The sequence below is a fragment of the Hakea prostrata genome, chromosome 8, assembly GCF_041222555.1.
Source record: "Hakea prostrata isolate BN-2017 chromosome 8, UWA_Hpros_2, whole genome shotgun sequence".
Classification (NCBI taxonomy): Eukaryota; Viridiplantae; Streptophyta; class Magnoliopsida; order Proteales; family Proteaceae; genus Hakea; species Hakea prostrata.
Window position 1 is genome coordinate 24,390,698 of NC_142607.1, and position 108,212 is coordinate 24,498,909.

General features: G+C 39.4%; 1 protein-coding gene across 2 annotated transcripts; it reads left to right on the top strand.

The window, feature by feature from the left end:
* Positions 1–28,934: 28,934 nt before the first annotated feature.
* Positions 28,935–97,443, top strand: NUDX19 (nudix hydrolase homolog 19). Of its 2 annotated transcripts, XM_089164572.1 has the most exons (6): positions 28,941–29,645; positions 52,030–52,170; positions 52,273–52,377; positions 52,704–52,803; positions 77,857–77,949; positions 96,961–97,443. In XM_089164572.1, exons 1-6 carry the CDS (start codon positions 28,953–28,955, stop codon positions 97,236–97,238), a joined length of 1,410 nt encoding a protein of 469 aa, XP_089020698.1. In that variant the 5' UTR covers positions 28,941–28,952; the 3' UTR covers positions 97,239–97,443. The 2 variants fall into 2 exon arrangements, with proteins under 2 accessions (XP_089020699.1, XP_089020698.1); XM_089164573.1 differs by lacking the exon at positions 77,857–77,949 and having other exon boundaries at positions 28,935–29,645.
* The last annotated feature ends 10,769 nt before the right edge of the window (positions 97,444–108,212 follow it).

Sequence of the window (108,212 nt, forward strand, 5' to 3'; positions counted from 1 at the left end):
GGCTAGGTACCCCACATGCTACTACCCTTTCGGTAGGGGAATTGAAACCGAGTGACCCGTGATGACAGTGATGTGACATTGGTCCACTGTTAGTCATGTAAATGGTAGGGTTGCATATGTTAGGGTTGGGCTCATGGATGTCCAAGGATCGGACCGGGTGTCGTGAGGAATCATGAGAGCATCCGCCCCAATAATATGTGGATGACCATAGGGTTAAGGAGTGGAGTCCAACAGCGGTAGCCAGTCCGTGAGGATTCTCTCTCCTAGGTTGTGAAGGATACTGAACCGAGTTGGTTGGTGCCATAGGAGATGTATCTGGACTTCATGTAGACATGTAACCAGTATGACCTTGCATTGGATTAGAAACCCCGACATGCGCCAGTACTCATTACCAATGGTCGTGGTGAGAGAGTGTTGACTTAACCCCAGCCATGGAAACGAGAGCCAGGTGTGGACTTTCCCTTTTTCCCAAGATCCCTACAGAGGTAGCCAGTCCTTGCCGGATCAAAGTGATGAGACTTACCTAGAGGAGGGCAGGTGTATATCTTAAAGCATGTCAACTATTAGAGACCTGCACAGTTAGAAATCATAGTATCATTCATACTTTGCATTCATTTATATTATTTGTGCAATTTGGCATTGTTGGATAATTGATGGGATTTGTGATTGTTTCTTACTGAGTTCTTTAGAACTCACGCCTTTATTTTGTATATGTTTATTAGCCTGCACAAAAGAAGGAATTATACAGGAAGATGGACTGGTTTCCTATGAAGGAACCATCCCGTATGAAGAAGATGTGGCACCGTCAGTGGGAAATAGAGATAGCATGTGCAGGAGCTCTGCCGGGTGCATGGAGTGTGCTTATCGCACCTATTGATGGTCAAAGATGGAAGGTGGTCAGAAAGTTTGCTTAGCGAATGGAGAAGAACTGGAGGACACCCTACCTTGAGATTCATGAAAAACACTATTTAAACTTAGAAAAGGAAACTGGGAAGAAATTGATATAATTCTTTTGTTTACTTCCGCTGAACTCTTATTCATTTTTATTCATTATTTCTTTCCTTTATTATTGTTATTGGAGTATTTCGACTCCTGTAATTCCTTTAATTCATTTATTGAACATTTGTTGCTCTTGATTATCTTTATTTGTATTTAATATTGTTGATAGACTAAAACTGTGGATCCTATGGCTGATCACTCCCACGGGTTGTCGGGCGGGTAACCGAGACTGGCCGGTGGGGTGTGACAAGTCGACCAGTTAGTCGACCAGCAGATTAATAAATTCGAAAATCACAAAATTCTCTATTATTTTAACCCTACTTTATGGGAACTCGTTAATAGAAGCCTAACTTAATCATTGGCACTCCAGCGCTCGAGGAGTGAGCTTCCCAAAGCCCTCTCTTGAAGTTGGTGAAGATTCTTGGTCTCAATCATTGCATTCCCTCTTCATTCACTTCCTCAAGGTATGATTTCTCTCTCTTATTCTCTAATCTACTCTTTCCTCCACTCTTTCTCACTATTGAGACTATGGCTGAAGTGCCGCAACCTGGAAAACACTTAGGTATGTGTTTCCCCTTTCATCTCCATTAATTTCTCTTCATTCTTGCTATGCTATGCATTCAATACAATCAATAGCATTGCATTTCTATGATTCTTGTCATTCCAACTTGTCTTATCAATCTAAACTGATGTGTAGATGCATGCTAGGTCTGATTTACTATTGGTTTATGATTCTAGTATAGTTCTTATCACTTTCTTAGCTGATTCCCCATCATTTCTTGTCATTGCAACAAATTCCATTTCAATTCTTGATGTTTAGCATATAGAACATAGGGTTTCAATTTGGGTATTCCTAATTGGACCATTGGATCATAATAATTTTCATTGTATAGTGTCCTTATATTGCTTTGATCATTCCCTCCGAGTTTCAGATCGATCTGAGACCCGAAAGATCAGTTTCGGGCCCAATTTCCCCATGTTGCCCGTTATTGATCCTCTTGGTCGACTGCTTGGTCGACTGATCAGTTGACCAGTCAGTCGACCAAAGGAAAACATCAACTCAATTTTTGCTCGTTTGATCTCCGATTTGATTGTTTCCTTCTCTAATGTTGCATATATGTTGGCTAGGGTTCAAACACTAAATTGGGGACTATTCTAAGTGGTATTTGCTATTATTCCCGATTCGATTAAGGTAAGGACAGTTATACCCATATGACATGGACTATGTGTTTATTCAATGATGATTGGCAACTTGATATGCTTTGCTTATCAATTCTATTTAGACATCATATGACTACCATAGTTGTCTTTTAATGGTAGTAACATGTTTAATTACTCTTGTATATCATGTCTATGAAATTATTGTTATTTACATTATACTTGAATTATGCGATATTATGATATGACTTTCAATATGATGATGTATCATGTATATGTGATATGATGAATTGAGAATGTGATTGGATAAGTATAATTTGGGATTGAGGAATGTCCTACTGACATTTCTGTCCTTGGACATCGGAGGGAATAGTATGGGATGTTCTCCGAAGGTGTCCATCGATGCTTCCCTGGATTATTGGATGACATATATAGGACTTGTCTAGGTGTATGGCTAGGATGTTCTTGTCATATCAGACCCAAATTGGAAGGGTATTGAGACTAAACGACTCGTGGTAGTTGTATGGTTTGATGGGCACTCAAGACTGGTAACCAACCCGTGAGAGGACATAGATCATATTACGGATACCCGAAAGGGGCCATTGTTGGTAGGGTTGCAAATAGTCAGACTTGGGCTAACGGGCGCTCGAAGATCGGTGAGTCATATCCGTGAGGGGACGTGAGAGCTTCCCGTCTACTATTTGTGGATAACCAATGGGGTTGATGAGTCCGGTGAGTAATATCCGTGACTTTAGTGTGAAGGATACCGGAAAGGATCGCCCAGGGTGAGGAATGGACGTATTTGGATTTGACATGGTATGACTGAGTAGATGACTTGCATTAGGCTAGGCTTTACCATGACATGCACCAATACTTATACCAATGGTGATGTGAGAGAGAGGTGACCTAAACCCCAGCCATGGAATTGTCCGAGATGGATGCAGGACCCAATTCACATCGGAGAACCCAAGATACCTGATGGTTGAGGGAAGAGCGATTTGAGACCTACCCAAGGAAGTATGGTGCTATGACTTAAAGCATGTCTACCATAGAGACTAGCATATGTAGAGTTAGAATCATATTTGCATCATCTGTCTCATATCATTCGCATCACGTTATGACTTGTATCATATGGTTTATGTATTATGGATTAACTGCCTTGCTGAGTTCCTTTGAACTCATTCCTTTCTGTGCATTTGCTTTGTTAGACTATTCTACAAGTTTTGAAGAGTCCGATTGTGAAACCCGGCCCTAACCTTAACCTTGATACTCTATTGTCTGTAGGTCCGAAGACCCGAAGTAGAAGTGAAAGTCAACTATGGGCCATATTAGTAGAAGACATATGTTCGACTCTGAACCTATGGAGATTGACGATGATGCCCCATATGTGAAGACAGTGTTGGATTTAGAAAAAGAGACTACGCCTTGATGAAGAGAAGATTGGTTGATGACCATAGAGCTTGGTTGGATATGATTTGAAGCCATTTTCCATGTTAGGTAAGTTATAGTTTATGTGTTTAAAGTTTCATTTGATTCCGAGTAGTGAAAGGCCCTCAAATCCCTGATTCAGGCTTTGCTGTTAGCTTGGGTCGACTAGGCCAGTCTACCCAGCCAATCGACCCAAGGTTGCTGAACTCGAGCAGAATCTTCTGTTTAGATTATATTGCTATATATACCTCATAACTTCGTAATTTTAGTATCCCTAGCCTCCAAAACACTTAGAGAACAAAGGGAACTCATCTCCAAGCCTCCAAAAGTGTTGAAGAAGACCAAACCTTGCAAGTTCCCTCTCTTGTTCTTCAATCAGCGGTTAGTAATCTTACTTCTATGTTATTGATTTATTCTTTCCATGATCTTTCTCTTCTCTAATCTGAGATCATGAAGAAGATGTTGCATCTTTGCAATTGTATCTTCTACAATCTCCATTCATTCTCATACTATGATCATGATAATCAATTCTTACCATGATTCTTATGTTTTTTACATGCATCCATGATCATATTTTTATTTTGATTTCTTCTAGCATTATAGATGCTTCTCCATGATTATTCATACCTCTGATTTACTGATTTACAATCTCCATCCTTACCTTATATAACTCGCAAAGGATCTTAGGGAATCATGTAAGACTTTGACTAAACTTGGGAAGAAAGTCCTAAACAAGTGTATATAACATATTAGAAAAGATATCAAAACATCCAAAACAGACCAAATATGAGGTTGTTGTACTCATTGGTCGATTGGATTGGTCTACTGCCTCAATCAACCAATGAGTCGACCAACAGAGACAGTGGCCTTCAAAAATCAAAGTTTTAGAGTATAAAACCGAATTTGATGGTTCAAAAGGGTACTAAACAAGGGGGAAACTACAATGGCAGTATACTAGTATATAGAGGACTCCAAAACACTAATCAAATCAAGTCTTCAAGTTACAAATTAGGAAACAAAAAGTTACCATAATTAGATCAATCATGGTTCTTGAAGAATTCATAGTAAAAATCATGGACAAGAACAATAGGATGATGGATCACTAATTGTGACAAAGGAATCATGAATAGCATGCATGGATTCTCAAAAGAAATAGAGCTAAGGCTGAAGAACATTAATCTAAATAAGGAAAGAGAATGAATACAAGCTTTCTTTCAAAAGCGAGTGATGATCTTGATGAAGATCATCCACCAAGCTTTAGATCCTTAGGAAAAGAGAGGGAAAGAGTATAGTGATGGTTGCAACAGAGATACAACATCACTACTACTATCCTCAGTCAAAAAAGGAAACAAAAATAATGGAGAATCAAAGATGAAACATAACAGAGGATGATCACATACCTTTTTGTGTAAAAGCACGAGTTTTGACGAAGATCCGTAAAGAAAATCACCAAGGATGCAAGGGAGATGACTTGCAGAGGGCTCTAGTACGTTCCAAAGAGTTTGGAGGCAGAAAATACGAAGTAGACTCGAGATTGGACTTAAATAGAGCAAGCAAAGACCTAATTAGCAAAATCAGATCTCATTGGTTGATTGGATTGGTCAACTAGTCCAGTCGACCAATCAAGACAGCAAGTCCAAAACAGGGAAATGAAGGCTCAGATCAAATCCAAACATAAAGGGGTTTTGCACACACATTAAGTGACTTACCTAGTAGGTAGAAATGCCTTCGAACCATGACAGAGAGCACTGTCTATCAACTAATTCCATCTTCATCAGGGTGCAGTTTCCATAAATGGAACACTAACATCAACCCTCATGGATTCCAAGCCAGCCACCATGTCTTCCACTAGAATGGCCCATAGCTGACTTCTTGCTTTACTTCGGGTTGTCGGACCTACAAACAACAGGGTTTCCGGGTCAAGGTTTGGGCTGGGTTTCATAGCACATATCTCGTGTAACTCGTATGGAAGGATATGTCTGTCAATCCTAGCACTGGTTGGTATCCATACACAATCATGTGGGTAGAAAGGTACCCCAAAGATCTCCGCAAGTGTATGGGTAGTGAAGCAGATCCGTGTCCCTCGAATCTGACTAGCTAATACTAGTTGTAGTGAATCTGCTCCCAAGCCCTCCTCAAATGAAGTCAAGTTGCTGTAGAACAACTGAACCAACTCTGGATACACCAATAGATCCTCTGTAAACAGGTGTGTCCAACTCATCGTGTCAAATTGTCATTTGATCCTAAATGTACTCAACTCTCATAACTGTAGTACTCAACCATGCTCAATGCGGCAGTGTGCAAAGTATGTCTCGTAGATAAACTCTACCTGTGGCGTCATGAATCTATGTCTGTCTATGATCTCCTCTCATGGCTGAGGTGGAGCCTGTCCTCTACCTCTCCTGGCTCCTACTAGCCTACCTCGACCACGGCCTCCTCCTCGTCCCTGTCGCTGCACGATGTCTATACCTGTAGAAAAAGATTAAACAAATCAATGTCAGAGAATTACCAAAAGATTAGACAAGAAGGGCATTTTTGTAATTTTTGGAAATTTTTTATTTTGGGGAAAATTCAAATTGAACATACTAGCAAGTGCATAATACCTTGAATTGCATGCTTATGATGTTTAATTGAAGGAAACCCATCGAATTCACGGCCTAAAGCGAAAAAATCAGCAAGCTAGAAAAAGGGATTTTTGGCTTTTAGGTTAAAATTGGGAATTTTTGGAAATGTCAAAATTGGTTGAAACGAATTGCATGAGTACCTCTAGCATGCGACAACTAATTTGGTGTTAAAATTCCTAGCGGTTTGAGAGTAATCGAAATTTTTCTAAATTTGGGGATTTCGGTTGCGTTAGCGAAAGCAAGTTGGTGTTCTTGTGTTTACTTGATGTTTAAGGTTTGTTTTTGCATGGAAACTATGGGATTATGTTACTAAGCATGCATGAACATGTTTTTAACCTAGAAACAACAAGTTAAACATGGTTTTGCAGGGAATCTAAGCAAAGAAACCAACTTGAGAAGATGATGAATAGTGCTTACCTTGATTTGACCTTCTAAGTGCGTTGTATTGATGTTGTTGAAGCTCTAAATCACTTGGAATCTCTTTGGAAACCTTGGGAAGATGGTTCTCCAGAGCCCTTTCTTAAGAGATTTGAGTTAGAAGTGAAAAATGAAGTGGAAATGGGGTTTAAAACCCAAATTTGCGTGTTCTGGACTAGCTTGGTCGACTGAGTCAGTCGACCAAGCCAGTTGACCAAAGGAGTACATAATTGCTTATTTTGGATTTTTGGCTCGATTTTTGGATTTTTGACCAATGTTTGATTGTGTGCTTGCTATATTGATGATTCTAAATATGATTTAAGCATTCTAATCACTTGGTCTTGAAGTTGTTGACGAATCTTCAATTTCGTGTTGTCATCTTTGGTTTTTGCAGAATGGTTGTCCTTAGAAACCGTCTTGTTGGTTCCGGCAGCACCAAAAATGGGGAAGCGGCCGCTAGTGGATCTGACCAGCAGACGCAAGAGAACAATCATACCACAAATGACATTCCGGGTGCTCCTGATATCAGAAGCTTTTGAGATATTGCTAATGTTATGAGTAACATGATGTAGCAAGCGGGCAGCCGGTTTAATCAGATGATGACTGGCTTCATGGCACTTCATGGCAAGAATCGTGCTGGTGGGCAAGGGAACCCGAATGTAGCAGCCCCGTATGTGGAGAGGTTCACTAGGACCCCTCATAGGTTGATGGAAAGTTTTTTGAAATTGCAAGTACCGTCGTTCACTGGTGTAACCAAGGATACTCTCTTTCCCAACAAATGGCTGTGGGAATTAGAGAAAGCCTTTCGGAACTTACAATGTCCGGATGCCCGAAAAGTTCTCTTTGCCGAGCAAAAGCTTCAGCATAAAGTGGATGCATGGTGGACTTCTACTCGCACCATCCTTGAAGACCTTCATGCAGGTGTTGTTTCTTGGGAAGTGTTTAAATAGGCTTTATGTAAGAACTACTTTCCCGAAGCCATTAAGGATGCCAAGGAAGTGGAATTCATGGCATTGGTTCAAGGTTTGTTATCTGTGCTGGACTACCAGCAAAAATTTGAGGAACTTTTCTTTTTCGCCCATGATTCTATCAAGCCTGACAATACTAAAGTGAAGAAGTTTTTCAAAGGTCTGCGGCCTTCAATAAAGGCATATCTCACTCTTCTCCCTCTTCAAAGCTATACCCAAGTAGTTCAGAATTCTAAGAAGCTGAAAGAGACGGAAAGAGAAAATGTTCGTGTTCAGAGGCCTTGGTAGCCAAGGAACCCTGGTTATGTTGACTGCATTGAGCATCGTTTCATGAGACTTGCACCATATCCCACTCCTACCTTTCAACCAAGGAGTGTTGGTCAGAGTTTCGGTGTTACTCATGTGGGCCAGCATAGTCAGCCTAGTGGAGTTAGACCTGTAGGAGTTGTACATCCTTCTAGGCCTGGGATTGTTAATCCTAGACTAGCATTTCAGAGACCTCCTGCTGTAGTGACTCCGGTTGGACCAAGAGACCTTGCATGTTTTCACTGTAAGCAAACTGGCCATTTTGCTCGTACTAGCCCGAAGAGACCTGCTCAGCCTTATGCCCCGGTTGTGAAAAATGCTAATGCCCCTGCCCCTCCCTCTGGCAAAGTGTTCAGCATGTCTGGTGTTGAGCAAGATTCATGTCATGAAGTTGTCACAGGTACATTGTTAGTTGCTTCCATTCCAACATTTGTTTTGTTTGATGCGGGTGCATCTCATTCGTTCATTTCATCTACATTTTCCTGGAAGACTAACCTACACCCGTGTTTATCTAGTTGTTTGTTGATCAGTACCCCTATTGGGTCTATTGTAAAGCTAGATAGAGTGTTAGAAGAATGTCCTGTGTTGGTTTGTGGAAAGAATTTGAAGGCGAACTTAGTGTTGTTCGATATGAAGGACTTTGATGTGATTTTGGGAATTGACTGGCTGACATCCCACAATGTTGTAATCTTGTGTTCTTCAAAGAGAATTTAGTTTCAAGTGAGTGAGAATTCAGTTTTTGAGTTCCAAGGTGAGAAGGGAAGGATTAGTAAGAAGACTTTGACCGCATTCATGCAAGTCCGTGCATTGGTGGAAAGTGCTTCACCTGGAAGCAAGGTCAAGGAAGGGAAGAGGCTTGAAGAAGTCAAGGTTGTTTGTGATTTTGCTGATGTGTTTCCCAGATGATCTGTCAGGACTGCCTCCTGATAGAGAAGTTGAGTTTTTGATTGACTTAACTCCTGGAGTTACTTCGGTATCTAAAGCTCCGTATAGAATGGCACCTACTGAGTTAGAAGAGTTGCAAACACAACTGAATGAGCTCTTAGTGAGAGGTTTTGTACAGCCTAGTGTATCACCTTGGGGAGCTCCAGTCTTGTTTGTGAGGACGATAGCATGCATCTATGCATTGATTACCGGGAGTTGAATAAGTTGACCGTCAAGAATAGATACCCGCTGCCCCGGATTGATGATTTTTTTCGATTAGTTGAAAAGTGCAGCCGTGTTCTCGAAGATTGATTTGAGGTCTGGATATCATCAATTGAAAGTGAAGTCAAGTGATATCTTCAAGACAACATTTAGAACAAGATATGGACATTATGAGTTTGGAGTTATGCCTTTTGGTTTAACTAATGCTCCGGCTGTGTTCATGGATCTCATGAACCGAGTATTTCATGATGTGCTTGATAAGTTTGTGATCGTCTTCATTGATGACATCTTGATCTATTCGAAGAATGAAGAAGAGCATGTGAAACACCTAAATTTCACGTTGCAAAGGTTGAGAGAAAAGAAGCTCTATGCTAAGTTTAGCAAGTGTGACTTTTGGCTCTCAAGGGTAGTATTTCTCGGCCATGTAGTTTTAGCTGAAGGTATACATGTTGATCCTGAAAAGGTGCAAGCAGTTGCCGATTGGGAAAGACCGAAGACTGTGACTAAAATAAGAAGTTTTCTTAGATTGGCGGGATACTACAGAAGGTTTATTGAGAACTTTTCTAGGTTGGCTGCTGTCACATCCACCCAGCCGGTATCATATCTGGCATACCCGGGAATGTGATCCACAACCCGAGGATCAAGGATCGAGTGGCCATGCCTCCCACATACACGATAACATAATCACGAACAATATAATCAATGTTATAAGCAAGTAATAATCAGATCAAATGAATAAGAAAGATAATCAATCAGAGTGCGGAAAATGTTATGTATCAAATACATATCAAGAAAGTCTCAAAGAGAAAGAGAGTGATCAAAAGTCATTCTTTCTCAAAAGTAGTGGGAAAATGGTTAATTCATTTAGTTACAATCCCAACATCAAGAGTAAATCCAAAGAGTTAATACAACATATTCAGTGTTCCAAAACACATAAAGGCCTAGGCTAGAGTCTCCTCCGTCATAAATAGAGTATCCTCATAGGTGTACACAAAGGAGACAAGGCAAGGTGTGAAACCCAGCCCTAACCTGACCCTGACCTTGACCCAGTAACCCGGTTGTTTTTAGGTCCGAAGACCCGGAGTAAAGGAAGAAGCCAACTATGGGCCATCTCAGTAGACATGGTGTTTGACCCTGAAACCATGGATGTTGATGATGGAGTTCCATACTTGGATGTCTGTGCAGATTTGGAAAGGAAACTGCAGCTGTCTGAAGATGAGATTAGTTGAAGGACTTGGACTATTATCTGACTTGGTTTGAAGGTATTTCTATACACTAGATATGTCACTTGATGTGTGTGCAAAAGCCCATAAGGTTTAGAGCCCATTTGATCCTCCAATTCCCTATTTTGGCCTTATTGTCTGCCTTGGTCGACTCCTTGGTCGAGTGGACCACTTGACCAAGCACTCGACCAAAGAAGTGTGAAATCCAAGAATTTGTAATTTTAGGGTTTTTCACTTATATTAAACCTTACTTCGTGTTTCTTTGCTACGGCTGCCTCCTAAACACTTTTTGAATGTGAGAAGACCTCTCCGAAACTCTATCTGGTAATTTCGAAGACTCCTTTGCAGATCTGAAGCCTCTCATCACTGTTCTGACAATTCAAGGTTAGTAATCGCTTCAACATTGCGAATTTCTTTTCTTCGATCTTGTTCTTGATTGAGATCAGGAAGAAGATGCTGCATTCTTGCAACCATCTGTTGTGAAACCCAGCCCTAACCCTGACCCAGAAACCCTGTTGTTTGTAGGTCCAGCAACCCAAAGTAAGGCAAGAAGTCATCTTTGGGCCATTTCTGTTGAAGACTTGATGGCTGGATTGGACTCCTTGAGTGTGGATGTCAGTGTTCCATTTATGGAAACTGCACCCTGATGAAGATTGGATTAGTTGATGGACTTGGAGTGCTCTCTGTATTGGTTCGAAGGCATTTCTACCTACTAGGTATGCCACTTTAGGTGTGTGCAAAACCCCTTGATGTTTGGACTTGATCTGAGCCTTCAATTCCTTGTGTTGAAGTTGCTGTCTTGATTGGTAGACTCATTGGTCGACTGGACCAGTCGACCAATTGATTCTGTTTTTGAAAATTAGGTCGTGGCTACTCTATTTAAGTTTAGTCTTGGGAATACTCCACCTCATCTGCCTCCTAAGCCTCTGGAACGAGTTAGAACCCTATTCTAATCAATTCCCTTGCATCCTTGGTTGATATCTCGCAAGAACTCGTGTGATCTTCATCCTCCTGCATCAAAGGTATGTTTATGATCTCTTTCCTCTCTATCTCTGATTTTCTTTTCTTCATTCTGTTCGTGGTTGAGATCAGGAAGAAGATGCTGCACCCTTGCAACCATCTATTCCATGATCTCATCATGTTCTTTGAGATCTATGATCATCATCATGATCTTAACCCTAGCCAGTTGAATCCTTGAAACCCTAACCTTGTGGGATCATCCGGAGAACCTTTGGTAACCTCCCATGTGAGGGAAACCTCATGGGTAATGTTTAGGTTGATCTAAATTTAATATTCTTTAGTTTTCTTGTTGTTATTGGCAAATCATTAATTCCCTCCCTCCTGTGATCTCAACCTTTTTCATGGGAGCCAAAAAGGGTGAAATCCTAATTTCTTGGATATATGTTATTGATCCTGTTAACAGCCAATCAATGTGTTTTCTTTACTAGAATCATAACCTATCATCCTCTAGTTCATTATCCTTGATCCATACTATATTCCCTTCATGATCTATGATTTAACCTAATTAGGTTAACCTTCTGGTTCCTAAGTTGTAACCTGGAAACTTGAATTGATTAATGGTTGGATGTCCTCTATAGACTTGGATGCTTCCATTGAAGTTTCCCCCATATTTTGTACCCTTTTGAACCACCAAATTCGGATTCATATTCTAAAATTTCTGATTCTTGAAGGCTCTATTGTCTCTGTTGGTCGACTGGGGCAGTAGACCAATCAGTCAACCAATGGGTACAGCAACCCCATTCTTGGTCTGTTTTGATTGATTTGTGATCTTTCCTTCTATGTATCTTTCCTAACATATTGTATACACTTGTTTAAGACTTTCTTCTCAGGTTTAGTCAAGGTCTTACTTAATTCTCTAAGTTCCTTTACGAGTTAGAAGGTAAGGACTGTTATCTCCTTAACTACATAGATCACATACTCTCTGGTTTCTATCTTTATGAAACTATGAGTTTAATTACTGTTTGTATACTTTTACTTCTGATTTACTACTGTGAGAACAGTAGCACTTGTTTAGGTAATCTTTTTCATTATTCATACTTATATGAATTGGTTATTATCATGTTGTTAATGATTAGATCATGACTTTATATTCTCTTTTGTATATGATGAACTGTTGACTGTGTATGTCATGACTGATCTGGGATTGTATCTGATTAGGTATGATTTGGGATTGAGAGGTGTCCTTTTGACACTTCTGTCCTTGGACATTATCAGAAATAGTATGGGATGTTTCCGGGGTTGTCCATCGACGCTTTCCCGAATTATTGATTGTCATACCTAGGGCTGTCTAGCAGTGTTTGGCTAGGATGTCCCCATTATATCAAACCCAAATCGGAAGGGTATTGAAACCCAACGACCCATGGCAGCAATGGGGATTCACGGGCGCTCAAGACCGGTAACCAACCCGTGAGAGGACGGGAATCACATTGTGGGGGCCATTTATTGGAGGGTTGCATATGGCTAGACTTGGGCTCATGGGCGCTCAAGACCGGTGAAATGATCCGTGAGGGGACATGAGAGCTTCCCGTTTACCATATGTGGATAACCAGTAGGGTTGATGAGTCCGTAGTTCGGGACTATTAGGACTCTAGTGGAAAGGATACCGGAAAGGATCACCCGGGGTGAGGAATGGAAGTATCTGGACCTGAGTTGATGTGACTGAGTAGATGACTTGCATTGGGCTAGGCTTTACCCTAACATGCGCCGGTACTTATGCCAAATGGTTGTGAGAGAGAGTGTGTTGACTTAACCCCCTGCCATGGTTTGTCCTGAGGGATGCTGGACCCACTACCAACAGGAGTCGTACGCGTGACCTACCTAAAGAAGTAAGGTGCTATGACTTAAAGCATGTCTGCCAATAGAGACCAGCATACATAGAGTTTAGATGCATATCTACATTATTTGCTTCATATTGCATTGCATCTTTTTATGGTTTGCTTCCATGTTATTTATGTTGTTATGGATTAACTACCTTACTGAGTTTCTTCGAAACTCATTCCTTTTGTACATTGTTTTGTTAGACTATTCTACAGGTACTGATTACTATGGCGAACAGTATGATGAAGCGCAAGCCGATGAAGCGTACTACACGCAAGGTGTTGGCAACAATCAAGATTACTCTGATGATCCCTCAATTGATCAAGTTGCGTACTACAATTAAAGACAACGTGGAGGTGGAACGTCTCAAATGGATTGATGAAGTCCACTATTTTGAAGATGTCACCTATAGGATAGAAAACTCTTATGTTTAATTATCTTTCTTAGTTCCTTTGATTTAGTTGTTATTTCTTTTAGACTTACATACTGCGTTCCGTTGTATTTTGTGGAGTGAGTTTCCGCCTCTCTCTACTTCTTTTGATATCTTTGGATATCTGGTATCATTTTCCGCACTCTGATTATATTGTTTATTCACTTCTTGTTTTGAACCTTATTTATAATATTAAACTTTGATTATTTCCTGTTTATGATTATGTTATTGTATATGTGGGAGGATGATTTCCTCGATACTTGATCTTCGGGGCTGTGGATCACACTCTCGGGTATGCCAGTTAGGGTACCGGCTGGGAGGATGTGACAGATGTTCCATGATCTCATTCGTTTCTTTGAGATCTATGATCATCGTCATTATCTCAACCCTAGCCGAATAAAATTCTTGAAACCCTAACCCTCACCCGATTTCTGGAAAACTTTGGTGACCTCCCATGTGAGGGAAACCTCATGGGTAATGTTTTTATTAACCTAAACTAGATTTTCTATGATTTTCTTATTATGTTATTGATTGCAATCGTTCCCTTTCATCCTATGATCATAACCTTTCCTGGGGAGCCATAAAGGTTGAAACCCAATTTTTGACCATGACTTGATGATTTTATCTTCCCATATGATTCTAATACATCCTAGGAAGTTCCCCTTCGAATTTCGGATCAATCCGACTTCAAACAAGGAAGTTATGGCCAAAGCAGTCTGTACAATTCCGTATTGACTTGCTTGGTCGACTGCGCCAGTCTACCAAGCACTCGACCAAAGGAGTCAGTAGCTTCGTTTTTCGCCCGATTTAATTCGTTTGCTCTCTGATCTTTTAGGCATCTTTCCTAATGTTGTATCTATGATTGTTAGGAGTTTATTTGCCAACTTTGGAGTTACTCTCTTTGATCTTTGGATTATCTTCGGCGATAGTCAAGGTAAGGACGGTTATTTCATAATAACATAGATCGCATACTCTCTGGTTTCTACTTTATGAAACTATGAGTTTAACTACTGTCTTGTACTTTATACTTTTGATATACTACTGTAAGTACAGTAGCACTTGTTTATGTATTCTTTTTCATTATTCAAGCTTACATGTGATGTTTATTACTGCTTGATCGGATTATGCTTTTACATTCTCTTTTGTACGATGAATTGTTGGTTGTGTATGTCATGACTGATATGAGAATGTGTTTGACTAGGTATGGTTTGGGATTGGAAAGTGTCCTTTTGACGCTTCTGCCCTTGGACATCGGAGGGAATAGTATGGGATGTTCTCCGAAGATGCCCATTGAAGCTTTCCCGAATCATTGGTTGTCATACCTAGGGTTGTCTAGCAGTGCTTGGCTAGGATGTCCCCGTTATATCAGACCCAAATTGAAGGGTATTGAGACCCAACGACCCGTGGTAGCAGTGTGATTCACGGGCGCTCAAGACCAGTAAACAACCTGTGAGAGGACGGGAATCATATTGTGGGGGCCATTTATTGGAGGGTTGCATATGGCTAGACTTGGGCTCATGGGCGCTCAAGACCGGTGAAATGATCCGTGAGGGGACGTGAGAGCTTCCCGTTTACCATATGTGGATAATCAATAGGGTTGATGAGTCCGTAGTCCGGGACTATTAGGACTCTAGTGGAAAGGATGCCGGAAAGGATCGCCCGGGGCGAGGAATGGAGGTATCTGGACCTGAGTTGATGTAACTGAGTAGATGACTTGCATTGGGCTAGGCTTTACCCTGACATGCGCTAGTACTTAGACCAAATGGTGATGTGAGAGAGAAGTGACTTAACCCCCAGCCATGGATTGTCCCGAGGGATGCCGGACCCACTACCAACAGGAGCCGTACGCATGACCTACCCAAAGAAGTATGGTGCTATGACTTAAAGCATGTCTGCCAATAGAGACCAGCATACATAGAGTTTAGATGCATACATTCATTATTTGTTTTATACTGCATTGCATCTTGTTATGTTCTGATATATGTTATCTATGCTGGTTAACTTGCCTTACTGAGTTTCTTTCGAAACTCATTCTTTTTTGTACAATCTTTTGTTAGACTATTCTACAGGTACTGATTACTATGACGGACAGTACGATGAAGCGCAAGCCAATGAAGCGTACTACACGCAAGGTGTTGGCGACAATCAAAATTATGTTGATGATCCCTCAAGTGATCAAGTTGCATACTACAATTAGAGGCAACGTGGAGTTGGAGCATCTCTGTTGGACTGACGAAGTCCACTATTTTGAAGATGTTATTTATAGAATAGAAAACTCTTAAGTTTAGTTTATCTTTCTTATTTCTTTTGTTTCAGTTGTTATTCCTTTTAGACTTATGCTACGTTCCGCTGTATCTGTGGAGTGAGTTTCCGCCTCACTCTATTTCTTTTGATGTGATTACATCTGGTATCATTTTTCCGCACTCTGATTATATTGTTTATTCATTTCTTGACTTTAATCTTTTGTTATAATATTTAAACTTTGATTATTTCCTGTTTATGATTATATTATTGTATATGTAGGAGGATGATTTCCTCGATACTTGATCTTCGGGGCTGTGGATCACACTCCCGGGTATGCCAGTTAGATAACCGGCTGGGGGGATGTGACACAAGGCCTCTCCCAAATCAAGGTCGGACTAACTCTAGTACAGAGGGTAATCACCCTCGGCACCTTCACCATAATCTTCATAATAGCCAAGACCTTTGCCGTAGTATGAGGGATCCTACACCGCCTCATAGTAGGAGCCATCAATGTCTTCAGTACCTGCAGATATGTCTAAAAACATTTGCGGAAAGGAAATGAGTTCAAAGAACTCAGCAAGGCAAATCATTCCACAGTACACGAATCATACGATACAAGTCACAATATGATGCAAGATGATATGAGGCAATAATGAAATATGATTCTAACTCTAAGTATGCTAGTCCCTAAGGTAGACATGCTTTAAGCTATAGCACCATACTTCTTTAGGTCGTCTGTCACTCCCCCTCAATCATACATGATATCTTGGGTCTGCCGGGGTAATTGGGTAAAGTCCTCATCAGAAACCATGGTTGGGGATTAAGTCACCACTCTCTCACATCACCATTGGTATAAGTATTGGCGCATGTCACGGCGAAGCCTAGCCCAATGCAAGTCATCTACTCAGTCGTATCATGTCAGATCCGAATACTTTCCCTATGGCACGGACCAACTTGGTTCTGTATCCTTCACACTAGAGTCAGCGTATCCTATGGCTACAACCAACTCGGACTACGGACTCATCAACCCTATTGGTAGTCCACATATGGTAAACGGGAAGCTCTCACGTCCTCTCACAGGTTGGTTACCGGTCTTGAGCGCCCGTGAGCCCAAGTCTATCCATTTGCAACCCTACCAATAAATGGCCCCTTTCGGGTATCCGCAGTATGGTTTATGTCCTCTCACGGGGTGGTTACCGGTCTTGAGCGCCCATCAACCATACTCTACCATGGGTCGTTCGGTCTCAATACCCTTCCGATTCGGGTCTGATATGACTAGGATAATCCTAGCCATCCATCTAGACAATTCTATTTATGTCATCCAATAACCCGGGAAAGTGTCGATGGACACCTTCAGAGAATATCCCATACTATTCCCTCCGATGTCCACGAACAGAAGTGTCGGAAGGACACTTCCCAATCCCAAGTCGTACGTAGTCATTCACAAGCTCAATCTCATTATATCATACAAAATCAATAATTCATCATATAAATAAAGGCATATCATAACATGATTAATCATATACATAATCATAAAGAATCCATTAAACATGATATTCCGAATGGCATGTAACATACAATTATTGATAAAAATGCATACAATAATCATACATGGTTAAGGTGTACACATATAAGGTATATCTACTAAGTTTCCAAAGTAGAAGTATATTTGCATAATTAACATACTTGAGGTAATGACTGTCCTTACCTTAATAGAGTCAGGAAATAAATCAAGAGTCACCAAGAATAGCCCAAAAGTCAGTGTTTGTACCCTAGACAATATATAATCAACATTAGAAAAGAAAGCAATCGAATCGGAGGTCAAACGAAGCATTTTGGCCACAAACAAACTTGTTGTCATATCTTGGTCGACTGGCTGGTCGACTGTCAGTCGACCAAAGCTTAACAGTAACAGGTAGAATTGGGGATTTGGCCCAAAACTGATCTTTCAGAGCTCTGATCGACATGAAACTTGGAGGGTGTGATTATGGCAATATGGGGACACTACACACCAAAAATTATCACGATCCAACGGTCCAATTGTGAATACCCAAATCGAAGCCCTATGTTCTATATGCTAAACATCATGTATCGAATTGGAATTGATTGTAATTGCAAGGAATGATAATCAATCAGTCAAGGGAATGGTAAGAACTACATTGGAATCATGAATTCATAGTAATTTAGACCTAGCATACAACTACATATTAGTCTTGAATCAAGGATAGGTTGAAATGAAAGAAAACAAAGCAATGCAATGTGAGCAATCTTAATGGGAGTATATCATAGCAAGAGTGGGGTGATAATCATGGAATTGAAAGGGAGAAACTCATGGCTAAGTGTTTGCAAGGTTGCAGCACTTCAGCCATGGTCCCAAGGATAGAATTTAATAGATGGTTGAGTAGATTAGAAGAAAAAGAAGAGAATCCATACCTTGAATCAATGATTGAGATAGAATGCCAATGATTAGAGTCAAAATCCTTCACCAACACCAAGAGATAGCCTAGGGAATGCCAAACCTCATTCTCTGGAGTGCCAATGATTAGTTTAGGCCTTCATTCACGAGTTCCAAGAAGGTAGGGGCAAAATGGTAAGTAATTTTGTAAATTTTTGAATTTCATTACTGCTGGTCGACTGGTCAGTCGACCAAGGCTGACAGCAACCTTAGAACGTGGATTTGAAAGGCCAGACTGATCCAAATTGAGTTGGGTTTTCTCCTGCAAGTCAATCAACAACTCTAGTTTCAAGAAATACCTTTGGATTGAGCACGGGGGTTCAATAGGTGCTTTGACTAATTCCATCTTCTTCAATGCGCAGATTTTCACTAAACATTGACAGTGTGCTCAAGGGGCATCATTGTCAATGTCCATAGGCTCTGGATCAAGCATTGAATCTTCAACTAAGAGGGCCCACAAGTCTCTTCTACCTCCACTTCGGGTCTTCGGACCTACAACAATACAAAATCCAGGCCGGGTCAGGGTTAGGATAAGGGCGGATTTTACAGCTGCTCCTATGACTAAGCTAACTAGAAAGGGAGAGAAGTTTGTGAGGACCAAAGCTTATGAGAAGAATTTCGAAGAGCTGAAATTTAGATTGACAAGTGCTCTGGTTTTGACTATACCTGATAGTTCTGATGGTTTGACAGTCTACACTGATGCTTCCAAGATTGGTTTAGGTTGCGTGTTGATGCAACATGGTAAGGTAGTGGCATATGCCTCTCGGCAATTGAAGAATTATGAGCGGAACTACCCCACTCATGATTTAGAGCTTGCCGCCGTTGTCTTTGCGTTGAAGATTTGGAGACATTACCTGTATGGTGAGAAGATCACTATATCTTCACAGATCATAAAAGTTTGAAGTACTTCTTTACCTAGAAGGAGTTGAATATGAGACAAAGGAGATGGTTAGAATTGGTCTCTAATTATGATTGTGACATCCAGTATCACCCAGGTAAGGCTAATGTCGTTGCTGATGCTCTTAGCAGAAAAAGTCAGAAGAAAGTGTAGGACTTGAATGCTTTGAGTCAACCTTTGTTGTCTTCGATTGTGGGTTTTGGTTTGGAAGTTATTTCTGAAGGTTCGAATTTTGTTCTTTCTGCCATGACAACAAGATCCACCCTTAAAGACAAAATAATTGCTCTGCAAGGTTTCGATCAAGAATTGAAAGAGAAGATTGAGAAGATTGTTGGTGCAACCTAGAGGGGGGGTGATTAGGTTGTACCTTGTGGATTATACCAAATTATTGGTTTGATTGCAATTTCAAGGTAAATTGACAGTTTAAATGAAATTCAATAAGACAAACAATCACAACACAAGAATTTATAGTGGTTCGACTTTACAAGTCTATGTTCACTCCTCTCTTAGCCTCAAGAGAGTATTCCACTCATGAATCTCTTTCAATACGATGGGTAGAGAGTCAAACCCTTACAATCTTTGTTACGGGGCAAGAGTACCCTTTACAATCTTTGTTCACGGGCAAGAGCACCCAAGCAATCTTTGTTCATGGGCAAGAGTACCCAAGCAATCTTTGTCAGGCAAGAGCACCCAAGCAACAAATTCTAATCAACCTAGGCTAGAATTCAACAACCAATTCAAATACAAGAAGTGTTAGATATTACCTAACAAGGAGAGTGACACTTTACCTCTTGTGTGCGTGTGATGCAATCAATGAATGCTTCAAGAACAGCAATGGATCAAGGTAAGGCTCCAATGACCTTCAATGAGCTTGCTTAGCAACTTTGGAATGACCCTCAAAGTTGAGTGGAGTAAGAGTGCTTGTGATGGTGCTAAAACACTCAATATTGGCTCTTTCACTTGTGAGTGAGTATATGGCTTGATGGGGGGAGAAGATTAGTCTCAAATGGGGGTGGTTGGGCTTTTATAGACCTCAACTCATTGCCCTCCCCATTTCCCCAACGGATATAAAATTTCAGTGAAATTTTACTCCAGACGGTCAGCCGTCTCAAAAACTAGTCGTTGAAAAATAGCCGTTACACTTAAGTCAGGGGCAGACGGTCAGCCGTCTGCCAGACGGAAATTCCATCTCGCCTTCTGTTTCTGAAAAAATCAGAAACACAGACTAGACGGTCGACCATCTGAGCTCTGTTTTGCTAAACAAGTTTGGGGCTGGGACTTGGCTTGGGTTTTTGGATTTTTTGGTCAACCCTAAGCATTGTACACCTCACTAACATGTCCTAGGTCACTCTAGTAGCATGAATTACATATAATTGATGCATTTACATATATGTGTATGCGAGAATGTCCTAAGCCCTAATTCAGCCTAAGTCTTGGTCTTCGACTTGATCTTTGACTTGATCTTCAACTTGATCTTGTGAACGGTCATCTTGACTTAGATTTCTTGTCCATCTTCATGTCCATCTTGGCATGATCTTGGCTTGGGCTTGACTTGAGCATGATCGTATGGCTTTGACTTGGAGTTGGTCCACTTGTTCTCATGAACGAAAACATCACAACTCAATATAGCCATTAGTAATTCATGCTTATCATCATCAAAACCAATAGAGGCTAATGTGGCAAATGCTGACATGGCATTTCCCAACAAAGATTTCTTTGAATCTCTGATTTTAGTATATCTATGGATGGTGCTTTATTGTTTAGAGATAGACTTTGTGTGTCAGCTATTGAAGGAAGCACACTAATCAATATTTACAGTACACCCTGGAAGTACCAAGATGTACAAGAACTTAAGGGAACATTTTTGGTGGATTGGTTTGAAGGTTGATGTAGAAGATTTTGTTGCCAAGTGTGAGACTTGCGAACGTGTGAAAGCCGTTCGTCAATCCCCATCTGGATTACTTCAGCCCCTTCCTATTCCTAGTTGAACATCATATGACTGTAGTAATATGTTTACATACTCTTGCTTATCAATTTCATATATGATTGATCATGTGATGTTATGACTTATCTTTCAATATGATGAAGTATCATGTATGTATGATATGGTGAAAGTGAGAATGTGATCGAATAAGTATGATTTGGGATTGGGGAATGTCCTTGGACATCGGAGGGAATAGTATGGGATGTTCTCCGAAAATGCCCATCAACACTTTCCCGGATTATTGGATGTCATAAATAGGACTTGTCTAGATGTGTGTCTAGGACATCCTTGTTGTATTAGACCCGAATCGGCAAGGCATTGAGACCAAACGACCCGTGGTAGTAATGTGGGTTTATGGGCGCTCAAGACCGGTAACCAACCCGTGAGAGGACATAGATCACATTACGGAATACGGATACTCGTTGAGGCCATTTATTAGTAGGGTTGCAAATAGCTAGACTTGGGCTCACGGGCGCTCAAGACCGGTAACTGATGAGCACATTTATGTGTGAAATCTTAGGGCATAAAGCATGCATTTTATACACTTAGAGTGGAGTTACCTTGGGTTTTATGTTGTTTTTGCATATTTTAGGACTTTTCAAGATTTAAGCAAATATTTGGAGTTTTGGGCTTGAATTATGCTATTTTACACGTCAAGAAGTCCATTCAAATTCTCAAATGCGAAAATGGGCCTGATCTGGAGCATGATGGGCTAGAGATGTGTGATTATGGGCCAACTCCGAAATATTGAAGAGATAAAGAAGGCAAATTTGATCTACGGGTGAGATTTTAAATCAAATCTACAAAGATATTATTGAGAGAGTCCAAATGGAAAAGAGTCCTTGCATACCTCAATATCTTATTTCCTATCTTGGATTTAATTAAAGAAAGAAAAAGAGGAAAAAGAATTATATTCAGAAAGAAAAAGAGGAAAAATCCCGTTTTTGAATGCCTTTGTCCAGTTTCGATCAAACCCTTCATCGAACGGTCATCCGATGTTCGATCCTGATTTTTGGAGGAGAGCTTCACGACTACTTAAACCTCAAATCCAACGGTGGAATTATGCATCTGATCTCTCTAAGTCGGCACGATTAGTATGTCAAAACCCTAATTGGCTGAGTCAGATAGAAACCCTGAGTTTTATTCAAATTCAGTCGTGCTTCATATCTCATGCAGGGTACCTTGTGTCTGCGATAAATCGCCGACACAGGGCGATTTTTCGCTATGTCGCTGGGGGGCGACACGAAACCCCCCAGCGATACGATAAAATCAATTTATCGTCGATATATCGCGATAAAAGTTGATATATCACGATATATCGCCATAAATTCTGAAAATATCAAACTTTTAAAATTCAAAATTTAAAAACATCTAAAATATCGGGGAGAGAGAGAGGGCCTGAGGGGTAAAAAGAGTCTGTTATGCTTATGTCTCTCTCCAGTCACCGCACACTGCAGAGGCACAGATCGAAGAGGGATTCTGATTTCTGGGAGAAGGGAAGAAACGATGGGGGTGACCGGAAAAACGATGGTGGTGACCAGCGTCGGAAACCATGGCGGTGACGGTGATGGAGTCTGAGATCTGAAGAAAAACTTGTGCTCCCTCATCTCTGCGTTCTCCTCCAATCTCTCTCCATCTTTGCGATCTCTGCCGGCCTGCGATCTCTCTGCTTCTCTCTCCCAAACTCACCTACAAGCCAAAGCCGCCCATATGGGAAACATATGGGGTTTCCATGGTAAACCGTAAACTGTAAACATCGACAGAAATAGCAAGTTACAGTAAAACACGGTTAAATAAACGGAGAAAGTGCATTACCTTTGTGTAAGGGTCGAGGAGCAGATCCAAAACCTGTTGCAAGGGAGGAACAAAAAGGAGAAAATGGAACCGATGGAGAGAGAGAGAAGCAGCGAGCAGAAGGCGATGTTAGAATCAACGACATAGGGTTCGATTTCTTCGGCCGACAGATCGCGATATGTCGTCATGTCGGTGGTTTCGCCAGCCACCGACACGGCGACATGGACCGATAATTCGAACATTGATCTCATGTAAATTCTATAAAAGGAGAGCATACTCCATCAAAGGAGAATGTGTTCTAAAGCTTAGTAGAAGAATTCTTTCTTCTCTCTTCAATTTATTTAGGCTTTCTCTAGTTTTCTTTGCTTGCATTTGTGAGATTTAAATTTCTAGATTGAATGTTTAGGTTTAATTTTTTTATGTAATGCAATTCAAGTTCAAGTTTCAAGTTTTTAGATTCGTTTTTCTCTGGGTCTAGCAATTGCAAATTTAGATCATTCTAGATCTAGATCTGGTTGTTAGGGTTGGTTGAGATTCGAGTCGTTTGTTCAATTCGCAAGTAAGTAACATTCTTTAATCTTCTCTCCTCCCTCCATTCCCGCTTCTATCTACCCCTCCATATTCTTAATTTAGGATTTACTTTCAGCATTTACTTATTGTCTCCCATCCCTTGGATCCTTGATCAGAGATGCATACAGTCGTGCCTCTCTTTGGTTAAGGCTTTCTTTTTACTTTCTGCAATTTACTTTCAGCATTGTTTTATTGTTCTCCCATCCCCTGGATCCTTGATCAAAGATGCCTAAAGTCGTGCCTCTCTTTGGTTAAGGCTTCCTTTTCTTTTTATTGCTTTGTTATTTACTTTCTGCACTGTTTTTTTTTCTTTAATATCCATTCCCCCGATCGGTGGACTGTAAGCTACGGAAAAGGGTCCACGGTCAAAGTCATTATTATTATACTCCCTTCCCTCGATCCAGAGCTGACACTCGGATCACTTCCCTTTTCCTTTTATTTTTATTGTTCGCATTTTTTTTTTGTCTTTTATTTATGCATTGATTGTGTTTGCTTTATTTTTCATTTCAATTCGATTGCATTAGATGTATGGATTAGAATCGTTTAGTTTAGTTAATTAGTTTTTAAAAAATTGAATCATTCCACTCTCGCATTACTATTAAGAAGTTGAATTCTAAGTGGCATATCTCCCTGAGATCGACCCGTTAGCTACACGATACTGTGTGCTTGCGGTTACTTTTAATTTCACAAACAGTAACCAACCCGTGAGAGGACGTGAGTGCTTCTCGTTTACTATTTGTGGATGACCAATAGGGTTGATGAGTCCATAGTCCGAGTTGGTTGTAGCCATAGGATACGAGACTCTAGTGTGAAGGATACCGAACCGAGTTGGTTGTAGTCATAGGGGAAGTATCCGGATCTGACATGATAAAACTGAGTAGATGACTTGCATTGGGTTAGGCTTTACCGTGACATGCGCCAATACTTATACCAATGGTGATGTGAGAGAGCGGTGACTCAAACCCCAGCCATGGATTGTCCCGAGGGATGCAGGACCCAACTACCATCGGAGAACCCAAGATACCGAGTTGGTTGAGGGAAGAGTGATTTAAGACCCACCCAGAGAAGTATGATGCTATGACTTAAAGCATGTCTACCATAGAGACTAGCATATATAGAGTTAGAATCATATTTGCATCATCTGTTTCATATCATCTTGCATCATGTTATGTTTTGTATCATGTGACTTATGTATTATGGAACAACTGTCTTGCTGAGTTCTTTCGAACTCATTCCTTTCTGTGCAATTGTTTTGTTAGACTACTCTACAAGTACAGAAGTATACGATGGCGCCTACCCAGAGCTGAACCCGGATGAAGCACACTACCCTTAAGGTCCTTCCTACCATGAAGATTATAGTGAGGATATCGAGGGTGATTTCGCTCCGTACCAAGATTAGCTCGGATATGGTGTGGAAGTGGTCTGCTTGGTCTCGTACATTTATACTTATGAGGATATCTTGTATAAGACCGAGGAAACGTTTGTGTAGACTTTGATGTTGTTATAATCTTTTTAAGTTTTGGATCTGTAAACCTTAACTTTGATTTATCTATATTCCTTTGTTACTGAGGGAGTGATTTCCGCTCACTCCCTTCCTTTTTGATTATATACTTGGTATTGTTTAATTCCGTTTTCTGATTATATTATTTCCTATCCTTATCATGATTTCATTGTTATTATGCTTTGACCTTGATTATATTATTGTTCATGATTGTGTTATTTTGTATGTGGGAGGCATTGTTTCTCGATACTTGATCCTTGGGACTGTGGATCACATACCCAGGTATGCCAGGTAGGGTACTGGCTGGGTGGTTGTGACAATCCTGCAAGAAAGAAAGAACATGATGGCCCATACTATGAGACACCAGTTGATGAGACATACTACTCCCAGGGTACTAGCAGTTATGAGGATTACACTAAAGATCCCTCAATGGATTATGCTACGTGCCAGGATTAGTCCCACCCTGGAGCGGAGGCAGCCATGTCTTGTTTCTTTTGTTTATGTTATTGAGGAAACACTGTATAAGTTAGAAGAGACATTAGCTTAGTTGTTTACTTCTTTCTTTCCCTTCTTTTTAGAACTGGATTGTAACTTTTAATTGTATTTGGACTACTTTTCCATTGCGATTTGGGGAGTGATTTCCGCTCACTCTTCATATTGATTATACATAAATTGGTATCATTTCTTTCCGCACTCTGATTATATTGTCTCTTTTCTTCTTATCTTGATCTCATTATTATATGATATTACATTGATTACATTTGTTCATGATTATGTTATTGTATATGTGGGAGGTTGGTTTCCCCGATACTTGATCTTCGGGGCAGTGGATCACACACCCAGGTATGCCAGGTAGGGTACCGGTTGGGTGGATGTGACAGGAGTTCTCCAGTTCTTCGTACCCCCAATCATTCTCTTTCGGTCTCTTCCTGCCTTAGATTTTTGTCGGGAGGTTGCCAAAAATTTTGTCTTTCAGCCTAGTTTCTTTCTCTTCCTAGAGAATGTCCCCTCGGGGGTGAAATCCCTCTTTTTGCTTCTCAGGCTCACCTTCAAACTTCTTCTTCTTGGTAAACTGGTTGGGTTCCTCGGGGCTCCCAACTGTCTCGCCATTGTTCTTAGTAACACTTGCATTTGAGGAATTGGGTCTGGATTTGGTTAATTTGTTGTTGGCTTTGATTCATCTGCTTTTGAATGGATGAGATCATTTGAATCACTCCATTTTGGTTGTTCAAGCGTCCTCCTCCAATTACTTCTTCTTCTTCGTGCTGCTCGATCTCTCGCGATTGATCTCCATCCGGGGGAATGGGATTTCCACCTAAAGGTGGTGGGCGAATCTGATTTTGATTCCTATGAAGTGTGGATTTTGTATCTACTATGGCTTTTTGAATCGTTTCACACAGACTACGCCAAATGATGTGTCCAAAAATTGCTTAATCCTAGAATACATGCAAAACGATTGTCAAACGTGGGCCAACTTGGCCGTCGGGAAGCCACCTCCGATGGTTAAGTCAATAAAAGCATCACCAAAGGGCTCTGGCGAGTTACATAGCTTAATTAAAAAAATTCAATGGAGGGAAACAATTCAATTACCTTTCATTTGCGTTGTTATTTGAATTATATAACCTCTTATTTCTGACTGTTGGATCGCATCACAAGTTTCTTCTGTAGCTGTTAAATCGTAGGGTTTAATCTCCTTAATTGGCTTAGTTGTGGTTTCCATATGGGACATGATTGCCTATCTTGAGCTTGGTGGGGATTGAACCGACCATGGTTTGACCCGATTGATTATTATTTTTTGGGCAAATATCACTTACCTCCCCTCTTAACTGGACAAATAACAAATAACACTTACACCCCCTCTTACTTGGATAATATCAGTTACCTCCCCTCTTACCTAGTAAATATATCAAACACCCCCCCTCTGTTAACTTTCCGTTAAATTTAACGTTTAACGTTAAATATTTTTCTAAAACCCCAAACTATCCTTGGCTAAATTTTTTGTTTTAAGCTTAAACCCTAATTTATCGTAATCACCTTAGCAATTAAAATACTAAATTATCCTCAATTAAAATAATTGTTAAAAATCAAAACACCATAGTTAAAGTTCAAATTATCTTTAATTATTAAAAGCCCAACATACCCTTTTGATTTGCATTTTGATATAAAGCCGTTCCTTTTTTTTTAGTTGTTTGATAAAATTATTAAAAAAAATGGTATGTTGGGATTTTAATAATTAAATATAATTTGGGGTTTAAGTATGGTATTTTGATTTTTAACAATTATTTTAATTGAGTATAATTTAGTATTTTAACTGCTAGGGTGATTAAGATAATTTAAAGTTTAAATTAAAAAAATATTTTCAGCTAAGGGTATTTTGGGATTTTAAAAAATATTTAACGATAAAAGTTAAATTAAATTTAATCCAGAAAGTTAACAAGAGGGGAGATGTTTGATATATTTGCTAGGTAAGAGAGGAGATAAATGATATTATCATCTAAGAGGGGGTTGGTGAGTGCAACTTGTCCAGCTAAGAGGGAAGGTAAGTGATATTTACCTTATTTTTACTTATCACAACCAAACCTAATAAAGAATTTAAGAACAATCACTTAAAGAAGGAGAAACGTTTTTTTTTGGGTAATTTTCATCTGAACCCCCTGAGGTTTGGTTCAGGTCACTTTTAGTCCAGTTTAAGTTTCTTTTTGCATATGGCTCCCCTGTAGTTTTAATAAATGATTAAATAAGGACAAGTTTAACAGAAACTGTTAATTTAATAAATTTGGTGACAAAAATACCCTCGTTTGAAATTTTTTATTTTTTATTTTTGTTTCGTCCCACAAAGGCTTCGTCTTCAACATCGAATTTTCAAGCGAGAAGGGAAACCCTAACAGCAATAACTTGCTCTTATCGTTCTGAATTCAGTTCAAATCACAACCTCTCAAACCCTAAAAAACATCAAAATGGAAGTCATGAGGAACAAATTTCAAACTTCAATTCGATTTTGATCTAAGACGAAAGATTATTCGTCAAATACCATACCTGTTCTCATCACTAGTTCTCTGAGAAAAAAAATTCAAAAAGATGGATCCACAATCCAAAAAAAGCAAAACAAGAGCACAAAAACGAATAAGAAAATCAAAAGCCAAAGAGAAAAAATTGATTTTTTCTATCAGAATGTAGAGGAACGTCAACTACGAATCCATTCTAAAATAGAAAAAGAAAAAAAAAAAAAAAAGAAAAAGAAAGCCAGTAAAGAAAAAAAAAAGACCATCAAACAAAGTCAGAAACCTGAAAAAAATTGAAAATTAAAAATGGGTATATTCATGTATTCAATAATCCCACAGCAAAAGAACCGATTGTCAATGCTTACCTCTGCGATTCTACAGAATGAAGCAAAAGATCCACTTCCAAGAAAAATAGCAATTGATCTAAGCTTGAAACATGAGAAAGGTAACACTTTTGAAGAGCGGTTATCCCCGTTGCAGACGGAGACCACCAGTAGTAGCAGAAGAAGAGTAAGTCGTCCTAGTCGTCCTCATTTTCTTTTTTGTGTAGTTGAATGAGGATCACATGTATGATTTTGATCTCCAAATGTGGCTCACTCAATCTTCTTCGTCGACTACGAATGTATTCCGACTCCGACCGATAACTGTTCAAAGGGAATCGATGACTGTTTATTATTTATTTATTTTATAGTATTTATTTTAGTAGATTAAAATAAAAAATAAAAAATTCCAAACGAGGGTATTTTTCTCACCAATTTATTAAATTAACAGTTTCTGTTAAACTTGTCCTTATCACCAAACCTCATGGGATTCTGAAAATTACCTTTTATTTATTTATTATTATTATTATTATTTTTATTTTATTTTATTTTTTTATATTGATAGAATCACTGAATTGAGAAGCTTGCGGGATTCATGATTTGCCAATTTCGAGCGAATAACATCGAACCACGTTGCATGGTTTAAAATGCTGAGTCATCACCTAACAACCCGTCGTCTTCTTACAGGCCTGCAGCAAAAATGGCACAGGAGAGATATGCTCGTTTCTCTCGCGTTTTGTTTTCTCCCTTCATCGTATTTCCATTCATTCTCCCGCCAAAATCAAATCTTGAATCAGAAGCGTCCCCCCTTTGTAGGAGATAAAGGACTTTACCAAAGCTCTACCATGACCGTCAATTTGCAATCTCATGTGTTTGCGGGCAATCCTCTTATAAGCAAGACCCCTAAAGCAGGGGACTCTACTTCTCCAAACTCAGCCCTTGAAACCTTGAAAGATTATCTTCTTCTGGAGAAACCCCATGGTAGTCAAACCTCGCTGAATTTTAAGGTGTTGCCCTTCAGGAGAGGTAGGCCTTTGGCCTCTTCTTTGTCTTCTACCGATGATTCCGTCCCAGTTTGGCATCTGGGTTGGTTGAGTTTAGCTGATTGCAAGGACTTCTTGAGGGAATCTGACGCTCTTTTGACGGAAGATTCGTTTGTTTACCTGGGTGCGGAGTCTGATGCCGATCTCGTTTATTGGGCTATTGATGTTTCTTCTATGAGCGGCTTTGTTTCTGAATTAGATGACAGGAGATTTTGCTTTGTGGAGCTTCGGACCTTGATGGTCGCCACCGACTGGGCCAACTCCCACATGATGCAAGAATTGGCCATTGCTGGTCACGTAAGTGATGATTCCTGATGCCTTTCTTCGGTGTTCTTTACTGTTATGCTGATTTTCTTGGAGGCCCCTAGTAAAATTGTTGTAAGTTATATGGTTAACATGGAAGGCTGTTCTAGTATTCAGAATTAGACCTGGATTTATTAGAAATAGCGATTGAAGGCACCGATGAACATTCTTATACTGTGGTTTCCCTTATCCCACAATAGGGTGAACTAGTCAAGGTTTTAGGGAGATGAATGGTTGTGCTTGAATCCTTCAATCAAACGGCCTGGAATTAGGATTTAGGACATTGTTGTCTTGGTACTGAAAGGGACCAACAATAAAATGCGATGGGCTAACTTTGGCATTCTTAATATACATGGTTACAATGACACAATAGTTTGGTGCGTGTTTTCATATGTTACAACAGTTACTAGGATATCTTAGTTCCCTAACTCCTGTTCCCCTTCAACTTGTAACCTAAAGATCATGCAAAGATGTTTGAAGGTTTTAAAACTAAATAGGACAAGGGAAGGCCAAACTTGATTGGATTGAAGAAGTGAGTATTGAACTGAGTCCTTATTGATTATTGGAAGACATGGAACTAAATAGAGGAATGGGGAACACAGTTTGTGTGGCAGAACCCAAGTAGCTAAGAACTTGAGATGAGAATCGTTGATTGGGTTGTTGAAAACTTGAAATCAGTAACCAGACTTGAGTGCACAGACTTAGAAATTGAATTTTGGATCTTCAAGCCTAAGTCAGCCTACTGAATGAATGAATTGAGAGCTTAGTATCTTCCTATTTTGCTTCTCACTTTAGTCCTTAGTTTGAGTGTGTGCATATGGAGCAGACATTTTACTCTACTAGAAAGGCCTGGACTAATTAGTTAGAACCATCCAACTCCATGGCCAGTGGAACAATTCTGGAAATTTATTCTCTTAGTTGAACTTTTGAATTGTTCTTTAGACAATTTCAGATTTTCGGTTTGAATTGGTGATGTGAACAAGGGTCACCCCTTGTATTTTCGGTTTGAATTAGTTGGAAGTCCACGTAATTTCCAACATTTATCCTCTGTATGGTGTTCCTTCCCACAATACTCACACTTCACAAGAGGTCCAGAGTTACCAAAACTAGGCTTAGGATTACCAGAATCAGCAGCTAATGTAGACCTACTAGGATTCTGTGTATGTACCATAGCTATCTGTCGGCTGTCCTTTGTATCTACCATGGCATAAGTTTGGGCCCGAGATGGTAAAGGCTCTCTAGAAAGGATCTGTGCGCAAATTTGATCAAATTCTATATTCAATCCTATCAAAATTCATTAACTCTGTGGTTGTTTTCCTATTGTTGATAGGCAATAGCATATTCAGCATTCGTCAGTGTAAATTTCCCATAGAAATCTAAAGTCTGGTAATATCCTCGATGAGTGTTATAGTACTGAGAAAGAGTAAGGTCCTTTTGCTGCAACTGATTGATTTTTCATCTAATTTCAAAGCACTGTGCATCGTTGCCTACTTTGGAATATGTATCGTTAGCAACTTTCCAAATAGTTGCCGCATCTAGAAGGAGGAGATAACTGTTTACTATGCTTGATTCAATAGAGTTGATGAGAAAACCTATGATCAAGCATTCATCTGTGTACCACTTGGAAAGTTGTGGACCGAATGTGGAAGGTTTGGTAAAAGTCCCATCAAGATGGCCAGTAAGACCAAGAGCACCAACAACAAGGGAAACTGAACGAGACCATCTAAGGGCCTGTTTGGTTATATGAGTCTGGAGATTTCAAATATCTTAAGATTTCAAATTTGTAGATTTCAAATCTATGGATATTCATAAAATTAACTATTTGGTTAACCTGAATCTGTGGAATGAAATATGTGGATTCATTCTGAAAAATTATTTGGTCGATGTGATTTTTGTGAATGCGCAAATGTTTAGTGCTTTTATAGTAGGGGTATACCCATAAATCTACAGATTCAAGTTTTTAGTGTAAAAAAATGAATCTTTAAATTTCATGAATCCAGGGATTTTCACAACCAAATGGGTATAAATTTCACATTCATGAATCCAAAGATTTCAAATATCTTGATTCATGTAACCAAACAGGCCCTAAGATAATTTGTCCCATTAAGTTTTACAGTGGTCATCTGAAGTGGATAAAACTCACGATTCCTATGAATGGAAAACATGGGAGACTCTTCAGATGTACCAGACGAGGGAGATGTGGGATTAGTCATCGTAGAAAAAAATCACTCAAATTTACAAAGAGCTCCCTAAGACTATTCGAATTTACAAACAATTCCCTAAGACTATTCAAATTTACAAACAGTTCCCTAACAAGATTTAATTTTGCAAATAGCTCCCTAAAACCATTTGAATTTGCAACTAACCTCTGGTAAGATTCAAATTTGCATACAGATCCCTAGAACTATTTGAATATGCAAAAAAACCCTTTGGAACTATTCTAATTTACAAAACAGGCCCCTGCGATTTCACAGAACCACAATCCTTAGATAGATAAAAAAAATAGGGTTTTTCATCATGGAAGGAATTTTGGTTAGGTCAGATGATAGGTTCTAGATGAACTTTTGAATCATTGAAACCCTTCTGGCAACTATCGCAGGTAAGAGGAACTATGGGTTCAAAAGAAAAAAAAATTTAGCAGGTTGAAAGAGGGCTGGAAAGAGTCCGATGGCTTTAGATGGATCAAACCAAAGAGGCGATGCCTCTAGGAGCTGTGCAAATTGCAACGATGTCCCTTAGAGGCAATCATATGGTTTATGGGTTCCTGGCAATAAGCAACAATAAGCCTAAAGAGGTTGCTAGTATGAGTCGATCCTCTTAGGCCTATCGCTGATTATGGTTAAGGCTGGCAGAAGGTCTAGGAGTGGTTCAGATTGCAAACAATGGTGGTCACTGGAGTTTTGGAGTTGCAATGGAGGTGGCGGAGGTGGAGGCGACAGATTTGTGATGGTTAGAACCTTGCAAAAGGGTGATTGGTGAGTTGCAATGGTGGTGGGGCTTCGCGATGAGAATTTACTAGGGTTCTTGGATCAGAATTGGCTCTGATACCATGTTGAAGAATTTGTGGAATCCTGACTTATGTCTAGTGTGACATAGCAGGGCTTTATTTATAATAATAGTTATGAATGAGCAAGTACAATGATACCCGATGTGGGACTAAAAAACATAAACAATAAAGATTCTCTAATAGACCAAACCAAACTCATAACTGGACTCAAACTTATGACTTACAACATTCCCCAATATCATGCTAAGAATAGCTAGGATTTCCAGAAGAAGATGCCATTTGTTAGATAAGAAATACAAAGGAATATTGAAATTTAAGTGGCTGAAGCTGAAGTAGCTACTTTTGAAGTAACATAAAGAAAAGCAACGACTTAGCTTAGAGACTATAGGGGATAGGTTAGTGTGGAGGAAAAAGGGCAGGGGAAGGGCAAAGGGAGACTTGGGATGGGTTTGGGTGGGTTTCTAGGGTTTGACTAAGAGGGAAGAGGACAGTAGAGCTTGCGGCAGCAAGGAGAGGGGAGAAGAGAGGTGGCGGACAAGGGAGAAGGACTGGGGATAGGGTGGGGGCTCTTGACTTACATGGTTTACTTGTTGGAGTTGAAGATTGATTGATGAACTTGATGAAGATGCTCAAAACTTGCTGCAATGCTTGAATGAATGCTAGAATTGAATGCTTTGACTGCTTAAATGCTTTAGATAATGCAGAAAATTAAACTCTTGAAAGCTTTGACACCCGCCAAGGTCCACCCACACAGGAGACTCTGACTCAAAACACTCAATAACTTTTATTCATCCAAAACTGATTTTACTTACAAGGGAAGGCTATTTATAGCCCGAAACAAAGAACTTTAATAGACTTTGGGATCCCTTAATTGGTGGGAACCTTCTACTTATCAAATTGGACTCTTATCTAATCTAAGAGAGAATCAAACTACTATGCGATCTCAGCCCTTGGATCTGATATCTCACTAGCCTACTGTAAGTTATCTAATTAAGCACATGCTAATTAAATAACTTAAGACCTAAGCAAAGACTTGACTTGGACTCTTTCCACTTGACTTCAAATTACAATAAAAGACTTAAGACAACTCCAAATCAAACCTAAATTACCAAACTGGACTCAACTAAAATTTTGGAATATTTTAATAATAAATCTATAAATAAAATAATAAAAACTATGGGCCAAAATGCCCAAAATACCCTTCATAAAGGGTTTAGTTAGCACTATGGGGCTTCTTGGATCCATCAGGGGGCCCACCTAGGGTTTCAGACTGGGGTCCTTATGTTCACATTAGATTTTTCTGTCTTTAGTTATGTCCTCTATACGAAACTCTTTGAGACCACGTTGACATTGCTGCCACTGTCCACATGGCCTGGGATAACATGGTGGAAGATAGTTTTCCTCCTCCCATCCTCTCCATCAGTTTGGATTACCAAAATCTTGGACATCATGTTCAATTGAGCTTCTAGATCTATACGATCTTCACTGTACTCCCTGTCTAGCTCAAATTCTAGTGGTGAAACTCGTGTGTCTCCACTGGGTCTTGCTTGTTGGTGTCTAGGACTGCATGTCCTTTCCTCTTAGGACACTCTCTAGCAAAATGTCCTCTCTCATGACAACCTAGAAAAAAATTAGAGGGAAACTCAAGTTTCGACTAGGTGAAAATGAGAAACCTAGTTGGGAAAAAAGGGAAATTTTGAGGAAACTTAGGACTTTTTCGTGCACGTTTAGACAAGAAGTTTTGACAGGTTTTAGGGAATATTTTAGTGTGGGACTTTGCATTTAAGCTAATTAGAGTACAAGAACACATTGACTGTATTTTGCTAAAAAAGTCCATGTAGAAATGTCATTCAATGTTCATAACATCAATGGAGAGTTGTCCGAGAAGTACACTATGAACTTAACTACTTAAGTACATAACATTCAATATATAATTTCTAACTTTAAAACATCAAATACAAAGTAATTGCCAATAAAAGGAAAGTACAACTTAGTTCCAAGAGGAGTGCCAAGAGTGGATCCAACCTGTGAGTTGAGTAGTACTATGCCTGTAACATCCTCTCCTCCAACCAACAAACATAGACATCCCATGACATTTTATGCCTATGGTTGTCAAGGTAATCGACAACTGTAACTTTCTAAGTCTGGTCATCAACATGCCTAAGATAACTAGTCTGAGGGAATATGCAATTTGGATAGGGAAGTCTTGATGGAGGGGGTATTTGTCGTGGTATTTGGGGAAACATGAAAGAAATAGAAAATTTGAAAATTTGGGAAAGCTACAAAACTTACAGGAAAAAGTCTCAGGTTTCCACGAAATTTCCCAGGTTTCCATGAAATTTCCTAGTTTTCCATGAAATTTCCCAGGTTTCCACGAAATTTTCCATGTTTCCCACGAAATTTTGGAATTTTTATTTCTCATGAACTAGCTAGTCCAGCTGGGTTGAACCAGGTTTTGACAAGTTTCGAGGTTTCAACAAGTTTCAACGAAATTTTGACTGTTTCGATCGAAACTTGGGATTTTTTTCAGTCCCCTAGTTTTTCATTTCGAGGTTCCCAAAATGGAAAATTTTAGTGGAAATTTCGCAAGTTTCGATGGAATTTTGTTCTATGCATGACAATATAAAAACTCATCAAGGTTGTTGTTGAAAATTGGACCTTGTTTTCTGCTCTGATTGGGTTCGACACCTTTTGTGTGATTTCTACAGAGGGTGTGTGGGGTTTGTTGTTGGGTGGATCTCTTCTTTAGTCTTGACTGAATTGCTTCTTTTGAGATAGTAGGGCTTCTTCACAGAGAGCCTTATCAAATAAATCTCGAAGATATATGATGTCTGTCACTCCTAGGGCCATCTATATATCCTGCTTTAAACCAAGCTTGAACCATCTCATGGTAAGTTGCTTGCTTTCTCTAGTGCCTGTCTTGGATGTCTGGGTGTTGGACTGTTGCTCATAGTTAGCTACGAACATGGTGACCTGTTTGAGAGTATGGAACTGCTCCTGGAGTCTTGCCTTCTAGTGTTCTGGTAGGTACCTCTCTGTTGACTCCGTTGCATTCGATTCCAAGTGTTGGTTCTTTACCCTTACAGTTCTCTTTCCATCATGTTCCACCAATCTCTGGAAGCTTTACCAATGTAGCTTTGTCTAGTTTCGTGTTCCTATCCTTAAATAGGTTATACTAGTTGGAGTTGTCATTAAGGGCAGCCCTCCAGTTATAGAAATTTAAGGATCCAATGAACCATTGAACTCCTTAAGTTCGAGTTTCCTTGTGATGGTTTGCACCACTTCTTTGGTCCTCGACTCCAGTGAAGTAGGATCAAATGTGATCCTCTAGTGTGGGTTGTGCTGCTTCGGGGTTCTCTTGTTGTCTTTCTTCAACATTGTATCTGTTGTACATGGGGTTATCATATCTGGACTCTCTGGTGTGTCCACTCCTGTCTCTGGAATAGCTCAGCATCACCTTCCTCCTTATACCTTTGAATTGGCTTCTCTGTGGAGTACATAAACTTGCAAGCATGGTGGGAGATCTCGCGAGATATCGCCGAGATCTCACGAGATATCTCGCTATTTTGACATAGCGAGACGAGATGAGAGGCGAGATCTCACCATATCTCGCCAAGATCTCGCCATATCTCGCCGAGATCTCGCTAAGATCTCGCTGCAACCATAAAAAATTGCCAGAAACTTGATTTTTTGTCGGAATTTGTTGGGGATTCAACTTCTAAACATCTTTAAGACATCTACAACATCAAATTATCATCATTCAAGCCTATTTCAACTAGATCTACAACAAAGGTAAGATTTTTCCCCAAATTTGAATTTTTCTCAAATAGAATATTCTACAGTGGGTGTGTGAGTTTAGTGTAAATATATGTTGATCCACAAGCTTTGATCTAACTTTTATGGAAACCAATTTAATGTGACAGTTAAACCTATATGTGGCATACTATAGTGATGAGTTGACTTGGGAGTTATATGTGGCCACCGTTCAGAATCAGTTGATGCAGAATGCTGAGTGATATTCTTGCTTGTCTTGTAATCTTATTACTCACATACTCTTGTGATTGTGATTGTGAACTTATGGATTATGATTTATGACTTACTAAAAGTCTAAAACTTCTTATGGTTGTAAAATTTTGAAGCCATTAAGTTCTTTGATAGTTTGATGTGTAATGTATTTAATACTTTATAGTTGATAACATGAATTACTTGATATCTCTACATTTCGGTTTTACACATAGGGTTGACTTAGAAGACGTAGTTAGGGTTACTTTCTCACAATTCTAAGGCCACCAATGTGTTCAAAAGGCCTTAAATAGACTAAATACCAAATTTCAGCCCAACCTGGGCCCTAAAACCCATCGAGATGGGTCACCGAGATTAGGCCAAAATTTTGGTAGATCTCGACCGAGATCTCGCCATCTCGGTCGAGATCTCTCTATTTTGGAGTGGCGAGATCTTGCTCGAGAGCGAGATCTCCCACCATGCTTGCAAGTTCAGCCTTGGTGCTGGTGGAGGTGGTGGCGCTGGTGTTTGAATGGGTTCTCCATTCCTTGCCTGCTCCAGATGAGTCACCCTTGCATTTAAATCTTGCACTTGGTTGGCTATGCATTGCAACTATACCATAATCTCCTGTTGGGCCTTTTTGATTAATTCAAGTTGTCTAGCAATTTCTAGTTCATCCATATCTCTTATACCAAATTGATGTAACCAAGTTCTAGAGTAAGGGTTTTGTGATTGTTTTCCCTAGAGTTAAGGTTAGCCTAATCTCCTGTTGGTCCTCTTGAGACCAGCAAAATAATTAACAAATTTGATAATAGGATGGATAAAATTATTAAATTTGGGTTTTTGATTATGGGTTGGGTTTGGGAAGGCTAGGGTTGTAACAATTCTTGATGGGTTGGTTTGTGATGGATCAGAGAAGTAACAAATCCCTATGGGGAGGTTTTGAGATAGGATTCTAACGAATCCCTATGGGATGGTTTAGAGATAGTTAGAGATGGGCGAATTTGATACAGGTGGGTTTTGAGATGTTTAAGGTTTTAACAAATTCTCATGGGCTGGTTTTGGGATTCCCAAAAATCACTATGGGTTGATTCTTTGGGTATGGGAAGGATTCTTGGGCAATCTTTCTTGATCTTTCTCTTTCCTTCTTTCTTTTCCTTTTCTTTTTCTGGTTTCAGATCTGCTGCGAGAAAGAAGGGGGAAAGGAAGGGGGGAGTTGCCACAAGGTCAAGGGGTGGGTGGGGGGAGCTATCTAGGGTTGCTACAGGAGTGGGAGGGGGCTGGTGGAGATGTCGCAGGGTTGGGAAGGGGGAGGGGATATTTGCGCAAGGTCGGGAAGTGGTGTTGAGTGGGAGAGAAGGGAAGGTGAGGGGGTAGGGCTGCTTTATTTACTTGTGGAGGGTGCTGTCTGTTGAAATGATGCTGCAGATTGGAAGAAGAAGCTGGACTTGAGGGTGGTGACTCTCAAAACTAAACCCTGGCCCTTCCAAGAAGACTACAACTGTTTTTTTCTAATTCAGATACTTTTTTTTTCCTATTTTTTTTTTAATTTTTAGTTTTTATAATTCAACTTAATGAATGGGTGGGCTGTTTATAGCCTTACAAGTGGAGGGAAAGACTTAGACTCTAATTACAAAGTAAGGCTGACTCAACTGGGGAATCCTTTATTGCCTAGGATCGCCCTTACAACCCTTAAATAACAACCACAATAAGAGAACTTAACTTGTATAAAGATACATAATTATCCAAAAGGAATCTTAATTTAAATAGAGTCATTTCAACTCTAGCTAGGACTCACTTACTGACTCAAACTGGTAAATAAAAACAGATTTGGACTCATAAAAATGAAACAACATTACTGGAATAAAAGTTATCAACTAATTAGGAGGGGAGAATTACCAAATTGCCCCTAGGGGGTTTCAGCCAGTCCCTAGTTACGTCACTTGGGTTGGGCATTGGGGCCCAAATTAGGGTTTCGGCCAGGGGGAATTTCGTGCTTATATCAAAGGGTATACTGTTTCACTTTAACATGCTACCATCAATTAATTGAAGCCTATAAATACCAGGTAATCCCACTTTTCATTGGGTTCCAAGTTTGATAGCTTTGTTAAGTTCCTCTAGAGAGAAAGAAACTTGTTGACCAACTTTCTGACTTTGCCATCAGAGGTTTTCCCCCCAGTGATGTCCGGGGCCTCTAACGTGTTCTTTCCTACCACAAGCAGACTTCAGTGAGTGCTTGGCTCCAGGCTGGGACCTGTCATCCAGACCAAATGTAGCTAAGACGAGCCAGATCGGAGTCTTGTGACAACAATGCCCATAACTCATTTGTAACCCCACAGTACATATTGGTCAATTTCCCCTATCAAGAATACTTCAACTCTCCCCCTCAAGCTGGAGCATATAGATCTCCCATCCTGGCTTGAAACATTCATTTTTGAAGGTAGGGCCTAATTGTGGCTTTGCAGTGATATCTTCAAGTTGGTTAGCTGTAGGAATTAACAAAGGCGCTGATTAACTTCTTATGAGTGGTATCTCTAACAAAGTTGCAGTCAACTTGAATATGCTTCGTCTACTCATGGAAGAAAAGGTCACTTGCAATATAGGTCACAGCCTAGTTACCATGTAACATCTTCATAGGCAAAGAGATAGGAAAACCCATCTCAAGTTGAGTAGATTTCAGCCACACTAACTCAGCTGCAGTTTTGAGGCATAGCTCAATATTCAGCTTTAGCACTTGATCTAGCAACAATGGTTTGCTTCTTGCTTCACTAAGTAACAAGGTTACCGTCCACACAGGCACAATACCTAGTAGTAGAGTGTTTATCACCAAGAGCTCCAGCCCAAATCCATATCCCACAATATTAATATACTGGAGAATTCTTTAACTAAGTCAAGATGCGACAAACAATTTCCCAGTAGATTTTTCTTGGGACTTTGCGTATAACTGTATAACTATTCCAGCAGTTCAAGAAAGATCAGGCATTGGGACTGTTAAATAGATTAGTTTTCCAACCAGTTTTCTATACTGGTGTTGGTGTCCAAAGTCTTCACTACCATCTGTTTTATATGTTTGGGGTGGGTCCATGGGAGTATGAAATGTCTGCAGCTAGAAGTCCTGTTTTAGATGATATATCAAGGACAGGGTTCTTTGAGATGAGTTAATTTGTTTCTTGATATGTAGGACTTACCGTGAAAGTACCAGAAATATCCTAAACCTTTCATCTGAAAATGAAAATAAAAATTAAGTGTTGACATTAATAATCTCAGTCTCACCATTACTGGATACAATGATGTCATCCACATACACCACAGTGATTATTACAACTTTAGAGTAAACCAAACAAATACAAAGTGATCCGAATAGCTTTTGGAAGAATCAGAGTAATAGTGAAGTTGAACTTGTCAAACTAAGCACGTGGAGATTCATTCAACCCATAAATAGCTTTATGCCTGCATACCTTGCCAGAAGACTTCCTTGAGCAATAGCACTTGATGGTTGCTTTGATCTAACTTCCCTTCAAGATCAACCATATGAGAAGGCACTATAACACCGAGCTGATAGAGGGGCCAATTAAGATTTACAGTTAAAGAGATAAGAACCTGCATAGAATTCAACCGAGCCACAAGAGAGAAGCTCTTGAGATAGTCAGCCTGATAGGTTTGGGTATTTCCTTCCGCTACCAGTTGGGCCTTGAGATGCTCAACAAATCCATTAGGGCTATACTTAGTAGTGCACACCCATCAGCAACAAACATAATCTTTGCTAGGAGGTAAATCCACAAGGAACCAAGTTTTAGGGGGACAATGCTGCTTCCATCTCTTTAAGTCTGTCAGACCTTTCCAAAGCATGAACAAGAGCCTCAACATTAAAGCTTGGGGCAAAATTAGAAGATAAAGAAAATGTAAAGGTAGTGAGGAGGAGCATTAGTGATAGAAACAAATAAGCAACAAATATACGAGTAGATTTTGAGTGCATCAGTGAGTACCTTTTCGTAGAGTGACTTTTAGGTCTGTAGGAACCTCAGGGCAAGGAGATGGGTTAGTGTTGAACTTGACAGGGTGAGCAGAGAAGGAAGGTACCCTATCCAAAGGAAGCCGTTGTTGCTGGCAATAGTTAACTAGTAAGTGGGGTGCTGTTGGAGTGGAAGAAGGATCCAGAAGTGGCAAAAGTTTAAGGGTCTGTAGAAAAAGGTTAGAGGAGCCACTGGAAAAGAATGATATGTCGAATTCTCGGAAAAAGTAACCTTGAGGTGCTAACAAGCTACTGGTGAGAAATAGGATCATAACAATGATACCCCTTCTGGTACAAGAATATCCTAAAAAGTTGCAGCCGATAGTCCTTGGAGAAAGCTTGTCCTACCAAAAATATTTGGTAGAAGTGAAAACATGGGTATGTCAGGATGAAGAACAGAAAAGGGAACCTTATTAAGTTGTTATTCAATACTAAAGAAGGCATTTGATGAATCAAAAAGCAAGCAGTCAAAATGCATCAAACCAGGAAACTATAGGAACATTTATGTGAAGCATCATGGGCTCGGGCAACATCCAATATATACTTATTCTTAATTCTGCAACTCCATTTTGTTTAGGAATATATAAACAATTGGTTTGATGAACTATAAGGAAAAAAAATCAGAATTTTTTTTTGAACAAATTCCAATGCATTATCAGACCAACAGATTTTTACAGAAATATCAAAATGAGTATTGACTTCGTTATAAAAATTTGAGAAGTATGATCTATGCTTTAGTAAATTAAATCAAGTCAATTGGGAATCGACGAAACTAATAAAATATAAAAAGCCTGATGTATAACTGACATGATAAGGAACCCAGATATCAAAATGATCAAGAGAAATCTACTATGAGAAGCACTACAAGCTGGAACAGAAAAATGATGGTGCTTCTCAAGTTCACAAGCTTCACACTCAAGGCTGCAGAAGCCAGAATGAACGATAGGTAGGAACCATCAACTGGAGCTTCCGGAAAGAGGGGTGACCAGGGTGAAAATTCCTTCAAAATGATGTAGAGGTAGAGGCAGCAGCAGCATTTGAGGGTCCAGTACCATCCAAGTAATATATACTGGCTTGTTCAAGCCCTCCACCAATTGTCCTTGTTTGAAATGTAATAGATAAATTAAGAGACTTGTAAGTTGATTAACAAATAATAGACTTAAAGCCATTTTATGAATAAGTAGGATAGGAGAGGTTTGGGGATGTATTGGGAGAAACAACTCTATCACCAATCACCTTGATAAAATAGCCATTAACAAGGGCAACAGGAGACAAATAATTTGTAATGGAAATCCATGGTCTGGAAGTAGAGTAAGCAAAGATGGAAAGTAGTACTAGAAGTGGAGAATGGAGAAGCTTCAAGATGTTGAAGACGCTTAAGGAGTTGTTTGTAGTCATCACGCAATCTGACCTAGTGGACAGAGCTACTAGAGTTGTGTTTCTAGTTTGTTATGATCAACAGTTCTATTAATGACTGTATTGGCTATCTCATTAGCTCAATCTGGTTTACCTTTTGTTGCACCGCAAGTATCAATCATATGATTCAGCTTACTACAATATGTATACTGATGTGAGGATTTATCTACTTGTTGTCCTCCGGAACCACAATTGGTGGAGCCACGGCCGTGACCATGAAACTGTCTGCAACCTTCACCAGAACATAGGCCTCTCAATCATCAATAAAAGCAGTGTTCCTTGTGGAGGCAGAAGTTGAACCAGACTTAAGAGTGGTAGTTAGCCGATGCAAATGGGAGAAAACCTCGTTAAGATAGAGCACTCTTTTACCAATAAGAAGCTGCCTCTTAACAGCTTGATAGTCATGATCATGACCAGCTAGGAATTTGGCAACATGAAACTCTGTTCTTTGCTACTAGAGTATCTGGTTGACAAATTCGTAAATCTTCCGGGTGCCGTATCAGGTGCTCAAGTAGTCATTAAGAGATTTGTCACCTTGAGAGAAGTGGGACAGCTTTTTGTAAAGTTCATATGTCCATGATATGCTCCTTGCTTGAGAATAACTTTCATGGAGATCTTTCCAAAATCCTTAGCAAGAGAATGAAACATTACATGGGCTGCAAGTGATGCTTTTTGACACCAACGTTCGAAATCTCGGTTTCAAGGCCAGTTTTGGCCAGCTTTGAAACCGAGATGGTGTCCAAATTTCAATCATCTTGACTGAAAGCGGGTATTTTCTGCAGTAAATTTCGACAGATTTTCAACACTATTAGTCTAAGTTCTGGGTTGTCTTGTCAATGTACTTACCCAGTCTCTCTTATCTCTCCCCTTTCAAATCCCCTATGATAATTTTTATTGTTCAAGAAGACAAGAACCTGCAGATTCTCAATTTTCAATTTGTAAAAACCCACTGGTCTTTCTTTCTTATTTACTCACCTGGGAGAAGTGCTGTTGAGTGAAGATTTACTCAGCAAAATATGTCTAAAGTAGGTCGAAAGGTGATGTAGGGAAAGATCATTCTGTAATCTCCATGTCTACTGTTCTGTGCCAAAGCCATGGGCGAGGACCAGTGTCGAAACCATAGACTTTCAGCATATCTCGTTGAAATAAAGGAATAAACCCTAAAAAAGGTGCTGTTTCGACCAACTCGATGCAATCTATCTCAGTCAAAATTCCTGGACTGAGATATGGTATTAAAATTTCAGTTGGCATGTTTCGTCTTGTTTTTCCCAATGACCAAAACAACAACAACAACAACAACAACAACAATAATAAGCCTTGTCCCAACTAAGTGGGGTCGGCTACATGGATTCTTGCCCTCCAATCAGTTCTGTTCGAGGCCATTCTAGATACAAGCCTAAGCTATACATATCCTTTCTCACCACTTCTCCTAAGGTTATCTTAGGTCTACCCCTAGCTCTTATAGTTCCTTCAATATGGATTATATCACTTCTCTGTACAGGAGCATTTATAGGTTTCCGTTGAACGTGGCCGTGCCACCTCAAACGACTTTCTCTAAGCTTATCACTTATGGGAGCAACTCCCAGACCACTCTAATATGATCGTTTCTTATCTTATCCATCCTAGTTTTGCCACTCATCCATCTTAGCATCCTCATTTCTGCTACACTGAGTTTATCTATATGATTCTTTTTAACAGCCCAACACTCTGCACCGTACATCATAGCTGGTCGAACAACGGTCCTATAAAATTTTCCTTTAAGCTTTAATGGAATATGCTGATCACATAAGACCCTGGACACACCTCTCCACTTCATTCACCCTATTTAATTCTTTGGGAAACCTCATCTTCTAAACCACCTCTTTTACTTATGATTGAACCTAGGTACCTAAAACAATCACTCTGAGGAATCTCTTTATCGTCAAGTATCACCACTTCATCATCTGTCCGATCATGACTAAAGTTACAAACTAAATATTCTGTCTTCGATCTACTAAGTTTAATGCCTTTTGATTCAAAAGCTAATCTCCATGATTCTAATTTGGTATTAATCCCCACTTGGGTCTCATCAATCAACACAATATCATCCGCAAAAAGCATACACCAGGGGACCTCATCTTGAATGTCTTTGGTTAATTCATCCATTACCAGTGCAAATAGATATGGGCTTAAAGTTGACCCTTGATGTAGCCCAACTGTTATCGGGAATTCATTACTTTGTCCCCCCACTGTTCTAACACTAGTCACCGAACCATCATACATATCCTTAACTATATCGTCTTGTTTTTCCCAATGACTAAAACTTTGGCAAAATTTCACCTGGTTTTGACTGAAATTTGCACAGTGTTCAACACTACTTAGTACCCAATTTTTAGTGATAGAGTTCTTTTTCTGCCTCACATCCATTCACCATGGGCAGTAATAGAGATGTGTTGAGGTCAGGAGCAAGAGGATCTTTAGTTAAATTCGTGTTTTTTTGTTCAGTATGGATATAGACTTAAACAGCTGAAAGCCCAAAGTAAACAGATAGAATTTGGACTTGTAAAGAATCAGTGATAGACTTAGTGATGTAACCCAATTCTAGGGTTAGGGTTTATTGAAATAATTCCCCAGTATTAGGGTTAGCCCAGAATTTTTCTTGTTATACCAGCAGTTGGTTACCCAAACCTAGGGTTTAAATGTTATTAATAAACCAAAGTGGGACGGATAAAAATTTTATGTATGGGTTGGATTGTTAGGGGTTGTCGACATGGACGAGAAGATAAATCTTGGGATCTAAATGAGTAAGGATTTTGGGTAAGAATTGGTTTAACAAAACTGAATGGGTTGGTAGGGGAATGGTTAGGGTTTTAACATATCCTTGTGGGTTGATCTTGAGGTACCCAAAATCAATATAGGTTATAACAAAGAAGTATAGGATGTGTTAAGGATTCCTAGGAAGCCTGAGGTTGGGTATGGGAAGGTTTAGAGATGATCTTGGGAATTTTGTAAGGGGTTTTTTGGATCCTTACTTTTGTTTCTCTTGCTTTCCTCTTCTTTCTTTTCTCGTTTCTTTCCTTTTTCTTCTTCTCCCCCCCCCCCCCCCCAAAAGAGTTGCTGCAAGAAAGAAAGGGAGAAAGGGAAGGAGCTTAATGGGGAAAGAAGAGGGAGGTGGCACACAAGGTCAAGGTGCGTGTTGGGGAGTCTTTTAGGTATATCACAGGGGTGGGAGAGGTGCTTAGGGATGATCACAGGGGGTGAGGGAGGGGCTTACTGGCTTAGGAACGATGACGGGGGGTGGGAGGGGTTTCTTGGAGGCTGCAATGGGTGAGGGAGGAGTCCTAGGGGATGCACACGAAAGGGAGGGGAGGGGATGGGCTGCGAGTGTGAGAGGAGGAAGGAGAAGGGGATGATGGGGTGTGTGTACTTTTGAAGGTTCTGGAATTGTTGAACTGATGCTGGAGATTGGAAAAGAAGCTTGACTTGAAGAAAATCTATCAAAATACTCAACGTTGTTCCCCTCAATTCTCAGATTCTTTATTCAATTAAACTAAAGTTTACAATGAGTGGGTGGGCTACTTATAGCCTCACACAAGGTGGGAAAGACTTAAGACTCTAATTGGGAAATAAAGACCTGACTCAACTGCGGGTTCCTTTATAGACTCAGATCCCCCTTACAACTAATTAATAATGACCACACAATTAAAAGAAGTTAACTTGAATTAAAAGACCTAATTGTCCTTAAGGAATATTAATTTAAAATAGATTCCTAATAGCGCTAGAAATCACTTAATTGATTCAAATAAGGAATTAAAAACAGATTTGGATTCAGAAAAACAAAACAAAATTACTGGGAATAAAATAATCAACCAAATAGGAGGAGGAAAAAATGTCCAAATTGCCCCTAGAGGGGTTTGGCCAGCCCCTAGTTATGCCACTTGGGACCCAAATTAGAGTTTTTGCCAGGGGAAATCTCGTGGTTATATCACTTAGACTCTGCCATTTTAGACTACCAATACTAAAACATTAGGCAGCAGAAATAGATGGATTTCGTAGTCAAAATACAGCAGTCAAAACGCATTAAGCCAATGCAGCATACACTACCATTGAAGAGAACACTGATTCGAATATAATGCATAAAGTAAGGATGTATAGCATAACCTGAAGTGTAGATCATCAAGGAAAAAAAAAAAAATGCAGGAAAACAGTTTCACAGAAAATAGATACATAGGACTGGTGGGAGATCAAGCCACCAGAGCTGCTTCAGAAGTGGATGACGTTACCTCTTTGTCAGATGCAATAACTCCTCGAGGTTGGAGGTCCATTGGCTGGGTAATAAGCTGCAAGTAGAACTGTCGAAACTCTGAGAATCAGTAGCTGTTGGACTGATTTTCATAGATCTGGGTAGCAACCACATTAAGTCTTCATGATCCTTCTTTAATTGATGAGAAGGTCTAGTTTATGATTAAAACTTCAAAGAACCAGGAAGAAAGTAGCAGGTAGGCAGCACTAGAAAAACTGCATTTCCTGTAAGCAAGACTCTCAAAACTGCAGATGAGAAATTTTCTCTCTGGTTGGACTATGGATTTGATAACATGTAATACAGTAAAATAATAAACCACAGAAGATGTTGGAAAGAGCCAATGGAAATAGAAAGAAGAGGGGAAGAGACTGCGTTAGAATGCAATGAAGGCCCCAAAACCACCATGCGGTGATATCTTCAAAGAGATAGGAGTGAAATTTAGGAACACTCCTTTGTAAACTGGTTTCATTAAGAAGGAAACACAATACATTGGAAACCCTATCGAGAATACTTCAACACCCATCACAAGTAACAATCCAAAATTGATTCTTAAATTGTCTCATAGTTTCTTTAAAAAGCCAACTCCGCCAATGTTTTGCTGCAGGTCCCAAGCCTGGGTAAAGGAGGAGGGTTGGTGCGTCAGGTCGGCAGCCGGCACCGGAAAAAAATCTAGCCAAACCTTTTTTTCATGGATTTTACCTTATATGATAAAAGCTATGCTAGGGCGTTCCCCGACAAAAGAAGTGATGCGCTACACTATGGCCCGGGTGTAGTGATAAGTGGGCAAGGGTTAGTTAGGGCGTCCCCTATAAGCAACATGTCACATCGGCGCCCGGATGCGGTGATAAGTGGGCAAGGGTTCCAACGGTGTGGACGAGTGCGGGTCAAGAAGCTAGTCCATAAACGTAGGATTAGATTGGCATCTTGGAACATATGATCTTTAATTGGTAAGAGCTTAGAATTGATAGATGTTATGAGGAGAAGGATTAATGTAGCTTGCATTCAAGAGACTAGATGGAGGGGTAAAAGAGCCAAAGAGTTGGACGACTTTAAACTTTGGTATACTGGGGATAAAACAAATAAAAATGAAGTGGGTATCATAGTGGATAAAGATTTAAAAAATGATGTGGTGGATGTTAAAAGAGTGGGTGATAGGATTATTGCTATCAAGCTTGTAATGGAGAAAGAGCTCGTAAATATAATTTGTACATATGCACCTCAAGTAGGATTAGATGAAAGTCTAAAGCTAGAATTTTAGGAACATATGGATGGATTAATACAAGGATTTCGTCAAGGAGAAAAGATTATCATAGGAGGTGATTTAAATGGACATATTGGAAAAGATCAAAGAGGATATGAGAGTGTACATGGAGGATATGGTTTTGGAGAAAGGAATTAGGAGGGGATTTCAATTTTAGATTTTGCTATTGCTTTTGATCTATCTATTACAAATACTTACTTCAAAAGAGAGAGGAGCATTTAATTACCTTCAAAAATGGACAGCACAGAAGCCAAATAGATTTCTTCCTAATTAGAAGGACTGATAGATTGTTGTGCAAGGATTGCAAGGTGATACCGGGGGAAAGCTTAACTGCACAACATAGAGTTGGCACAACATAGACTTGTGGTCTTGGATATGTGCTTAATCCCAATAACACATAAAAGGTCTAAGGTAAACTATCCCAGAATAAGATGGCGGAATTTGAAAGGAGAGTGCTCGAAAAACTTCGTTAATGAAGTAGTCAAAAAAGGAAAATGGGATTTTAAAAGGGATACCAATGCAATGTGGAATGAGATGGCTATGTGTATTAAGAAGGTGGCTAAAGATGTCCTAGGTGAATCAAAAGGAAAGCTCCATTCTTATAGAGAGACGTGGTGGTGGGATAGTGAGGTTCAAGTTGCCATTAGGAATAAAAAAGCTAGTTTTAAGACATGGCAAAGAACTAAAGATGTTGAGGATCTTCAAAGGTATAGGTTGGATGGAAATGAAGATAAGAAAATTGTGGGAAAAGCAAGAGAAAAGAAGTATGATGAGTTATACAAAAAGTTGGGCACGAAGGAAGGGGAAAAATCTATTTATAAGATAGCTAAGATGAGGGATAGAAAGAGTAAAGATCTTGATCATGTTAGATGTATCAAAAACGGAGATGGTAAAGTATTAGTTTGTGAGGAGGACATTAAGAAAAGATGGGAAACCTATTTCTTTAGTTTACTAAATGAGCATTCTTCAAGCATTTATGATTCGGACGATTACACCTTTCACCAAGGCACCAATGTCCGAACTTATACACGTAGAATTTCGATGTCTGAAATAAAAGAAGTTTTAAGGAGGATGAAACTAGGCAAGACACAAGGTCTTGATGAAATCCCAATTGAAGTATGGAAGAGCTTAGGAACCCATGGACTAGTTTGGTTGACTAAGTTGTTTAATAAGATTATGAGCACAGGGAAAATGCCAGATGAATGGAGGAGAAGCGTCGTGGTTCCGATTTACAAAAATAAAGGAGATATTCAAAGTTGCAATAACTATAGGGGCATTAAATTGATGAGCCATACGATGAAATTATAGGAGAGAATAATTGAAACCCGTTTGAGACACTTAACTACAGTTACGGAGAACCAATTTGGGTTATGCCGGGAAGATCTACAACGGAGGCTATTTACCTAATTATGAGACTTATGGAAAGGTATAGAGATTGTAGGAAAGACCTTCATATGGTATTTATTGACCTAGAAAAAACTTATAATAGAGTCCTTAGAGCGTTAATTTGGCAAGTACTAGAGAAAAAAAGTGTTGCAAGTAAATATGTAGATATAGTTAATGATATGTATGATGGGTCAGTGACTAGTGTTAGAACATTGGGGGGACAAAGTAATGAATTCCCGATAACAGTTGGGCTACATCAAGGGTCAACTTTAAGCCCATATCTATTTGCACTGGTAATAGATGAATTAACCAAAGACATTCAAGATGAGGTCCCCTGATGTATGCTTTTTGCAGATGATATTGTTTTGATAAATGAGACCCAAGTGGGGATTAATACCAAATTAGAATCATGGAGAGTAGCTTTGGAATCAAAAGGCTTTAAACTTAGTAGATCAAAGACAGAATATCTAGTTTGTAACTTTAGTCATGATCGGGCAGATGATGAGGTGGTGATACTTGATGATAAAGAGATTCCTCAGAGTGATTGTATTAGGTACCTAGGTTCAATCATAAGTAAAAGAGGTGATTTAGAGGATGAGGTTTCCCAAAGAATTAAAATAAGATGGATGAAATGGAGAGGTGCGTCCGAGGTCTAATGTGATCGGCGTATTCCATGAAAGCTTAAAGAAAAATTTTATAGGACTGTTGTTCGACTAGCTATGATGTACGGTGCAGAGTGTTGGGGTGTTAAAAAGAATCATATAGATAAACTCAGTGTAGCAGAAATGAGGATGCTAAGATGGATGAGTGGTAAAACTAGGATGGATAAGATATGAAATGATCATATTAGAGTTGGTCTGGGAGTTGCTCCCATAAGTGATAAGCTTCGAGAAAGTCGTTTGAGGTGGCACGACCACGTTCAACGAAGACCTATAAATGCCCCTGTACGGAGAAGTGATATAATCCATATTGAAGGAACTAGAAGAGCTAGGGGTAGACCTAAGATAACCTTAGGAGAAGTGTTGAGAAAGGATATGTATAGCTTAGGCTTTGTATCTAGCATGGCCTCGAACAGAACTGATTGGAGGGCAACAATCCATGTAGCAGACCCCATTTAGTTGGGACAAGGCTTATTGTTGTTGTTGTAGTTTCTTCAAAAACCCACAAACAAATCACCTAAGCCCACCATTTTAGTTTTGTTAGGGTTTCAGAACATGTAATCAGCCTAGGGATTGAAGGAAGTTCAGAAAGAAGAAGAAAAGAAGAGAACGGGGGGGGGGGGGAGAGCTTGCATTATGTGTTGGCTCTCCCCTGGTGCTTTATTAATAGTTTAAAATCAAATCTCAGTTAGGAAGTTTTCCTAAACTGGGTTAGAGAAGAAAAGGAAAATTACACATTTCTTCAATCTAAACATTTACTTCTCCCAAGTTTTGGGATGTGCAAATCTAGGAAATTTCTTTCAGTGTCAATGGGCAAATTGGTCTACTATCAATTGTCTAATTATAGTTCAACTACCAACTTGGAATTGAATTTTTCAGATTCCAAACCATTGGCAAATAAAATGTAAACTACAGCCATCAGGGAAGCAATTCAAAAGCAAAAGCTCATGATCTAGAAGTATAAAATAAGGACTGAAATAATAGCTTCAATGCAATGTAGACCCTTAAATCAAAGAAAAAGGATAAGTAGAGAAGATAAAACTTATAAAGTGAAACGAGAAGGATAAGAGGCTGAGAACGGAGGTTGTATTGGTATGTATCGCATTGTATTGGCACGTACCGGTTGATACATTGAGATACGCGAGAGACGATTCCAAAAACAAAATTTTAGATACATATTGTCTTGTATCGTATCACAAGCTTCTGATACCGATACATATCGGACGATAAGGGCCGATACTTTAAACCTTGGTTTCAGTAATCCAATCTAGTTATACAGACGGAATATGAGTCACCTAGGATTTTAAATTTTAAATGAAATAAAAAAAAAGGGAATATTTCAGCTTTAAATCTTTTGTATAAATCAAAAACCAAAGCGAAAGGTTATCATACTCTGGTTCTGTTGATGAGCCACCAGATTCATTAAGAATAAAGTCTGGAGACTCGATTCTAACAGTTTCTGAGGTCAGTTCTTTGCTCACAGCAACGGTTGATCTGGTGACTGAACTGAAGTCATTGGCTTCATGTTTGACAAGCATATGCTTGGATTTCATGAATTTCTTGATTTTCAAACCTTTCTGCCTATGAATCTGATGTACTTCTTGTTGCATTCAGAATGTTTGTGCATGTTTTTTAATGAATACGTTAGTCTTCAAGGATCAAGTTAGATATTTGGGGGATTGCATGATGGAGAACCACTTCTGACGGATCATCTTCTACAGTAGAGTCTAACCTTCTGCAACTTCTTGTTTGTTTGTGTTAATTTTGTTTCTGTGCATTGAATAGTTGATATTTATGGTTTTCCCATCTCTCTTTCTTCCCATTCCTTAGATTAAAAGGAATATTAGGGAAGAAGGGGCTGAAGGATTCCACCAGAAGTAAATCTGCTGGAATTGATTGATTCCACTACAGATGGGTATCAATCTAGGGATGGAGTCATGATTTGGGGAAGAAAAAGAACAAGACAGGGGACTAGGGCAAACTGGTAGTCCGCATACAACTAGTTATGCCTCTTTACATACAATGGTAAAATTGGCTTTTCCTAGTAATGCATTACAGACAATCAACACCATCAAGTTTGGAAGGTATCAACATAACTTCTGTCCCCCCCGGCATGAAATATGGACGAAAAGCAATAGGTGCATATCAAAAACTCATTATTAACAGGGTCACAATACCTTAAGAAATATGGAAATTCTATGAGTAACTGCAGTAGCATTATGAAAATTCCAAGAGCTTTTGGATGAGGGTAATAGTACTTATTACACCTTGCCTGTTTGTAAATCTGAAATCCAAGTTATGAAGTGGTGTTTAACCATTCCTGCTATTCCTGATATATTTTAAATTAGATCAGGCTAGAGCGCTGCTAGAGTGGCATGGCATATCATGCTTCTGTGGGCATTGTGGGGAGAAAACAGTGCCAGTGGAGGCTGGGAGACGTAAGCAATGCTCAAACGAATCATGCAAGAAAAGAATTTATCCTCGTGTTGATCCGGTATGTTGATCCTGCTGTTATTTGTTTAGTAAAATAACTTATCTTTATTGAAACATTTATTTTCCGTATTGTTTATCTGGTTATGTGGGTAATGATTTGCAGGTTGTGATCATGTTGGTTATTGATAAAGAAAATGACCGTGCACTTTTGAGTCGACAATCACGATTTGTACCTCGTATGTGGAGTTGCCTTGCTGGATTTATAGAGGTATTCTACTATTATTTGGTTTTAATTCTGTATTCATGATTGAGACAATTTTCTTGCACCTCCTAGTTCTATTATAACAATATATACAGCTTCAATCAGAACTTAGTAGTTGATTAACTAAATGTCTCAGAACATCTGGAGTGGTGTATGTTATCATGGGTTATGCAGTTGCCGACTGAATTAATGCATATTACACCAAGAGCTAGTGTGTCTTTTATTAGGACTAACCTGTAATGGGCATTTAGTTATTTTGTGCTTCTAGTGTTTTATCCATCTTTATTGACCAAAATTCTTAAATTAACTTTTCTTTTAAATATTTTCTTCAGCCTGGAGAAAGCTTGGAAGAGGCTGTGAGGAGAGAAACATGGGAAGAGACTGGTGTAGAAGTGGGCGAAGTGGTTTATCATAGTTCTCAACCATGGCCTGGTATCTTCTTGTACTACATGCCTCATTATGTTCGATTATTCATTCGTCGTCTGACTCATCTCAATGCATATTTTTAAGGAATGCTAGAGGAGAAAAACTTAAGACAATATAGATTTGTATACGAGAAGAATCCTAGAATTAGTGTTTCTTCTGAGCTTATTCATGCTTAAGAATGAGCTCATGAGGATGAAAATAAGGATATCTGAATGAAATAATCCTCCTCAGAATTATTGTACCCAGAAAAATACCTTGGACTAAATTCATCAGTCAGTCTTGCTAGAAGATAGTGGAGCCAATGGACGCTTCATGTTAATGCCAGAACCTCCTGGAAGCTTTACTATATAGACCCAGTTTTATTATATAGACCTAGTGGGGTATTTATGTAGGACAGGATAGAAGAGGAGGATGATGAATTACTGTTCACGTGAACAGTATCATAGCCCATATTTTGACTTGGTGAGAATATTCCTGGGAGATCTCCATTGGGTCTTACATGGTTCTCAATGGCGGCTTTGGAGAACAAAGATTTTATTTAGTTTCCATATTTGGTACTTTCTGTTTTATGCCCAGAGAATTGTTCATATTTCTTGGCAAAGCAGTTTCTAATTTTAATTTTAGAAAGTTCCTTTATTTCTGTTATTGGTGGAGTTTATGCTATATTACTCAGCAGCGTCTAGATTTAATCTTAGTTATAGATGTTTCTAACTTTGTTTAGCAAACCTTTTCACTCTCTCTCTCTCTCTCTCTCTATGTAAATATATATATATATATATATATATAATCTGTTCACTGCCTACAATGATTTTTAATATTCATTAAAGCTTACCTTTGATTTCTCCTAATTTATTGTCCCATGTTTGAATGATAATAAACAACAGTAGCTTGTTGTGTGGGCTAAACACATAGGGATGAAGGAGCCTTGCTATCAACGGCTAAGTCCATCTACCTTTTCCACTTTCCTTTTATCTTGTTAATTCCTCTCCCAATGGTATCAGTATTGAGCCAAGATTATTGAATAGCTGATGCAACCATTGAGAGTGACTATTGAAGGCTGCTGCTACCTCCTTCCTGCATCAAATTTGCTGTTCTCCTGGCCACCAATTAATGTGTTAATGCCACTGCTGATTTCCACATTCAAGCAGGCCTTGCTGCTGTGCTAAAGAGCTAGAGAATTTCCATTCAGACAGATGTGTTGACTGAGCATTTGTTTTTTTGCTGCTTCCTAAATCTCTTCCGTATCATTTGGTATTTGCCAACTCGGCTAGCCCCACCTACTGAATGTCAAGCTCTGTTTCCTTCTCTAATTTTTTTGTCTTTGTTGCTGCTGTCTGAAGAGCATTCACCCATGTCTCATTCAATTTGTCTGTTGCAAGCATTGTTTGCAGTTGAAGAATGGCTCATATCACAGGGTCGGATCAGGAGTTTGGGATTACTGCAAACTTTGCTGTAGTTTGAGTTTTCTTCTACAGAACTTGATCTCCAGTTGGTGTTTGTCCTAAGACCTGTTCTTAGGGTTCTAGTGTCACACGCCACCCTAAACGCGCTGGGTTTCTTGTTCCCAACCCAATGTCACTTGAGACCCGACACCAAGGATTGAATCTTGGTTTCGGGGCCATTTTTGACCAGCCTCGAAACCAAGATGGTTTTGACCGAAATTTCGGTTGAAACCTGGAACTTCTCCCAGCAAACTTTGACAGGAAGTTTCACCCCTAGTTTGATGATTTTTTCATCTGATTTCTTGCTTACTTCCTATGTAATGCCTAACAAAAACAATGAAACTGGTATTATTCAGTATAGTAACACATGAGAGGTTCCGAGAAATATGAACTTTGTAAAGTTGAACAAACTGTATTGTGTATATGAATTGTTTGATACAAAAGTACATATACCACAGAATACAATAACCAAAAGGCAAGTCTCAGTCTTTAGGTCCAACTTGAGTGCCTAGGTGGAACCAGTCCATCCCCTGTTTATAGTAGCACTCTAAAATCTGAATATTGGATAAAAGCTGCCCATGACACAGTATGCCTAAAGTTGTCTAAGAACTCATTCATTGTCTTATTATAGGTGGGGTCATCAACATAATGTAGATATCCCATCCTAGGAAATGTGTTATTAGGGAAATGACTCCATACAACACTCGAAACTGGCCCAATTGTGTATGATGGTACTACTACTAGTACTAATGGTACTCTAAAGATGGAGTCCACAAATGATGCACCTCCATCACCATAATGCAGACATTCTACTGCTGTCATCAGTAGAATAAGTAGATGACCCCCCCAATGCAACCATATGCTCCCCCATATCCATAGCCATAAGGCCCATATGGTGCAGACCCGACACTCTCCATACTACTATCCTGGGTCTGGGAATCAATGAATGATGATGGTCTCCAGTATCTAGGTCCTTTGGGCTCATCCAAGCTCATGGATCCCATGGAGCCTGCTAAGCTTGCCATATCCATCTAAAAATTATGTTCTTGATGTCCAAGGTTATGTCTGCGATGGCTGTATGTACGTGATGAACCTTGTCTTTCATGCTGACACTGAGTCTACCCTGTGGACCTCGGAGTCAGTGGTGGTACCTCCTCACGCTGAGAACTAGCTTTGCGGCTAGCTAATCAACCAGGTGTGATCCATATGAACATGCATAGCATGCATGCAACCATCGTGCCTAGCATCTTCCTGATCGGTGTCTGCCTCTGCACCATCACCCTTGTATTCTTGAGCCACCTGCTGCACAGAGGCCCCTATACTTGTCCCATCATATAAAAAGAGAAAATATCCACAAGGTAATTTAAACTGAACTTGTGAGGGGGAACACACAACAAGTATGATGAATGAATAAATACAGTCCTATATGCCCAAACAGGATCTACAATGTAACTCTACATGTTAGTGTTATCACACCTACAATGTTTGGAACCAACCCCTCATGGATTTGGTCTTAGCTCTGGGAAACCCAAAAGTAACATCGCACTCATCGCATCCATCAGTCACTCATCACCTCACATCTTTGCCACTCATCACCTCACATCACTTAATTTACTTAGCACCTTGCATTATACATATCACTCATAGCAAGCATAAAATAAAACCCACACTAGGGTTGTCCAACTCCATAACCCTTGTTGGTAGGGCCATAGCATGTTAAGGTTTACCTAACGAAGCATTCTATATGGTATTATATATACATCTCTTTATCATATTCATATCTTATAACCAAAATTAAATACAACTTGCTAAACTTTACAATGTTGAAAGTATCAACATGCTCATTATAACGATCATTCCTAAGATTTTTATATTCACTCCCATAATCTTAATGCTTGCATGCACATAAAGTGATAAATTCATGGTATTCAATCATACAAATCTCAGGTAAGCATAAAAAATATATGATTGCAAAAGAAAGCACAACCTTGGAGCCTAGCACACAACACCTCTCCTTGGTTTTGAAGAGAATTTGCTTGATTTGGTGTAATATCTCCCATGTGACCTTCCCAAACTGGTGTCTCAGTCCCTAGACATGTGAGAGGTGTTAGCACACATGCGTTGACCTCCCCTAAGGTCCTGTACCTCATTTTGTCTTACTAGTAGGGGTTGCTCTATTAGAGTTTTTGTTCATGTAAATTTCTGTTTCTTGTTACCCAAGTAAGGTATTTGTGTAATAGTGTTTTTTCCACTTTATAATAAAGGGCTTGAGATCACACTGATCAAGCGAGCCATTCTACCAACATCATATTTCTCAACATGGCATCAAAGCCTAAGTTCGAGAAGAAAAAGAAAATCTCGTTGACGAAGACCTACCTCCATTGCTGAGACATCTTTTCACTTGCAACTGCTCCATAAGGCATCACCCAAACCTGCAATTGTTCTTGAAGCCATCGCAAAACATTCGCCCAACCCTGCTTCCGCCATCAACCTAAACATTCGCCCAACCTTGCTTCTGCCATTGACCAAAGGAAAAAAAAAAAAAAAAAACCCTGCTTCCACCTTTTCTCGCCTTCACCTCCAACCTTGCTTCCGCCATTGACCAAAGAAAAAAAAAGAAGAAATAGAAAGACCTGGGCCATCAACTCTGCTTCCGCCATCAACCCTGCTTCCAACTTCTTCTCTCTTTCACTTTTCTCGTAAGCTCCATCTGGACCTGCATCGCCACTTTAGCTAAACCCAGGGACGATGCATCATTTACCCCTCTTTTAACTTGTAATAACCTATAGCCCATCGCATGGACTAGTAGACCAGCCTAAACTGAACCATATTTTGGTTTTTCCCCTCCTAACCTGGTTATATTAGCCCAAAAACAGAAAAAAATACTGATGTTTCAGGGACTTCGTTTGTAAATTTGCACATTTTTAGGGATCTAATTGTAAATTTGCATATTTTTAGGGACCTATTTGCAAATTCACTTTTTTCAATGGTTTATTTATAATTCCCCATAGTTCCAAGGCCTTTAAAAAAAAACATGGTGTTCCTTATATGCACCTTTAGAATCCTATCATTCCCTAGATTTGTTTGGGTGGTTTGGCTATTGCGTTCGACGACATTTGTGTTATTTTATAAGGGTGAAGATTGAAAAACTGCAGACAATATTTTCAACATGATAGCTACCGATGGTATTCTTGCTCCCACTGGCTCCGAACACTACCCTACTCTTCATCCTCTTTCGATAAGATTTGATGGAACAAATTACTTGGTTTGGTCTCGATCTGCTTACCTGACTATTGTTGGAAGAGGACTTGTTGGACACATTACGGTTGCCACTATCAAACCTACTACCAAGTCTACCACAAGTGTTTCACAACATAAATGGATCTCGAATGACTCTCTTATTATGTTATTTCTTTTGAATTCCATGAATCCAAATATTGCCTGTGGATACCTATTACTTGATACTGCAACCCAGATCTGGATGGCTACTACTGAAACATATGGACAGTTGGAGAATGATACACATGTTTATGAGCTTCGAAAGAAGCTTCATGAGACTACCCAAAAGGAACTGATTGGGGCCCAATATTATGCTGAGTTACGATCTCTTTGGCAGGAGTTGGATCATTATGGGGATTATCACCCCACTAATCCAGATGATGTGGCTACTTATAGGAAGCACGTTGATAAGATTCGGGTATATGACTTCTTGGCGAGTTTAAATGTGGAGTACGATTAGATCCAAGTGCAAGTATTAAGTTGTTCTCCCTTTCCTACCCTTGAACAATCTTATGCCTTTGTTCAGTGTGAGGAAAGCCGTCGATTAGCCACACTTCATGCTCCTATTGTGGGTAAATTAGCCTTACAGTCTGTTAACACTAAATCTGATTTGGTTAAGGAGATTGTCAAGTGTGAGCACTGTCACAAACCATATCATACCAATGCCAATTGTTGGAAGCTCCATGGGAAACCTGCTGATTTTGAGCAAAAAAGAGCACAAACAAGGGGGAAAACCAAAGGCTGATCTTTTTGAGACAGTTTCCACAACACCCTCTACAAACATTGGTCTTTCACAGGAGGAATTAGCTACTCTGCGACGTATTTTGTAGTCTCCTACTGCTGGTACAACCTCTATTACTGCTTCCTCCACTACCCATACCAACTCTTTACCTTGGTACTTCAGGTAAAACTTTTATAGGCTTCCAAGTTTCTTCAATTTCTGCTCCCTGGATCATTGATACAAGAGCCATAAATCATATGACAGGTTCATTCTCTTTTTTCTTACATTATGCTCTAACTTCCGGAAAATATATAGAATTGTTGATGGCTCTTATTCTTCCATTACTGGAAAAAGGGACCATTCAACATTCTCCATCACTTTTTTTGTCTAAAGTTTTACACGATCCCTCTTTCTTTACTAACTTGCTCTTTATCAGTAGTTACACATGACTTGAATCGTGAAGTGATTTTTCCCCATCTTGCCGTGTCTTTTAGGATTTGGTCACGGGTAAGGAGATTGGATGTGGTAAACTATATAATGGACTTTATCTGTTGGAGCCAATTGGAGGATCTACATCTGCTTTGACTGCATCTTCTAATCACATATGCTTTGACTGCATCTTCTAATCAGGTCCATTCGGTACTATCAGACCTTCATTAGTGGCACAGTAGGCTAGGTCACTCCCCTCTAGGAACTCTTAAGAAAATATTTCCTGATTTAGTTTCTTCTCGTAAAAAGGATGAATTTTTTTGTGAAGCCTGCATTTTTACAAGGCAGACTCATTCTACTTATTTACCTTCTCTTCATAATAGAAAATCTAATTCCTTTTGAACTAATTCATACTGATGTGTGGGGCCCTTGTTGACGTGTGTCTATTACTGGCCATAGGTACTTTGTTACTTTTATTGAGTGTCATTCTCATTCTACATGGATTTATCTTTTAAAATAAAAAAATGAGGTTTTTCGATGTTTTCATGATTTTTCATAATATGATTAAAACTTAATTCAATGCCACTGTGAAGATCCTTCGTAGTGACAATGGCACAGGGTATATTGATGGTGAATTTCAGAGGTATCTCTCTAACTCTGGCATAATACATCAGACCAGTTGTGTTGATACCACTACCCAAAATGGGGTTGCCGAAAGGAAGAATTGTCATATTTTAGAGATAGCCGGTTCACTTATGATTGCTATGAATGTCCCTGACCAATACTGGAGTGATGCTATCATCACTGCCTCTTACCTTATGAATAGGATGCCCAGTAGGATATTTAGTTTTAAATGTCCTAATGAGCTTCTCCAGGGAGACTCTTCTTTTGTTATTCCCTCAAAGGTTTTTGGATGTGTGTTATGCCAGAATCACAGCCTACCAAAGTAAGCTGGCTTCGCACGGCCTATGCTGCATTTTTCTGGGGTATTCTGCTACTCAGAAAGGGTACAAATGTTATCATCCTCCTTCCAGGAAAACTATTGTCTCCATGGATGTAATTTTTAATGAGTTTTGCCCTTATTATACACCTCTCTAGGGGGAGAGTCCTAGAGGAAAGGTGCCTGTTGGAGCAACCTAGAGGGGGGGGGTGATTAGGTTGCAACTAGTGGATTGTCCCAATTTTTCGGTTTGTGCGGAAATACAAGGTAAATTGAAAATTCAAATGAAATTAAACAATACAATCAACCATAAGACAAGTATTTTATAGTGGTTCAACTTTGCAAGTCTACGTCCACTCCTCTCTTGGCCTTAAAAGAGTATTCCACTAGTGATTCTCTTTCAATACAATGGGTAGAGATCAAAACCTGTACAATCTTTGTTACAAGGCAAGAGCATCCTTTACAATCTTTGTTTATCTTAGGGCAAGAGCACCCTTTTCAATCTTTGTTCATGGGCAAGAGTACCCAACCAATCTTTGTTCACGGGCAAGAGTACCCAAAACCAATTCTAATCTACCTAGACTAGAATTGAAAACAGTTACAAGAGAAGGATGTTACCTTAACAAGAGGTGTGACACTTTACCTCTTGTGTGTGTGTGATGCAATAAGAGTTGTATGCTCAAGATATGAAATGCATGCACCACCAAAGCCTTCAATCACCTCAAGCTTGACTTCCACAAGCTTACTTTAACACCTTGGTATGTTCTTCAAGGTTGGAGAGAGGGTGAGAGGCAAAACCCAATGGCTTTCTTGTATTTTGAGAACTTGAGATTACTTGGGGAGTAGTTGATCAAGTGTGAGGTTCAACCCTCTCAAATGAGGTGAATTGGGCTTATATAGAGCACCTTTGAGTACCTTAGCCCAATCCCCAACGGATACAAAACGGACATAATTTTAGTCCAATTTTCAGTCCAGACGGTCATTTGTCTGGAAAAGATCCGTTAAAAACTAGCCGTTATGGCTTAGTTAAACCAGACGGAATTCCGTCTGGCCTTCTGTGGTTAAAAAAACACAGAAACTGCAAACAGACAATCGTTCGTTTGCCCAGATGGTTTACTGTCTAGTGCCCTGTTTGTTGTCTTACTTTAGGACATGGACTTGGCTTGGGTTTTTGGACTTTTTGTTCAACCCTAAGCCTCATACACCTTCCTACTATGTCCTAGGTCAGTCTAGTGACATGATATGCACATGATTGCATACAATTACATTAAAGTGCATATGGAGGTGTCCTAAGTCCTAATTTCATCTAAGTCTTGATCATTGAAGTTCTTGAGTCTTCTTGTACTCCATTATTCATGATCATCTTCATGTTCATCTTGGCATGGTCATCTTGACTTAGATTTCTTGTCCATCTTCATATCCATCTTGGCATGATCTTGGCTTGGGCTTGACTTGAGCATGAGCATATGGCTTTGACTTGGAGTTGGTCCACTTGTTATCATCTTGAACTAAAACAACACAACTCAATATAGCCATTAGTAATTCATGTTTGTTATCATCAAAACCAATGGAGGCTGATGTGGCAAATACTGACATGGCATTTTCCAACAATCTCCCCCTTTTTGATGATGACAAACACATGAATGATGGAAAAATATGAATGATCATTAACAACAATGAATACACATTCATATGCATATTATCACATGTTTTCCCAATGAATTATCTAATTCATTCATATCTCTCCCCCTTTTGTCATCAACACACAATATAGGAGATGCTTCCCCTCAAATAGCACTCCCCCTTTGTCATTAACAAAAAACAAGATAAGCATGAAATGCTCCCCCTAAAATAACTCTCCCTCTTTTTTTATGCTCCCCCTAGATTAATGCATAAGAAGAAATTCTCTCCCTCACATATGCACCCTCCCCCTACATGAATGCATAAAAGGAAAAGATAACACTATACTCTCCCTTAATGGACTTTTTCGGGGTCCTTAATTATTTTGGACAAGACTTCAATTAAGTTGTCCCTATTCATGTCAATTATTTCATTTAAGCCCCTATTATCATTGCTAATGGAATTAAGATTATAGGAAGAATTTACCTCAAGGTCTTCTTGTTCTTCCTTGGACTTTGCCATTAATGCCAAGTTGATTCTTTCTTCATCGGTCTCCTCCTTTTCTTCTTCATCATCACTTGTGATGTAGGATATTTCAGCCATATAGGCTTTCTTCTTTTCTTCATTCGGGCACTCGGATTTGATGTGACCCGGTTTCCTACGCGTACAACAAGTAACATTAGATACACAAGTTCTTTCCTTAGAAAGATTTTTACCTTTGTGTTCCGTTGAAGATTCTCCTTTGTGAGAATGCTTTGCTTCTTTCTTTTGAGAAGTCTCTTGAACTCTTTGGCAATTTGATAAAGCTCAATGTCCAAGTCTTCTCCTTCACCCTCACTTTCTTATTCTTCCTTGGTGCCACTCTTTAAAGCTATGGACTTCTTCTTTCGATCATGTCTCACACTTGCTAGAACTTGCTTGTCTTCTTCAAGCTTCGCTTCATGAGCAAGCAAAGATCCCATCAGCTCATCAATGGTGATTTTTTACAGATTTCCCACTTCTTGAATTGTGCTCTTTTTGGGTCTCCATGAGGGTGGAAGGGCTATTAGAATTCTCCTTGTTACATCCTCATTTGCCAACTCCTTTCCAAGGCTATGCAACTTGTTAACAATGTTAGTGAATCTACTAAATAAAGAAGTAATGTTCTCATCATCTAACATTTTAAATTCTTCATATTGAAGCATATAAACATCTAAGTTCATCTTTTTGATGTGGTCGGTCCCTTCATATGTGACGACCAACTTATCAAATATTTCCTTTGCACTTTTGCAAATGCCACATCTATTGTAGACTCTTTCACTTAAAGCACATTGCAAAAACATTTTTGTTTTGTGGTTTAATTGAATTTTAACCTTGTCGGTTGGAGTCCACTTGGCTTTGGGTTTGGGTACCTTATTGCCTTGTTCATCTATTTTAAGATCTTCGTTTGGTCCACATGTCATGATGTTCCAAACATCGAAATCATGTGCACAAACAAAATCTTCAAACCTATTTTTCCAATAGGCAAAACCTTCTCCATCAAAGTATGGAGGTCTAGAGGTGTTAAGACCTTCGGTTCTTGAAGGAGCTTCATAAAAAGGAAAGTCTATTATCTTTGACTCTTTTAAAGATTGATTTCAATCTTAATTTGAGCTCCCGCTCTGATACCAATTGTTGGAGCAACCTAGGGGGGGTGATTAGGTTGCAACTAGTGGATTGTCCAAATTTTTCGGTTTGTGCGGAAATACAAGGTAAATTGAAAATTCAAATGAAATTAAACAATACAATCAACCATAAGACAAATATTTTATAGTGGTTCGACTTTGCAAGTCTACGTTCACTCCTCTCTTGGCCTTAAGAGAGTATTCCACTAGTGATTCTCTTTCAATACAATGGGTAGAGATCAAACCCTTTACAATCTTTGTTACGGGGCAAAAGCACCCTTTACAATCTTTGTTTATCTTAGGGCAAGAGCACCCTTTTCAATCTTTGTTCATGGGCAAAAGCACCTAATCAATCTTTGTTCACGGGCAAGAGTACCCAAAACCAATTCTAATCTACCTAGACTAGAATTGAAAACAGTTATAAGAGAAGGATGTTACCTTAACAAGAGGTGTGACACTTTACTTCTTGTGTGTGTGTGATGCAATAAGAGTTGTATGCTCAAGATATGAAATGCATGCACCACCAAAGCCTATTGTTGGAAAATGCCATGTCAGCATTTGCCAGCCTCCATTGGTTTGAATGATAACAAACATGAATTACTAATGGCTATATTGAGTTGTGTTGTTTTAGTTCAAAATGATAACAAGTGGACCAACTCCAAGTCAAAGCCATATGCTCATGCTCAAGTCAAGCCCAAGCCAAGATCATGCCAAGATGGACAAGAAATCTAAGTCAAGATGACCATGCCAAGATGAACATGAAGATGATCATGAATAATGGAGTACAAGAAGACTCAAGAACTTCAATGATCAAGACTTAGATGAAATTAGGACTTAGGACACCTCCATATGCACTTTAATGTAATTGTATGTAATTATGTGCATATTATGTCACTAGACTGACCTAGGACATAGTAGGAAAGTGTATGAGGCTTAAGATTGAACAAAAAGTCCAAAAACCCAAGCCAAGTCTGTCCTAAAGTAGGACAACAAACAGGGCACTTGATCAACTACTCCCCAAGTAATCTCAAGTTCTCAAAATACAAGAAAGCCATTGGGTTTTGCCTCTCACCCTCTCTCCAACCTTGAAGAACATACCAAGGTGTTAAAGTAAGCTTGTGGAAGTCAAGCTTGAGGTGATTGAAGGCTTTGGTGGTGCATGCATTTCATATCTTGACATGGTCATCTTGACTTAGATTTCTTGTCCATCTTGGCATGATCTTAGCTTGGGCTTGACTTGAGCATGAGCATATGGCTTTGACTTGGAGTTGGTCCACTTGTTATCATCTTGAACTAAAACAACACAACTCAATATAGCCATTAGTAATTCATGTTTGTTATCATCAAAACCAATGGAGGCTGATGTGGCAAATGCTGACATGGCATTTTCCAACAATGCTCCTACACCTTTCTATCACACTACCACAACACAACTTAGGAGTTCAAGAAGTGTTTTTTGACCAGGGGAAGACTTTGCCAATATACCTAAGGACTTAAATTCTCCCCCTCCGTTTTTTGAACCATGTGAAGAACCTGGTCGGGGGGAGACCACTCCTGTGAGGCACACTATTGAGGTCTTTCAAAATAAGATTGACCATAATAAGGAGGTGCAAAGTTATTCGAGGAAGCATTACAACCGGCCAAAACTGTGGAAAAAGGTGACATGTTACCACTTCAGTCTCCTGCTCCAGAATCAGAATCTACTATTCCACTTGAAGTATCTTCTTTTGATCTTTCTATTGCTGTTAGAAAATGAGTCAGATCTTGTACTCAGCATCCCATAGCTAAATATGTTTCTTATGACTCTTTGTCTGACTCTTATCGTGCTTTTATATCCTCTTTATCATCTATATCTGTTCCTAAAAGTTGGCAGGAAGCCTATGCTGTTAAGAGATGGAAGGCAGCTATGGTAAAGGAAATGCAGGCAATTAAGAAAAATGATACTTGGGAGCTAGTTACACTTCCTCTAGGAAAAAAACATGTGGGTTGCAAATGGGTGTTTGTGGTTAAACAAAATATGGATAGATCAGTCAACAGGTTGAAGGCTAGACTAGTTGTAAAGGGGTTTACCCAAACCTATGGGATTGATTATCAGGAGACTTTTGCCCTTGTTGCAAAACTGAACACTGTTAGAGCTTTGTAGTCTGTAGCTGTGAACAAAGACTGGAACTTGCACCAACTAGACATAAAGAATGCCTTCTTACATGGGAAGTTAAAGGAAGAAGTCTGTATGGAAATCCCATATGGTTTTTCCGATGACAATACTGCAGGGAAAGTTTGTCGGTTAAAGATGTTAATTTATGAGTTAAAACAATCTCCTAGATTCTGGTTTGGATGCCTCCGAAAGGCAATGACTTCTATTGGGAACAAACAAAGCAATGCTGATTATACACTATTTTTTCTAAAGGTCAGGTACTAACATCACTCTTCTCATTGTTTATGTGGACAATATTGTCATAACAGGGAATGATGGTGAAGAAATTCAAAGTTAAAGGACTTTCTTGGAGAGAGTTTGAGATTAAAGATCTAGGAAGTTACAATATTTCTTAGGGGTTGAGGTTGCTCGATCAAAGAAGGGTATATTCATATCCCAAAGAAAGTATGTCCTAGATTTATTATCAGAAGTGGGAATGTTGGGGTGTAAAGCAGTTGATACCCTTATTGAAGCTGAAGCTAAACTTAAGGAAAAATAGGGAGAACCAGTGGACAAAGGAAGATACCAAAGGCTGGTAGGGAAACCTATTTACTTGTCTCACACCAGGCTAGACATTGCTTATGCCGTGGGGATAGTGAGCTAGTTCATGCATAATCCATATTTAGCTCATATGAAGGCTGTTACCAGGATATTGCAATATTTAAAGGGAACTCCTGGAAAAGGAATACTTTTGTCACCCACTGATAATCTAAGAATAGAAGCATACACTGATGCAGACTGGGCTGGATCTCTTGATAGGAAGTCAATTTCAGGTTACTGTACATTTGTTGGAGGTAATCTAGTTATCTGGAGGAGTAAGAAACAGAATGTGGTAGCATTATCCAGTACCGAAGCTGAATATAAAGCTATGGTTCGTGGAGTTTGTGAGCTACTATGGTTGAAAGGCTTGCTAGAAGATATTGGAGTCCAAGTTCCAAACCCTATGATATTATATTGTGACAACAAGCTGCTATTAGTATTGCTAATAATCGTGTGCAACATGATTGAACTACGCACATCGAAATTGACAGGTTTTTTGTCAAAGGAAAGATGGAACAAGGGCTCATCTGCATGCCTTTTGTGAGGTCTAGAGAGCAAGTGCCATATATTTTCACAAAGGGTTTGAAGGAAGGAGATTTCCTTCCTATTGTGGGCAAGTTGGGCATGACTAATATCTATGCCTCAACTTGAGGGGGAGTGTTGGTTGTCGTCTACTAGGAGTCCAACTCTACCAGAGTTTTTGTTCATGTAAATTTCTGTTTCTTGTTACCCAATTAAGGGTATTTGTGTAATAATGTTCTTTTCACTTTATTATAAATAGAGGGCTTGAGATCACACTGATTAATGGAGCCATTCTATCAACATTGTATTTCTCAACAGGGGCCAGTCGATTGGCCTGGGAAGATCAGCCGCCACCTTTCCCCCTTGCAATTTGGATTCCAATTCTTAGTGTTTTCTTATCCCAAACAGACTTCCAACAATGTTTCCTCTAGCCAACTACTTCAATTTGTAGCTTCTAGGTGTGAATACCATCCTAGTTGCATAGCGATCTACAGGTATACTTGACTAGAATATTTAACAATTTACATTTAACTTGGGAGTTTGGCTGAAACCACCATCGTTGCAGTAGTTAGGTCTTATAGGCTTCTTTTTGCATTGCTTTCTAGACTTAAAGTCCTTTATTTCATAAGTACTCAAGTTCCAATTCTAACCCTAACTTGTCCTAGTTTTCTTGTGAACCTGATTATAATGCAGTTAGCAAAATATTTAAACATGTCATATTACCTATTATTCGGTCTCTATGATGTGCATCCCTTGGAAATGCACAATCCATCTTCCCAATCCTGTCATGTGTGCTCGAGTTCATGTCCTACATCATAGCATTGGGTTAGGGTTCTAGTTGGGTATTACATCTTCTCCTTATAAAAATTTAGTCTCGAAGTTTGATACTTGGGAGTTCAGATAGGAGTACCTCTCTTCCATTCGATCCTCTCACTTCCATTAAGCCTCTTCAGAGGTGTGTTTCCTCCATTTAACCTTCATGTAGGAGACTATCCAGTTCTATGGATGATAGTCTTCTCGTCTAGGATCCCTCACCCATAGAAGAAAATTCGACCGAAATTGTCGAAATTCGGTCAAAATGTCTGCATTTTTAAAAAACGAAACGAAATTCCAATTATTTCGGAAGTATCAAATTTCGGTCGAAATTTCGGAGATTTCGACCATTTCGGAGGTCTCAATTGAAATTTCAACCATTTTCACCGAAATTTCGACCATTTCAACATTCTAACTTGTTTTTCCTTAGTTTTTGTTGATTTCTATCCCATTTTCACCTAATTTCCATGACTTCTTTACCTTCAAACACCTCTTTTGCTCATTTTTTTGCCTCCAAACACCTCCTAAGCCACAACAGCTACAAAGGAAACTCTGGCAACAATAGAATGTGAAGCATGAGCCATACCCAACAATTCCAAACTTCCCCTTTTTTTATTTTTGTTTTGTTCATGCCTTAAATGATCTTGTATTGTCTTGAAATTAATATATGTTTAACCTAGGACTATGATCTATGATTGTGTTTTGTTAAACTTATCTTTTTATTATTTGCTACCATTTTTTCATTTTCTAATTTTAATAATTATTTTCTTAATTATGTATTTTTATTTTATGTATATATGATATATAGGCTTCAACTTAATAATATATGTGTGACACCATCACTTGATTTAGTCAGTCATTTATTTTGTAGACGTGTTGTATATGTAGTCATTCTACCAAACAATTCATGTATGTTGATGATTCTATGCTTGTATGCAATACAGTTTGCACTTGTTGGAACCAGTCATTTGTTAGTATACCTGAATGATAATTTTTTAATGTTTTTTTTTTTTTTTGGCAAAATACTAGTTTTTATTATGTTTGAAATAGGTAGTATGCAAGAATCCAAATCATTTTGAGTCCATATCAGGCCCAAAATTGAAGTTCCAATTTCCAAAAAAAAGTGTTCAGTTTTGACCGAAATTTCGACCAAAACATCGAAATTTCGGCCTTTTGTGAGGTCGAAATTCCTGTTTTGGTCGAATTTTCTTCCTTGCCCTCACCTTCGGAACCCCAAAAACAGCCCCACAGTCTTGCGCAACCAAGAAAAGAATGAGAAAAGAGAAAGAAAAGAAAAGAAGGAAGAAAGGTTGACCAAGATACTTCCCCCACCCTTGCCTCAAGCTTTTCCTAGCCCCATTTCCTAAATTTTGAACCCTATCCCACCCTGTTCCAATTTGTTAAAACCCCAACTGTTTTTCCTTCTCAATCCATCTAGGCTTTTTTAACCCACTTCTTCCCTAAACCATTAGACAACTCAAAATCAACCTAACTAGAGAATACCATGACCCATAAAACCCTCCCTCCCATTCCCAAAACCCTAAAAGTGTTCCTGAGTGTGGTATTATACCATATGAATCCCATCCTCCTTGGTTAAAAGCTTTGAATCTCCACTGGAAGTAGACACTGATGATGAATATGATGAGTAAAACATGGACCCAGACCCACAGCTGAATGTGATGTCTAAAATCCTAGTGATAGAATGGTGTAGGACAGCCCTAGAGACTAGGGTATTCTACAAGGAACAGGATCCTAAATCATGAGGGGAGGGTTGGCACAGCACATATCTGAACTCACACTTAGAGATCAATAATGGAATTAAAATTCAGCAAGTAAGATTATAAGTAATATGCAAATACCAAAGACTTAGGAAAACAATTGAGAGTCCTTTCTAGATCAATCCACACTACTAGGCAAGGAGGGGTGGGGCATTAAATTCAATGAATTAAAAATTTCAGCAACAAGTGATATGCTTTATTAATCCAATGAGGTTCAAGATACATAAACAATATTAATCTCATCCAAACGAGGACTAATCCTATCCCAAAACACCAATAAGACTAAAACAATAAATCCAAAATATGTATCCAGCAATTAAGTATGAATGGCAGCACTAACAGTAGAAGAAACAGAACTGCAATAGGTAGAAATTAAAGAAAAACAGAAATCAAAGGGAAAGAGAGGGAAGGAGAACTAGCAGCAAAGCAAGAGTCTAAGATGAAACGACAGCAATAGGCAGCAAGGCAGTATAGCAGGTATTATGCTAGAACAGACAGTGATATGATGCAGCATAACATATGGAAGAACAGCAGAAAGACAAGTAAGAAACAAGGGAAGAAAAATTTCTGCAGAAACACAGAACAGCTGTGGGATATAGGGAAGAAGAAAAAAAAAAAATCAGGAAAGAAAATATGACTTCTTTAGAGAAAATGACAGTAGATATTTGTAGAGGAAAGAGGAGCATTTTTGTGGTGCGAAATAAGGGTAAAAGGAGGGAAGAAAGCTTAGCTGGAGAGGGGGGAAGAAGCTGGTTCTGCCAGGGGTGAAGAGAGTAGCAGCAGGAGTCGTCTCTTCCTTTTCTTTCTAATTCTTTTATAAATCTTGCCCCTTCTTTGGTGGTTACACATTTAAAGAAAAAAATAAAAAAGGAGCTTTCAAAAATACCCCCAATAACAAAAGGAAATAAGATAAAATTTGATAACTCCTAGTAGTGGAAAGAAAACCCTAAACTATCCTTACAAAATAACTAAAAAAATACTAATACTAATATACAAAAACGTGGTCAGGACAAAGGTCTTAAGGGTCCTAATGACTCTCTAGTAGCCGAATCAGATGGAAAGGTTCCGTCGCCTCTGCCTCTGGTAGTGATGACACATTGTACTTTGGTTACTTTATAAAAGTAGGCCATGTCATGGTACGCTTATACTTCGCCAGGAACTTTGTCATTGGCCTTCTATAGGTGGCCTCGTCAACATAAGCTAAATTCCAACCTAGGCAATGTGTCCTCAGGCCGTAGGCTCAAACCTGATGATGAGGACTGAACTGGCATAACTGGGTGTGATGGTCTTAATGGATAGCCCAAGATGAGGACTATAACCATGGAACAAGTGGCAAACAAGGTTGAGAAAGACAAAAGGGTGATGATTTTTGAGTCAATGAGGTGAAAAGAGGCAAGAATGGCAAAAAATTGGGGAAATCTTAGAGTTTCAATTAGAGGCACCTGTGAGTTTTGCAAAGTTTCACAGAACTCGACTGAGTTTTGTAACTTTTTTTAGTAGGGTTTTAACAGCTTTTGATTGAAACCTATCTCAGTCGAATTTTCAACCATCTCCTTTAAAACCAAGGAAACAATTTTCTCCCCTCGTTTTGTCTCAACTGGGCAAAAAACCGAAATTCTGGTCAAACTTTTAGTGGTTTTGACTGAAATTTGGACTATGTTTCTAGGTACCTTGTACTAATAAGCTTACATTCCCACTCCAAAGAAATTTGGTGTGATGCTGTCCCCAAGGAGCTAATAGACATCATCCATAGGAGAACTTCGTTGGATGACAACAATGTCACCGTCACTAGTAGGGAGAACAAGTATGTGTTTGAACACAAAAGGTAGATGATTTTCTTTTTACCACTCAACCTTCCAGAGGAAGCTACGAAGAAGCACACCCTCAACAAAACTAGAAGAATGTAAGCCAAGACCAGTAGCTCATAGTGGTTCCACCTCAAGAAATGAAAGGGAATGCCATTCATGACTTCAGAAGCATTAAGTCAGGACAAAGGAATTCCACTTTTTCATTGGGGATGAATGTTTTTAAGAAATGGAGAGCTGATGTAACTAGAAAGGCCAACCCCAGAGAACCACCCATTAGCAAAAACAAGGCCTAGGGTTGTTGCCCACACCATACAACCCAAGGAGGAAGAGGAAGCCAAACTTGGGTAGGGTATTTTGGTCATTTTAGGTCCCCTAGTCAAAGAAATCTAACCTAGTTTCACTTAGAGTCCTATCAAGAGTTTAGATCTACTTTTTTTTTTTTGAATTTGGTTGAGGATAGGACAAGTTATTGAAGAGTCTCAGTTAGGTTTAGAGTCCCAATTAGAAAGGGATTCATGCAGTTTCAGCCCACTTCTTACAAGGGGTCCATATCTACTCTATTCACAATTTGGATCATCCTAAGAGGCTAAGAAGAGTTATGAGAGAGTCCTTGTTTGCGTGTGAGTCTCAAGACTAGTTAGAGTCCAAGTTTTTTTTTTTGGTACAAAGGCGCTTTTTATATATAGGGATAGGGATATTACATATGCCGCCGGTAAGAGTTGAACCCATGACCTCTCCACTGAGAAGCAGGTTCCTAACCATCCTACTACTCCTCCATTGGCAGTTAGAGTCCAAGTTTGTGCAACATTCTTATGTTGAGTCCTAATGTGATTACACACATGTAAGGCTGTAAATAAAGGCTATCTAGCTTGTAAAAGATTGATTTGATGAATAATAAAATTTGAGTTTTGAAGGTGCAAGGATTAGGGGGACTTGTAGCTGCTGTTGTAGGAGATATTCTGCAGATTTTGAAGTTTTTCAAATCCCCATTATCATCATCAAGTAAGTACGAAAAACCCCACCCAGCTCCTACCTTCTTCTTCTTCTTCTTTTCCCACTCACAGCCTTCTAAATCCCTTCCCCCTTTTCCTGTGCCAAAAACCCCCATGCCCACCCTAATAATTCAAATACAGCATCCTGTAACCTTCCCCTCCCCTATTCCCTTCATTCCCCATCACCCATTCTTCATCACAGCCCCACTCTATTCTGTCTTCTTCTTTTCTTCTATTCTCTTGCGACAGCTTAGGATTTCCAGAATTTTAAAACAAGGATTTTCCCAAACCCTAAAATCCTGCATCTCCTACTTCCCTTACCCAATAGCAACCCCCTTTAGGAATCAAACTCCCCCCCCTCTCCCCTGATCTTCAACCCCAATTACAGCCCCTCCGTTCTCCCAAAACCCTAATAAAGCCTAACTTCATATTCTTCAGTCAAACCCCCGAAATCCTAACCCTACTTTCATTCATAAACTTCAAACCCTTCTTTCAAACCCTAATTCCTTTAAAGATTACATTCACCAACCTTCGGCGATAACCCTAGCCCTAGCCATCCCCCCTAGAAACCCTAATTCCTATCAAACCTCAACTTTCAATACCTTGAACTTAAAACGCTCAAATTTGAATTTACATTGCAGCAAGGTTCAGACTTGAATTCCATTAAATCCTATACCTCTAAGCCATACCTAAATCTTATTGGCCCTATTACCCTAAATTAAATCAGCCTCTACACCATAACTGCAAGGTATTCAAGCTCTAGTTTTAGTGCTGGTATAATTGAGTAAGATCCTAAGTGTGAACCTTAGATTGAGGGCTTACATCAATTACTAAACCCTATATTTTGGGTTTACATCACATAAGTAAAGAAAATGAGATGTAAGATATTCAAATACCACATATAAATATAGCATGCACTGCTTTGTCGCCTAATCGCCTAAACAGAGCCCCAACCGCTTTGGTCGCCTTACCACCTTGACAACCATGTATAGCATGCACACAATGCGTCTTGCCTAGCATCTTCCTACTTAGTCATTGCCTCTCCACCATTGCCCTTGTATCCTTGATCCTCCTGCCCCACAGAGGCCCCCATACCTATCTCCTTATGTTAAAAGAGAAAATATCCATTGGGTGAGTTCCACTTGTGAGGGGAAACACACAAAAGATATGATGAATGAATAATTACGATTTTGTATGCTAACATATACAATATTAACATATGCATGTGTGTTAACTACTAATCACACATACAATGTTGGAAACCAACCTCTCATAGATTTGGCCATTACTTTAGGACTAGCCCCCTCTTAGTAACTCCACTTGGTAGAATTTTTGGAGATGACACCCAGGTGGAATCGGAAAAGTACCAAGTTTTGACTGAAATGGTCAAAACATGTGGAAACCTGTGAGAATTCACAGGTTTTGATAGCTTCTGCTGGGTTTCAACCATTGAGTTTTAACCTCCAAACCCTTTTTTGGCTAGATTCTGTGATTTCAAACTTTGTTTCACACTTAAGCAATAACTCATTTGTCAAAACTTGTCGAAACTTGAGAGAAAATGCTGAAAATTTGTTGAAACTTGTTGAAACTCGGGAGAAAAGTTCCAAGTTTTGATTGAAATTTGGGTCGAAACCACCATATCTCAGTTTCTTTGGCTGGTCGAAAACCAGCCTCGAAACCAAAATTGCAATCCCTGCTTGCTGTTCAATGTGCAATGTTGTTGAGATGTGTCTCTCACGGATTTGAGCTTCCCTTTGGAATCCCAAAATCAATAGGGTAAGTGTTCTCTCCCTCACACTCTCCCTTCAACCACCATGGGTTATCCAACTCTTTTGCTTTGGTTGTGTAAGGCCTTGACATGGGGATATACCTAGCCATGCAATGGTCATCTTCTTATGATGCTTCTCTAACTATGACACTAGCCCAAACGCATTTGGCCTTCACTTTTGGCTAGCACACACAGCAACCCTATTGGATACCTTGGGGCCCCCCTCAGGTATTTGGCCTTTGCTGTGGAAAGCCCCTTGGTAAACTAATGAAAGTATGCTAGTGTCACCTTGTGGCCCCTCAAGGATTCAGCCATTGCTTTTGGAAACCCACAAGTAACACTGCACTCGTCACCTCTCATCCCTTTGTCACTCTTCACCTCACATCTCTCTATCATTCATCACCTCACATCACTCAATTCACTTATCACCTTGGTTCACTCATAGCAAGCATAAAATAGAACCCACACCATGGGTTGTACAAAACCATCCTTTTGGTAGGGCTGTAGCATATCTAGGTTTTACCTAACCATGCATTGTATACGCTGTCATGCATTTACATATTGGAACCCATACATGCTCGTGTATTCATGCTCTTCAGATCTTATTTTATATAATCTTATTCATGTGCCATTTCCGAAATTAAATACAACTTGCTGAATTACCACCTAGACAGTATCAACATTCTCATATAACGATCATTCCTAAGATTTCATATTCACGCCCATCATCTTAATGTGCGCATGCACATAATAGTGGTAAGTTCATGGTATTCAATCATATAGTTCTCAGATGAAAATAAAAAATATGGTTTCATAAGAAAGCACAACCATAGAGCCTAGCACAAAATCTCTCACCTTGGTTTCAAAGAGAATTCGCTTGATTTGGTGTAAGACCTCCTGTGTGACCTTCCCAAACTAGCGTCTCTGTCCATAGACCTGATTTACAGGTATCAGCATACATGTTGAAACCTCTCCTAAGGTCCTATGCCTCATTCTGTCTTGACAGCAGGGGCCTGTCAATCAGCCTAGGTAGAGCTGGTCCCTCAGTGATTGACCTGCGCCGGTCGATCTGCAATTGACCATCCCTAGTCAACTGCTACTTTCCTCCCTTCCAAGGTGGATTCCTATTCTTAAGGTTTTTATTTTTTATTTTTATCCTAGACTTCTGTTAAGGACCCACATCTCAAATACAGAAATAAACAAGATTCTATTACTGAAATAACAAGGAACAAACACAAATAATGATAACACTGGTTTTGATAGTGCCAGTCACCCCCTACACCTTGCAGTCCCCTCAGCCAAAGGCTGCCCAAGTCCTTACGCAAAATAACCATTCCCTGCCCTCAGTTATCTCCCCCCTTTTATACTCCACCAACCAGAAGTTGGTAGTGATAATCCTGTTCTCTCTCCTCTACATGGCATTCTCCAAGGGTCCTAACATTTTCACCCCCTTAAAATTCACCTTGTCCTTAAGGTGAAGGTAGATTAGAAGCTTGGTCTTCACATGCTTGCCACACAGCCATGCTAGTTCCGTGACCAATCCATACCCAATCATCTGGAAAAAAATGTAGCCTTAGCAGTGGCCAACTTGTGATTGAAACTAGGAACCGAGTGGTCTACTTTGTTGCATGCTTTCAGTTTAAGGTTTTCTGCCCATACTCCTTGGTGTTTTTTTGTGTTGTATGATTGTATCAGCTAAGTCCTTAACAGAAAATTCTATTGATAATGGGCGAGCATTGGGACTATTTTCTTCATGATAAAGTGAAGTAGACAATATCCCTTCTTGAGATGGCAATCTGACAATAGCATGAAGTTCCCTATTTCCAATCTGGCAGTAATTTCAATTTGTTGAACATCAGCTTGTTTACAGGCTTCGCTAGAGGGTCGGTACCAATTGTTGGCCATGGCCGATTGTGGAAATAATTGATGACTTGGATGATCAATGTGACCCCCCAAGCCTCTTATTTCTAATAATGTGAAATATACAATATTACCCAATTACCCTCATTGGGAAATAACCAACTAAATAATAATAAACTGAACCACAAATTATAGGTGGACCAACCCACAAACCAACCGAACCAACCAACTCTCCCCCTTAAGTTGAGGCATAGATGTTAGTCATGCCCAACTTGCTCAAAATAGGGAGAAAGTCTCCTTCCTTCAGTCCTTCGGTGAAGATGTCAGCCACTTGGTCTCCAGACCTCACAAAAGCATGCATATGAGACCTTGCTCCAACTTTGCCTTGACAAGAAATTTGTCTATCTTAGTAAGTTTGGTACAATCATGTTGTATTGATTATTGGCTATACTGATGGCAGCCTTGCTGTCACAATACATCATGGGGCTTGTAATAGGAAACCCAATACTTTCTAATAGACACTTCAACCATGGAGGCTCACATACTTCTCGAACTATGGATCTGTACTTTGCTTTTGTACTAGACAATGCCACATATTTTGCTTCTTACTTCTCCAGGTCACTAGATTGCCCCCAACAAATGTGCATATCCATTACACATTTCTGTCAGGGGAACTAGCTGAATCTGCATCTGTATATGCTTCCTTCCAAATTATATGTGGGTGATGAGTATTCCCTTTCTTGGTGTAGACTTCAAATATTGAAGTATTCTAGTAATTGCATTCATATGAGTTGAATATGGGTCATGCACAAACTAACTCACTAGGTTTACTAAAAAAGCAATGTCAAGCCTGGTGTGGGACAAATAAATCAATTTCCTAACCAGCCTTTGATTTCTCCCTTTATCCACTGGTATTCCCTCTTTCTCTTTGAGCTTAGTGCCTGCTTCAATCGGAGTATCATCTGCTTTATAAAATAATAAGATCAGAGTTAATCTAGCCCTAAAGCATACAAATCCTAGCTTGTAGAATTGTGCAATTACCTCTCTGTTAAAACAGAAAAATTTTCATTAAATTCCAGCCGTAGACCTAATCTGGCTTAATCCTGATCCCATCCTGATTAACATTTGACTACCCTAAACCTAACCCTGAGACTTGGGCTTCAAATTAGCCTGTCCGTGAGTTGTTTGGAGGATTATTTGCTGCTATCCTGTGAGATGTTGACCTAAACAGCAAGGTTTTAATCCTATTAGCGCTGGTTTTAATTGAGTGGATCTTAAAGATTGGCCTACACCCTAGGTTACATCAGTTTGACCAAGTTACTTTGATATTTTATCCCAAAGTGTAATGTTTCTATTTATACAACATCATGGATGACTAAGGAGGGAATTAGGTTATTGGATATTCATTTGTGTTTTGAGCTTTCGGAAGGGTGTTCCTTTATCCTCTGTAGGAAAGATTTATACCTTGGCATGGGACTCCGTTGTTATAAGTCTAAGACCTTAGAAACCTCTGTTTAGTGCCACTCCAGCTTACCAAGCAGCAACCTTGGAGATTCAGCCTAGGCAGGGAACTTCCATAAGGTCTGGGACCTTGGGTGGGATCGCACCTGCTATCAGGGATATCCTCCCCATGTATTTAAGGAAGAGGTCAATCAATTATTGAACATGATGTAAGAGAGGGTGGAATTATGACATACCTTGTATTTGACATTTCCACTTTTTTTTTTTCAACCATTAAGTGTTCTACTGATTGCTTTAGTTTGTAATCAACTTTAGAAGTTTACTCGACCACATAAGGGCCTGTTTGGTTACATGAATCCAGAGATTTGAAATCTCTGGATTCATGAATCTGAGAATTATACCCGTTTGGTTGTAAAAATCTCTAGATTCATGAAATCTAGAGATTCACCTTTTTACACTAAAAACGTGAATCTGTAGATTTATGGGTAAGGGGTGAAATCCAGAGATTTCAAAAAAATTATACATTTGCACATTCACAAAAATCACGTCGATCAATTAGTATTTTAGGATGAATCCATAGATTTCATTCCACAACCAAACATCTAATTTTATAAATTATAACTCCATAGATTTAAAATCTATAGATTTGAAATCTCTAGATATTTGAAATCTCCAGACTCATGTAACCAAACAGGCCCTAAGAAAATTATGCACTGAAATTTTATGGTTGTAAAAGAGACCAGGGATGTGGTTGTGGTGTCGTTGTTCAATCCCTTTCAACCATGTTCTGTTTGAGCTACTGTGGTTCTCTACCCGGATGTGCTTACTTCCTTTATTTCCTTTTTGCTTTCTGCGTTGTATAAGTAACTTAAGAGCTACTTTATTCTGGCTTACTGAATCTTTTTTGAGTATGCTTGAACAATCATTTATCTCATAAGTCAAAGGTAATAAGGTAGTCTTTGAAACCCTTTGGTTGTGAGGGGCTTGCACCCTGAAGCTACCAAACAAAGTTCTGCTTTTCTGTAACTATTTCAAGGTGTTGTGGAATAATGGGATCACATTGTAATATCTATATATCTTCATAAACTAGTTGGTGGATGTTTTTTCCCCTTTAATATTCTAATGTTAACTAATCACCCATGTACAGTACGCATTTCTTTCATTTTAATAGTTGTTTACACTTTTTGGTGTTTATAAAATGTCTTTATTTCTATTGATTTGTCTGATTTGCAATCTGCAACGCTCCAAGTTGGACCAAACAGCATGCCATGCCAGTTGATGGTTGGATTTTTTGCGTATGCCAAGTCGTTGAACATACAAGTGGACAAAGAGGAGTTAGAAGGTACACACCGATCAGTTGTTGCATAGTGTGAAGTTTTGTTTGGGTTTACATTCCTCTGCAACCACACCCCAAAAAAGAAGAAAGAAAAAAGAAGTTATGATCAACTTCATTTCTATTCATGCTATTTTACTATGCTATATATATTACACATAATAAACTATGCTTTGTTTGGAAGCAAAAATAACCTAGAGCTGATATTGGAGAGAAAAATGATGCAAAATTAACAATTATACAAAGCTTTAAATGATCCAGTTGTTTGTGACGTCCACAGCCAAGATGATCGTAGAGAGCTATGACTAATGAAAACTAGAGTCTAGTAAGTGTGTAAATACAAATTTCTCAAAGCCCTTATATACACAAAAATGATAGCAGGAGAGCATTATCAGATGCATAAAGTCATGTTTATTAATCCAAAATCAAGAAACCTCATATTTCTCTAACCAGCCATCCAAAACCTTAATAAGTTGGGGGGGGGTGCATTGCCTAACCCCCTGTAACCCTGCAGTCAATTTAAGCTTCACCCTGATCTGAGCCCAAAATAATAGAGAGATAACTTTAAAGATTATCCTGTCCCCCTCCCTCATTTCAAGAAACATCCCATCTGAGTAATATATATGTTACACCCCACCCAGCCGAATCTGGTCATACCGGATGCCCGTGAGGGTGATACACTGCAGGATCTAGGTTCAGTGACAATTCCATACAAATATATGATATAGCCATAATTGTCACGGCGACGAGGCGATGCGATGCGGTTTTAGCTAGTTGGGGTGATGAGTCGACGAGGCACTTTTGAGGCGGTCGAGGCGTTTTAAGTGAAATTTGTACTTTTTAGTGTACATCTTATACACTAATTCATTATAAACATATCTTATATATAATAAAAAAACCTAATATTAGCCATTTAGCCTACCTCAAGTCATCCAACATTCTACAAACCACACATAATAGGTCCTAAATAAATTTCAAGTATCATACTATCATTAACAAGAATCAAGATACAATAAAATGTAACTAAATAGTAAACACATAGATGTATGAGCAAAACAAATAAACATTAGACAACATACCTTCATTAAATGTCACCTCCACCAGCACCTCCTACAACTCCACGGCTCCACCTCCACCAGCACCTACAACTCCACCTCTTCTACATTGTTGAGCTGTAGCCAAATATCCTCACAAGTAAAAGAAGAAAATGAAACAAAACATATTATATCTAAATAGAAAGTTTTAAATATTTAAGCAAACAGTCCCACTTATATCTAAAATCTAAAGTCCAAATCCCAAATATACCAACACACCCATATCCAAAATTCCCAATAAAAATCCACAATCCATATCCAAAATTCCTAATAGAAAAGTATAAGTTAGCTAGTCATAATCATCATCAAGCAAATTGGTAGCAAGTGGGAGATCTTCTCGAACTTGTTGTTGCTCCAAAGAGGTAGACCTCAAACCAAAATCATCTGCAATGTTCTCATCATCATGCAAATCTTCCTCTTCTTCCATGTCTCCATCAAATTCAGAGTCATGTTCCTCAACCACCCTCTCCAAAGACTTGCGACGTGAGTAACATATATTAACTCCACCAGATGTTGATCCACTTGGTTGACATCTCCTCGGTCTATTCTGGCCCTCAAGTGATGAAGATGCCCCTATAGCTCTATCAACAGTGCTCTAAGTAAGATCACCCTCAGGATGGACTAAATCATTAGGCTGATTAACCATCCACTCAATGCTCCAGTCAAGCTCATCAAGGAGTAGTGGATCATAATTTCTACCCTTTAATCGCCTTTCATCGAACCTTTCTTGAAGACGGCAATTGTACTGAACAAAAGCTAGATCATGCAACCTTTCATGTTCCACCCTATTCCTCTTCTTGGTGTGAATCTGAATTCATAAGCAATTGAAAAGAATCCCAAGTCATTCTTCTAAATTTAAATTTAAAAGTGTTTTAAATACTTGAATCACTTAATACTTACAAACTCAAATGTGCTCCAATTCCGTTCACAACCAGAGGAAGAACAACAAAGGCCTAGTATCCTCCGTGCAATCTTTGTAAGCTCAAAAGCAATTCCTCCATGTGTATCCCACCATGTAACTATAGTATTAAAAAAAAAAAATTAACATAATAGGTAGAGTTACAAACCAAATAAGTATAACTAAAAATAAAATATACAAGTAAAAACTTACGAGGACTCATAGTTGTACGCTGTCTGATAGTCATAGCTGTGGAGAAAGGACCTCTACCTTCCTTGTAGTTACTTACCCAAGACAATATCTTATCTTGTTGATGTACATCAGGCACTAGTCTTCCAACAACTTCATTGAAAGAAGTTTGGAGAGAAGTGATCAACTCATAATCATCTACATCATCTAAGTTGTAGAACTTCCCAGGATTCAAAAAATTGGCTGCACCATATAGAGGTCTCTCCATCTGACACTCCCATCGCCTATCAATGATTTGTATGACTTTCTTCCAGAGTCGTTATTTGCCTCCAAAATTTTCCTTTATTCTTCTTTTAGCCTCTTGTATGGCTACAAACACTTCAGGCAATGCGGGTCTTTCATTAGCATCCACAATCCTCAATACAATCATAAGAGGTTGTGATGCTTTAATACAATCCTCCACACCATGCCAAAATGCTGTAGAAAAAGTTGTTTCAGCTACTTTTTTCCTTGCTTCTGTCTTGGACAAATTGGAATTTGTCCACTCCTCAGAAATGAATAAGTGCCTTAAATCATCCTTGTGTTTCAATAAGCTTTGCAATGTCAAGAATGAAGTGGCAAACCTAGTCACTGCAGCCCTCATAAGATCCCTGCCATTTGTCTTCTGTCTCAAGGCCTCCAGCAATCTTGTGTGCCTATAAATGAAAGTGGTAATTCTCTTCCCCTGAATTATCACTTTCTTATATTGTTTCAAATTTCCAATGTCCTCTAGCATCAAATCAAGACAATGGGCTGCACAATATAATCTAGTCCTCTTCTCCATTAATAATGCCCTTGTTGCTTTGTAATTTGAGGCATTATCAGTCACCACTTGAAGTACATGCTCTTCCCCAATTTCTTCAACTTTGCTATCCAATAACTGAAAGAGCATGTTTGCATCTTGCACCTGGCTAGATGCATCCACAGAACTAAGGAAGAATGTTCCCTCTGGACAATTGACAAGAAAATTGATGAGATGCCTACCCTTTTTGCCAGTCCACCCATCAGACATGAGTGTGCATCCATACTTCCTCTAATACTTTTCATAATTTTTCCTTATCTCCATTGTTCTTTCTTTTGCACTCTTCAACAAAGGCACCCTGACTTCATGGTAACTTGGGGGCTTATACACAAAACCATATTGTGCAATAGACTCGACCATCACCTCAAAGCTTTTAGCTTTAACTGCATTGAATGGAATGCCACACTGATACATCCAATCATCAATGTGGTTATCCACTCGCTTCTTTTCTTCATGAGATCTCATTCTATTCAAGATGGTTGTTTGAGTAGCACCCTTAGCCCTCCTTTCTTCAACAAGTTCTTCAGGAGTGCGTCTAACATGCATATCCATGGGACCCCTTACTGGTGCCTTATTAAGGGCACTTTTCAGTCTCTTTGATGCAGTTCTAGAGCTTGGTATCTTGGAGCACACCTCAACCTCAGACCCTACACTAGGTAATGTACTTCCTCCAGTAGAGGGCCTAGAGGTAAGAATAGGATGTTCTTCTCCAATTTGAATGTCTTCATACTCCTCATTATCCAAATCAGTAACAGCAGCCCTCTTTTTATTTTTCATCAACACTGCATTCATCTCTTGGGCAATTGCTGCAGTGGTCTTGGTGCACTTCACAACATCCCCATATCCACCCACTAGATGTTGCTTCAATCTTTTAATTCCTCCTTTATAGTTTTTGTTGCACAAACTGCATCTGACTGTATTCCTATCAGCAACATCTGGCCAATACCCATATTTTTGCACCCTGGGTCATTTGACTTGGCCTTTCTCTTTGGGTCTTTTGAGGGATCATAGGCTTCACCCCACTAGGAATAGGCTGACTAGAAGCAGCCGCCTGATTATCACTTGAGGGCCTTGAGGTCATTTTAAATAACTAGTAAATATCTACAATAAAAAACATGAAACATAGTTACATACACATATAACCAACCAAAATTAAAAACAATAATAAAGTTGATAATGATACTGTATAATTTGAATTTTGCACCATGCCACACGACCCACACCACAATAAAATTAAAAATCCTATGCATTCATCTAATCATCTCACTTCATGATAAATTGATAATCAAGCTTCTATTCCGAAAATATAAGATGAAGATGATGAAAAAAAAAAAAAAAAAAAAAAAAAAAAAACTAAAAAGGAGAAATGAGCAAACCCAAAAATACCCCACCTGATATTCACTAGCTATAGTTCTAATATCCAGAACAGTGCCTAACGTATATACACTTAAGCCCCATGCATTCACTTAAGTGCCCTTGAATTTTAAACTCTATAGTACCTTAATTAGCATTATATCAGTTTAAGGAGACTTTGGACATTTCCTTGTTGCATCCAACATAACATCCATCTAGTTAAATACCTTCTTCTAATTAATTGATCCTAGGTATCTTATTGTCAATGTTACAGTGTAAGAAAGCCTCCACTTACAGCAGCAACAGCTGAAGTTACCAAAGAAAAGAATAATCTCAACCCAGTTAAGTTAGTAGCAGAAGATTAATCTACATCACACCATAGTCCCTTAATAAACAAAATTTGACACCATGAGACCATAGATTGGGCTTAGTGTTTGGCATATAAAATTTTATTAGACTCCCCCACCCCTAGAAAATTTTTTTGCTTGTGAAAAATTCATGCTTGGGAACAAATCGCGGGAAAAAAAAAAAAAAGCAACACAGTGATAATACACCAAACAGTATATCAAGAATGCAACAACCACACCTGAAAAAGAAAAAAAAAAGGTTATAACAATTGCAGGAAAAAAAATTCGGTGACATACCGTCGCCTAAGATGGTGACCGCCGCCGCCGCAACTACGGTGGCTTTCGTATGAGCCTATGAGGGGGGGGGGGGAAGAAGCAGAAGTAAGAGAGTAGCATGAAAACTGCAGAAGTCGATCAATTAATTAAAATTTGGACTGAAAAAGAGAGTACAATACACTATTGGTGTCGCCTGAGATGTTTCGGGTTGTCGCCGACGTTGCTGGCTGTCACCGGTGATGTCTCTGACTGTCACCGGTGTCGCTGGCTGTCACTGGTGGCATCATTGATGCTCAGGGAGAGGAGTAGCAGAGGGCGAGAGTAGCAAAGAGGAAGAAGACTCCATAGTCCGTCACTGGCGTCACAAAGGGCATCGTCGACGCTGAGGGAGAGGGGTAGCAGAGAGGAAGAATTGAGAGACAACTATATTTCGTCACCGGTGTCACAAAGGGCGTCGTCGATGTCTCCAGTGGCGTCGTCGATGTCGCCGGTGGTGTCCCCGACGCTCAGGGAGAGGAGTAGCAGAGGGCAAGACCGTGAGAGCAGCAGAGACGAAGAATCAAGAGGGAATAAGAGTTAGGGATTTGGGTTGGGTTTCGTTCGATTTTCCCTTTTGTGTTTTTTTTATTGAATTAATGTTACAAAATGATCCCATGTTTCTCAAGCATCATTTATGTAACCATGCAGCCATTAGATGATTTCTAATTGAAATCTAGTTTCCAATTCAGTTTAGGCCTTTGATTTGGAATAACTAAAGTTGTGAATTTTTTAAAAGCCATAAGGCGGTCGCCTAGCAGTAAAATGCGTCCCAGGCATCGCCTCGGACGCTCAGGAGACTCCTTATACACTGAGGCGGCCGCCTTATGTGTTTTCTCTGAGGCGCCTCTCGCCACACACTCCCTCATACCGCCAGGATGCCAAGGCGTCGCCTAGACAACTATGGATATAGCATAATCAAAAGGACAAGAATAAATCAAGTTCAAATATCAAATTCTAAAATCTGAAATATCAATTACAATCATCCAAGTCTCAAATCCAAAAGTTATAACATCAGAGTTCAAAGAAAGAAAGAGCATTTTCTACAAAAAATATTCAAGAATATTGGTAAAAGATACCCTCGACTCTCTCAAAAGAAATCAAAGTGTAAATATAGAAAAGTGCCATAAATGACACAAGAGATTTCCTAAGTACGATGAGATCTCTACTAATAAAGGATGGCTTCATAGGAGCAGTCAAAGCACAAGCACGAAGCCTCATGCACTCCCACTTCTTCAATTGCTCCTTCCAAAAAGCCTCCCTATGACGAATACTCCATTTGAGAGGAGCCCTCATAACCTGAGAAATCTAAAGAACACATACATATAAAGGAATGAGTTCCACAGAACTCAGTGAGGTCAACTAACATTCATGTTTTGCATCAAATAGAAATTTCCACATCATATTCATAAGACAACAATGTAATTGAGGATATAAATAGGATGATGAATGATTATGATATGGTATTCCTAATTCTATCATGAAGTCTCTATGGTAGACATGCATTAAGTATATCACCAATCTCCTTTGGGTAGTCTCAGTCACTCTCCCTCAACAAGAGACGTCTATTGGGTTCTTCATGGTTATTGGGTAAACTCTGTCAAGACATGGTTGAGGTATAAGTCACCACTCCTCACATCAACGTTTTGTATGAGATTTGACACGTGTCAAGGATAACCCTAGTCCCAATGCAAAGTCATACGATCTCGTACTACATATGGTCCGGATATCTCCCCTTATGCCTAGTGCTCTTTTGGTTTGATACCTTCCCACTTATGAATGGTATCCTTAACAGGAGGCATCTGTTGGATCCCATTCCTTAACCTAATGAACATCCACATATAATGGTCAATATGGTCTCCATGTCCTCTCACGGGTTGGTCAACGGTCTTGAGCGCCCAAAAGCCCTTATCTATTATATGCAACCCTATCAAATTATGATGATAGTGAGCTTGCTTGACACACAAGACCTAGCCATTGACATCATGGGTTAACCGGCTTCAATACCCCTATTGTAAGGGTAGTAGCACTCATGGGGTTATCTAGCCCAACACTTATAGACACCTAACATTCATGTGCTTAGGTCTAGATGCATCCATATAAGGTCCCTAGGGTAATGGGCAAACCCACAACCCTAGTTGGTAAAATAAAATAAGAGAATCAAATCTCAACCAATATCATTCATTCTCATTTCACCAATATAAGATTCGAAAAGAAAGAATAATAATCATTCACATACTCTTACATTTCATTCTTGCAAAGTCACACACAATCACATAGTAATAGATATTAAAATAAAGCAAGATATCATCAATGATGTTTAAACAACGGTATGAAAATATATATGACATAATTAGTTTATTCCTCACCTTTCGATTTGATCTTTGTTCTTCAAAGTCACAAATTCGCTCACAAGTGTCGATGGTTAGACTCACACTAATCCTAATCATATAAGAGAAATAATAGACATCAATTAGAACTTAATTGGGCTTCAAAAGATATCCAAAAGCATCCCACATAATCCAATCTGTCATACGGTTTTCAAACCCATCGTTCTCAACCTACTTTTGGCGAAAAGTCATTATTTCACCACCGATTTGAAGTCGAATCGAAAAGAAACTTTGGGAATGTCTAACTAACAGTAATAAAGTCCTAAAGGTATCATCAATTTGACCCACCTCGTTTTCAATAAAAAAGCCCCAAATGTTGGCTCTCGCAAGTGTGCGCGGGTGTCTCTGAGAGTCAAAACGCGAAATCATTTGCAACGATTCGCACAAACCACTCACAAATTAACGAGAATCATAAATAAAACTATTTATAAGCATTCCTTACACCTAACATTCCTCAATACTGAAATCTAACGTTCAATGTGAAGAAACCCTGCAAACTTATGTTTAAAGAAGAGGGTTTGAAGGATTCTCACATTTTCCAATGATTCCGTGAGGATTTTGGTCTTGGCGGGCCTCCGTGTGGTTGGGAATCAAGCTTTACCTTGGTTTCTCCTCTCCAAGCTTCAGCCTCGCACTAGCATTATAAAATGCATATAGGAGTGAATAGGAGCTTAAAATAGGATTTTAAACAAAAATTCCCGATTTTGCCCCGATATTAGGGGGGTGGTCGGTCCAGTAGACTGGCCCTTGGTTCACCCACCAACCAAGGTCCGAATTTGGTGAATCTCTGATTGAATAAAAGGTCTTTTGAATATCTACATTTGGGTATATTTCCCTCGTCAATCACTCTCCATCATCTGTCTACGGGCGTGCCAAAATCGTCTTTTAACACCGTCGTGGTTGATCTTCTCTCTCCTCTTAAACCCTAGGAGAGAGGTTGAGTCCTCACAAGGTTCATCCACTAGTATTTGATCCACCTTCGAATCTTTGGGCTCAACTCGAATGACCCACAGTTGCCGCCGATTCGAGGCCTGGGTTCGCGATCCTAAAATCATGGGTTAATGGGTTAGAAATCCAGGGATTTCATATTCCTCCCCCCTTAAAAGAAATTTTGTCCTTGAAATTGATGTAATTGAGGTGCCAAAGAGGATAGGATACTTCGCTCACATTTCATCTTCCTTTTCCCATGAGGCTTCTTCAACTGTGTGATTCTTCGACCAAATCTTCACTAAAGGTATGGTTTGATTCCAGAGTTGCTTGTCCTTTCGGTCTAAAATTTCAGCACCTCTTCTTCATATGACAAATCCACACTCAATCCTTCGGGTTCTTGTGCAAATAGGTGTTTCGGGTTCTCTATGCATTGGCAAAGCATAGAAACTTGGAATACATCATGTACACCTGACAAGGATGTCGGAAGTGCTAACCGATACACAACCGGTCCAACTTTCTCTATAATTTCAAAAGGACTAATATAACTTGGACTGAGCTTCTCCTTAATGTTAAACCTCATCACACCTCTTATTGGTAAGACCTTAAAAACGCTCGTTCTCTTACGCAAAACTCAGGATCTACTCTTCTTTTGTCTGCATAAGATTTCTGCCTAGACTGAGCTATTTTGAGCCTCCCTAATTAAGTCAACTATTGCTCCATTGGCTTCTATCAACTCAAGGCCCAAAATTCTTTGCTCTCCATCTTCATCCCAATAGAGGGGAGTTCTACATGTCCGTCCATATAAAGCCTTGAACAGTGCCATGCCGATGGTAGACTGGTAGTGTTGTTGTAAGCGAACTCCACCAGTGCTAGGTGTTCATCCCAACTTCCACTCATGTCAACTACACAAGCATGAAGCATGTCCTCTAAGATTTGGATGGTTCTTTCAAACTGTCCATTCATTCGGGGATGATGGGCTATGCTCAAATTTAGTTGGGTCCCCAAAGCTTTTTGTAGACTCTTCCAAAAATCTTGATGTGAACCTTGGATCATGACTCGACACAATGCTCATTAGCACACCATGTAATCTCACCACATTATCCACATAAATTTGCCGATTTGTCCATGGTGAAGGTAATCTTCATAAGAATGAAGTGTGCCGACTTCATCAGTCTGTCAACTACTACCCACACTGTCATTTTCTTTGTTGGTTTGAGGCAAGCCCAAGACAAAGTCCATTGTAATGTCCTCCCACCTCCAACTTGGCATGTGGAGTGGTTGTAAAAGACTTGCAAATGGTTGTCGAACATCTTTTACCCTTTGGCAAGTTCCACACATGGCCACGAAGTCCTCAACATCATTCTTCAAACCGACCCACCAATAGTGCTCTTTCAAGTCTTTGTACATCTTGGTGCTATCGGGATGCATGGTGAAACAAGAGTGATGTGCCTCACCCAAGATCTCTTTTCTAAGATCTTCATTTTTCGGTACACACATCTTCCCATGTACATTAGAGCATTATCAGAAGATAAAGAAAAATCAATTACCTTTTAAGGACTTCTCTTGTTATAATGGATCTGAAGGCTGTAAGGTAATGATCCTGTCTCTTAGGGTAGGCCTTGTTGTCAAAGCGGCAAGGATCACATTGGAACCTTTCGGTACAATCTCTAACTCCAACTCCATGATGGAGTTTAACACAAAGGCTTGCTAAGTGCATTAATATCAATCACTTCTCGGGTGCTCTTCTTACTCAAAGCATCGGCCACTACAGTTGCTTTACCCAGATGGTACTGGATATCGTAAGCGTAGTCCTTTACTAGCTCCAACCACCAATGTTATCTTATATAAACTCCTTCTGGGTGAAGAAGTATTTCAAGCTTTTATGGTCAGTAAATATGGCTATCTTCTCTCCATAAAGGTAGTGAAGAAGTATTCAAGCTTTTATGGTCGGTAAATATGGCTATCTTCTCTCCATAAAGGTAGTGGTGCCATATTTTCAAGGCGAAGACCACCGCTGCCAACTCAAGGTCATGAGTGGGATAGTTGTGTTCATACTCCTTGAGTTTCTGTGATCCATAAGCTACCACTTTCCCATATTGCATTAATACACAACGAAGACCGATCTTTGATGCATTAGTGTAAACCGTCATTCCTCCAGAATTATCGGGTATAGTCAAAACTAGTGCATTGGTCAACCTCTTCTTCAACTCTTAGAAGTTCCTTTCAAATGACTCACTCCACACGAACCTCACCTTTTCTTGTCAACTTTGTCATTGGGGTGGATAACCTAGAGAAGTTCTCAATGAATCTCCTATAGTATTCCCCTAGTCCCAAGAAACTTCTAATTTCAATAACCAACTTGGGTTGATCCCAATCTGCCACCACCTTAACTTTATCTGGGTCCACTTTGATTCCGTCAGTAAACACAACATGACCTAAGAATACCACTTGTGAAAGCCAAAACTCACACTTCGAAAACTTCGCTAATAACTTATTTTCTCTCAACCTTTGCAAAGCAAACCTTAAGTGTTTGGTATGCTCCTTTTCATCCTTAGAATAAATCAAGATGTCATCAATAAAAACTATTATAAATTTATCTAAGACATCATGAAATATCCTATTCATCAAGTCCATTAAAGCGGCTGGTGCATTAGTAAGACCGAATGGCATCACCTTGAATTCATAATGACCATATCGAGTCTTAAAAGCTATTTTGCATGTGTCGCTTACTTTCATTCTCAATTGATGATTTCCCAACCGCAAGTCAATTTTGGAGAGTACCGAAGCTCCCTTCAATTGGTCAAACAAATCATCAATTTTCGGTAGAGGATACCTATTCTTGATGGTGAGCTTGTTCAACTCTCTATAGTTGATACACAACCTCATGTTTCCATCCTTCTTCTTCACGAACAACACCGGAGCTCCCCAAGGAGATACACTAGGTTGTATGAAACCTCTTTTTAACAATTCATTTAGTTGGTCTTGAAGCTCTTTCAACTCCATGGGTGCCATCCTGTACAGAGCTTTGGACACAAGTGCAGCTCCTGGTACCAGTTCGATGGCAAATTCCAACTCTCTTTCTGGGGGTATTTTGGGTAATTCATCGGGGAAAACATCCTTGAAGTTCTTCACTACTTCAATGTCTTTAATGGACTTCACTTCTTTCTTATCTTTTATAGATGAAGATAGTTTGGCACTCCCAACTAGTTCTTTGACTTGGAGTGTCGCCACTATGGTCTTCTCACAATGTTTTCCCAAATCACCTTGGAACTCAAAAACAGGGCCACCGATGGGATGGAATTGGACTTTCTTCTCAGAAATGAGATGACTGCTTTGTGAGCTATCATCTAGTCCATGCCTAAGATTGCATCAAAGTCTCCCATTTCCAACTTCACAAGTTGGGCATCTAGGTCTTTTCCTTCAACAATTATAGGTTTTACTATAGACCGAATGGGTGTACTAACCACTAATTCATAACACAATTTATTAGATGGTAAAGAAGTACGCCTCACGAATGACGATGCAATGAATGAGTGTGATGCTCCAGTATCAAATAATACAAATGCAGGAACTGAAGCAATAGGAAGTGTACCTGTCACCACTTCATGACTTTTGTCCATCTTAGTCTAGTCAAACTGCAGAGCTGCTGGTCTAGGGCCCACTGACAGGACGTGGTTTAGTATAGACAGGTCCTGATGGCTGTGTAGCTCCAATTGGGCGCACTGGGGCACTGCTACTTCCATGACCAATCCCTCCTCTTGGTTGAAACTGAGGAGTGGGGTAAGGTGAGGGCCTAGTAAACCTTCCTTAATTCTTGTTCATATAAGGGCTGGGCCTCTTGTTAGCGAACTTCTTTACAGTTGATATGTCTCTTTTTCTCCTTTCTCTTATCTTCTTTGCTGCTTTTACAACTTGTGCATTACTCACAATGGGTTGAATGGCCATGTAAGTCCTAACGGTAGGTCTCAAGCCTTTTGAGAACCTCTTAGCCTTCTCCATATCGGCTTTCATGAACACTGGAGCAAAGAAAAAACCAAGGCTTTGATACCACCTTCTGTCACACCCCACCCAACCGGATTTGGTCATACCTGAATACCTGTGGGGGTGATACACTACAGGACCTAGGTTCAGTGACAATTCCATACAAATATATGATATAGCATAATCAAAAGGACAAGAATAAATTAAGCTCAAATATCAAATTGTAAAATCTGAAATATCAATTACAATAATCCAAGACTCAAACCCAAAAGTTATAACATCAAAGTTCAAAGGAAGAAATAGTATTTGCAGCGGAAAATATTCAAGAATCTTGGTAAAAGATACTCTCGCCTTTCTCAAATGAAGTCAAGTGTAGATATAGAAAAGTGCCATAAATAGCACAAGAGATTTCCTAAGTATGGAGAGATCTCTACTACTAAAGGCCGGTCCCGTAGGAGCAGTCAAAGCACGGGCACGAAGCCTCGTGCGCTTCCACTTATTCAATTGCTCTTTCCAAAAAGCCTCCTTGCGACGAATCCTCCATTTGAGAGGAGTCCTTAGAACCTGTAGAGAAATCTAAAGAATACATACATGTAAAGGAATGAGTTCCATAGAACTCACTGAGGTCAACCAACATTCATGTCATGCATCAAATAGAAATTTCCACATCATATTCATAAGATAACAATGTAATTGAGGTCTGAGGATATAAATTAGATGATGCAAGATTATGATATGATGTTCTGAACTCTATCATGAAGTCTCTATAGTAGACACGCGTTAAGTATATCATCAATCTCCTTTAGGTAGCCTCAGTCACTCTCCCTCAACAAGTGATGTCTATTGGGTTTTCTGAAGTTATTGGGTAAAGTCTGTCAAGCCATGGTTGGGGTATAAGTCACCATTCTCTCACATCACCGTTTGGTATGAGATTTGGCGTATGTCAAGGATAACCTTAGGCCTAAAGCAAAGTCATATAGTTTGTATTACATATGGTCTGGATCCCCTCATGCCTAATGCCCTTTTGGTTTGATACCTTCCCACTTATGAATGGTATCCTCAACGAGAGGCATTTGTTGGATTCCATTCTTTAACATAATGATCATCCACATATAATGGATAAGATGGCCTCCATATCGTCTCACGGGTTGGTTACCAGTCTTGAGTGCTAGGAGCCCTTATCTATTATATGCAACCTATCAGACTAAGATGATAGTGGGTCTGCTTGACACACAGGACCCAACTACTGATATCACTAGTTAACCGGTTTCAATACCCCTACTAGAAGGGTAGTTGCACTCATGGGGTTATCTAGCCTAACACTTCTAGACACCTAGCATTCATGTGCTTAGGTCTAGATACATCCATATAAGGTCACTAGGGTAATGGGCGAACCCATAACCCTAGTTGGTAAAATAAAATAAGAGAATTAAATCTCAACCTATATCATTCATTCTCATATCATTCTCATTAGATTCGAAAAGAAAGAATAATAATCATTCACATAATCTTACCTTTCATTCACACAAAGTCGCACACAATCACATAATAATAGATATCCAAATAAAGCAAGATATCATTAATTAAATTTAGACAACGATATGAAAATATACAAGACAGTTAGTTTATTGCTCACCTTTCTATTTGATTTATGTTCTTCAAAGTCACAAATTCACTCACAAGTGTCAATGGTTGTACTCAAATTAATCCTATAAGAGAAATAATAGACATCAATTAGAACTTAATTGGGCTTCAAAAGATATCCAAAATCATCCCACAAAATCCAATCTATCATAAGATTTCAAACCCGCCGTTCTCAACCTAGTTTTGGCAAAAAGTCATTATTTCACCGATTCGAAGTTGAATCGAAACGAAAGTTTGGGAATGTCTAATTGGCAGTAATAGGGTCCTAAAGGTATCATAAATTTGACCCAATTCATTCTCAATCAAAAAGCCCCAAATTTTGGCTCTTGCAAGTGCCAGCGGGCATCTTTGAGAGTCAAAATGCAAAATCTTTTGAAGGATTCGCACAAACCACTCACAAACTGACGAGAATCATAAATAAAACTATTTACAAACATTGTTTACCCCTAACATGCCTCAACTATCGAAATCTAACATTTAATGTGAAGAAACCCCACAAACTTATGTTTAAAGAAGAGGGTTTGAAAGATTCTCACCTATTCCAGTGATTCTGCTAGGATTCGGGTCTTAGCGCGCCTCCTTGTGGTTGGCTTCCTCTTGAAGCTTTAGCCTCACACTAGCATTATATAATGCATGTAGGAGTGAATAGGAGCTTAAAATAGGGTTTTAAACACAAATTCCCAATTTTGCTTCGATATTGGGGGGGGGGGGGGCGGTCGATCGGTCCAGTCGACCAGCCTTTGGTTGACCCCTCAACCAAGGTCTGAATCCGGTGAATCTTGGCTTGAATGAAAGGTCTTTTGAATATCTACATTTGGGTATATTTACCTCGTTGATCAGACTCTCCATTGTCGGTCTACGGACTTGCCAAAATTGTCTTTTAACACCGTCATGATTGATCTTTTCTCTCCTCTTAAACCCTAGGAGAGAAGGTCGAGTCCTCAAAAGGTTCATCCACTAGTATTGGGTCCACTTTTGAATCTTCAGGCTCAACTTGAATGGCCCACAGTTGCCGCTGATTCAAGGCCCGGGTTCGCGGTCTTGAAATCATGGGTTAACAGGTTAGAAATCCTAGGGATTTTACAAAATATCTCCTCTTTAACTGAACCTTCAGTACTTTGGGATTAAACCCTTGCTGTTTGGGTGAAATCTCAGAGGACAGCAGCTAAACTCTACTCAATAGTCAAAAATAGACAAGGATCCCTACAGCTAGGTCTGATTTGATACCAACCTTTGGATGTAAGTGTAGGGAAGGTCTAGGGTAGGCTTAGGTCTAAAAACTTGAGAAAAATATTATGCTTTTAACAATCTGTGATTGTGGATTTTCCAAGTAAAATTAGGTTTTCTACAGTGTTTAGGACTCTTAAGGTTAGGGTTTGGATTGAAGGTAGGATAGAGAGTAGGGATGCTAGCCCTTAAATGGTTTAGGGTTTGGGAGTTAATGAGAGTTTCAGTGGAATTAGGATTAGGGTTAAATTAGGGTTTGGGTTGGTTCGATTGGGCTGAAATTGGGAGGTAAGGTCACTAGGGTCAGGGGAATGGTGTTCCTAAAGTTTGCAACAAATCTAACGATTAGATTGCCATATATCTGATCTTGAATTTTAGGTCTAAGAAAAAGTCCGAAAATCTCAGAAAATTGCAAAAATAATAGGAAAAAGGGTGATAGGGGCATTAGACTTATGGACTTAGGGTTTGGGAGGGTGGCTAACGGTAGGGAAGAGGGTTGGGGTTGTACAAACTTGATTGAGGAAGAAGGCTGCTGTTTGTGTTGAATGACTGTTATAGTTTGAAGAACACATGAAGAAAAGATAACTGTCAAATTCCGTCATGGCTCTCCCAAGAAGACCATGACCTGGATTTCTTCCAAATTCAGTTTTTGTAATTCAATTTGAAAATTGCATAGCTAGAGAGCTTTATTTATAGCCTCAAATAAGAAATAGAAAGGACTCTAAGTTGGAAAACCAACTAGAACTCTAATTGGCCTATTCAACAAACTCAACAACTACTCAAGTACTTCGACATAAAGAACTCTATAACTAACTCTAGAGGACTCCAATCCAAATTCTAAGAGTAGATATGGAGTCCTAAATATAAGGAGATTGTAGTGGACTCAAATTGTGGGAGCGGACTCAAATTGTGGGAGCCCAACTTAACTGGGAATCTCACTTAAACAAGGAGTCTCAAATATCGTGCAAAATAATGATCAGAAAAATGAAATAAAGTTAGATCTAGGGTCCAGACAATACATTAGACTCAATGGGATCCAAACCTAGGACACCTGAAATTTTTCAAAATGACCAAAAAATACGCCTGAACAAAATTTGACTAGCCCCTAATGCACCTTTTGAGGTTTGTTTCAATTGTTTTTTATGTGGGCTGGGCCTGGTTACATCGGGTGCTGGTGCCAGAGAAGAATGGGGGTGAAGGAAGATGGAGAGAAAGGGTTTGAGGTCATAGAGCACTTTAGTAATATTACACCCTCGGGTAATTTGGACATTTCATAAAAAATTTAAAGCTAACAGCTATGGCTTAATAGAATGGATGGCTATTGATTCCTTTGAAATTTAAACTCCTTTTGGACGGGTGCATGAAAGTCTTGCTTGCTTGAATGGTGCATGAGAATTGAACATTTTTATACGGGGTGCTTTTAAAACACTCCAAATATTTTATTGAGTTTTTCATACTCCTTGAGACCTTAACGCTAAGAAATCCCATATCATCTACTAATTCCATCCAACCAACAAAACTTGAGAATCAACTCTCTCTATTATTGCCTGCATTCCTCCAAGAGACAACAGTGCATCGACACCTGTAAACTCTAGTTTCCCATCTCTAAAATATTCACCCCATATCAAAGGTCCAACCGATTGGCAAATTTTGCTTGGCAGTCTGGATTGACGATACGTTATTTAAAAATTGGTGAACCACCACATAATCATACCATTGGACACTCAATTTAATCATACATCCTAGGAACCTTGTTTGGAGTTTTTCCTACTTCCACCATGTGGACCCCATAATCGAAATTGCTAGAAGCTCTTTATTGGATTGTTAATGGTTAATTTTGATCAAGATATTGGTTAACTGGCACTTATTCAATTGAGGCTGCACTAGCTACGCTCTGTTGATTGCCTAGATGCAGTGCTAGTGCTGCCCAGCCAGTTTTGCTTGTTGCCAAATTCCACTTTGGTGATCATTGGCCTTCATGCTGTTGAGATAATCTCCTGTAAGTAAGTGTGTGCTTCATCTCATTTCTTCACAGAAAATTTAGCAACCTTTTACCACAGAAATGATTATATTAGAGTTGGTCTGGGAGTTGCTCCCATAAGTGATAAGCTTCGAGAAAGTCGTTTGAGGTGGCACGGCCACGTTCAACGGAGACCTATAAATGCCCTGGTACGGAGAAGTGATATAATCCATATTGAATGAACTAGAAGAGCTAGGGGTAGACCTAATATAACCTTAGGAGAAGTGGTGAGAAAGGATATGTATAGCTTAGGCCTTATATCTAGCATGACCTTGAATAGAACTGATTGGAGGGCAAGAATCCATGTAGCTGACCCCATTTAATTGGGACAAGGCTTATTGTTGTTGTTACCACAGATGCCCAAAGGAAAAAAATTCGGCAACCGTTGTAGGAGTAGGAGGTATTCTGCTGGGCCATCTGCACACCCATGGCCATATCCTTACTCTCCAATTGTACCAACCAAGTTGAATGGGCTCTGCTCACTTGGTCCCACACTTTGCATGCTAACTATTCAGAGCAATGACCTCTTGGGATACTTGCCTGGTGATATTCCGAAACTGTCAGATGCTTTGGCTACTAATGGATGGCTTGTGATGCCCTTGTAATGTCGTCTTTATGGAATTCCATGGAACCCTCAGTTAGTCCTAGTTTTCTGTTGAACTTGGCAAGGAATTTTGGGATGCTTATAGTCGAACAACTATGCAGGAGTTTACCATCCTATTACCTGCGCTTAAAAATTTATGGCAGCATTAGATTTCTACCATCTACGATGGCTGCACATTTTGGACTGAGCACAAAACGGAATGTGTCTATGACTTCCTTATTGAGTTGAACCTAGAGTATGATAAGATCTGTGTCCATGTTCTTAGGTGGGAAAACTTTACCACAAGGCATACAAAATGATTCAACATGAGGAACACCAGCAGTCCCTTATGTAGACTCTCTGCCAGTTCAGCTCTTACCTCAGCTACTGAACCTGATGTGACAATTTATTGGTTTTGGTAAAGGGTGGTTTATTGTGATTACTGTAGCTGCCCACTGAACACCAAGGAACCCAATGGAAATCTCATAGATATCCCAAAGAACGAGGCATGGTGGAAAGTGAAGCACCATCCTCTCAGGCTCATGTTGCTGATGCTAGTGATGATTCTTCTTTATTGGTCACTCCTTCAGCTTCATTTTTTCCCCTAATCATGAAGGCATTCCTATAAGAAAGGGCCCCTTCACCTGGGTTTAGTGCCGATCTGATCTACAGATCTAATTTTAGGGAAAAAAGAAACACCCCGAAGGTGACAAACATTCTTCACTGTGGTGAAAAGAGGAAGCTGAAAGCTTGATTGGTTCATGATCTTGCTTCTTTCTGTCACTGTGAGCGCATCTTAGTAAATTGTCTTGCGTAAAGTTATTCCAGATAGAAGCCCACATAATGGTATAAGGTGTTATCTACCATACTGAATCCTATTTTTCTGTTATTATCTGGCAGGATACAACAAAAATACAAAGTGATTCTTGTTTGCATGCCTCTGCATGATTAAAAAGATTAGTTACCTATATATGTATGTGTGTGTATCAAGGGAGTTTCTTTGTGGGTTTTTTTTTTTTTTTTTTTTTTTGGGGGGGGGGGGGGTGCATTTTCACACTCATTTGAATGATTTGTCACGTATACTGGCTCTTTTAAGAAAGCTCTCTCCATGTTTTTATCAATTGGAAGCTCATTGATACTGTTTTAAAGTTTATGGACTTCTTGTATAGCCTAATTGCATCGACTTTTACCCCCCCCCCCCCCCCCAATAGATGCTGAATGGCACAGTAGGGAAGACATCAAGAAAGCTTTGACCTTTGCTGAATATGAAAAAGCACAAAGAACAGCTGCTGCCAAGGTAGAGCAAATGTGTAAGGGTGTAGAGAAAGGGCAGAGTTTGTCATCAGATTTCAATGTGGAAAGCGGGGAACTTGCTCCCATGTTCGTCCCGGGACCATTTGCCATTGCCCACCATCTGATATCTTCATGGGCCCATCAAATTGGTGTTGCAGCACCATCAAAGCAACCTAGTTCTATTTCAAATTTGTAGGACACCTACTGCTTTGTCATCAGTACATCAGATCCTTGGAAGCCTTTATTTATTTATCTTTTTTTGAATTGTTGATGGGATAAAATCACAGGAATTCTCAGATAATAGTTCTTCTGTTCAGTGATGTTGTTCCCTTTAGGGCTTTCGTCTGTTGTATTTGAGCTTGTGCTTTGGGGTTAGTTACATAACTTGTGTATGTGTTTTTGTTACACAATAAAAAAAAAAAAAAATCATATTTTAAGCCTTGTTACTCTGATTATGTGCTTGTGACCATGCATAGAAGCTTGCATCATCGTGTATGATTTCTATCTTCAATTTCTTTTACCTAATTTGGCGTTGACAGGTGTTAGTGTAAGCAACTCCAATGGGGCATTCAAGTTGGCAAAGGATAATTGCTTAAAGAAAGCCTACGATACGGACAATCCATGATGGACCGATTTGGTTCGAATAGGGATGAACCAAACCTATCAAACCCCTGGTCAGACCATGTATGAACTAAGGTACTCGCGCTTAGCAACGTACACACTTTAAGCTCTAACCAACTTCCTTAAAGTCAAGAATAACGAGTTTGACCAGGTTAGGGAGCTTGAATTTTTCTTAGAGTCTAGATTGGGCTCCACGATCACAATACAAGCAATATTCTCTCTGTAGCCAATGGAGGGTTAGTGGAACGGTTGAGAACCTCACTTCTCAGTAGAGAGATCATGGGTTCAACCCTTTCCAGCGGCATATGTAATAACTCCATCCCCAATTTTCCTATATATAAAAAGTGCCTTTGTACTAAAGAAAATTCTCTCTACAAATAAGGGTTCACTCCTTAGGAGAAATTAGGAGCGATCATAGAGTTCAAGTTGAATTCTGTCATTGCACAACTAAGGTAATCTCCAATGGTCTATAAATAACGTTCACCATAAACAAGTATTTTTTTTTTTTTTGGTCAAACACCATAAACAATTATGCATTCTAAAGTTACCTCCTCTAGCATAGAGAGATTGCAACTTGCTTTCTTATTAACGTTGTGTTCTTGCACTTACTTGATTGTCGAAAACGTTGCTCGACCAACCCGATTGAGTATGTGTTTTGCAGGTTGGTTCACTTGCACACTGAATAACAGTTTTTGGCATCGTCTATGGGAAACTTGATAACAAAAAAAAAAAAAAAAAAAAAAGAAAAAAGAAAAAAAGAAAAAGAAAAGCCATCATGCACACTAGATTGGGATTGCTAGTTGGGGGTAACCCAAATGACCAAGATGGAATGAAAGTCAATAAGAAGGACACACCACGAGGAAAGTAAAAAACCCCTCATAATGATGCCCTCGCAAGTTCATCCAACCAGTTTGCGACTATCAATTAGTTTAATGAATTACAAAGACAACTGTTGGAGATGAATGAGTTAACTAGGGCTAGCATTCGTTAGCAAGTAATTCCATCGGGAGCCAGCAAACAAGCTAATCCTATAAATTTGGATGGAAGGCAGGGTGATAATAGGGCATTGAAATAGCGAGATGGACGAGCACCTCCACGACCCTCTCAAAGAGATTGCGAGAAAAGAAAAGGGAAGGTTTGTCACATCCACCCAGTCGATACCCTATCTAGCATACCCGAGTGTGTGAATCATAACCTATGGTATTGTATATGTGGGAGGATGATTTCCTCGATACTTGATTTTCGGGACTGTGGATCACACTCCCGGGTATGTCAGTTAGGGTACCGGCTGGGGGGATGTGACATATATAATGTAACATGATCAATCACATAAGTAATTAACAAGAATAAATAATCATGATGACCAAAAGGATATGCAACATGGTACTACTGTCTTGAAGTACATACAGCAATCATATGATGTTTAGAATACAACAAAGAATGTAAACCTACTAAGCTTCCAACATAGCGGCAAGATTCACATAATCCATGTAATTTTGATAATAACCGTCCTTACCTTAAATCGAATTGAAGATAATCCAAAGATCAATTAGAATGGTCCCAAGTTTAGTACTTGCACCCTAGACAATCACATGTGCAATATCGGAAGAAGAATCAAGCAAATCGGAGGTCAAACGAATCGAATCGAGAAAATACATCAATGTTGTGTTAATCTAGTCGACTGGCTGGTTGACTGACTCAGTCGACCAAGCAGTTGACCAAGTGAATAGTGTCGGGGCTGAATATGGATTTTTTGTCCGAAACCTATCTTCCGGGGCTCGGATCACTCTGAAATTTGGAGGGAATGTTAGGAACAATAAATGAAGATTATCTAAGCAAAGATTTAGCATCAATCAATAGTCTAATTAAGAATCCCCAATTTGAAACCCTAGCTTCTATATGCTAAACATCATGTTCTATAATGAAATCGATTGCAAATGCGGGAACATTAGGGAATCAATTAAGGGAATATTAAGTAATAGATTAGAATCATATACTAATAAGAAATCAAACTTAGCATACTATAGAATTCAGTTTAAGATAAGAAATCATGTTGCTCTGATGAGAATCATGAAAATGCAAGGTTAAGAATCAAAATGGGAAGCATAGCATAGATAGATTGAGAGAGGTTTATGCAAAAGAAATGGGGAAACACATGAAGAGATGGTTGCAAGGTTGCAGCACCATTTCCATGGTCTCAACAGCAAGAAAGAGAAGAGGTGAGAGTAGATTAGAGAGAGAATAAGAGAATACATACCTTGTAGAAGAGACTTGAGTAGAGAGACAATGATTATTGCAAGAATGCTTCACAACTACCAAGGAGAGGTCTTAGGAGGCTCTCTCCACATTCTCAGGAGGCTAAAGGAATAGAATAGGGTTCTAACTACGAGGTTCCCTTATGTAGGCAATAAAATAATCCAAAAATCACAATTTTCGTATTTAATAACCAGCTGGTCGACTGGCCCAGGTGACCAAGCAGTGATAGCAACTTAGATCAGGGAAATGGAAGGCCAGATCAACTCAAATTCACTTGGGCTTTCTCCTACAACTCAATCAACAAGTCTAGGTTAGAGTATTACCTTCGAATCAAGTCCGGAAGTGCATTAAGTACTTCAACTAATCTCCCCCTCTTCTAGGTGCAGCTTTTCACCAAACACTGATAGTGCATCCAAGTAAGGGGCACCATCATCAATGTCCATGGGTTCGGAATCAAATACCATGTCTTCTACTGAGAGGGCCCACAACTATCTTCTTCCTCCACTCCAAGTCTTCGGACCTACAAGCATCAAGGATTCCAGGTCAGGGTCAGGGTTAGGCTAGGGCTGGATTTCACATTCTCCCCCCCTTAAAAAAAATTTCGTCCTCAAAATTGAAAGCTTACCTGAGCTTCCAAAAAGATGAAGAAACTTCTCCTTCATGTCTTCTTCCTTCTCCCATGAAGCTTCTTCAAGGGTGTAATTCTTCCACCGAATCTTTACCAAAGGAATGGTATGATTCCGCAACTGTTTGTCCTTCTTGTCTAGGATTTCGGCTGGCTCTTCATCATAGGAAAGATCAGCACTAAGTCCTTCAGGTGCTTGCTGTAGTATGTGTTCTAGATTCTCTATGTAACTTCCGAAGCATCAACACATGAAATACATTATAAACTCCAACAAGAGATGGGGGTAAGGCCAAACAATATGCGACAGGTCCAACCTTTTAAAGAATCTCGAAAGGTCCAATGAAACGAGGGCTAAGCTTTCCTTTCACGTTGAATCTCATCACACCCTTCATAGGCGATACTTTTAGGAAAACTTTCTCTCTAATCTGAAATCCCAAATCGGTCCTTCTCTTATCTGCATAGGATTTCTGTCTAGACTAAGTAGACTTAATCCTTTCTCTAATTATATCAACCATCGCACTTGTAGGTTCAATCATTTTTGAACCCAAGACTCTTCTTTCACCGGGATTAGTCCAATACAAAGGTGTCCTACAAGTGTTACCATACAAAGCCTTGAATGGAGACATGCCTATTTTCACTTGATAACTTTTGTTATAGGCAAACTCAACCAAAGCAAAGTGTTCATCCCAATTGCCACCCATATCCACAACACAAGATCTAAGCATATCTTCCAAAATTTGAATTGTCTGCTCAGATTGTCCATCAGACTGTGGATGATGAGCTGTACTCAGATTCAACTGGGTTCCCAAGGCCTTCTGCAAACTATCCCAAAACCTTGAGGTGAACCTAGGATCACAATCAGAAACAATACGTACTGGCACTCTGTGCAGATGCACCCTATTGTCCACATAAAGCCTAGCTAGCTAATCCAAAGTATGAGTGATCTTCATAGGAATGAAATGGGCTGATTTGGTCAACCTATCAACAATTACCCATACAGTGTCATTGCCTTTACTTGTCCGAGACAAGCTAGTCACGAAGTCCATAGAAATATCTTCCCACTTCCAACTAGGAACAGGAAGGGGCTGAAGTAATCCAGACGGAGGTTCACGAACGACTTTCACACGTTGGCAAGTCTCACACTTGGCCACAAAATCTTCCACATCAACCTTCAAACCAATCCGCCAAAAATGTTCCCTTAAATCCTTGTACATCTTGGTACTTCCTGAGTGTACTGTGAAAATAGACTAGTGTGCTTCCTTCAATATTTCCTTCTTAATTTCTTCAACAGTCGGCACACAAAGTCTACCTCTAAACAATAAAGCACCATCCATAGACATACCAAAATCAGGGTCTAGCTCAGGATCCGAATAAATCTTCTCAATCTTCTCCTTCAATTCCTGATCAGAACCTTGCAGAGCAACAATTCTGTCTCTAAGGGTGGATCTTGCTTGTCATGGCGAAGGAACAAAATCCGAACCTTCAGGAACAACTTCCAAACCAAGACCCGCAATCGAAAACAACAAAGGCTGACTCAAGGCATTCAAGTCCAACACTTTCTTTTGACTTTTCCTGCTAAGAACACCAGCTACCACATTCGCCTTACCAAGGTGATACTGAATGTCATAGTCATAATCAGAGACCAATTCTAACCATCTTCTTTATCTCGTATTCAACTCCTTTTGGGTAAAGAAGTATTTCAAACTTTTATGATCTATGTAAATAGCGATTTTCTCACCATACAGGTAATGTCTCCAAATCTTCAAAGCAAAAACAACAGCGGCAAGTTCTAAATCATGAGTGGGATAATTCCGCTCATAATTCTTCAATTGCCGAGAAGCGTAGGCCACCACCTTACCATGTTGCATCAACAAGCAACCCAAACCAATCTTTGAAGCATCAGTGTAGATTGTCAAACCACCGGAGCTAGCAAGTATAGTCAAAATCGGGGCACTTGCAAACTAACTTTCAGCTCTTGGAAATTCTTCTCACACGCTTCGGTCCACACAAACTTCTCTTTATTTCTAGTTAGCTTAGTCATGGGAGCAGCCAACCTAGAAAAGTTCTCAATAAACCTTCTGTAGTATCCTGCCAACCCTAGAAAACTTATATCCGTCATAGTCTTCGGTCTTTCCTAATCGGCAACTGCTTGCACCTTTTCAGGATCAACACAAATACCTTCGGCAGAAACCACATGGCCGAGAAATACTACCCTTGAGAGCCAAAAGTCACACTTGCTAAACTTAGCATAGATCTTCTTTTCTCTCAACCTTTGCAAAGTGAAATTTAGATGCTCTTCTTCACTCTTTGAATAGATCAAGATGTCATCAATGAAGACGATCACAAACTTGTCAAGCACATCATTGAAATACTCGATTCATGAGATCCATGAACATTGCCGGAGCATTAGTTAAACCAAAAGGCATAACTCTAAACTCATAATGTCCATATCTTGTTCTAAATGCTGTCTTGAAGATATCACTTGACTTCACTTCCAACTGATGATATCCAGACCTCAAATCAATCTTCAAGAACATGGCTGCACCTTTCAACTGATCAAAAAGATCATCAATCCGGGGCAGCGGGTATCCATTCTTGACGGTCAACTTATTCAACTCCTGGTAATCAATGCATAGACGCATGCTACCGTCCTTCTTCTTCACAAACAAAACTGGAGCTCCCCAAGGTGATACCCTAGGCTATACAAAACCTCTCACTAAGAGCTCATTCAGTTGGTTTGTAATTCTTCCAACTCGGTAGGTGTCATTCTATACGGAGCTTTAGATATTGAAGCAGCTCCAGGAATCAAATCAATAGAAATCTCAACCTCTCTATCAGGGGGTAGTCCTGACAGATCATCTAGGAACACATCTGCAAAGTCACTAACAACCTTGACTTCATCAAGCTTCTTCCCTTCCTTGACCTTGCTTTCAGGTGTAGCACTTTCCACCAATGCACGGACTTGCATCAATGCGGTCAAAGTCTTCTTACTAACTCTTCCCTTCTCACCTTAGAATTTAAAAACTGAATTTCCACACATTTGAAACTGAATTCTCTTCGAAGAACACAAGATTATAGCATTGTGGGATGTCAACCAATCAATTCCCAGAATCACATCAAAATCCTTCATGGCAAAAAGCACTAAATTCGCCTTCAGATTCTTTTCACAAACCAAAATAGGACATTCTTCTAACACTCTATCTAGTTTTACAACAAACCCAACAGGGGTACTAAACAAACAACTAGATAAACTCTTGGGTGTTAGGTTAGTCTTCAAAACAAATGCAGATGAGATGAGCGAATGAGATGGACCCGTATCAAATAAAACAAATGTAGGTATGGAAGCGACTAACAATGTACCTGTTACCACATCGTGACTTGCATCTTGTTCAGCACCAGACATATTGAACACTCTTCTGACAGGAGGGACAGGGGCACTCTTCACAGCAGGGGCAAACGGCTGAGCAGGTCTCTTAGGGCAATTGTGAGCAAAATGCCCAGTCTGCTTATAGTAGAAACAAGCAGGGTCCTTCGGTCCAACTGGAGTCGCTATAGCAGGAGGTCTCTAAAACAAGGGTCTAAGATTCACAATCCCAAGCCGAGAAGGTTGCACAACTTCTGCAGGTCTAACTCCACCAGACTGACTATGTTGGCCCACATGAGCAAAACTGGAACTTTGACCAACACCCCTTGGTTGATATGCAGGAGCAGGATAAGGTGTAGGTCTGACAAAATGACACTTAGTGTGGTCAACAAAGCCATGGTTCCTTAGCTGACAAAACCTCTGAACACGGGTGCTCTCTTTCTCGGTCTCTTCATGTCACATCCTACAAAATCCACCCAAGGGGTACCCTATCTGGAATACCCGGAGGAGTGATCCACGGTCCCGAGGATCAAGTTTAGGAACGATCATACCCACTTAGCACAATAATATAATCAAAAGCAAGAGCAAATCATTATATTCAAGTAGTAGGTCTTGCAAGCACTGGATTTCACAAATCTAATGGCTACAATACATCTTCACTACCTCAGAGGTACAAAGGGGATATATATATATATATATATATATATATATATATATATATATATATATATATATAAATGCTAACATTGGATACAAGAAGTAGGTCTTGCAAGCACATCAACTTTGGTTATTACTTTCTTGCAACTACCCAAGAAAACATTCTCTCTTTGTCTTCTGGGAGTATTCACTCCTCCCTATGAGGATTTATGTTCAACAGGATCTAACTTAATCATTGGAGGTGGTTTTCCATCCCCAGAGGCAGCCCACTCTCACTTTCCTTGTTTTCAAGGAACCAAGAACCAAGTTCATTCTTTGAACGAACTAGTTGGAACACAAGTCAAATTTTGGAGCAACATCAAGTAATGATCTTCATGGGATGATGCTCAGGAGGTCCGAGCACACGTTTTGGAGCACTAAACCTTCTAGGTCAATTATGGATATCTTGATCATCATCCACTACAACTCAAACTATTTCCCGAGGTCCAGGGTTGGGCCCCCGAACCAATGCCTCTTCAACATGGCACAAATGTCTTCTTGAGCACATCATGAAGCCTAGTGTCAAGCCCCACATATGACTTGTCAACCAGTTGATTGGATGGTGTTGACCTGGTCTAACACCCTACTTGGCACAAATTTAGCATAACAGGATGGATAATGTTTTGGTTCTCTAAAAACTAGGTTTCAAAGTTTAAAAGAGGTTCAAGTTAATAAGACGAAGTACACGAAATGTTAGAAGTTTTCCTTTAATTATTTTTCCTTGTTTTGGCAAACAATTTCTGTTGTGGTGAAGACTAATATTCACCATGTAAAATGTCTTGGGGCCCCTTTCGAAGCCTAAGCGCAGCTAGATGGCCATTTTTCAATGTTAACCATTGCGAAGTAGGCAATGGATCTTGTTCAAAATCGAGTTCTCCAAAATGACTGGTTATGGACCGGCAAATTATTTGGAGGTCTCATCTTGTTGTTTTAGGCCTTTTTTTAGTACAACTGTATTTTGGTCTTTTTCTTGAAGTAGGGGTTTTAGCCTGTTTTTATGCTTATAGTCCCTCAACAAGTTGAGAAAGGTAGAGAGAGAGAGATTGGCTAGGTTGTACTCTATTCTTCTTCTTCCTAGTAGTGAAATACCTTCTCTACTTGGCCATAGGTGTAGCTTTAAATGAACCGTGTAAATCTCATCTTGTCTATGTACTTTTGGGTTGATTTTTTAACAATTTTATAAGAAAAAAACCCACACCTACATAGAAAGGAAATTTTGCAATCCACATGGTTGGATGCTCGACATGTGTCCAGTCTAAATGCAAAATCCTTATTTTCAGTAAAGGAGAGAGAAGATTTGGATTCCTATATTTTTTGGAATTTCCTTAAACAAAAGATTTTGTGTTTAGTCTAGACACTTGTCGAGCATTCAACCATGTGAATTGAAAATTTTCTTCTCTGAGTGAGTGAAGGATCTAGACTCGTGATTATCTACCATTTATTGACATACTTTTAATCGTTGGATGCAGATGATAAACTATGTATTGTACATATTATGTCCATTCCTTTGTTGAAATCACCGCCATATTCCAAATCCTCTCCCTATTTAAATTCTATATTATATTATTTTATTTTCAAAACTTCGTCTATTTAAATTCTTGGGTAAATATCACTTACCTCCCCTCTTAGCTGGACAAATAGCACTTACACCCCCTCTTAGTTGGATAATATCACTTACCTCCCCTCTTACCTGGCAAATATATCAAACACCTCCCCTCTGTTAACTTTCTCGGTTAAATTTAACTTTTACCGTTAAATATTTTTCTAAAATCCCAAACTACCCTTGGCTAAAAATATTTTTTTATTTTAAACTTTAAATTATCATAATCACCCTAGTAGTTAAAATACTAAATTATCCTCAATTAAAATAATTATTAAAAACAAAAACACCATAGTTAAAACCCAAATTATCTTTTCTTTTTTTTGGTTACAAAACGGGGTCAAAAGAGCCAAAAAAAAAAAAAAAAAAAAAAAAAAAGCAAAACAAATCAAACTAGAGCACAATTCTTGAGACAATCCTCTCTAAGGATGTCCGTCATTTACTGCAGGGGATCATTGAAAAAGACCAAATCATCTCTTCCAATTAGCCGCCTCTTAGACAACCAATCAGCAGCCTTGTTATTTTGACGCCTCACATGACTAAATCTAACATGGCCTCGAGAAGCATATAGGCTTCGAATTTCAGCAACTAATCTTCCCATCGATCCTTGCTCGTTAACTTCTGGGTCCAGTAACCTTATGGCCTTCAGCGAGTCTGATTCTATTTGGAGTGGCCATGCTCCCATATCCAACGCTACCTTTACCCCTTCTTTGATTGCGCGCATTTCTGCCTCTACTACATGGCATAGAGGAATCTTGACAGCAAATCCTCCTCTGAACAGGCCTTCTTGATCCCGGATCACCCCAGCTAATTGAGCGTAGCATTCCTACACTTTCACAGCAGCATCCGTGTTGCACTTAAACCATCCTCTTCTAGGGCATGTCCACCCTAAAACTTCCAACTCTTTACTTGGATCAAGAACAGGGCTTCGGCATGTTGTCCAAACTTCGGCTCGATAAAATTTCTCGATAATGAGCACACCATTCCTTGGTCTGGAAAAATCTACCTCATGGATATCTCGATTTCGCCATCCCCAAAGAAATTGTAGGGTACACACAAATCGCTCAGGCCAATCGTTGCTCCATTTGGCAGCAAACCCACAGATATTTGCATAGATCCATTCCTGCTTTTCGCACCTAAAAAACCATATTTGATATCGTGGTTTAACCATACGTTTTCAAATGCTTCTTGCAAAGCAACAATCCCTAAATACATGTAATACATCTTCCACCTCTATCATGCAAAGATTGCATTTATCATTATCTTGAAGATGCAAGTGGCGCTTTCTAGCATTAGTCATCAACCTATTCTTAACACCTAGCCAAAACAAACTGCAAAATCGGTTTGGGAGATGAAGTTTCCAAGAAGTATTCCAAAAATTCTCATCGAATATTCCCATATCTACAGCTGGTTCGTTCTTTATCAATGTCTCATATGCAGAGCGTATCGAAAAAATACCTTCAGTGGATGGGATCCAAGACATCACATCAGATCCATTATTACTAGAGGGGAGTGGGAAATCCTTCAGTTTGGTGCAGATTTCTATAGGGAGGTATCCCTCAATTTTTGTTGTCCATTCCATGCCATTATTTTCCAAGTATTGGTTAATGACTTCCCACTGCCACTGACTGGGAATTGGAGAAATCACATGGTCTTCCAAATTACCTTCTATTTCTAACCAGTTGTCCCTCTAGAAATAAGTGTTCCTTCCATCTCCAATTTTTATTTTGCAATGCTCTTTCATTCTATTTTCAACTCTGCAGATAGCTCACCACAATGGAGAATCAGGAGAGGCTGCTTTAAAGGGGTGTTTACGCCTTTTTGATCCATATTTATCTTGAAGAAATGCTGACCACAGTGAGTTCTGCTTTTTAACCCCCCAAGCGAGTTTCATGATAAATGCTTCATTCATCACCCGAAGCTTTCCAAAGTCTAAACCGCTTTCCACCTTCGGTCTACAAATCTCATTCCAGCTCACAAGATGTGCCTTTTTTTTCTTCTTCTGATT

Bases quoted from the DNA above. Each gene is read 5' to 3' on its own strand.
- NUDX19 (XM_089164572.1), top strand. From the start codon at position 28,953: ATGCTGAGTCATCACCTAACAACCCGTCGTCTTCTTACAGGCCTGCAG. The intron at 52,804-77,856 runs GTATCTTCTTGT...CAACGCTCCAAG, and splicing joins TAGTTCTCAACCATGGCCTG to TTGGACCAAACAGCATGCCA. The intron at 77,950-96,960 runs GTACACACCGAT...CCCCCCCAATAG, and splicing joins GGACAAAGAGGAGTTAGAAG to ATGCTGAATGGCACAGTAGG.